At 35.6% G+C, this 105,401-nt stretch overlaps 11 protein-coding genes and 2 long non-coding RNA genes across 18 annotated transcripts; 3 read left to right on the forward strand and 10 right to left on the reverse strand.

Moving 5' to 3' along the window:
- Positions 1 to 352: 352 nt before the first annotated feature.
- LOC133673235 (methylenetetrahydrofolate reductase (NADH) 2-like) lies at positions 353 to 6,263 on the reverse strand. The gene is made up of 12 exons (XM_062093970.1): positions 6,080 to 6,263; positions 4,340 to 4,937; positions 4,195 to 4,255; positions 3,960 to 4,042; positions 3,652 to 3,825; positions 3,390 to 3,563; positions 3,199 to 3,299; positions 2,977 to 3,088; positions 1,889 to 1,969; positions 1,572 to 1,749; positions 806 to 1,140; positions 353 to 687 (listed from the first exon to the last, which is right to left on the reverse strand). The coding sequence occupies exons 2-12, from the start codon at positions 4,781 to 4,783 to the stop codon at positions 604 to 606; spliced, it is 1,827 nt and encodes a 608-aa protein (XP_061949954.1). The 5' UTR covers positions 4,784 to 4,937; positions 6,080 to 6,263; the 3' UTR covers positions 353 to 603.
- Positions 6,264 to 12,742: 6,479 nt separating this feature from the next.
- On the reverse strand, positions 12,743 to 18,776 carry LOC133672478 (histone-lysine N-methyltransferase ASHH3). Of its 3 annotated transcripts, XM_062092911.1 has the most exons (15): positions 18,642 to 18,776; positions 18,485 to 18,546; positions 17,959 to 18,027; positions 17,220 to 17,346; positions 16,857 to 16,968; positions 15,506 to 15,605; positions 15,047 to 15,125; positions 14,762 to 14,933; positions 14,577 to 14,657; positions 14,253 to 14,430; positions 14,073 to 14,100; positions 13,883 to 13,973; positions 13,229 to 13,277; positions 13,062 to 13,145; positions 12,743 to 12,971 (listed from the first exon to the last, which is right to left on the reverse strand). In XM_062092911.1, the coding sequence occupies exons 3-14, from the start codon at positions 17,989 to 17,991 to the stop codon at positions 13,074 to 13,076; spliced, it is 1,122 nt and encodes a 373-aa protein (XP_061948895.1). In that variant the 5' UTR covers positions 17,992 to 18,027; positions 18,485 to 18,546; positions 18,642 to 18,776; the 3' UTR covers positions 12,743 to 12,971; positions 13,062 to 13,073. The 3 variants fall into 3 exon arrangements, 2 of the variants coding, with proteins under 2 accessions (XP_061948895.1, XP_061948896.1); XM_062092912.1 differs by lacking the exon at positions 18,642 to 18,776 and having other exon boundaries at positions 14,253 to 14,427; positions 18,485 to 18,631; XR_009834855.1 differs by lacking the exons at positions 12,743 to 12,971; positions 13,062 to 13,145; positions 18,642 to 18,776 and having other exon boundaries at positions 14,230 to 14,430; positions 18,485 to 18,631.
- A 396-nt stretch (positions 18,777 to 19,172) lies between these two features.
- Positions 19,173 to 25,118, forward strand: LOC133673073 (cysteine protease ATG4). 2 transcript variants are annotated; one of them, XM_062093701.1, is made up of 10 exons: positions 19,177 to 19,414; positions 20,161 to 20,251; positions 20,346 to 20,720; positions 20,826 to 20,911; positions 21,059 to 21,109; positions 21,235 to 21,614; positions 22,480 to 22,618; positions 24,341 to 24,396; positions 24,488 to 24,558; positions 24,659 to 25,118. In XM_062093701.1, the coding sequence occupies exons 3-10, from the start codon at positions 20,528 to 20,530 to the stop codon at positions 24,853 to 24,855; spliced, it is 1,173 nt and encodes a 390-aa protein (XP_061949685.1). In that variant the 5' UTR covers positions 19,177 to 19,414; positions 20,161 to 20,251; positions 20,346 to 20,527; the 3' UTR covers positions 24,856 to 25,118. The 2 variants fall into 2 exon arrangements, with proteins under 2 accessions (XP_061949684.1, XP_061949685.1); XM_062093700.1 differs by having other exon boundaries at positions 19,173 to 19,414; positions 20,161 to 20,720.
- A 97-nt stretch (positions 25,119 to 25,215) lies between these two features.
- Positions 25,216 to 27,108, reverse strand: LOC133673074 (F-box/kelch-repeat protein SKIP20). The gene has a single exon (XM_062093702.1). It carries the CDS (start codon positions 26,846 to 26,848, stop codon positions 25,490 to 25,492), a length of 1,359 nt encoding a protein of 452 aa, XP_061949686.1. The 5' UTR covers positions 26,849 to 27,108; the 3' UTR covers positions 25,216 to 25,489.
- A 10,593-nt stretch (positions 27,109 to 37,701) lies between these two features.
- LOC133672477 (MLO-like protein 1) lies at positions 37,702 to 43,073 on the forward strand. Of its 3 annotated transcripts, none has more exons than XM_062092909.1 (14): positions 37,702 to 38,177; positions 38,348 to 38,405; positions 38,521 to 38,738; positions 39,789 to 39,905; positions 40,012 to 40,081; positions 40,292 to 40,386; positions 40,894 to 40,968; positions 41,083 to 41,171; positions 41,353 to 41,402; positions 41,795 to 41,835; positions 41,953 to 42,162; positions 42,247 to 42,314; positions 42,410 to 42,470; positions 42,584 to 43,073. In XM_062092909.1, the coding sequence occupies exons 1-14, from the start codon at positions 38,061 to 38,063 to the stop codon at positions 42,764 to 42,766; spliced, it is 1,452 nt and encodes a 483-aa protein (XP_061948893.1). In that variant the 5' UTR covers positions 37,702 to 38,060; the 3' UTR covers positions 42,767 to 43,073. The 3 variants fall into 3 exon arrangements, with proteins under 3 accessions (XP_061948893.1, XP_061948892.1, XP_061948894.1); XM_062092908.1 differs by having other exon boundaries at positions 40,012 to 40,072; positions 40,280 to 40,386; XM_062092910.1 differs by having other exon boundaries at positions 40,012 to 40,072.
- A 3,214-nt stretch (positions 43,074 to 46,287) lies between these two features.
- LOC133672942 (putative pentatricopeptide repeat-containing protein At3g25970) lies at positions 46,288 to 48,549 on the reverse strand. The gene has a single exon (XM_062093515.1). It carries the CDS (start codon positions 48,507 to 48,509, stop codon positions 46,374 to 46,376), a length of 2,136 nt encoding a protein of 711 aa, XP_061949499.1. The 5' UTR covers positions 48,510 to 48,549; the 3' UTR covers positions 46,288 to 46,373.
- A 3,212-nt stretch (positions 48,550 to 51,761) lies between these two features.
- On the reverse strand, positions 51,762 to 64,151 carry LOC133673240 (uncharacterized). The gene is made up of 5 exons (XM_062093977.1): positions 63,831 to 64,151; positions 61,928 to 63,755; positions 61,656 to 61,798; positions 53,532 to 58,679; positions 51,762 to 51,928 (listed from the first exon to the last, which is right to left on the reverse strand). The coding sequence occupies exons 1-4, from the start codon at positions 64,149 to 64,151 to the stop codon at positions 53,793 to 53,795; spliced, it is 7,179 nt and encodes a 2,392-aa protein (XP_061949961.1). The 3' UTR covers positions 51,762 to 51,928; positions 53,532 to 53,792.
- Positions 64,152 to 71,557: 7,406 nt separating this feature from the next.
- On the reverse strand, positions 71,558 to 76,556 carry LOC133673405 (guanosine nucleotide diphosphate dissociation inhibitor 1). Its single transcript, XM_062094185.1, has 13 exons — positions 76,180 to 76,556; positions 75,601 to 75,663; positions 75,412 to 75,495; positions 75,191 to 75,298; positions 74,929 to 75,101; positions 74,589 to 74,700; positions 74,391 to 74,471; positions 74,215 to 74,277; positions 73,969 to 74,070; positions 73,698 to 73,822; positions 72,646 to 72,856; positions 72,463 to 72,537; positions 71,558 to 71,896 (listed from the first exon to the last, which is right to left on the reverse strand). Exons 1-13 carry the CDS (start codon positions 76,264 to 76,266, stop codon positions 71,846 to 71,848), a joined length of 1,335 nt encoding a protein of 444 aa, XP_061950169.1. The 5' UTR covers positions 76,267 to 76,556; the 3' UTR covers positions 71,558 to 71,845.
- A 3,652-nt stretch (positions 76,557 to 80,208) lies between these two features.
- Positions 80,209 to 85,201, forward strand: LOC133673574 (ankyrin repeat protein SKIP35-like). The gene is made up of 5 exons (XM_062094450.1): positions 80,209 to 80,377; positions 80,564 to 80,948; positions 81,059 to 81,728; positions 83,043 to 83,475; positions 84,106 to 85,201. Exons 3-5 carry the CDS (start codon positions 81,091 to 81,093, stop codon positions 84,910 to 84,912), a joined length of 1,878 nt encoding a protein of 625 aa, XP_061950434.1. The 5' UTR covers positions 80,209 to 80,377; positions 80,564 to 80,948; positions 81,059 to 81,090; the 3' UTR covers positions 84,913 to 85,201.
- Positions 85,202 to 87,027: 1,826 nt separating this feature from the next.
- Positions 87,028 to 88,454, reverse strand: LOC133673576 (uncharacterized). Its single transcript, XR_009835005.1, has 2 exons — positions 87,865 to 88,454; positions 87,028 to 87,431 (listed from the first exon to the last, which is right to left on the reverse strand). It is a non-coding gene; the product is annotated as an uncharacterized LOC133673576 (long non-coding RNA).
- Positions 88,455 to 94,967: 6,513 nt separating this feature from the next.
- LOC133673089 (desiccation-related protein At2g46140) lies at positions 94,968 to 97,963 on the reverse strand. Its single transcript, XM_062093727.1, has 3 exons — positions 97,808 to 97,963; positions 95,816 to 96,763; positions 94,968 to 95,270 (listed from the first exon to the last, which is right to left on the reverse strand). The coding sequence occupies exons 2-3, from the start codon at positions 96,752 to 96,754 to the stop codon at positions 95,265 to 95,267; spliced, it is 945 nt and encodes a 314-aa protein (XP_061949711.1). The 5' UTR covers positions 96,755 to 96,763; positions 97,808 to 97,963; the 3' UTR covers positions 94,968 to 95,264.
- Positions 97,964 to 99,127: 1,164 nt separating this feature from the next.
- LOC133673241 (RAP domain-containing protein, chloroplastic) lies at positions 99,128 to 100,963 on the reverse strand. The gene is given in 7 exon segments (XM_062093978.1): positions 99,128 to 99,290; positions 99,392 to 99,555; positions 99,558 to 99,643; positions 99,646 to 100,044; positions 100,337 to 100,600; positions 100,603 to 100,693; positions 100,943 to 100,963. Coding segments are annotated over 7 exon segments (1,188 nt in total).
- An 813-nt stretch (positions 100,964 to 101,776) lies between these two features.
- LOC133672411 (uncharacterized) lies at positions 101,777 to 103,628 on the reverse strand. The gene is made up of 2 exons (XR_009834849.1): positions 102,535 to 103,628; positions 101,777 to 101,942 (listed from the first exon to the last, which is right to left on the reverse strand). It is a non-coding gene; the product is annotated as an uncharacterized LOC133672411 (long non-coding RNA).
- Positions 103,629 to 105,401: the final 1,773 nt, after the last annotated feature.

The following is a 105,401-nucleotide window of genomic DNA, read 5'->3' on the forward strand; positions in this document are numbered from 1 at the left end:
AATATTAGCCCTTTAAGCCCAAGCGTGTGCTCATCTACAATGCAAAAGAAAATTTAATAAACGTATTAAATAGTATTTAAATTTTCCTCTGTTAGGGAGTTGGGATGATAGTAAGCAGGCTGTTGTTGATGGTGATCGGGAGCTGAAGATTTTTCTGTTGTTTGCAGCTAACCAACCCTTTCAACTTTGGCAGTAATTTTTCAATTAAAGTTCATTAGTTTCTCCGGTGACAATTTGAAAATGAAGTCAGCCTCTGGAGGTCAATTGCAAAGTGAAGGCCAACGACCTGAAGATTACGACAACTAAAAAAAAAAAACACAGCGCGCAGCTCAATTGAAAAGCGAAAAAAAAATGTATAAATAAAGTAATCATATTTGCTTTAGGCTTTAGTAAATTAGTTGCCACTCCAGATACAATTTGCACCATAATGGAGAGTAGAAAAACCCCAATCAATTATTATTACATGTCAATAAGGAAATAATTTCAAAAACATCGTGTGCCAATAAGAAGAATAAAGCTAGAATTCAACTTGGGATAAAGCACCTGTTTGTGCGACTTCGATGGACTCTAAGCAAATGGAGGAGCTGCAAAGAGCACCTATTCTCATAAATCTGCGAAGACAGCAAAAATATCCCCATGGATGTAATCGTTATCTACCAAGCTGACCAAAAAGTAGCTGTTCTGCACCTGCAAATACTAACATTGGATCATTACTGAACCTGAAGCCTTCATTAACAAATGAAATGTGCGTGCATGAAGGCATAGAATATATGCACACGAGACTCGTATTTATGAAGACATTTACCTCTTCAAGCAGTGTTTTGGATGGGTCACCCTCTGGGTACAAGGAGGCCCATCCTCTTGACCAGATTTCAAATGCCTCGTCCTTCCATACACTGAAGCTGGTAGGATCCACAACGGTTGGTTGGATGATCTCTTTTGCTGGGAAGACTCCCCAGGTTACAGCATTCACGTCAGTCAGAGCAACATTAGATATCCAACTCCCTCCTCTGTTCACTGCCATGTAAGTTACTAAAGGGAAAGCCTTGCACCTCTCAACAAGAGCATTCAACTTTTCCTTGGAGCAGAAAAACTCTAGATAAGCCTTCTGATATACATACCCTCCTGGCCCTCCCCAACCTGCAGGGCATACGAAGCATGGGTTAATCAAGTCAGAGATGTCATATGTGCTTCCATAATCATGCCAAGACAAATGATATAAGGACCATTTTCACCTTAGATTCTGTACAGAACCAAAATCAAAAGCCTACAACATAAAGAGAAGAGCTCAAATCTTTTACGAGTCCCTTCATATAGTACAATCCCAAGGTTATCCTTGAACATTTACTTCAAAAACCTCTTTTACTTTACGAATCAGAGTTATTGAAAGCTAAAGAAAACATGAACCACAACATCACTTTGGAATTTTGCAAGCATCAAAGTTAAAAGAAGTCAATGGCAGCACTATGTTCTACAATTGTCCAGGAACTTTGCAGGAATATTGTTAGCTTCTAACAGACATATTGCTATGACATATTAGATGACAAACAAGAAACATGAGCACCACTCACCAACAGATGGAGAATCAGATTTTTCAGCGTTGACTGCTGGTTGACTATTGATAGTCAGGAATCCCTTCAAGTTGATCCTACCCAGCTGTTCATTAATGATTTTTGTCTCAGGTTGAAGGCCTTCCAGTTCTGACCAAGGACTACTTTTCAACTTCCCAAGGCAGTATACCTCGAATTTCTGATAATCAAAACTCCAAATGAGCCAAATTCAAATGTGTTATTATTGCAATCGATTGGGTTAAAAGGAGAGAACACAAAAAGTAAACTACAAATGAAAGAATAAAACACTAAAAGTAACTGTGGATGGAAAACCCTACCTCATATATATCCTCGACGCTTTTCAAGGGGCTAGCCCACTCTTCAAAGAGTTTCTTGCCACGTGCTCGAGGTCGCATGAACTGTATCAAAAATATGACAACTTGCATCATACTAATAAAAAAAATCTAAATAAAATCTAAATTTCTCTAGACTAAATTTTCTTAAAGCAAGGCGAATAGAGGACAGTTACAAACACAAGTAATTTAACCTTTGGTCCTCAGTTAGGAGTTATGTAATAGAAAGAGAAAAGTCAAACAAAAAAGATCTCTTCATTTCTGCTTAATCCATTCTCACCCTTACCTCTCTCCGTTCAACAGATAATTGAGATTTGAGCATGCGTCCTGTTCACAAGATTTGTTTCAGAGGTGTGGACAGGCACTTTGGGCTGTTGAAACATTAACTTAACTTATTCTCCCTATTGTAACTTAATGTTCTCCTGCTAGTAAAGTCTTCTTTTTTTATGAATAAAAAGAACAAGAAGAAGAACCAGCAAGCCAGCCTAAAAAAATCTTAAAGTTGTTGCTACATAAATTTTCCATCGATTTTCTTCACACAATTAGTCTGCATGACCTCAAGGAAGGAATGGGATTCAACTCCTTTTTTAAGAAGCACTATCAAATCTTTCCAAAAACTCGCATGCTTCCTAATTTGCTAATAACTCTCTCTTTTACCTTCATTGATAAATATAACTTCCCATCTACCTATTTTCTCTTCAAGGTCGACAAAACCCTTAGAAGTGGATGTGTTTTGTCAAATAAACCCATTATATCAATCAGATCAGTGACATGAGAATGTATGGTATAAAGAAAAGGGATGAAGGACTGGAAATACTGTCTGCAACAGGCCCTCTACACTGTGTATGATAGAACACGTGCAAAAGCAGCATAAATGCATCCATATACTTTGTTAAGCCCAATATTCTACGTCATTAGACATGAAAAGATAACCACAAAACCTTGTTAATTACTTGTTCAGCAAACTAGATAGCAAGTGATGTGAATTGCACTAATTGGTCCTAGGAAGGGATCAAATTCAAAATACCCTAGAAGGAAAGAACTGAAGAATTGAGTTCAGTAAATATATGCACCTGGTAATCAGATAAAGCACCATAGGATGGGTTATGAGAATCACCCCATCGGCCACGAGGGTACTGGTCCCAGCCTATTGTCCTTGATAGATAGCTCTTTGGGCGATTAGCCCTGCAATCATTGGCTACATACGTCAAATGTCTTGGAAATGAAAAAAATAATAATAAGGAAACAGATGATCAATTACTGGATAAGTATGGCGTTTGAGATAAACTGCATACCAGAATATTGGACGGACATCTTCTTTTGCACGGAAAACATTTGTAGGGGGGCGCCACGGCAATGCCCTTGTAATCTTGGACTCTTCAATCAAACCAAGATTCTGCCATTATAAGTGTGTCATGAGATCCAGTCATAAGTAATACTAAATGCATTTCTAGGAAGAATAATAAATTGGACAATAGAAGAAAACCATTAATATGGCTAAAGCAGATTTCTCCATGTTCAGGGTATATAGATGCAATGTCTTGATTCCATGAGCTAAAATCTTCTTGCACATTTCAGTTCCAAGGTGAATTCCATAGGCTCTGACAGCTTCCTCGTTGTCCTTGATAGGCTCCAATGCAGCAGTGACCTCTGCTGGTATCTACAATATGAAGTTAATTGAATACATGAAATGCAGCATTGCCTATGAATTAATTATCATTTTTATGATCATATAATATAAAATATACCTTGGTTTTGCAAAAGCCAGTCATACGTAAGAAGCCCTTGTAGTTGTTAATAGGCATAATACCAGGAACGATGGGACAAGTGATTCCAATTTGGCGGCAGTCATTCACAAATTTCAGGAAGATATCAGTATCATAGAAAAGTTGTGTGACAATTAGATCAGCTCCAGCATCCACCTAGAAACAAAAAAAGAAAGAAAGCATTAATAATACTCAACAAGTAAATAAATAAATAAACTAGATCCATATACATGTATTAATTAAAGACTAGAGAAATGCATTTGCTTTCGCAAATGTAAAAAAATAAGCACCTTCTGCTTCAAATAAGCAAGATCTTTCTGGTAATCCTCAGGCGTAGCAAATCCATCACTTCCAATGGCATCAGGATGTGCCTCTGAATTTGATTCATAAAAAAAAATACAAACAAGCAATGATGAAATAAAGATCTGTATTTGCTTGTTAATATTTTGATTTCATATCGGTATTTTAATTTATGTAATGAATTTAAGTAATAAAAAAAGGGAAAGCAGAGGAAATGATAAGAACCTGGATAACCAGCAACAGTAATGCCGAAGTAATCACCATATTTGGATCTGATATGTTTGACCTGCATTAGAAAGAGGAAAAAAAACATTGGATTGACAAGAAGTGAAAGAAATAGTAGAGTAGAGTATGTATATGTGTTACTGACGAGGTCGAGAGCGCAAGCGAAGCCGCCTTGGATCTGGACGAATTTATCCTGGCCATGGGGAGGATCACCACGAAGAGCAAGAACATTCTGGATTCCATTGGATTTGATGGTTTCGAGAGCGTGATCGATCTTCTCAACAGGCATGTTGGTGCAGGTGAGATGCATCATAGTCTCGACACAAATAATGTTCTGCATCTTGTTGGCGATGTCTAAGGTGAGATCTGCGGTGGAACCACCAGCTCCCCAAGTGATGTCACAAAAGGAAGGATTGTGAGCAACCATTCTGTCCATTCTCTCAAACAGGTTGTCCACTCCATCTTCTGTCTTTGGAGGAAAGAACTCGAAGGAGAAAACAACCTTATTGCTGCTGCTATTATCTCCTCCATTGCCATTTGCATCTCCACCTCCTCCTGCTGCTTCCCTAATCTTATCAATCACCTTCATTTTCTGTTTCTCTGTCTGTGCTCTCTCGGTCTCACTCCGACAAATGCGGGGAGGGAGAGGGGTATAAAATGAGTAAAACTGAAAGGTGGAAACGCACCGATAGCAGCGAAAGAGGAGGGGTCCGGTTTGCGATAGCAAATAATAATAATAATACCTGCAAGTGGTGAGTAAGTAAGTTGAACGATTTTTTTAAGAGTAATATTTTGTATTTTCAAACAGAGAGATAAGCAAATGCAACCAAACAAGTAAGCAATGGGTACCACCAAACGCAAAACCACGACTCCTTGAGGAATTGCATGCACTCCTTCGCCGCATTTCGAATTATATTAATAAGTTTATTCAATCTTGGTTTCAAAAAATAGAAGACCGTTCGCTATCCTGAGATTTTCTTATTCGTGTCAAGATCGATCCGGCCATGGGAAATAAAACAAGGACGTCATGAGAATATTTTCCATTTTTATTTATTTATAGAGTTTACCTAATTAAATTGCATCCTTCGCATTCTAGGGAGATAACTGCAGCAGGCTTTGCACTGCAACCCAAGTGGTCTCTCGGCAATGTTTCTCTTTCAGAAGAAGTAAATCAAATCTCTGATAAGCTGACTGCTATGGTAGCAAAAATTATTATAACGAAACCGCTATAATTCATGATACCCAGTTTATTGCCAGCATTGGTGTTATAGACTTTTAGATTTGCCTGGGCTATTTTTTTGAACAACAAATTTAAATTAGACAAAGTATTGTCGAAAATGATGCCCAATAGATACTACTACAGTTCAACACTGAGATTATTTATAATTCACACAGAGCATGTAAAGAGAAAAAGAAACGCATCAGCACTTGTGCTAATCTTTATACACCCACGGACTCAAATCCCAATTCAACACTGTCCATTAACTATTAGAGCTAAAAATAATATTTTTTAAATTTTTAAATTTTATTTTTTATATTAGTAAATAATAATTTATAGCAAAAAATAAAAAAAAATTCAAAAAACACTTTTCAAATGAAAAAACAAAACTTTTAATCACTGAAGCTGACCTCTTCAATCAAAACCAAGAAAAATCATCTCCTAAATCACCAGTTTATTCCCATATTAGGCAACTGGAACACAAAACAGATTAAACCCACCAAATAGAAAGACATGCCAACAGATGTGAATAAAAACAGAAGAGATCTAAACAAAAAGACAATTATGTTTAAGTGATTGAGATCCAAGAAAAACAGAATAAAAACAGAAGAGATCTAAACAAAAAGACAATTATGTTTAAATGATTGAGATCCAAGAAAAACAAACCTTAATAAGAAACTGGTGTCACTCTTGTTGGAGATCCCTGGTGAGAGAGGTTGAATACAACATTGTTTTATAAAACAGTCATGCTGAATTAATACGCTCGATCTATCTATGAAATCTACGTACTTTCCAAGATAAATATATTCCAGCAAACAAATGGGATGGAGTACGTGTGTTTTTCTATAAAACCACAGTCATGCTGTGGGAAATTCTTGTTTTATAATATACTGAAATTTCAACATAGTATTTTTTTTAAGTTATCAACAGTAACATGTTACACTTTTAATTTATATATTTTATTCACTACTTAATTATTCTAGTTCTTTTTAACCATTATTATTTTAAAGAACTATCTCAATCCAATAATTTAAATTTTTAGATGAGATTTCAAGATATAATTTATATTATTCTCTAACACACTCTCTTAAGTGAAAGCCCTTTAGGCTTAAAACTTGTACAGACCCACATTACCTTGTGTTTAATTTTTTTATCAAATAAGATGGTGAGATTCAAACTCGTAACCGCTTGGTCATCAAGGCTCTGATACCATGTTAAAGAACATCTCAACCCAATAACTTAAATTTTTAAGTGAGGTTCCAGGATATAATTTATATTATTCTCTAATATATTATTTCACCCAAATCTTCAAGAAAAATATTCATAAATAATTATGCATATTAAAGAAATAGAAATCAAATACATGCATAAAATCATGAAAATATTTTAATAGTAGAATTCGTTTATATTTGTACATCAAAAATAAAGGTTTAACATAGTTATTATATAATAAACATTACAAATGATCCCAAAATGATACATTTTACTCCTAATCTATGATAACAAAAGTAGAATAAAATGTGGCACCATAACATTACAATAAATAAAACAACCATAAACAATAATGAATACATTATTAAAATGATATTGTAATAACCATTCCTTTTAATTACAACTAATTAAAAATTGAAAACATTGATCTTTAATAATAATTGTCTTATTTTATATATTTTTTTCCTAACTTTCAAATCAACCTTAATCCTCTATGGTCAAAATACTACTAGTAGCTTTTCTATTAATAGTTAATGATCAATATTTTTTTATTTCTAAAAAGTTCTATCAAAATTATCCTAATACTAGGTCACTAGCATTAACTTGTAGCTTCCTCAAATTCCCGAAACTAATAAATTAGGTTCATTTCCTTTCTCTCAATTTTTAAGTTTATGCTTATGCTAATAAACCTACTAGTATTATTGGTCTCCCTTGCTTGGGATTGATTAAGCAAAGTCAATAAATAATATGACTCATTAATATCATCAATTATTCTGGTCTGGAATAACTAATCAATCACTTTACGGTTATCTTGATTTGTCATCTAAAAACGCTGATGTCAAGAAATTTCTTGATATTATTAGCCTCCAATTATAAGTAGTTAATCAAGGTCAATGTAAATATCGATATCATTGCAAGTTGCAACTCGTTGATGTTATTAAATATCCAAATCCAGAATAGCTAATTAAGTTCTTTTAAATACTTTAATTCATCTTTTCTTAATGTCGATGTCAAAAGTCCCTTAACATCATTAACCTCCAGTTAAGAATAATTAATCAAGTTTTTTATTCATATATTTTCCTTCCTTCCATTATTCATTTCTTTAGTTGCCTTTCATAATAATATTGAAAAAGAGAAAATAAAATTCAATAATATTAACAACAACATAACTTCAATTTTATAGGTGTTAGGAACCTAAGTGTTGTGTTTGAAGTTCTTCCTTCGGCTTAAGTAAATGGCCCTAGCTACCAAGATACTCCTTGCAAATCAATTCACCCATTAATCAACACTACCCTTAATAACTCAAAAAAATTATTATTGTTATTATTATTATATGGTTATATCTAATTTTCTAATTCTCAATGTTCCAAGTTAATTTCCAATGAAATTTACCATATTAACCATGTAACTTTATCGTTAGGTTCTTTATTAAACTTTTTTTATAGAGGTCGGGAAATCACATATAATCATTCACTTAAGCTTTCATCCTCTTACCTCCATTCATTTACATTTTAATTACGTTGTATCATATCTTGCTATAATTTCCTTGCCAATTAAAAACATGATTAACTTAACCCTCTCTTAACCATTATTAATTGGCCTAATAGAAGAAAAACATGAAATTACTAGCTTTCATAACTTCTTATTTAGTAACCTTTTTTCCTTATTCTTGCATTTAACATGATTCTTAAACCATTCAAATCAATCATTTCCCTTCTTTTGTGGTCCTTAGCCACACTTTATCTCAAAAAACCATGAAAATGCCTTTCAATTCTTTTCTTTCCTTTACATCATTAAATCATCAAAATATTTCATTAACAAACTTCTAAAAACATATCTCCATACAAAGCATGTCATATATTTAATACAATTGATTTGTACTTTATAGCCAACAAGTTTTCCAATTGAACTAAATTCTTAATTCATTAAAAATTCATCAATATTATCTAAAAACACATCAATCATCCAAAATCATTATTTACATTATTAAAACACAATAAAAATATAATTTATGCAAACTATTAAGAATACATCATTATTCACCTTCTTTATCCATGGCCGACCACTTAAGATTTCTTTAGCCCCTCCCCTCCCCCTCAATTTCTTCATCATAAATTCATTCATTACATAACCTATAATGTTTATAGAGAATAAATTTCAAAGAAATTTATTTTTTTTTTCAATTTCAAATTAAGAAACCTAAATTAATTTGCTAGAATCTTAATGAAAATCAAACAAAGTTTCATTTAAATTGACATGAACAAGCTCTAAACATTCTATCGAGTCGTAATTTAAGTTTCGAACGCTAACTAGCTTAAGTTTTCCCCAAGTCTCCTTCTTTCTCCTCTCATTTCTTCACTATCCCTTTTAATTAATCTCTCTCTCTTCAAAACTTCCTTAATTTTAGTGTTTTTTTTTAACTCTTCTCCAAAACCCACTCTATCACTCAATTTCACTCTTCCTTAGAAATTTAGCATGAGAAAATTGGAAGGAATTCAAACTTTCCTCCCCTTCTCTTTTATGGTTGTCCAGCCGACCCTTAAGGGGTTTAAAAAATAGTAAAAATTTTGATTGATTGCAATTGTACCCCATAATTCCTCTAAATTGTCATTTTAGGTTTTCCCTTAAACTTCCTTTAATATGTAATACCATAGTCCATATCCTGTTTTAAAACTTTTAAAACAATCCCTCTTATCATTATTTATTTTATTTTATTTTAATTCATGTGGCTTATATAGATATTTTTGTGTTTTTCACAACTTCTAGAAAAGTATTTTACTCCAAAAATAAAATGAAAATACTTTCCTAAAAAACCTAGCCAAATTTTTCTTTAACTAGAAAGTGTTTTCTGTTGATCAACTTTTCTAATGGTAAACAAACATAGAAAATTTTGGAAAGTGATTTTCATGAAACAAACGGGGCTTAAATAATCAAACCTAGGTTTGTAAGATTAGGCTACTTGACCCGCGTTCAATAATTGTATTTTGTAGTAAGAAAAAATAAATATGTAGGTCTTTTCAACATGTTTTTTGCATAAAAAATATCAATAAAAAAACATGCACTCTGTTATATTTAATAACTTTGTTGCTTTGAATAAATTTTTATTTAATCAAATGATTATCTGTTTCAATAAAATGATGGCTACCCAATAATTTTTTTAAAAAAAATATCATGAAGTGAGCATCTTATGCTTACATTTAATTAATTAATTAATTAAAAAATAAAATATATTTTAAAAAAGCTAAATTTAAAGAAAGAACAATAAATAAAAAGACTCGAGATAATCACGATCATCTTCAAAATCAGTGAAAAATTATATAAAAAACAAATAAAAAATCAATGGAGCCCAATCTCCAATTAAATAAATGTTGAAGAATAAAACTGAAAAAACATGAGTTTAAAAAAGAAAGGAAAAAAAACCCGGGAAAAATTCTAAACCCAAGTTAATTTTCCAAACCCACAACCCATGGAATTCTAGACCTGAAGCTAAATTTCAACAAATTTAATGTTGAAAGATGAAACTAGAAAAAAGATATCAATTTAAAAAATTCCCTAATGTTAAAAAACAAATTAAGTAATAAAAAGAATGAAGATCAAGTTTGATAGGAAAAAAAAATTAGAGGGTGAAATCATAAAAATTAATTCAAACAAAACAAATAGCAATCAAAAAATTGAGGACCAAATATTATATACAAAAAAAATTAAAGAAAGATGAAATTAAAAAAAAAATTAATTTTATAAACAGTCTCAAATAAAACAAATAATAATCAAAAGAACAAGCATCAAATATGAAGGAAAAGCAAATTAAAAGATTGCTTTAAGAATTTAAACTCTTAAACATGAGAATCGAGGAGGAAAGAGAAAAGAAAAAAAAAGATCGTCAATGTCAAACTAGAGCTCTGTTCACAACACACACCACCCAGAAATAAAGGGGCTGCCAAGACGATTCAAGCATCAACCTTGAGGCTTTTGTTTGGTCATCATATGCTGCCATGCACCACCTCATGAAGATTGTCACCACTACTCATATGCTGACACTTGCAACACATGTATTAATCTTTTTTTAATAATATTTATATTTCTAAAATTATAAAACTTTCCCTCTACCAACCTGATAATAACAACAAAAAAAAACTTGAATGAAAATACAAAAATTCCCTTGGATATAAATTAAAAAGAATTCTACTCTCTCTTTTTTGTTCTTGCCCGGGTATCCTCACACCCTTTTAAAAGGTGAGACTAGTTTCGTTCGGGGTTTGTGGTTATCCCTCCTAATAAATGCGCTTCTTGAGGATCGAACTTGTGTTCTCACCCTTGCAGGGATATAACAGTGCCTTAACCGCTAGATCAACACTTCATTAGTAGAGAATTATACTTTTAAGAGTATTTAAGTCATTTTATTGTTCGTAAAAAATAAAAAATACAAAAACACCTTGTTGACTTTAAGAATCTTTGAGTCCGGAGATAGAATAATAATTTTATTGTGTGATAAAGGTGAAATTACCTAATTATAACCTTTAATTTTGACAACCATCAATGAATACTTATGAAATTATTGAATAACCCCTAATAGCTAGTTTTGTGACTTTGTTTTATAAGTGTAAACTGGTTATTTTTATTGTGGATTGTTATAGTAAAATATTAATATCTTTTAGATTTTCTTATAACTATGTTATTTTCTCCTCTCACTGCCATATTTGTTTTTAACACAAGAAAAGAAAACCAAAAAATAAAAAAAAAACATAGATGAAAAGAAAAGGCCCAAACACTTAGATCCAAAAAGCAACATGGACAACCAAAATAATGTGGTTTGGATTTGAAAAAAATTTGAAGATGTTATTTTTTTTAGTAAAATATTGGGATAGTAACCTATTAGATTGATTTGGATTAACATGCCAAACTTACAACTCAAGTTATAGGATGTGATAACCCTATAAAAAAATCAAAATAAATTAATCTTATAGAAACCAAACAGAAATATATTATGAAAGCTAATTTCAAATAAATCAAATGCTTTAAAAAATTTAAGATGATATCTTTTTTAAAAAAACTAAGATGACAATATATTGGATCAATCAAGAGTTAGTGACTTAAATCATCAAACTTGTGACCTTTATATTATTTTTCTCTCTCTCCTCCCCCAAAAATTATAGGTTGGTCCTTTTTTTAATATTTCAACTTTAGCTCTTATTCTTTTGATTTCTAATTTTTGTTCTTGGCTCTCTTATAAAAATTTTATTTATTTTCAATTTCATTCTTCAATATCAATTTGATATTTGTTTTTCTCATATATATATATATATATATATATATATATATATATATATTTCAATTTGCTCCTTATTCTTTTAATTTTTTTTTGTTCTTTTATTGAAGTTATTTTTCTTTTCGATTTAATCATCTAGTTAATAATTTGTAGTTGCCATCTAATTTATTTTTTATTTTGATTTTTATCCCTATTCTTTTAATTGTTTTTTTCTATTTGGGTCCTTTTATGTGAATAATTTTTTTTTTCTCAATTTTATTCTTCAATGTTTAATTTATTAGGGATTGCACTTTATAATTTTTCTATCTATAATGCTTTCGATTTAATGGCCCAAGTTATGGTTTTATAAATTAACAGGGGTCAATATTTTTTTAGCTTGTTTCTTTTATGATTTCACCGTTCAACATTAATTTTTTTAAAAAAAATTAGTTATGCTTTTCTTTAAATTTTTTTTTAATCAAGTTATCTCAATCTCATGACCTGAGATGCAGATTTAATAGATTAATCTTAATTGAATGATCTTGTATTATTCAAATTATATGTTTATTATGTTAATTTAAGTCGACTCACATTGATTTTTTTATACTTTTTTTTACTCAATTTTGTTATTCTATGTTTAATTAGTTGAAAATTAAACATTATTTTTCCACTTTTAAGAAATAAGAAATGATTAATTTTTTATCATTTAATTAAAATAAAACCTGTTTTTTTTTTTTCTTTTTACGAGGTGTTTGCAGCACCTAAATGATTTACTGGAAAAATAGTGCACACCGCAGTGTTTTTATTTTTGTTTCTCGGCTGAATTCAGTCCGTCTGATTCTAGTGGCAACTCTCAACAGAAGCAAAGCAAATTACAAGTAACGAGCAAATGTTTTTACCAGATAATAATACTACAGAGTTCCTTATTTATCAAAGAAAAACAACCAAAAAATGCATTTGATACAACATTCTGCTAAGTGTAAACCTGTGCAATCAAATCTTGTTTTATTGGAGCACAGAACCGGCCCAAACCCTTGATACAACATTTATGCAAATTTGTCAGGTTAAGTCAAGCACACTACATTTGTCCACGATTATTACCTGAGATGCAACAAAAAGATAAAAACGCATCATGACATGGCAGTTCATCGTCTGTAATCCTTTGATTCGACACAAACCATGATTACTTACCCTGGAATTAAATCACGAAGTTACAAAGTCCCAATCTTCTTTTGACATGTCAAGAAACTTAACAGTGCCATCTTCAAACATGATCTGCCAAAAAATAAATAAATGAAATCAGATGTGATCACGACACTTATTCACATAACAGTAATCAGAGAAACAGCTCTTCTTACCGAGTGTTTTCTTGAATACTTATCATACCGTTTAATAATCCCAAAATATCTGGAACAATCGATACATGGAAAAACTTAATTAATAGAACCGCCACATATGCAAAATATCAGAATCCAGTTTTTAATCGAAACCTTTAAATGGGAATTCATGAACCACAAGGGAAAAAAAAGAGACAAGAAACCAGTAGGAGATACAAATTCAGCCAAATTCAGAAGCTGTTAGATTCAACAGTTAGATAAAATTAAGGTGTGCACCAAACCAACCTTCTAAAACACCAGTGGTACTACAATAACTAACTGGGGTTAAATAAGAAGAAGATAATTTGACATTTGTTGATCCTGAACTGCCAAGTCATGGGACCATTGATGACACGCTTTTAATTGCATTGCCTATCTGCAGGAGCTGAGGGATAATAAGTGACACCTTTATTTTATAATTTCTAAACACAAATTCCATGGCATTCTTCTGGCTATAACCAATACACATTCACCAGGGAGAACGTAGAAATCACAAGCCAAAATATAGCTCCCCTGTGGGAAGTAGTCACTGAATTCCAAATCTTTTTTCTCTCATCATCAATCAAACACTTTCAAATTATTACTTAGCAAAATGGATGAAAGCCTGAATGATAATTAGTAGTATTCTAAACATACGTCTTATCAGTGCGGCGAGATAGTCTAACCACTTCGCCAATGCAATTACAGGAGTATGTTGGTAGACTACTTAAAGCACGTTGCGAACTCCCTGGGATGAAATTAAAATGAACAAAAAGGAATAATGTTCAGATAACCATATTTCAGAAATTAACAAAACAAGGTAACATGCTGAACGGAACTTCCTTACCTATGTGCAAATCTCCATTCTGATAAACCTTCACAAATAACAACACCAGTATCAGTCTTTTAGCAGAAATATATGCATATCATACACGGAAAAAAAATGCAAAGGAAAGGAAAGAAAAGGGTAGAAGCTGAATGGAATCATATGTGCAAAAGCATACATAAAACAACTACACATGCATACATCTTTTCCAGACATCATTGCTTTCAGTTTGGGAGAGGATACTGCCACCTGGCATGCTACTAGTTTTAAGGCAGCATCTGAAGACATCTTAGGCTTGCTCGGTTTAACCCCTAGCTTTTTCCTGCAACCTGAGGAACCACAATGGCAATCTTGATCTGCGCCAAATTGAACAAACCTGCTAAATTTATTAGACTGGACTGAGTATAGATTTTGAAGAAATGAGCAAAAAAAAAAAAAAGTTTTTCTAAGAATGCTTACTGTGTAAGCAAAAAAGACTCAACCATAATTAAAGAATGAAATAAGAGTGGAAGCAAGCACTCATACTGATAATCATATGTCAGATGCTCGCCCTTTCTTATGTCACGGGTTGCAAATATGCCAATTCTAGTCTCACCATCAATTATCCTTTTAAGAAAAAAGGTAAATCGATTAAGATAGTCTAAAACAGTACATCTGCAATGTTTAAACACTAACATGATTAAAGTGAGGAATAAGGGTCAGTGGAGCACCATTTCTGCATTTCAGTGTTGGGAGAACAACTGTGGTTTATATATCTTGACTTGTTTCCCTTGTATGTGGCATCAATAACCATATCGCGATTGATTTCACACAAGTAAAAGTTTGTTTCCCCGCGGTGTTTCATTTTCCAAAGCCTTTCCTCACAGGTCTTATCATCAATAACTGCATTGAGTAATGGATCAAGTATTAATTAATAGGTTGCCAAAGTGATTAAACATCAACTTGTTAAATATGCAATTTCAATTGAATAGCAAGCAGCGACAGAGGGACATCACCTTCTCCAACATACTCTATTACAAACTCTCCTTGTTTAATATCTTCATCTGCCACAATCCCAGATCCACATTTCTCGGTCTACAAACAATACCTTATTTAACTTCATATTTTGAGTGCACGTATAGGTAAAAACAGATACTTGCACAAAGGAAATGATATGCGAACAGAAATCAGGGCACTATGACATTTGAACCACATCCAAATAATTCCTGTGGATAAAGATACTTAGAAAGATGAGATGAATTATTTTCCAGGTCCACAATCCTCAGGCTAAATAACAATATCCAAGATAAAGTGGATCAGAGAAGGGGACAAGTCATATAATTATACCAGTGGGATCCTTATGGTTCTTTTTTCCCTCATGCAGAGCATCATTCTTACTGCCTTTCACCCTTCATTAATAAAGTCCTACTCTACATATTAATTAAGATAGACCAGGAGAAGCCATGCACATCTACCTGCACTAATTTCATCTTCTTCACCTGCCGGTGCTGGAATGGTTTATTGCTGCATGAACTCCCACATTTGCAGCCTGAAGAGCAGCTAGACAGCAGCATCCTTGGAGATAAAAGTAATTATAGAATTTTTAAACTATTAAAGAAGCTCCCATATAAACGAGAAACTTAACACTAATAATACTAACATCAAACACATATAAATCCACAAGAAACCTTCATAACCACACACCTCCAATGAAGACAATGAATGGATAAAAAGAAGAGGCACAATTAAATTATTTAATAATAATCGCTATTAAAGAAACTCCCAGAGAATTAAAAACAACCAATGGTAGCAATTACATAAAGGCTGCATGACATCCTCTTAAGTCTGAACCAGTCAGCTCCAATCACCAAAGACAAGGCAATGGATGACAGCGACCATGATCATGGGAATGTTTCTTGTGATAGTTACTCACTATGAACCCCTGACATCTTCTGTCAAATTCAATGACCTTGTCATGGTGATAATTCATTTATATTCAAGTGCATGACAACCACTCTTGTATCAACTCTAGATTTAGGCAGGATCAAACACATGTTTCCTAGAAAATCAAACTCAAGTATAAAACTATTTCAACCAATCATATCATCCTGCTTTGACAATTAACAATCATCAAACTTAACTATGAACCTATTTTGACCTCTTCATTAGTAACAGAACTCAACCGTGAATATGCACTCAGCAAAGATATCAAGATGAATATAATGTATTGCTGCATTAGCTAGAGCTTGGGTTCAAGTCAGGCACTAATCAATGCCCAAGGGCTCTGACTCATCAATGTGCATGGGGCAAGACCCAATTTTTAATTACTGGAGGGGAGCCAAAGGATAAATTCTTAGTTTGAGGGGATCGTTATGCAGAAATAAATACATTATATCATCTTTGACTGTTAGAATTAGTATATTTTTTCACCTTTGGGACGGGGAGCCCTACGCCCCCTTTGGCGCACTAGATCTCCCTGCATGTCAATGTTCCAAGCAGTAAATCATGAGGGATTGGCTACCAGAGGTGTAAGTGGTGGACCCCAGAAATTTATCATAAATAGGGATGATGGGCTAGAAGAAAGACAATGAATTAAGAACAAGTTACATAGGCAACCTGGCCTAAAAGTGGCATCTCCAAATTTCAATCATGTACTATCCAATAAGGCTTGGAAATAAACATGTACAGACTGAAAATAAATTTGAATCCAGTAAAATTAGATCAAACTAACATACTACTAGATGAAACATGATTACAAGCTGTTTATAGAATGAAAATTTATCAAATACAGCTCGGAGTAACCGAGATATTGAAGGCTGCTCTTACCCGCAATGGCAATCTCTATCACACACACGAGAGGAACCCGGTGATGCACTGCAGGAGCAGAATATGCCATCATCCTCAAGGCGCCTTTTAATCTTCTTAGTGAGATATATATCTTGAAAGTGTTGATCAAGAAAAGCAAACGTGGTAGGTTTGTACATGCATATATACTCATACACGAGGATACAAATAGAAAGAGGGAACCCAATACTTTAAAAGCATGTGGACATGCGAAATGAAAAGGAACATTTAATAATGGAAGGAAAAACAAGACATCATAACAGCTTTTCTAAGCTGAAAAATGAATGCTAAAACTAAAACCTCCATAAAATGGCTTTAAAAATTTCACATATTTTGAGTGGATACTGCGCTTTATAAGGGTGTAGGCTGTAGACTTTGATTTATTAAATGAATCTGGAAGCTCAAACTCAACCTGATTTCCTATGTCCTTCAGCAACTTGTTGAATGCAAGGGTGATTCGTTGATCAAGGTTCTAATAAACAAAAGATATGGAAATAAGAAAAACATCAACGACTAAATCATAATAAGATGAATCCAATGTAGCACATCTCTGAAAATCATACACGGGAAAAAAGATCAGCTAAAAGAGCACCGCCAGCTATAAGAAAGTTCCAACAAGTTGAGAAAAAGGAATTCTATAACTCTCTCTAGACCATTTAATTGAATACACATTATGTATTGTTGATCATTAGAGATAGCTAAAGGAAAAAAAAAAGTCTGAAACATCCTAAATTGCATGGTAGTGAATCTCAAGAATAAAAAACAAAAGAAAAGGATGGGAGCGGAATAGGAATTGCAGAAGAAAATATCGCCGCAGTGGTACAGCAAATAGTATTGGGGCTGCTAAAACTAAAACCATGGAAGAACAGTTTGTTTAAAGGGTGGAAGGCTTGAGTGAGTCGGCTAAATGAATCCCATGTTTGGTCTCCCAGCCTTGTACGCACCTTTTACCAAGTCAAGTGTGTAGTTTTTCACTGATTAATTATAGAAGTTCTTTTTTCTAAAAGATAAAAAAAATAAAACCAACTCAAATTTTGAAGCCAAGCGAAAAGAAACAAGAAAATAGAATGAAGAAAAAATTAACCTTCTTCGCAGCAGGCATGGCTTCAAGTAGCATAACTGCTCAGAATACAGAATATAAAGAACGCAATACCTACATACATAGAGCATCCAAAAGTATAAGAATGAGTCAGAATCTAGAAATAAAAATGTCTTTTTTTTTTAATTGTAACAACAATAATAATAATAGGGTGTAAGGTTTCAGAGTGTTGAAGGCAAGCTCAAATGAGTCGTAGTTGGAAAAATAAAACCTAGAAATCAAACCAAGTGAAATCCTTATCACTCACAAAAAAAATATATATATCATTACAACAAGGCAATGGAAGGCAGTTAAAACAGTTAATTCATTGATCCAGTTATTGATAAATCAATTACCAAAACAAACAAACAGAGCGAATGTTTAATAAAAAAAGGGAAAACCCAAAAGGAATACTGTAAATATAAAAATCTCATCTTGTCTTGGCAAGCCAACAAGAGAAGATTAATATCAACGGCTATTTTATGGATAAAGAGAAGAAGGGGAGGAATATGAGAGGGTGCGTGTGGCTTACCGGGAGAAGTCAAGAGAGCAGATCTTGTTCTTGTTGCTGTTCTCCTTCCTCTTGCTCTTCTTCTACATGAGAGGGAGAGAGAGAGAATGGAGAGGGAGTTAGGGAGGGAAGTTACTTGTTTCTCTCTGTGACCAAATAATAATAATAATAATATTACCTGACTTATGATTCCATAGTTCGCACAATGACAACACTTTCAACTGCAAACGGAAAGTAGATGATATTGTAATTATTATTATTATTACTAATTTACTACTATTACAAATTATCTAGTATTTACTGTTTTTCTTTACTTCTTGTTGTGTATAGTAGTATAGTGTGCATCCTCCTGTATTATAGCAATTGAAGGTTAGGTTTTCCTGTGATGTGAGGAAGCGTATCCCATGGACCCTGGACATGGGCTGAATTCTGTTGAGGCCCATACAAACACAGGATTGTGAAACATACGAGGAGAAGCGCCAAGAGGAGAAACACCGGCCCAAACTCAACCGAAATTTGGAAACGACGCCGTAGAGCGGAGCTAGTTACGCGGAGGAAATTGATACACGAAAACAAATGATAAATGACCTCCTCCATCAATCATCATCATCATTTCTTTTCTTTTATTAAAAAGAAAAAAGAAAATTGAGAAAAGGTATTATTGTAATGTATAATTCCTTCCAGCCAGCCAGCCACATGGGATGGAAACAAAGAAGGGAGGGAGGGCGTTGTTTCGTCCTTGAATTTTACATTATTTACAGAAAGGCAGTCAGTTGATAAAAAGAAGGAAAAGGAAGGAATTCCTCAAAACTAAAAAAAAAATAATAATAATACAAAAACAAGCAGCAGTAGCGTAGCAGTAGAAGGAACCACCTCTGAAACATAAACCAAGCCAAGCAAGGAGACCTCCCTCTCCCGAAATAAAAAATTTCCTCAAATATACTCTCTCAGGTATTCAACTCTCTCTCTCTCTCTCTCTCTGTATATATATATATTTGTTGATAGATACTCATAATTGATTGATTGATTAATTAATTTGGAAAAGAATGAATTATTACGGTTTGCTTCTCTCTTTTCTTGATTTGCTCTGGGTTTAGATTTATCTTTATCTTATATATGATGAATTACTCTGAGTTTAGTGTTTTTTTCTTGAATACTCTATTATAAGATTGATTGTGTGTGCCAGCTCAGTCAGAATCGGTATTATTTGGATGATGGAATTAGCTAGCTTTGTTTTTGAATCAATCAATTGTAGTTTTACTAATAAAAAAACAAAAAAAACTGAATTATAAACAACAATCAATCAGATAATTTGGCAACCAATGCATTGCATGAAATCGCAAACTGAGAGATGCTCATATCTTTTCATATAATTGCCCTTTTCCTTTTAACCTTTCCTATCTTCGAGGTTTAGATTAGACTCAGGAGGGTATGATTTTCGGGTGCTTTTTTTTGGTTTTGACTTTTCATATCAAAATTATCCGAAAGCACTGAAAAAGGCATCGATTTGATACTTTTTCTGCCCAAACGCACTTTCTAAAGGCTTTTCAAATGCACTTCCAAACACAGCCAAAATTGTGTCATTGATTGAGTTGTTCAAAAGTTTGCACCTCATATGGCCGTTGATTGCATCTACCTTCTCTTCAATTATATGATGTGATAACATTTCTCTTCAATTGCATGTTTGTATGGTTCAGCTACACAGTTTCTGTTTCTCTTTGGATTCTCGACAACACTCTGGTTGCATCTATGAGACGTTTCTGCTGCTCCATGCTGCTCCATGACTAGGTAATGAAGGTTTTTCGTGATAGGGGGGCTGTTTCTCCATCTAAAACTACTACAACTGACACCCCAAAGAGCTCTTTTATATCTGATTCTTCAGAACCGGGGTCCACCGACACTAAGTTTTCCAAGCCTTCTTTGTGGTCAAGCTTCTTCGCATCTGCTTTCTCGGTCTTTGATATATATCGCGACTCGTCTTCAACTAGTCACAACAAAGCACCTCATATTAGACATAGCAATGATTGGACGTCATCTGTGAAGAAAATAGTGGCAGGTGGCACAATGAGGAGAATCCAAGAGCGTGTATTAGGGACAAGCAAGACAGGGATATCTAACACGACTAGTGACATATGGCTTCTAGGAGCGTGCTACAAGATTTCACAAGATGACTCTTCTGGGAATGCAGATGCTACCAATGCTTTAGCTGCATTTCATCGTGATTTTTCATCACGAATTCTAATCACGTATAGAAAAGGTTTGTGTTATGACTATTTATCCATTTCAGCCTATGTTTAAGTAAAGCTTTAGCAGGCATGGTAATTATAATTATGGGGAACCATCTTAAATTGCTCATTTGTAGGTTTTGATATGATTGAAGATTCAAAACTTACAAGTGATGTAAACTGGGGTTGTATGCTTCGGAGTAGTCAGATGCTTGTTGCTCAGGTATATTGCTGCTGCATTTCTCACATCAATACTTTCTTCTATGATAGTTCAATTATTTCAGTTAACTTTCCAGCCCTGGGTCATTATATATTTTGTTATGATGTTTGCCTTCCAGTTAATGGTGAATTCTCATTTCTAACTCTGCAGGCATTGCTTTTTCATCGATTAGGGAGATCTTGGAGAAAACCAGTGGACAAGGTGAACCTATGAAATTTGAATTCTTAAGAAAAAAATTTCCCATCATTCAACTATGAATTAAAGATGAATCTGATCTTCTTACACTATCATGGATCATGTTTCTTCCTTCACGTTTAATTATGCAGCCATTGGATCGAGATTATGTTGAGATCTTACATCTTTTTGGTGATTCGGAGGCATCGGCTTTCTCTATTCACAATCTTCTTCAAGCTGGAAAGGCTTATGGACTTGCAGCTGGATCATGGGTAGGCCCTTATGCCATGTGCCGCTCTTGGGAATCTCTAGCCCGCTCTAAGAGAGAGGAAACCAATCTTGAATACCAGACACTTCCAATGGCTGTTTATGTTGTTTCTGGTTGTGAAGATGGGGAGCGAGGGGGAGCTCCAGTTCTCAGCATTGAAGATGCTGCTAGACATTGTTCAGAGTTTTCTAAAGGTCGAGAAGATTGGACGCCAATTCTTCTACTGGTTCCTTTGGTTCTTGGGCTTGACAAAATAAATCCAAGGTCTATGATCATGTTCTACATCTATCTTTCATTTTGAAGTCATCAATGCTTGAGCTGGGAATTTGATTTGCTTTGTTTTGATGCAAATTATATTTGATATGCAGAACTTCATCTTGCTCTATTGCCCTGTTTCTTTGGTTTGGTTTAATTTGCTGCTTTCATGGTGATTAAACTAAGGAACATCCATTGTATTCATGAATCATGACCTGTGATGACCATTTAAGGGGCTAAGAATAGTTGAATATTTTGTTCATTACCTGAGCCATGTTAAATTTCCATGAAAACATACTGATTCTATTGGACCTGGTAGGCTGGATGTGAATGTTTCTGAGGAGCCTTTGATAGAAGTGTGATGGTCCAATTAATGTGAGTCATCGAATTAAATAATCACTATCTTAACTATCTTTCTCTAATAAATATCAATACTTCGAACCTAGGGATGTCATTGAGCATTTATATGCTATAAGAAGATCGCAATCAAACCTTTTATCTAGTGATAGGCTGAAAAATGTATTCTATGATTTATATTTATTTTATTTTTTATATTTGTAGGGTGCTTCTTTTATTGGAAAAGGTGTGGTGCTGCATTGACAAAATGGATCTTGGTTTAGGGATATTTTCATTTTCTATAGTGGAAAGGTTCAATAGGATGATCCTGTTTTATTCTTGTGTAAGGCAGTTTTGCACGAGTTTTCACAACATTCACGCAGGGAATGGGAAAATGTATCAAATGATTCAATGTTAAAAATAAAGAACCAAATTACTTTTTATTTCACTGCCCCGATTCTCTAATCTAACCTAATTTTAGACTTGTATTAAGTGTACTGTCACATTTGTTAACCAGTTGGAATTTGAACTGCTTCAGGTATATACCATCCCTGCAGGCAACATTCACCTTTCCCCAAAGCCTTGGAATTTTGGGTGGGAAACCTGGTGCTTCAACTTACATTGTTGGTGTGCAAGATGAGAATGCTTTTTATCTTGATCCACATGAAGTTCAGCAGGTAAATCATAATTCTTTCTGACCTATCTATCATCACATATTGTAGATGACTAATTTACTCATTACTATGTCATTCCATAATTTTATGGCAATAATTTTCTATTTCTTACTTCATCGCATAGTGATGATATACCAGAAATTGAATCCATATACCTCACTTGAATTTCCAATCTGTTTAATGAGATTATAGAGATGCTTCCTTTAGTTTCAAAATGAAACATTACTACCTAAAACAATTGCTTCCCTTTCATTGCGATGGATTTTGACTGCTTGCTGGTGTTATCCCTCCAAATATGACAAATAAACCAGGAATCATGACTTCAATTCAGAACAAGCATTTAAACAAACTAATATAGGACAACGGAGGAGCATGCATTTGATCCTAAATGGAAAGGACAGGGTTGATATGAATCTGAAAGGTAGTTGAAGTTAGAAAAGTGCCAAAAGTCTGGTGCACCAGTTTGTGGTTAACATGTTACCATAAGTATATAGCAGTGTCCTAGACTGTGGGCCAAATGCATTTCATACTTGCATGATAAAACACTTCAGAAACTTTGTAGACTTAAACACTAGTCTCTCCATGGTGATCATGTTACTTGGTCTTAGGAGCTGATGCCTCATAATCTTCAACCATCGTCTGCATATTTTCTGTGATTTACAGAACCCATTTTACATAAAATCGAGATGAAAAATATTTTCTCATGTCGCATTCGTATTAGTCTATCAACTTAATTAGTCTGTTTGGAGGATGAGGCTAAGCCTTGGGGAAAGGAGCATGACTCTAACAAATCTAACTTTAGCCCTTTTGATGAATATTAGGAGCTAATTAGTGATCAATGCATCTGGCTAGTGGCTCTTAAAGATCTCAGTATGTGTGGTCCATTGAAGTTCATTGCAGCATTCAAGTCAAACAGTTTTGATTTGATTTTTACACTGAAGCTGTTGCATTTATCTGCATTTTCTTTTTTTTTAGCAATTCAGTTGATTTCTGCAGCATATAGGGTTGTAATGTAGATAACTTCACTGCTTTACAATGTTGAGCTAACATACTAGTCTGATGGAGGATCTTTGTGATATTTATTGTAGGAAAGTTGGAAGACGTTATTCTATGCTATTTAGTGAATCTAGTTATTTTTGGTTATTAAGATATTCAGCAGAGAATTTGTTTTTTTTTTTTTTTTTGGAATTAGGACTTTATGATATGTTATATTTTATTTTAGGGTTTTATTAGGTTTAGGTGCCTTATAAAAGCACCAGTCTACTATTTTGAGGTAGCTGGAATGGTTATTGGTAATTGAGTTTTCCATTTTTCTTCTTATATCTGTTCATCTTTCTCTTTATCTCCCCCTCTACTCCTCTGCCCCTTTTTCCCTACCTCTCCTTTTCTCCTCTCTCGTATTCCTGGCTTACACAGTGTCATATTATGCTCTCTCTTTCCAGTTGGCGTTTGCATAAGCCACAAAAATTTCCTCTTCCAATCCTGCAATATCTGTCATTTAGAGTTTTCTTAACCTTAAAAAGTGGTTTGCTAAGATTATTGAGACAAGCATTTCTTTCCATCCTAAACTGGTGTCTCTTGACATCGTTGTGCCCTATTCTTTTTTTATTTCATTCTAATTGTATCAGGCTGAATAGTGATATTGGTGCTTACTTCCCATTAATTGAATAGATTGTGCTCAAAATAATATTTTGAAGATATTCTTGTTGGTGCTTGGGTCTTCAGGTGGTCAATTTTAGCAGAGATGATGTAGAGGCCAATACTTCATCTTACCACTGCGAGTGAGCTTATCCAAGGACTCATTTTCTTGTTTAACTATCTATGTCAGCTTATTTATTTGACTTTGCTAATTGTTTTTGATCATTCATGCAGTGTTGTGCGGCACATTCCTCTGGATTTGATTGATCCATCCTTGGCAATTGGATTTTATTGTCGAGACAAAGGTTGCTGGTTAAATTATATTGGTTTACGATTCTGTCATTTTAGCTTTCCAAATGCAACCTGATAACTAGCCTTTGTTTTTTTTTTTGTTTTGGTGGACAGATGATTTTGATGATTTCTGTTCACTGGCATCCAAGCTGGCAGACGAATCAAATGGTGCCCCGTTGTTTACAGTGGCTAATTCCTATAAATCGTCAAAGCATGATAGTAGTGAGGTCCGAGATGATGATCCCCTTGGTGTAACGACTATGAATGATGCAGAGGGCTGCTTAAACGAGGATGACTGGCAACTCCTTTAAATGGAAATGACTCGAGGGATTGGAAACTAGTAACATCCTTTGGATTGTACTGGGATTGTATATCCTTTTCTTCGGCACCTCCTATTGCAGTACAATTAGGAGTTCACGACTCCTTTTTAGATGTTGGATTCAACATTTGTGGAAAGTACACTGAAAATTTATGATTCTTTTCAATCTTTTTTTACGGTGTAAAAAACATTTAAGAAAATTGCAAATGTTGTAAGGTTAATGATTGAATTAGATCTCATTCGGCTGATGAAACATTTCCTTGGCTTCTTGTTGGTTTGGCCCAGAAGATGGAGAATTTACCCAAGATCCTCCCTCCATTCACGGGCGGTGTGTTGTTCGACAATGGTGATGTTTGATCTTGAAGAATGGATTAGCATTTGGGAGTAAACCACAATAGTAATGATAGTAACATGAAAGTAACCAGCAGCATTCATGTTCTAACATCAGTCATCGCATGCATGCTCGCGTCCTTAACTCGTATCATAGATTTTTGGCTTAACAAAGAAAAGGAAATGTTCAGCACATAGTACTCTTAGTTCCCTACTATTGGGTCCGTTCAAAGGTGATGTCTAGTTAACTGGCTCCACAGTGCATATAGAAAAAAGATGTGGTTTGCCGTTTATTCTCAGATTATGAGAGAAGAAGCTGAGTATGGAAAACCAGAAAATTCCACAGGAGTGTGGATGTGGTTCCACTTGATGGTGCCATCATTGCTATATCCATCGGAGATGAATGCCCCTTCCCCATCACATTCGCCACAAGCTAGTGTCGATGATCCCCTGCCACCACCGCCGCTCATTACAAACAACCGATGCTTGTTCATATGATTCCCCCCTTCTTGGCCAACATAATTGAAAGTAGTCACACACGGGTTTGTTCCAGTAATGCAATTTGGAAGTGGAATTGAACCGACTATTTCCAGTCTAATGGTGTCACTAACCTTGACTACTTCTCTACTTTGCTGCTGTTGCTGTTGGTCACCTCCCAAGAACCACAACCTTTGGTGTTTGTCCCTGTTGACACAAACTGCAGTTGTGGTTCCTCTAGGGCTAGCACTCGAGAAAGGCCAAACCCCATCAACCTTAGACCAACACCCAGTATAGAGATCATAAAACTCAGCATCAGACCTGAACTGCCCTTGGCTTTCTGTGCCGTATCCACTCACAACCCAGAACTTGGAATCCCCCTCCCAAGTCAGTCCCTGACACTCATCCCTCTCTTCAATCATATCAGGCAACATTTTCCATTGATCTGTCTCAACGTCGTAGATTTCTGCAGATCGCAATGCATTCTTCTGACTATCATGGCCTCCTGCCACGCACACTTTTGAGGATCCAATGACAGCACAGGCGAAGAAAGAGCGTGGAACTGACATTGAAGCTCCGCGTCTCCAGTTGCAGGTAGCTCCAGTAGCTCCAAAGAAATCCAGGATGAATACATGAGGGACTGGTTCCAGAGTAGTGGGATCCCAACCCCCTAAGAGGAGAAGTTTTCCAGAGGATGGAAGGGCTAAACATTGGCAGAACATAGGAATTCCCGATCCCTCTGTAGGACTTGTCCTCTGCCAGATGTTATGCGTGGTATTATAGATGCTCAGTGCATACTGAGGTGGGCTATGAATGGGCTGCTGCTGCTCTTGCTTGTCTTCGTTTTTGGCTGTTTTATTGTTGTTGCTATCAAGGGGATTATCATCATATTCAGTAGTGGTGGTGGTGGTGGTGGAGTCATTTATCGGGGGAAGAGGTTGGACAAGGCAAACAAGATGTTCAGAAGTGCCAGATTTAAGCCTTTGTTGATAAAAGGAAGGATGGGAAATCAAGTGTTGCCAAGCGTGGCAAACTGATTTCATATTGGAATGGAATTGGTAAGGGACTCTCACCAGGCACTCCATAGAAATCTCATCTGGCAGGCCTGGAATCAGCTGCTTTTGATCGTCCTCCACTGCTTTTTGTAGTTTGATAATACTAGTCTTTGTTTCTTCCATTTTTTAAGTTTTTTTTTCCCTTCTTGTGAACAATTTCTTACGTTTAACAAGTCTTTCTGTATGAAGGAGTAAAATACTTTAATAAGAAGAAGAAGAAGAAGAAGAGATTGCTAGCTAGCTGGACATTAGTGGAGATAAGTCCGGTTTGTATTTAAGAGACATAAGGACGGTTGTAGAGTAATGCTTTCAATGGGGTTGCGTGAAAGAAAGAAAGATTTGAAAAATGAAGGGTAATTTAACTAGTAAAATATGTAGGGACAAACTGATATATATATATATATACACACACATTCAGGGAGAGAGCTATGGCCTTCAGTTTGAGGGTTGGGATAGCAAATACTAGTAATGAATGAAGGCTGCTGTGGTATATAGAGGAGAGGAGAGTTGAATTGTTATTTGTGAATGAATAATATTCAGCTGCTCGGTGGTGGTGGTGGTGGTGGTGGTGGACGCTAAACTTCGCAAAGATTTTATTAATCAGCTGCCCTACCCACTTGTACCTGCTCATACTTGAGTGCAGGTCCACATTAGCTATCCCATTCAATTAATAAAATCTATATCTTCTAGAAGCCCATGCTCTCAGCCATTCTATCTCCATCGTTCATTGTCATGTCTCAATGTCATGAACGTGTGGCTATCTTTTGTTTTTTAACTTTATACTCATTACTACCGGTAACTATGGAGCTGGTTGGAATTGTATTTTAAGTGATGTTTCATCGAAAATTAAATTTGTTTAAAATTATTTTTTTATATTTTTAGATAAAAAATAATTTTAAAAAAATAAAAAATATATATTATTTTAATATATTTCTAAACAAAAATTATTTTAAAAAATAATTATTATAATACTCTCAAACACATTCTATGATTATCTTACTATTAGAAAATTAGAAAAATACAGGGATGTACATCTATTATCGTGATGATCGATCAAGGAGCAATCACCAAATATTGTTTTCCTTCTCTGCATCCCCAACACATCTACAGTGGATTAATTGGACTTCAAATACTTTTCTTATATAAAATAATTTTTTTAAAAAAAGCTAAAATATGTGGATTATTCACTATTCATATGCCTGTCATTCATGGATTATAATAGTAAATGGATGGTTTCGTCCTTCAAAAAACTCTCATTCAAGTGCCTTTTAGGAGTAAAATGATCTTTTTCTTTGGTTCATTTGTTATTTGTGAATTGCTATGAGGTGTTTTGATATTTTCTTTAATTCTTTGCACAGTGCAATGATTTTATTGCGTTTAAAAGTAAATAAACAGTTAACTATGGTTTAGGGGTTTTTTTTGCATTTCATATTTTTAAGCTATAGTGTAATTATTTTATTACCTTTGGATTCAATTTTTTAAGGCTTAACTTAGGGGCTAATTCATAATTGCACAATGATTATTTTTTTTTTTGTAATTATGCTTGGGTTACACGGGCAGGATGGTGTTTTTGAAAAATAACATTAAAAGTTATTGACACATGCGATTGAACTCGGTGGTCAAAAAATTAATTTCACTGTGTCACTAGATTCGTCTTAGTTTCCTCTTTTTTCTTGTGCAACGCGTGTTCTTGTTGGACCTTCGATTAGTTGCCGACATCCTTTTATTTTATTTTATTTTATTTTCTTTCTCTCTTTCCTTGGCCCTTTATATTTCCATTTCAGCTCTTCAAGCTCCTTTTCTTTTGATTTTGTTCCTAATTTTTTTTATATCTATTTGTTTTGTTTTAATTCATTTCTCAAATTTTTTTTTTGTTTCAATTGCATCCTCCTTTAGTTTTTTTTTATCAAATTTGATTCTCATTTTTTTGATTTAATTTTTATTTTATTGATCTATTTGTTTTCAATTTAATCCTTCAATTCTAAAGAAGGTTGTCTAAGACATAATGGATTTCTGTTTCATACATGTGTTGCCTTGATATAATGGGGATGATAAAATGCTTCCATCAAAACCAAAAAAGATTGCCTTTGGAATTCATATGATGCCTCACACGATCGCCAAAAAATCATGACCACTTTCCACATGTTGATGCATGTTCTTCATGCACTAGATTGTTTTTTTTTTTAATTTGATCCATGAATCTATTTGAACTTCTCAATCGAGTCGTTATTTAATTCTATCCGAACCCAAACCGTCTTTTTTTTAATTTAGTCTCTATTTCTCTTATAACTTTTCAATTTCATCTAGGATTTCATCCAACTCGAATCCAATGAAGGCATGACATTCGGAGGGAATAATAAAAATGAAAAAGAAAAAGATAACTACTCTATTGAGTTAGATCCGTTGTGTCCATAACCTAAATTATAAATGTTATGGTTAATTTAGGTTGTTCGATGTTAATCTAATTTGTTGTTGTTTTAATTTTTTTTAAAAAAAATATCCTAAAATCAGGTTATATCTAGTCTTATTATATGGGTAAAATTCATAAAAAAACTAACTTTTTTCAATGCATATGCTTCTCAATTTAGCTTAGTAGATTCATCTTTTTAAAATGTTGTAGCAAGCACTACTAATGCCTGCACATTATTTTTGGGGTTTTGTTATAAAAAAATTGCTTCGATACACATCGAAGCGCGAGAAACTGAAACAATAATCCTCTGGGTAAAGTTTAAATACATTGTCAGAGAATTACCCATGACTTGCTCTCTTTTTTGTGCGTTCAATATAATAACATCGTTATATTAAAAATAAATAAATTTGGACATTATCCCCTTATCATTTTTTTATCCATTTCGAGTTTCGACCAATTTAATTTAGTATCTATGTATACTTGTTGTTAAAATAATAAAAATATATTAAAATAATATTTTTTATATCAGCACATCAAAATAATAAAAAAATACAAATTGTTTTTTTTTTTAAATAAGAGTACTATAGCAAAAACAAAGACAGCCTAGAGCTCTAAAAATCAAGGATAGTAATTTCACCCTATATTTGATATTATCCGAATCGATTGGATTATCTAATTTAACATCACACAGAGGAGAGTAATATATTTCTACATATTTTAACCGGATATAAACTTTGACCGTTTCCCATCCCCAATGGGATACATGTGTTATATATACATATAATGATGGTAACGGCCTCTCTTGAGAAATTAAATAAATAAATCCCAATTACATGTATTAAATAAAGTAATATTTGTTTATAAGTAGTTGTCGCGAAGAATATATAATATGTACAAGTTTAATTATATGGTAACGATACTTGCAAGCTTGTTATTAAATTTTACGTATGAATTTAACAAGATACTGACGGCGTTATGAACCAGGAAAGGTAAAGCAAGGGGTTCTAGAAGGGGACTCGAAAGCGGCTTCCCTTCACGTGAAAAAGAAAAGGGGGCATGCATCATTGCTTGAAAAATGGCGTTCTGTCTGTCAACACTCGCCAGCTGCTAGCTATCATGCCGGCAGCATCCTAACGTAAACGCTCTACTAATCGATCCCTTGTTTTTATTTTTTTTCATGAACCTGGTAATTAATGGATGGTATCGACGGCCCGTGGGACATAATTAATTAGATAAGCCAGCCACTAATTTATACACCGACAAAAAAAGAAAAGACTAATTAAGAGCATCAGTCTATCGATTCAAGATTTATAATTGATTAAATTAATGTTTTGAGAGCTCGTTAATTAATCGAGTGGACCGTGATTGTAGGAGATTTGATGTCAGAAAAAACTGAAAATTTATTTGTGACACGCAACATGTTTTCTGCAGCCCTTGCTTGAAGAATGGCGCCACAATTATCATTGTATGATCAGCATGTTTGTGTGATTAACTAAGTAATTTTTTATATACTTGAACTTCCAATATCGCTAAACGGCTAATTATACTTGCTAGGTTGGGTCAACGCCAATTAATATATAATTAATTACTAGTACATCTTAAGTGTATCTAGCTTGGTTTTATGTTTTATCGATCGCTTAATCAATTAATAATTGGGAATATATACAGCTACAATACAATTCAAAAATACAAATCTCAAAGGGGACAAACAATTAATGGTATCCTAAATAGTTTCTCGCGGAGGAAATTAAGGAAGGAATAAGGGAAGGTACCTTACTTTGTTTGGCCAAGTATATTTGTGACTTAATAAACCCAGGCCTTAAAAATTTCCCACACCTCAACAACTCACGGTCTCAAATAACATGTCTACTAGAAATGATAAAAAAAAACCAAAAAAATTAAAAAAAACCAAAAGAAATTAATCAAGAAAACCAAACAAAAAAAATTAAATTAACCGATTTAACCAGACCGGTTCAATTTAAAGTTTCAACCCCAATTCAAACCTAGGTATATAAAAGGCTTATTTTTTTTACTGAAATCTTATTTCCCTAATTTCCTTTTCTTTCGCAATCAACATCCCCTCCCTTTCCCCTGCCTGCCCCCCTCCCCCCTCTTTTCCTTCTTCTTTATATCTCTGATGTCTTAGTTTTGTGCGATTAAAGAAGAGAAAATCCAAGTACTATTTCATCGTTTGCTTGCTCGTTTTCATTGAAAAAATTAATCTGGGGTTTAAATGTTTTTTTTTTAAATGGGTTTCTTGAATTGTTTATGAATAGATAAAAAAGTACTTTCTCCCAAGAATCTGCTTTGGTTTTTACAACTTGGCTTAATGTTGAATTTCTCATCAGCTTTGTGTGTCTGAAGGTTGTTGGTTCATTGAACTCACAAAGGACAAACAACTTGGTTTTCGAGCAGGGAAAGAATCTTGTTGTTGCCTTTTGTCCTCTTCTATTGGTTTTTTAGTTGAAGTTTCACTTGGAAATTATTTCTTTGTTATAGTTTGGCCGTAAACTATTATTTAAAATTCTCATTTGGCTGTTGACAATTACCTGCAACTATCACTTTCCTTTTAGAAAAATATCTTGTTTTTCTAATAGAACCAGCAACATAATCTTGTTTTGTAGTCTTGATTTTTGCCTCTGACTTACCAAAATCCTCAATCAACTTTCTTTTACAGTCTGCATCAGCTTCTTTAAATGAGTGAATGACAAATGTAGTAGTAGTGACAACGATCACAAAGTAATCGTTTTGAACCCAGAACATGATAAGGCCCAATTAAATGGAAACAGGTCCAACCGGTTTTAAAAGAAAAAAACTGAACCAAATTGAACTAAAATGGTCGGTATGAACTGAATAGTCAGTTCAATTTGATTTATAATTTAAAAAATATATAAATTCTAGTTGGTTAGTTTTTTTAATTTAAAACCAAACTGAACCGATCCCTAATACCTGCATCCAATAATTCATGAACTCAGTCTAAAGGAAATGGCCAACTCTCATAACTCAGCTTAAGGAAAGAGCTCAACCTCCATGAGCTTAACTACATTCTAGATCCCACTCCCTCTACACCCCTGAGTGTGTGTGTCTATATATATATATATATATATATATATATATATATATATATATATATATATATATATATAATCTCTCAATAGACTACCATATTTTCATCACATTAATAATTTTGTAAGAGAGATATTTCTCCATCATTAATACACGTGTAAGAAATAATTATGTCTTATTAATGCATGTGTAAGACATAATTATCTCTCATCAATGCTATCAAGGTAAAATAACACTTTAGTCATTTCTCTCCATAAAAGAACAAGACTTGTGACTATAAATACTCTATAAATCATTCAAGTTTCAAGTTCACAATCTATTCATTCTCAATATTTTTAGCAAATATATTTTCAAAATTTATCTTTCTAAAATATTATTATATTTTCTCTCTAAAAAAATACTTATTTAAGCATTAAAGGGTTTCAAGATCTATATATAAAAAATCTTTTATATATATTAAACACCGGCCACCTTGGCCTATCAAATATAAAATGCAAGTCACCAATCACCTTGACTAAAACAAATAAATCAAATTATTAAAATTAAAAAATTAATCAAATATCCAACACATAAACCTTCTTGATAAGCTGAATGGATGTTTTTCTTTTTATAATTTACCTCGTGAACTTAGAGGCTATTATCAAATCGACAGTGACCTTAGCTAGGGGACGTTAATTCTTAAATAATTTTTAGGACTTTTTAGATCCAGCTAGCCAGCCAGCCAGCCCAGTGTTCGTAGTTAATATCCATCCTTGTCCGGCGGCAACTTAATTTACAATTCATTTCTACAGCATCTATATATACTTGTTCCCTTTCATTTGTCTCTTGTTTGCACCAGAATCTCAATCATATTGCTGTTGTATATGAATCCAAAGCATGCATTGTTCCAGTCCAAGGATTGCAAGAGAAAACTAAGCATTTGACATCCTCTAGGTTTTTTTTTTTCTTTTTTACAATATCATCGTCCGTCTCTTTTTGCAAGTTCTAGCAAAGAAAAATAATAGAGTCGCTAATTTCGGTTGTGTATTTGAGACGTATTTCATTTCAACCCTTAAAGGTCGAGAGGATTTTCCTGGCCCCAAAATCACACATATTTTTAGAGGGTATTTGAAAGTGTGGTTGTGGTTGTTTTTCAAAATATTTTTTACTTAGAAAAGTATATTAATAATATTTTTTTATTTTTTAAAAATTATTTTTAAGATCGGCATATCAAAATAATTTAAAAACATCAAAAAAAGTAAAAAAAAAAATTTCAAAAATATTTTTATAAACACTCCCAAACGCTGTCTTTTTGCCCAGCAAGTAGTATGTGATCAATGGTTTGTGTGTACTGTATCTTCTCAAAAAAGAGATGACAATTAATCAACTGACGTTCTTATGTACATAGTTTTTATCAGAGCCTAACCTGTCAAATCCGTATCAACTGACGTTCTTAATTATCTATTGCGTATAAAAGACACGCAATCATAATTAATTAATTAACGTACCCACTTAATTATTTATAAATTAATAAGCATCTGATCATGACGGTACATGCAGGAGCTAATTAAGAAATGCAAAACAAGAAGAAGCATGCAGAATCACTCCATCTCTTTATGATTGGATCAATGTATGTATATATACATTGATTTTTACGTTACAAATATCATCAAGACAGATTGTGCATCAACAAAGGCTAGGTTCTTTTTTTAATCAATTTTAAAGACACATTCCCTACATGGATTTTATATATATTTTAAAAAAATTAATCTTCTTGGATGCAAGTCCTAATATTTAGATTTAAAAAACAAACAGGAAGAGAGAGGTGCAGTCCTTAATTAACCCATGCATCCCTTAAAATTATGACAAAGATATGTGTTTTAATCTAGTTGGTTCGCTACAATTGATTCACTATTCTCTCTTTTCCCTCTCAACTAATAGGGATTACAATGCAATAAGAATAAAGTATGAGATTGAAATGTAATAAATTAAAAAGAATTAAGGCGCAACATTAAACCGTAACTCCTGGAGAAGTGGAAAGGCCGGAAATCAATATACTTATAGAAAATATCCCTCCAAGGAGAATTAGTAATACATGCAGATTAATTATTAGCTATCACTATGAGCTCCACTTTCAATTTTTATCAGATTGGATTCACATATAATAATAATAATAATAATAATAACAATAACAACCCCGGAGCATCTAATTGCATGATTCATGCAGCATGATCGCCGCACTGCCACCCCCCACGACTCTCTCTCTCTCTCTCTAGAAATAATTCTGGAGAGATAATGCATGTATGTAAACGAGGTTCGTTAATTTACCCACACATGAATGTTTATTCGTACGCCGATAATGATGGCCTTTCAGTATGAATCAATGATTATGTACAAAGCCAAAGCCATGATCCAAGGGCTAGTTTCTTCTTCTTCTTCTTCTTTGATCTTTAGATTCTCATAAAAATAGATATAAAAAATTATGACTTGGTTTTGTCCTGGGTATTTTTATTGGAAAAATAAACAAAATCAACAGTGATTGTCACAAATTTATAGAAAAGTCTGTTTGAATTTGAAGAGTTCTTAACAATCAGTTGTGGTTTTTTTTATATTTTTTCTAAACAAAAAAAATGAAGAAAAAACCTGTTTTTATTTAATAATAAAAAAAAATGATGGCAAACGAGGCATTGAAACTTGAAAGTACCAGTAGGGTGTGGATCCTGGGCCTCAAAGGTTTGAGCCCATACATACGTGTGTAATCCAAAAGTAATAAAGCCATTCATACATGATGTTATTTGTGCGGTGCGGCTGCCCTGGGGAGGTCGAAGTCATGAGTAAAGTAAGGCCCAACTCTTAGTGCCCATTATCAAATGAAGTTCGGCCATAAGTCAGGTCCAACACCCATTAGATTAAGTCTAGCTCAGTACGAGGCCCGTCTAAACTATTTCTGCAATCCATTTTATGCTTTGACTTCCTTTTCGTCTTTCTTTCAACAATGAACTATGCATGTAGGATTTTGATTCACTTAAAAACCCATCATTTTTTTTCTTGTTAACCACGAGATGAGCAGCAAGTGAGTTTAATTGCATATTGATGATGATTCAAGATTCGTCAAAAAATCTAATAATAAGGTGGCGATTCATTGATACATGAGCGAGGCTTATATTTATACCCAAAATATCTAGGTTTGATAAAATATCAGGCCTAAATAATATAGGTTTACTCGTTTATAGGCCCAATATACTTGAGTTCAGCCACGTTCCGAGTCCAAACAATCATAAGCCTGTCGAGTTGCCAAACACAGTATTCTTGGGCTAGCCACATGTTAAGTCCAAGTGAACATGAGTATGACGAGTTGCTAAATCAACGCCCTTCAGTTTAGATACGTGTCGAGTCCAAGCAATCATGAGTTTAACGAGCTATCAGTCCCAACATTCTTACATCAGTCATGTGCTAAACTCAAGCAAACACGAGTATGACGAGCTGCCAGACCCAACATTCTTAAGTTTGCTAGGTGTTGAGTCCAAGAGGACATGAGTTAGGTAAGCTGCCATGGCTGCGCACCAAACCTAATTGGTCTAGATGTCGTTATAGACCCATGTTAGGGTCATAAGGTTCTGTTTATTTGTTTTTAAAACTTTTAACATGAAATATTCATATCAAAGATATTTGTTTCCTTACATCCATAGGTGTATAAAAACTATTCCAAGAACCTACCATATTTACATCTAATTAATGATGTATAAATAATATTTGCCCTTTATTAGTGTTGTGTATGAGATATTTATCTCTATGAATGTGGTGAGGAGAAAATGATTCTCTGGCCCCTTCATTTCATCAAAACAATAGAGTTCAAGGATTATAAATACCACCTGAACTATCTAAGTAAAATGTTAACAATTTCTCTCATCTAAATATTCTTGTTTTAATTATCAGAATATTTATAATGCAAAAACAAGAACAAAAGTATTTTTAAAAAATATTTAAAGCTTATTCTCTTATTTACTGTTATCATTACTAAACAATCACTGACTTTATTATTAAGAGGTCCTTAGACCTTACTAAAAGGGATTTTTTTTTATAGGTATTAAGCTTTTTACCACCAACTATATACTTTTTAAGTTTTATATAAGAAAATAATGATACCACTATGCAAACACCAATATTTTTATTTTTTAGCATATTTGATTTTGAAATATCACCACTCACACGTTAGATGGAGGTGAATCATGAACATTTTTATTTATTTATCAAAAAATAGTAAGATTAAATTATTTAAAAATATTTGAAAATGAAGTTGTTTCCATTTCATAAAAAAATCAACTGAGGAATTTCATACAAACATCAAATTCTTTATTTATTTCGTACAGAGTTGTATCCGTAAAAATCTTTTCAACTGGCAAGCAAGAACTGAAGATGAAAATGAGTGCAGCAAATAAAGAATGATGATCACCAAGTGGAAATTCATCGTGTGTGTGACTGACTGTGAGGAGCAAGACTAGTTTACTGGTTTCCAAGTGGTGGAGGCGCACCCTTCAATTCGATAACATGTGTTTTTCCATTAATGGACGACCACAACTTTGGTCGGTCGGGGGCAGTTTTAGGACAAAGGCAGCGAGTCCTTTCGTCCTTCCACGTGTTGTTCCGTCAATCAGGGGAGCAATTTGCTAATAATGTGTGGGGGAAGGCGAAGGCCCTAAACCCTAAAAACAATTTAATTGCTTGCTGCTGATGCAAATTAATAATGCAATTTAAAAATTAAGCCACCTTAATTATATGATTAAAATGAAAATGGAGATAATCACACGTTCAGATAGTGAGTGAGGGCTTCAAGATCGATCGATCTCTAAATTAATGTAATGCCGATAGACATTAATTTAGAACATTGGAAATAGCCTTCTTCTAGATCGTAATGGAGCGCACGAAGTAAGTAAATTATTCCATCTCTATAACATATATAAAATAAACCTCTATTTAATTATACGATTTCTTAATATCGTGGGGCCCAAATTCGAATAATAATACATTGTAATTTCAATCGTTGCCCACCAGTTACTACTAATTATATTATATTATATTATATTATATATTTCTATGTATAACGATTTAAGAAAAGAATCATTCATTATTTGATGTTAACAGGAGAATCCAATCCAATCCAATCCAATCCCATCGGGATAATAATAAAACGCGTCTTGTTTTGTTTTTTTCATTGAAACAAACAAACAAACAACCAAACAACCGGCTGTTTCCGATCTTACAAAATATATAACGCGGTTTACTAATTATTAATTATTAAGAGTTTTAGGATTTACAATGATTAATAAAACAGACCGGTAATATATACTGGTTAAGTTCTATAGTATTCATATAAAAACAACGAGATCTTTTTCTTATATAATACAACCTTTTTTTCATCCCATGATAATTATTTTATTTAATTATAGTTCTAATATTCCTATTACGGAGTAAAAAAAAAAACTATATAGAATGGTGATGCGTCGCTTGCATGGCTTATAGTACTCTTAGCTTGGGAAATAGAGTGGAATGCAAAATAGGAAAGCTTAAAGGCAGGTAATTTAGGTCCAAGCCACCAATCAAGGCACTGACCTTGGCGCAACTCCGTATTCAGAAATCAGAAATCCAATGGGGCCATGAAGGCCAGTGTATAAAGTGGTCATTTCAGTCGAGTTTGAATTGGAAGAAAATAAAATAAAAAAAGAAAAACATTTGTTTCCTTAAATCCATCCCGCCTGCAGATCTTCCTCTGATCCCATCTCATTGTTGTATGCATCCAAGCAAAGCCAATACAAGAAAGAAGATTTGAAGAATACCACCAGCAGCAGCAGCAGCAGCAGCAGCAGCAAACATAACAGCATTATGGCAGAAGGAGGGACAACCTTAGAGTACACTCCCACATGGGTTGTGGCAGCGGTTTGCTCTGTTATTGTTCTCATTTCTCTTATTGTTGAAAGATTCCTTCACCTCCTTGGCAAGGTCATCCATCACTCTTATTTCCTTCCTTTTCTTTTCTTCTTCATCTTGTTTTTTTTATATTGAATTCAATTACTATGCCTTGTTCCAGTTTTAATCTCTATCATCGATCTCTTTTGCTATATCAATGCAGTACAAGTGATCATCTTCGTTTTTTATCCCTTAATCTGCAGTTATTGAAGAGAAAACACCAGAAACCGCTCTTTGAAGCCTTACAGAAAATCAAAGAAGGTAAATCATATATTAATTCACGATCATTATATTCATATATAGGAATTCGTTTGGCATCCTGCAGATTGATGTTTTATAATCTAGAAGTTGATTAATTTGATTTTCGCTGGTGCAGAGTTGATGCTTTTGGGGTTTATATCACTGCTACTGACAGTGTTCCAAGGCAGAATTAACACTATCTGCATTTCTGAGGATTTGTCTAAGAAAATGCTGCCCTGCAAGAAAGAAACTAAAGGAACTACTGCCCACTTCCAGGCTTTCTTTTCCTTCTTTCCTGGTGGGACTTCCCGTCGCCTATTAGCCGAGGACTCCCCCGCTAATTCTTGTCCCGAGGTAATCAATAATTAATTACTCCTACGTACTATATATTCTCATTTTCTTTTTGTTATTTCTACTAGTAAGCACTCATTGATTTGCTGATCTAAATTTAATTTCGATGGAGTGGTTGTCAAGGCAACACGGATCTTATGCTGCCGCACCAACTACATTTACTCTCTGTTTTTTTTTCCTTTGAATAAAAAAAGAAAAGACCTCTACTTACATGCTGTTTTAGGGAACGGACAGGAATTTGGATGGAAGAGCTATACAATATTAGAAGATCAGGTTGATATATAGATTCTACGCCCGCAAAATTGAAAACTGAATTTGGTGATGAATATATTAGTCTTGTAGTGGCTAGGGAGACGTTCAGGCCTCAACCGAACATGCTTGATGCTTAATATGGATTATAATATTTGGCTTGCTTTTCCTAGTCAATGAAACAAAAGAGAGTTTTCGTAAAAGACTGAATGACCTGTTTGGTACCCTTTTTTGTAACCTTAACTGTAACCTCTCTTTCCATAGACACCTTAGTTTCTGCCTTGACTCTCTATCCACACCTCTACATTCAAGAACACCCTTTTTAATTTTGGGGGAATCAGTCCTACATTTGCTTCTTCTTAAAGTTTCAATTGCTCGTATCCGTGCAGCGGAATTTCATTACTCGTGACATCTCTCACACACACATATTCTGTGATAAGACACAGTTTATCAGTTAGTCTTCAAATTCATGCTCTCCAGTATTCAGGATATCACTCACGGTCCCTTAATGGTGTTTGAAAGCTGAAATCCTATGCAATTCTAGCTGTTTTCATTGAGTATAACTTAAAATATTAACTTGAGCCCAGTCCTTTAAAGTACGGATTAAAGCAAGCGGCATTTTGTTGTTTAATAGCTTCAATAAACAAAGTATGAAATGTGTCAGCAAACAGATTTGACAGGATTGTGTGAATTCATGTCTGCTGTAAGAAAGAATTGGTAACCTTCTCTTAGCCATGTGCTTTGATGGTAAATGGATATTTACAAGTAAATGGCTAACATTTATCCTCTTTGATCACATTCCAGGGAAAGGTTCCTATGTTATCTACAACAGCACTGCATCATCTTCATATATTTATCTTCGTGCTTGCTTGTGTGCATGTGGTTTTCTGTGCTCTAACCATTCTTTTCGGAAGTGCTAAGGTAATTCCCTCGTATTCACTTGCTTTTTGTTTTTTTTCCTAACTACTGCATTATTCTCTGACCCCTCATATTGAATAGTGTTTGTTAAATGTCTTTTTCGGTGCAGATAAGGCAGTGGAAACGTTGGGAGGATTCTATCTCGAACAAGGAACAAGATCCAGAACAAGGTATTGCTTGTTAGTAGCTTACTTTCTCTTATTAATTTTTTCCTTGAAATAGGTTAGCCATTACTTCCAGTGTGTTCAACCTGGAAGATCTTACATGCTTGTTCTCCTGAGAATTTTATCTTGATTATACTGGCTTAACTTCAGACTCAAATGATGCACTTCTATATTTTCTCCAAGCTCCTGATGATTTTCTTTTTACACATGCATATGTTTTTTCAGCTCAAGATCCAAAGCTTACGAATGTTCAAGACCATGATTTTATCAAGACACGCTATCTGGGTTTTGGAAAGAATTCTTACTTTCTGGGTTGGGTGGTAAGTCCTTCCACAACTAACTTTGATAGACTGAATACCAAAACTTGTAGAAACGACAACCACTTGGACTTGTTCTACACTGCCCAGTACCAAAAATCTTCTCGTCCAATTATTGAATTATGATTTTGATATGAAAAAATGCTTCACATAAAATATTTCCTGTCTAAAGACGAGTTTCTATAGATTAAATTTTTTTATTAGTTGGTATTACTCCAAGAAAACATTCCCCTATTAATTATGCTTTTCCATTAAGTGTGAAAAATTTGTTTCACAAGTTTCAGCACAAGCCAATGAGAAACTTTATCGAACTCTTAGCTGGAAAACCATCATCTCTGTGCATAATTAATGTCAGTCTTATGTAGCAAACACCAGTCAATCTGGGGTGATAAAATTAAATGATCATGTTTTATGAACTTCTTATTATGACATTCTTCATATCATGAGATTAAATCTCAGAAACGATTCATTATATTTCTAATGGCTTCGCTCTTTAACTTTTACTTTCAGCAATCATTTTTCAAGCAGTTCTATGCATCGGTAACAAGATCTGATTATATCACATTGCGACTTGGCTTCATTATGGTGGGTTCATGACTCTATTCACACTTAAACTCTATATATCCGTTTCTTAAAAAAAAAACTCAGATTTGTAGAAAAGAAACTCTTCTTCACATTTTTAAAGGGTTTCTTCTACAGACTCATTGCAGGGGAAACCTAAAGTTTAATTTTCACAAATACATGATGCGAGCCCTTGAAGCTGACTTTAAGAAAGTTGTTGGAATAAGGTTAGTGATTTTTATATACCACTAATCATATGCAATGCAAACTATTAGTTCATGCCTTCATGGAGCTTTAATTCCATGGAATCTAACATGTTCCATCCTTTTCAAAGTGCATATAATTAATTCCATGAGTGTTTCTTCTGTGCAAAGTGAATGTACTAATTTCTGGTTTCATCGGCTGCAGCTGGTATCTTTGGTTATTTGTGGTTCTTTTCTTGTTGCTGAATGTTGCTGGTAAGCTAATTAATATTGCCTTTCAATTACTAGAGGATCATTTTGCACCTCTTATACTAAAACGCATTCTTATAGTAACTCAGCACACCATTTTAGGCAGCTTAATATTGCAGAATTTGGCAATTAGTGTAGTTTCAATGACTCGTGCAATTTAGAACCAAAAACTACTCAAGAATAGAGAAAACCGATTGCAAAGAAGTTATGGTTTCCAAAACTGAAAATGTGTGACCGACAAGCCAAAACCTTTTCTTTTCCCCACTCCTAAAAAATGCCTTGTCAATTTGCTGATAAGAAATAATTAAGCTGATGCCATGCTCTCCGTTTTCCATCCTGCCCTGTGGTATGAAAGTCATTACTGAGCAAGGAAGGTTATACCTGATTTTGTTATGCAGGCTGGCATGCATATTTCTGGATTGCATTCATACCCTTCATCGTAAGCTGTCCAACCGTTTCCTATACTGCTATTATTTTATACTTTTGCTCTTATTATCCATGAAAGAGGTTGTTTAAGAATTTATTTGAAAATCTAAGGGTGGTGCTCTTTTGGCAGCTTCTACTAGCCGTGGGAACTAAGTTGGAGCATGTAATCTCTCAGTTGGCCCATGAGGTCGCCGAGAAACATGTAGCAGTCCAAGGGGATTTGGTTGTTCATCCTTCAGATGATCACTTCTGGTTCAACAAGCCTAAAATCGTTCTTATTTTGATCCACATCATTTTATTCCAAAACTCTTTCGAAATGGCATTTTTCTTCTGGATATGGGTAAAGTCACAACACTACATTTCCTAACAACATTTAGCAAATGACTACTGAAATATATGTGACATTTTTCACAATCTATTACAGCTACAATATGGTTTCGACTCCTGCATAATGGGACAAGTTAGTTATATTATTCCAAGACTCGTTATAGGGTAAATTCACTTTCATGTCTATTGTGTTTTCTACCATATATAAAGGCATAACTTCTAATTACACGCTTTGTTTTAATGTCAATCCCATCTTTTAGGGCATTCATTCAGTTGCTCTGCAGTTACAGTACCCTACCACTCTATGCAATTGTGACACAGGTAAGTTAGAATTTTCTCACCGAAAGATGTTGTAGTACCGAGGTGTCTTGTTAAAAAATAATCCAGGATGTATGACTGAGAAGGGGTGATTCTATTTTCTTTTTATAATGCAGATGGGAAGTTCATTTAAGAAAGCAATATTTGATGAACATGTTCAAGAAGGGCTTGTGGGTTGGGCTAAGCAAGCAAAAAAGAAGACAGTGTTGAGAAAGGCTGCAAATGAATCTACCCATAACCAAGTCGTTCACAGAGAGGAGTCTCCTCTGATTCAGATGGCAAAGGCTGGATCAAAGTAGACTGCAACGGAAGAGAACAAACCAGGAGAGATTGTACATGGAACTGCATACTATGGAACTAAATGAACTACCTTGGAGGCACTCAGAAACCGATTTACCTGCCAACTCTGTAATATATAGTAGTATATAAGCTGAGAGAGTCGATGTTTTTGACATTAGACAGCTAGAAAAGAAGGGTTGCAATAGATATCTCACCTGGAACTTGGTTTTACCAACTAAATCTATATTCCAAGTTCCAGATTCACAAACAATTTTGTAAGATTTTGCTTGTGTTGGTATATTCAAGAATTCCATTTTCAAAAAACAACTATCTGTATCCGTTGAAAGATAGGAAAAGGGGCAGCAGGTATGCATTTGTCGATGGAAATTGGCAACTGCCACTGCTATCAACTTTCACTGCCAACTTCAAGTATCAAAGGAATGAACCTTCCTGTCGAACACAGACATAAATAATAATTCAACAGCTAGCATGTCACCTGACAAATAGACTGATTGTCATACTTAACACACACTCTTTTCTGTTTTTTCAACACAAAAAAGTTTTAGGACGGAGAGATGTTAAAGCATATCTTCTCTTACCTTGGCTTCTGCTACCTAGTCTCAAGTCGATCAGAATGAATAGACAAAAGGAGGAAGAAGCGTATAACATCTGAAATTGTCGAAACGTGAAAGCAATTCCAAACGGAAATTTCATCTCAGTCATATTAATATTACATGAGCTAGACAGGAGCATTAATACTGACAAGAAAAATATCATTGCTCTGTATAACATAATCTGCAACTGGCTACATTACTTCCTCTTCCCATAATAGAAACTTCTCCCACCATCAATTTCAAGATAAACTCAAAAAAACGTGTAATATTCAACTCCCAAGATACTGAAAACATAGACTAAAAATCATGATTGCATTCTCAACTTTTCCTATGCTTCTCATTTATGCTGCTCCATTAAGATTCTGCTCAGGGCTTTGCTTCATTTCTTTTTACCGAGTTGTTTCACGCAGCCAAGTTAGGGAAAATGATCTCTTCAGTATGGTATTGCTGCAAGCAACTTGATTGACACGCACTGACTTCCGTCTTCCTAAAAAGCTTAAAGAGACGGATGAGAACCATTTCCCAAGTACATAGTACAATTGGAAAGCAGAAACAAAAACTGGAGACAAGGTGTAATGCACATTGAGGAAGCAATAAGAAAAATATCGAACACTTTCAGAAACTTTTCCGAACTATCTTTCTCTCCCTGAGTTTCCATTAGAGACATTCAACATTACAGTCAAAGCACGTGAGAAATGGGATTTGGTACCTACAGTAGCCACGCTATCTTCTCCATGAAAACGTGGGGTAACACCCTCATGGCGTCACCTTCTTCCCTTGACCATGTGATGTCGATCGAGAGGGTTTGCATAGCCTATCACTTGAAAATCCTGGCGAGAACACGAATTAGACTCAACCTCTACCTTTACTGGACGAAGAGCTTGCGGAAGAGAGTCAACCACAATAGTCTCTGACGAAGAAGAAATCATGGGGGAACATGCATGGAGTTCCAGATGCACGCCTATTACTCCTGCGTGTAGCTAGTCTAGCAACTGCAGACCTCAAATATCTTCGTTCCATCTTGTAGTCAGAAGACTCTTCCTCTGTGTCCTTGTCTATCTCTGTCTCCTCTTCTGTCTCCTCCTCCTCTTCCAAGCTAAATTATGGTGAAATGCAGGAAACGTTCTCGTGGCAAGTATATGTTGCTGAAGTTGCTGTGAAGAAGGAAGTGCATTGGTATATATATACCAAATAACGCATACATCCACCCTGCACACATGGACCGAGCTGCACCCTCGCCTGCCATCTCCTCCCATGCATGCTGCTACACTCTCCACACTCACATGCAACAAGTACACTCACGGGTTCCACTCCAGCAGTCCTCTCCAGTCTTCCCTGGTGCATACAAGAAGCCACCAGAAAAGCACCAGCTTTCATGTCGTTGTCACTGCCACATCAGTCACCCAGTTGCATGAATAGTCAAATCACGTGCAAATGCTAGCCGTGGTTTCTAAGGCATGCAGCTCAAAATCTTCATATCCACCCTCACACAGTCCGGAAAAATAAAAGACAGCAACAAGCGGTATAATCACGGCAAGTAAGGGAGAAACATGGCATGCACAGAGTGTTTTTTCTTCTCCTTACGATTATATTGGTCAAGTTGAAATTGGCAATTAACCTGCCAATTTCAACTTCTTCGCTATCTCCACTAGAATTTCATTTATTGTCTTACTTTGAGGATGAGTCCAATCACCCATAACAAATTCATGGACATGATTTCCCAACTCTACAAGGCTTTTCCCTGGATTTTTTCTCACTCCTTCATAAAGCATTGTCCTTCTCACCTCATGCACATCTACGCTGCTCGTATGCATACAGATTGGAGATTAGCACATAATCTCCACTATCTTTAGGCTCCAACTGTAAGTGTACTTGGGCTCTTGCAAAGGCTCCTAAACCTAAATGCCCATGTATTGTGCAAGCCCCTAACAAGGTCCTCCAAACAACAGCATTAGGCTGCTAAGGCATATCTTAAATAGATTGATCATATGCTTCTTTCGCCAAGCCCGCTCTACCTAGCAAATCAACCATGCAAACATAGTGCTCTATTCTAGGCACAATATCATATTCCTCGATCCATCGATCCTTTTGAAGTATTCAAACCCCTCATTAACCTTACCACTATGACTAGAAGCATATATAAGATCCCAACAAAAGTGATCCCACTAGGCACCAATTCCTCTCTCTCCATCTCCTGGAAATGCTCAAACGTTTCTTTACCGAATCCATTAACAGCCAATCCAACAATCAAAGAAAAGGATATGTTTGACGTGTGTCAGGTTTCAGTTGCACGTGGTGGTACAATTCAGTGGCTGGTTTTGGATTTTCACTCTCAGCATAATCATGGTATTCCATGTGAAAACATCTGGGCTTTGGATTTGAACAAAAATAGTGTGCATAGGTCATAGGGACTGAAAGGGAAACAGCGGTGTATATAAGGTGCCTGCCCATTTCTAAGTTGGTTAGTGGGATGCCATGCCTCATAGAAAAGGCAAGGATTTGCTTCAGTTTGAACTTGGAAGAGGCACAAATGTGGGAAAGGGCAATGCAGTTTCTTACAATGTAAGGTACTCTATTATCTGAGCAGGTCGTGGGGTTTTGAGGACAGGATGGTTGGTGGGGTGATTTGAGTACATCTTGCTTGTCTGCCGCATATGCTTGCTTAGTTTTTTTTTTTCTTTTTGGAATGACATGTGCTTGCCTGGTTAACTTCTGATAGAAATGTAATGACTGCAAGGATGGAAGGAAGCAGGGCCTCTTAAAAAATGGAAAGACAATCTTGACACCCAACACATCAGTTTTACGCTTTTTTGAATGGTTTTGATAAGATATCAAAATATTCAATTTGATATATATATCAAATTGAAGTCTTTTCAATCCAATAGTATTTAATTTTTATGAAAACACTTACAATGCACTAGCAAATATACACTCGAGTGATGTAAAATTTTATATTTGTTTCAGCTTAGGTAATTGCAAAATTTTCCGGAATCGATGAACAATAACTTAAGGTTCAGTAACTTAAATCACTGCTCGGGTACATATGATTGACATCATGCATCAAAGAATCAAAGCTAGCAAGAGAATGTAGCCTCTTCATTTCTTCCATTAATTCTCCCAATATCTGATACACATCTTCGGAATAGGGGTGGGATCGATCTTCAGCCTTGAATGCATGTACCTCATTCTTCACCTCTATCCAACTCCAACCAGGGACCTTCTTCACCTTCCTCTCCCTCATCAGTCTTGTCACAGAGGCTTTGTCATCCCACCTCTTAAGATGCCCATACATGTTTGAGAGGATAACGTACGTGCAGTGCTCTTCAGGCTCTACCTCTAGCAACTGGCTTGCTACCTGAGCAGCTAACTCAATGTTACCACAAGCCCTACAAGCACCCAATAGAGTTTTCAACACCATTGCATTGGGTTGAAATGGCATTGAATCAATCAAGGCTTTTGCCTCCTCCAGATATCCAGCACGACCAAATAAATCAACCGCACAAGCATAATGCTCCATCCGAGGAGGAATCCCGTAGTCAGATTCCATGGATTTTAGAACACAGCGACCTTGTTCAACCAGTCCAACGTGGCTACATGCGGTCAGAACTGCAACAAAGGTTACATGATCCAGCTTCACCTCTCTCTCTCTCATTATGGAGAAGAGGTCCAGTGCAACATCACCCTGCCCATGTTGTGCATATGCAAACATAATTGAATTCCAAGTAATTGAGCTTTCTTTTGTGGTATCTTCAAAACATTTCCAAGCATCTTCAATAATTCCACACTTGGAGTACATAAAAATCAATGAACTGGCTACAAAATCATTTGAGTCAAAACCTGTCTTAACAGTCAAGAGATGAATCTGTTGGCCTAATTGGAGGATTGCTAAATCTGAGCAGGATCTAAGGACAGCCGAATAGGCATAGTCATCAATTTCCTCCAGTGAAGATCTCATATGCCCAAAGAGTTTCAAAGCATCTTCACTAAACCCCATTTGTGAAAACCCTGTTAAAATGGAATTCCAAGAGACTCGGTCCTTAGACTTCATGGAATGGAACAAGTTTAACGCAGCTTCCATGGATTTATTATTCAATTTGAGATACATAGTTATTAATGCATTGCAGATAGTCACTGATTCTTCCAGTCCCCTCTTTATCACCAATGCGTGGAAGGATTTCCCATAATTTTTATGCGCTGCTGCAAAACAAGCACTTATGACACAGGTATAGGTATAGATGTCGGGCTCGAAGCCAAACCCTTGCATCTCCAAGAAAAGATTAAATGCATCCTCATCATTATCATGAACTAGGTAAGCTACTAGCATGGAATTCCAGGTAACCAAATCTCGGGTACCAACAGCACCATCAAACACCCTTTTAGCATCTTCTAACAAACCACATTCTGAATATGCAGTGAGTGTAGCATTACATAAAGCATTGTAGAACTCAAGGCCATGTTTAATAATCTTACAGTGAAGCTGCATCGTCAACTTATAGAACTTGTCACCATCAAGCAATGTCAAAAGCGGAGCAAATGTGCCATCTTCAATCCTAACACCTTCCTTCTGCATACAATCTAATAGCCAAAATGCAGTGTCGCGGTCTCCGACTTGCACAAAGCCATCAATGAGTGCATTCCACGAGACAAAATTACGCACTGGCATGCCTTGAAACACATCATACGCATCTTCAACTCTCTCACACTTGGCATACATGTCCAATAAAGCGCTACCCGCATAAACACTCTGCTCATAACCAATCTTAACAATCAAGGAATGCACTTGTTGCCCAAGATCATGTCGACAGGCGTGAGCTACCCCTTTTAGTATACTTCCAAAGGTATAACCATCAGCTTGAAAGCCACGTCTTTTCATGGATTTTAGAAACTCCCAAGCAGCACCCAAGTTCCCAGACTCTACATAGCCAGTGATCATGGTGTTCCAGGTAACGGTGTCTTTGTGGGGCATTTCGTCGAACAGTTTGCATGCAAGATTTAAGTCTCCAGAGAAACATTTTGAATAGCGAAAGAGGATGTTGTTGGCAACGTAAATGTGGGAAATAATACCTGATTTGAAGGCCTGGCAATGGGTTAAGAAAACGTTGTACAAAGCATGTCTTGAGCTCTCAACCACTGAATTCAACGGCCTCATTCATCCTCTCTCTCTGTTACAATGACGAGCTTGGCTGATGATGCCGAGATGCCGAAGGTCTCGTGGGTTAGTTGTTATTTTAGAACCACTACATGGGCCTCGGCCCAATAATTGTAAATTTGCCAACTTGGTCCGTGAATTGGCGAAGCCCGCCCGTATTAGTGAAACTTGATCAAGCAGAAACGCAGTTTACCATCTCTCCGCAAGTACCAGCCATAAAGATGAAGCTTTGATTGTTTCATCCATTCCATTTTTCAATATTGAGAAAAGCGCTGTATCTCACTCAAATCGCTTATGTGACTCTAAGGTGTTATGCCTTCCCACAACCATCAGTTTTCAAGCAGTTGTCAGATGAACCCCTTTGCTTTTCCTGCGTTTTACTATTCATTTTCGTCCTGAAGAATGGATGCATTGTCCTCACACCTACCTCCCAGTTGTATGTGATGGATGGATGCACTTGTTGTAGTCTCTCATTCTGCCAAGGGGTTTGTGGCATATGGATGTAATATGTCAATTGTTGGTGGTTCGTATGCTTCATCATAAGGGCAGTAGGATGGTACAGAAGCAAGTCATCACAGGCAAATTATTTCCGAGTTATCAATCTTAAACATGATAATATTATGAGTTCGACGAGCAACAATCCAAAACCATCTCTGAAAATCCACTTCAGTTGAGATCCCAACACTGATATTGGCAAGGAAAATGCTCGCAGACATATCCCATCAGAATTCAGTAGAAAAAATTCAATGGCGCAACAGGCCACACCTCTTCCTCTTCCTCTTCCTAGCTATATAACACCATCTATCTATAAATAGTAGAAAAAAGAAAAAACAAGAAGAAGCCCGTGATATTCAACTCCGACGTACTGAAAACAGAATCAAGAGCTTTCCTTCTGCTTCTTTCCATTCATGCCGCTTCATCATGCTTATACTCGGAGCTTTTCTTTCACTTCTTTTTTCCGAGTTGTTTCGCACAACAAAGTTAGGGAAAATGATTTCTTCGTTGTAGTATTGCCGCAAACAACTCAATTGACACCCTCTGCCTATCATTGCACAAAGCTTTTGCTTATTTCACCAGCTGCACAATTGTCTCTGCATTCGGGAATTCTGGGAGGATTTGCCAGTACCCTTGTCTTTGTAAGTGCTTCTGGATGCAATACTCCTCCTCTGCTCCCCTGGAGCTACTGCTACAGCATGTCTTCTCTGCTTGTTTAGAATTTTGTTCAGATCAGCATCATTTTCATTTACGCACTCATTATCCTCTTCCTGGAAAATGAAACTGCTATGAGAGCTTTGCACATTTAAGAATAAATATGTTCTTACGACGATTTTAAAGTGTATTTTTGTCTTTCTAAACCAGGAAGGAAGGAAGAGATAACCAAATGTTAAAATGTGGTATTTCGAGGGCAAGCTTTAAAATTGCGAAGTCATCTTTTAGATGCAAGCCTTTCTTAGCATCGATGTCAATTGTCATGTACCGACTATAGGAAATGATCACTGCAATGATTTCAATGAATATTTTCCACACACATTTTTATTAATATGAGGTTGATCTTATATATAGTCATTGAAATCTGTTTTAGGAAGAATGAAATTGTTTAGGCTTAAACTTTGCTACTGCTACATTGTACAGTTGTGAGAGTGATAATGATAGAAGATTCAGAACAATTCAAGGCTAGATAAACTTTATTGCTTTTTGATCGAGATTCTTGCTACATTCCTTTATATGCCCTTGCAAGATTGAGCTTCCATGAGTAAGATCAATCTTGTTCCTGGGTAGTGGCTGTCAGTAAGTTAGCTAGGATCTTCAGTATGAACGTGTCTGACTTGCAAAATACCTAATTAAACTATGTCATGTACAAAATGAAGATCTATTTGAATGTGTTTCATGCAAGAATGATTTGCTGCCACATAGGAGATGAGGTGTTGATGTGAATTTGAAACCTAGTTCATGGAAGAGATTAAGGAGCCACATTGTTTCTGATGTTGCGTTAGCAAGTGTACAATATTCTGCCTCAGTTGAGGATCTTGCAACAACTCTTTGCTTCTTTGAGCTCCAAGATATAGGAGTTGAACCCAAGAAGCTTACATATGCAGATTTGGAAGTGTGATCATCAATATTGCCTGCCCAATCTGCATCAGAAAAGGTTCTTAAAGCAGGAATACCATCTTTAACGATTGTATGCCATGGAAAATGGTCGGTTTTAAATATCGAAAAAGCCTTTTTCTTGTTATCTAGTGACTTTGGGTTGGACTGTGTATAAAATGAGAGAGTTTGTTTACTGCAAATAGGATATTGAAGGCTGCCAATAACTCTGCGAAACTCTGAAACTCTGTGCTGTCCACAGAAGCAGTGCCATCAACTAATTGAAGAGAATGACTCGTGGAAATTGGAGTAGAAACATCCTTTGCACCACTCATGTTAGTGGTGGATAGGACATCATATGCATATTTATGTTGTGATAAAAATAACCCTACTTGAGTGGGCACAACCTCAATACCTAGAAAAAGAATACACAAGAGAAGATCCATGTCCTTGAGAGAAAAACTCTCACCCAGGTTTCTTAACAAATATTGAATGATTGCTTGTAATGACAAGATCATCAATATAAACCAGTCAAAAACAAGTGATGAAGTCTCGGTCGGAGATGAATAGTGATGGATTTGCCTTGGGATTCTAAAAACCAAGTTGTAGAATTGCAGTTTTGAGAGCTGTATACCAAACCCGGGAAGATTACTTTTCACAATCTGCAAACATGATTAGGCCTAGACACATCTTTAAAACATGGGGGTTGCAACTTGTATACTTCTTCAGTTAGTTCATGAATTAAAAAAGCGTTGCGAGCATCAATTTTCCTCAACCGCCATCAATTCATAACAGCAATAGTAAGAACATCTCTAACGGTGGCAGGTTGGACTACAGGGCTAGATGTTTCTTTGTAATCAAGTCATGGTCTTTGATTGTAGCCCTGGGAAACAAGACAGGCTTTGAACCTATCCACTGACCCATTAGCTTTTCTCGTCACCCTAAATACCCACTTATAACCTCCCGAATTGCAATTTAAAAGAGAGGGAAGTATGTCCCATGTTCCATAAGAGGAGTAAGCTCAATGGACATGGACTCATGCTGTCACGACCCGAGTCCCGGATCCATGACCGGCACATAGGCAAGGTTCCCCTCCAAGGTTCCATACCTATGCGAACCCAAACTTACACACAACTTATCCTAACTCAATCAGAGTTCAACGCAGCATTAATAACAAAATCAACTTCATAATATAATTGAATTGTCTTAATACAAAAGTTTATAAAAGTTCAGAGTTTTGGAGCACTAACTAGACATAAAGGAAAGGTACAAATTACTACCAAAAGAGCAGGTTCTGAAGGTCCAACAAAATGACCTGCTATCAAGCTATAAGCCTGAAAAGGATAAATAATGAGATGGTGAGTTCAACAACTCAGTGAGTAGATAACGTTCAATATACACACACGAGGTAATACAGCAATGAGAAATATATATACAAGTATGGATTTAGGTTCTTATGGAAGTGTTCTCAAATTGGCCATAACAAGAAGATCATATGGTAAAACTCGTCAGAAAATCAAAATGCAATGAGCATGAGGCTCCGTACTGTGGGATGATCAGTCCACACAGGTTGGTGACTCCCCCGACCAACTAGGGTTCAGATACGATGTGCACAAAGACTAACACTACCCTGTTAGCATGGGTATTCTGACTTACATACCATAGATTCATAATCATAATCTAACAAACATATTCATATCTCAAAACTCAACTCATGACATCAATCAAATGAGGAGCTATCAATTCAGAAGTCAATTCAAAATATATGTTGGTTCATATCAAGAATTCAGATTCAACAATTGATCATGCTTTATCAAAACAAGGATAATAATTAACATATATATTATCAAGAAGCATGATCCAATTCATATTAGCAAATCAAATATTTATAATATTTCTCATGCATATGGAAAATTATCCACTCACCTGACTCGAAAGCAACAAAACTCAAAGCTGATATCGAAGAAAATCCTACTGACGTCCCGCCGGTAGAATATCAGAATTATCTGAATGTAAAGGAGACATATTTAAGAATGACTCAAAAGAATATATATAACCTATTTAATACACTTATCTAAGGGTGTATTCCATAACCCTAAATGTTTTTGAACTAACTAGTTATCTTTCCTAAAAACCCAACATTTAACGGTTTTTCCGAAATCTAATCCATAATAAAACAATTAATAAAATTGGTAATAATTCACTAAATAACCCTCAATTATTCATCAAACTAATCTGAAAAAGATAATAGTACAGCTAGGGACTAATCTGGAATTTATCATATTTTTAAGGGTCAAATTGCAACTTTTGTCAAATTGGAGGACCAAACTAAAATTTATCATAAATCCATGAATATACTGAAATTATGTCCATAATTCATCCTCATTTCTGTCCAGATCATCTCATTATACTCCAGGGACCATTCTGGAATTTTACCAAATTTTTAGGATCAAATTGTAATTTTTGTCAAATTGGAGGACCAAATTGAAAGTGTTAAATTCTCTTATCTATACAGTAATTCTGTCCATAATTCATATGTTATTCTGTTCAGAATCTCGGAATAGGCTCCAGGGACCATTCTGCAAATTTTCCAAAGTTTGGGGACTAAACTGTAATTTTCCAAAATTGAGGGACCAAATTGAATTTTCGTCATCTTCAACCTCCAACTCAGAATTCTCACAGGTTACCCACTGTTCTTGCCAAATTTCTAACTCAACATTCACCATTTACACAATTCATAACTCAAAATCATCATCTCTCAATTCAATCTCTCAAAATCAACCAAATAATCAAATACCCACAACAATTAACTCTATAACATTCAACTTAATTCATCAATTAACCCAAAACACAAATTTTCAAAACCCTAACATTTATCAAAACCAAAATTAAAAGCTCAATAATACAAATTTATACATTTAACAACTTAAATCTTACCTTTAAACTTATTTCCTCCAACTCCTTTTCTTTTTCCCTTATTTTCCCCTCTTTTCTCTTCTTCTTCTTCTTCCTCCCTTCTCTCTCACGGTTTGTTCTTAAATTTCAGATCTCTTCTTTTGTTTTTTTTTTTTTTTCCTTCTCACTATTTATATTTATCAACTATTTATTCAATTACTACTATACCCCTCATTTAATTCATTCTAACCTTTAAGCCTTCAAGGGCTTTATTGTATTTTCCAACCCCTTTAATACAAAACATCACAATCTCCCCACCTTATAAAAGTTTCGTCCTCGAAACTTAATAAAAAAGATTGAATACTTACCGAGATTATCGAAAAGATGAGGATACTCCTCACGCATCTTATCCTCGAGCTCCCAGGTCGCTTCCTCACGTGAATGACCTTTCCATTTCACTTTCACTGAAGCTATATCCTTCGACCTAAGCTTCCTCACTTGTCGGTCGACTATAGCTTCTGGTTGCACCTCATAAACCATATCATCCCTCAATTCAATGGGATAAACCTCTAATACATGCGATGGATCTGACATATACTTCCTTAGCATGGAAACATGAAATACCGGATGAATAGCAGACAAGTTTGGTGGTAATGCTAACCTATAAGCAACCACCCCAACTCTCTCCAGAATCTCATACGGTCCAATGAATCGAGGACTCAACTTGCCTTTCTTCCCAAACCTGAATACTCCTTTTGTCGGTGATACTTTTAAGAACACACAATCACCCACTGAAAACTCTAAGTCACGCCTTCTTCTATCCGCGTAACTTTTTTGTCTACTCTGAGCTGTTTGAAGCTTCTTTCTAATTACCTCTATCTTCTCTGAGGTAATCTGAATCAACTCCGGTCCCATTAGCCTCTTCTCACCAACCTCAAACCAACAAACCGGTGATCTACACTTCCGACCATACAAAGCCTCATAAGGTGCCATCTCTATGCTAGCCTGATAACTGTTGTTGTAAGCAAATTCCACTAATGGTAGGAACTTACTCCAACCAACTCCAAAATCCATGACACAAGCCCTCAGCATATCCTCCAAGATCTGAATAGTCCTCTCAGATTGACCATCTGTCTGAGGGTGAAAAGCTGTACTCAACTGCACTTTAGTACCCATAGCTTCTTGGAATTTCACCCAAAACCGCGATGTAAACTGTGGACCTCTATCAAACACTATTGAGATTGGCACTCCATGCAACCGTACAATCTCACTAATAAACAATTCTGCCAACTTTGCATATCCATAAGTAATCTTAACTGGCAGAAAATGGGCTGATTTTGTCAACCTGTCAACAATCACCCATATTGAATCATAACCCTCCTGACTCCTAGGCAATCCTGTCACAAAGTCCATTGTGATCCTTTCCCACTTCCATTCTGGAATCAACAATGGTTGCAACAATCCAGGAGGTTTTTGGTGTTCACCCTTTACCCTCTGACAGGTCAAACACCTAGAAACAAAATCTGCTACATCAGCTTTCATCCTATTCCACCAATAACACACCTTAAGGTCTTTATACATCTTGGTGGAACCTGGATGCATTGTGTAAACTGTCTGATGTGCCTCTACCATCAATTCTCTCCTCAGATCATCTACATCAGGTACACAAAGTCTATCCCTATATCTCAGCACATCATCATCACCTATCACAAAACCTGCAGCTTTACCCTGCTCAACCTCATTTCTAATCCTGAGTAGTGAATCATCTTTCTTCTGAGCTGCTTTTATCTTATCAAACAAATCTGACTTAACCTGAAAATGAGCAACCATTGCTCCAGCTTCACTAAGATCAAATCTGACTCCTTCATCCACCAACTCATGCAGCTCCCTAATCAGAGGTCTTCGTACCTCCTGAATATGAGCTAAGCTCCCTGATGATTTTCTACTCAAAGCATCGGCAACTACATTTGCCTTACCTGGGTGGTAATGTATGGTACAATCATAATCCTTCAGCAGTTCCATCCATCTCCTCTGCCTCAGGTTTAGATCTCTCTGCTGAAAGATATATTTCAAACTCTTGTGATCTGTGAAGATCTCACAAGTTTCACCATACAAGTAGTGCCTCCAAATCTTCAAGGCAAAAATTACAGCCGCCATCTCTAAATCATGTGTAGGATAGTTCTGTTCATGCTTCTTCAGCTGCCATGAAGCATAGGCAATAACCTTGCCATGCTGCATTAGAACACATCCTAACCCCACTCTCGAAGCATCACAATACACTGTGTAACCACCAGAACCTGATGGTACTGCCAGAATAGGCGCTGTAGTCAATCTCTCTTTCAACTCTAAGAAACTTTTCTCACAAGCTTCAGACCACTGAAACTTAACATTTTTCTGCGTTAACTTAGTCAATGGTGCAGAAATCCGAGAAAAGTTCTCCACAAACCTCCGATAATAGCCGGCCAACCCTAAGAAACTTCTTATCTCTGTCGCCGAAGTAGGCCTAAGCCACTGCTTAACTGCCTCAATCTTTTGAGGATCAACCTCAATCCCATTCCTTGACACTACATGCCCAAGAAATGCTACACTCTCCAACCAAAACTCACTCTTTGAGAACTTGCCATACAACTGATGATCTCGCAAAGTTTGAAGCACCATTCTCAAGTGCTGCTCATGCTCCTCCCTAGACCTCGAATACACCAAAATATCATCAATAAAAACTATCACAAATCGATCAATAAACTGGCCAAACACTCTATTCATCAAATCCATAAAAGCTGCTGGTGCATTCGTCAACCCAAAAGACATCACTAAGAACTCATAATGACCATACCGAGTTCTGAAAGCTGTTTTTAAAATGTCCTCATCTCTTATCCTCAACTGATGATACCCAGATCGAAGATCGATCTTAGAAAAGAATTGAGCTCCCTGCAATTGGTCAAACAAATCATCTATGCGAGGGAGTGGGTATCTATTTCGAACTGTCACCCGATTCAGTTGCCTATAATCTATACACAACCTCAATGACCCATCTTTCTTCTTCACAAACAACACTGGGGCTCCCCAAGGGGACACACTTGGTCGGATAAACTTTTTATCCAACAAATCCTGCAGTTGCTCCTTTAGCTCCCTCAATTCTGCTGGTGCCATCCTATATGGTGCCATTGATATTGGTTCAGTACCCGGAACCAAATCAATACAAAACTCAATTTCCCTATACGGAGGCAATCCAGGTAAGTCATCGGGAAAGACATCAATAAACTCCCTAACTATAGGGACTTGGTCTAATTGGGGAACTTCTTTCTCTACATCCACTATATATGCTAGGTAGCACTGTATCCCTTTTCTAGCCATTTTCCTCGAGATAGCTGACAACATAATTGATGGAGACCCAATCTTATCTCCTTGAAATACCAACCCAACTTCTTCATCTAGATCAAATATTATTTTCTTACCCCAACAATTTACTGAAGCCCTATGCTTTGCCAACCAATCCATTCCCAAAATCACATCAAAATCAACCATATCTAAGACATTTAAGTCTCCCATAAAGATCTTATCTCCAATCTCTATTTCACAATCCAGATACACATACTTCACTAATATTAATTCATCTAAGGGAGTGGAGACTGAAATCGGGGATTTTAACAAGGTTGGTTGTTTATCTAACCTCATGGCAAAATATGGAGACACAAATGAATGGGTTGCACCCGTATCAAACAAAACTTTTGCTTCAAAAGAGCAAACAGGAAGAATACCTGAAACAACTGTGTTGGATGCCTGAGCATCCTGCTGAGTCAAGGCAAAAACTCTGGCATGCCCCTGACCCTGCTGTATCTGACCTCTATCACCTGCACCCCGACCTCTCTGACCACGGCCACCAAAACCTCTACCCCCATGAGCCACAGACTGGCTCGTCGATGGTGCCTGAATAGAATGCTGGACTGAAGCAGATAACCCCGAAGCTGACAACTGTCTCCTCGGGCACTCTCTGATCTTATGACCTATCTGGCCACAACTAAAACAAGCCCCAGTCCTTCTGTAGCACTCTGCACTAGTATGACTTCCTCCACAATGCTGACATGAAGAACTATCACTAGGTGAAACAAATGAACTACGAGGTGCAGTCTGAACTAAACTCTGAGTACCACTACTGCCACTCTGACCGCCTGAGCCACTAACTGACGGTCTCTGTCTAAACCTCCTCTGAACCCATGAGCCCTGACGGCCACTTCGTCCCCTAGACGGACCTGCACTTAATCCCTGTTGCCTAAAAGACTGACCCTCTTCTCTAGGCCTCTTAGACTGGCCTGCAATCATGTCCTCTAATTCTCGCGCCTCTATCAATCTGGCGCTGTCAACAGCTGAGGAGTATGATGGAAACACCTGTGACACCATCACCAAATACATAGAGGATTTGAGTCCTCTAATAAACCTCTTCACCCTCCACTCCTCAGTGGGTAGAAGATGCTCTGCATACCTAGACAGCTGAGTAAACTTCAGATCATACTCATCCACTGTCATGCTCCCCTGAGATAGCCTCTCAAACTCATAAAGTCGAGCATCCCTGACGCTCTGAGGGAGAAACCTGTCTAAGAACATGGAGTTAAACTCCTTCCATGTCCACTGAGCCTCTACTGGTCTTGCTCTTTTTCTAGACTCAAACCAAGAGATTGCCACATCTCCTTCCAACCTGAACGATGCCAAACTCACAGCTCGGTGGTCTGTACATCCCAAAGCTTCACACCGTCGCCAAATATCATCTAGGAACCTCTGAGGATCCTCTGAACTGTCCATCCCAGTAAAAATAGGAGGTGCCAACTTCATGAAGTCATTCAACGGCACATTAACTCCCTGAACAGTGTGAGATGTCGAGGGTACATCTCTATCCCTCCTTCTATCTCTCTCCATAGAAAACTCTATCCAGGTCCGCACAACCTGGCTAAGTTGCTGAAACTCTGTAACAGGTTCAGGGTCAGCTACCCCCACATCTGTTTCATCAACCATATCTTCCTCTTCTATCTCCTGAGGCTCTTCCTCTACTGGTGGAGGTACCTCCTCAACATGTTGAGGCACGGGTGCACCGCGCCTCCTTCTTTGCCTTGCAGTTCTCAACCGCACAATAGGGACATCATCCTGATCATCCTCTACTCTAACAGTATCAGCTATTCGTCTATTCCTCGGCATTTCCTAAAATAAAAAAAATGAGAGCACTCAAGTCATGCTAGAACAATAGCATGATAATTATCACAGAATTATAGGAAAGCATATCTATCACAAGGAAGAAGACATGCTTAATGACAATTCAGAATTTCAAAGACAACAAACAAGACAACACGGATCCTAATGCTCCATTTATTATGAATTTAATTATATTATTGTTTCTTTAACCTAAAGCTCTGATACCAAGTTTGTCACGACCCGAGTCCCGGATCCATGACCGGCACATAGGCAAGGTTCCCCTCCAAGGTTCCATACCTATGCGAACCCAAACTTACACACAACTTATCCTAACTCAATCAGAGTTCAACGCAGCATTAATAACAAAATCAACTTCATAATATAATTGAATTGTCTTAATACAAAAGTTTATAAAAGTTCAGAGTTTTGGAGCACTAACTAGACATAAAGGAAAGGTACAAATTACTACCAAAAGAGCAGGTTCTGAAGGTCCAACAAAATGACCTGCTATCAAGCTATAAGCCTGAAAAGGATAAATAATGAGATGGTGAGTTCAACAACTCAGTGAGTAGATAACGTTCAATATACACACACGAGGTAATACAGCAATGAGAAATATGTTCAACAACTCAGTGAGTAGATAACGTTCAATACACACACACGAGGTAATACAGCAATGAGAAATATATATACAAGTATGGATTTAGGTTCTTATGGAAGTGTTCTCAAATTGGCCATAACAAGAAGATCATATGGTAAAACTCGTCAGAAAATCAAAATGCAATGAGCATGAGGCTCCGTACTGTGGGATGATCAGTCCACACAGGTTGGTGACTCCCCCGACCAACTAGGGTTCAGATACGATGTGCACAAAGACTAACACTACCCTGTTAGCATGGGTATTCTGACTTACATACCATAGATTCATAATCATAATCTAACAAACATATTCATATCTCAAAACTCAACTCATGACATCAATCAAATGAGGAGCTATCAATTCAGAAGTCAATTCAAAATATATGTTGGTTCATATCAAGAATTCAGATTCAACAATTGATCATGCTTTATCAAAACAAGGATAATAATTAACATATATATTATCAAGAAGCATGATCCAATTCATATTAGCAAATCAAATATTTATAATATTTCTCATGCATATGGAAAATTATCCACTCACCTGACTCGAAAGCAACAAAACTCAAAGCTGATATCGAAGAAAATCCTACTGACGTCCCGCCGGTAGAATATCAGAATTATCTGAATGTAAAGGAGACATATTTAAGAATGACTCAAAAGAATATATATAACCTATTTAATACACTTATCTAAGGGTGTATTCCATAACCCTAAATGTTTTTGAACTAACTAGTTATCTTTCCTAAAAACCCAACATTTAACGGTTTTTCCGAAATCTAATCCATAATAAAACAATTAATAAAATTGGTAATAATTCACTAAATAACCCTCAATTATTCATCAAACTAATCTGAAAAAGATAATAGTACAGCTAGGGACTAATCTGGAATTTATCATATTTTTAAGGGTCAAATTGCAACTTTTGTCAAATTGGAGGACCAAACTAAAATTTATCATAAATCCATGAATATACTGAAATTATGTCCATAATTCATCCTCATTTCTGTCCAGATCATCTCATTATACTCCAGGGACCATTCTGGAATTTTACCAAATTTTTAGGATCAAATTGTAATTTTTGTCAAATTGGAGGACCAAATTGAAAGTGTTAAATTCTCTTATCTATACAGTAATTCTGTCCATAATTCATATGTTATTCTGTTCAGAATCTCGGAATAGGCTCCAGGGACCATTCTGCAAATTTTCCAAAGTTTGGGGACTAAACTGTAATTTTCCAAAATTGAGGGACCAAATTGAATTTTCGTCATCTTCAACCTCCAACTCAGAATTCTCACAGGTTACCCACTGTTCTTGCCAAATTTCTAACTCAACATTCACCATTTACACAATTCATAACTCAAAATCATCATCTCTCAATTCAATCTCTCAAAATCAACCAAATAATCAAATACCCACAACAATTAACTCTATAACATTCAACTTAATTCATCAATTAACCCAAAACACAAATTTTCAAAACCCTAACATTTATCAAAACCAAAATTAAAAGCTCAATAATACAAATTTATACATTTAACAACTTAAATCTTACCTTTAAACTTATTTCCTCCAACTCCTTTTCTTTTTCCCTTATTTTCCCCTCTTTTCTCTTCTTCTTCTTCTTCCTCCCTTCTCTCTCACGGTTTGTTCTTAAATTTCAGATCTCTTCTTTTGTTTTTTTTTTTTTTTCCTTCTCACTATTTATATTTATCAACTATTTATTCAATTACTACTATACCCCTCATTTAATTCATTCTAACCTTTAAGCCTTCAAGGGCTTTATTGTATTTTCCAACCCCTTTAATACAAAACATCACACATGCCAACGAGGATGAGATATTGCCTGCCTCATACTAGTTGGTTCAATGGTCTGGGGAAGGAGATGATTGAGATTAGTATCGGTGGCTTGTTAGAGGTTAAATGCTCTGATACCATATAGGAAATGATCACTGCAATGATTTCAATGAATATTTTCCACGCACACTTTTATTAATGCAAGGTTGATCTTATATATACAGTCATTGAAATCTGTTTTAGGAAGAATGAAATTGTTTAGGCTAAAACTTTGCTGCTGCTACATTGTACAGCTTTGAGAGTAAATTCCAAGATGATGATGATGGAAGATTCAGCACAATGCAAGGCTAGATATGCTCTGTTGCTTCTTGATGGGATTCTTGCTACCTTCCATTACACCAATCATCAACTTTTTTTGAGTTTTAACAATTAAAACAAGGCAAAAGAAAAGAAACTTAAGGGATATATGGTGATCATGAGACCATCTAAATATTGCGGTCTTGATATCTATTAACATGGTTGTTGTTAAATGCACAGACAAAAAATCACACAATAGATGAAAGCTGGATGTTTAAGACGCAAGAAATTAACAATGAATCGTTCAATCTTCATTAGGCTCTTGCTCTGGTTTATATAGAAGTACCGAGCAGAGAAAACAAGGGGAAAAGCTTGACATGCTATACGCATGTGAGCTGGAATGGAAATAATAGAAACAAATTGAAAACCAATTACTAATAACAGAAATAGCTAACTAAACAAACTGTGACTGAAATACCCTTTCAAACCCTCCCTTAAGCCTAATTGCTGCAGCAACAATTAGCTTAAGTCTGCAAGATCACAAACCCCAAGTGAATTTCGAAGCCTCTGAAAATCTTCAGCCTTTAAGGGCTTAGTCATTATATCAGCCAATTGATCCCTACTTCCACAGTGCACCAAGTCGATCAGCCCTTCTTTAGTGAGATTTCTCAAGAAGTGATATCTCACATCTATGTGTTTACTACGTCCATGCATCACGGGATTTTTTGAAAGCTTAATTGTGGAACTATTGTCACACCATATGCGAGTGCAATATTCATCATTATACCTCAGCTCCTTTAATATCCTCTTTATCCATATGGCTTGACACGTACACATTGCCGCGGCCACAAATTCAGCTTCAGTTGTGGATAAAGTGACAATTGGTTGCTTCTTTGAACACCATGATACTGCACCAAAATTCAACAGGAAGACATAACCACTTGTACTCTTCCTATCCTCCACATCTCCAGCATAATCGCTGTCTGTATAGACCCGTAATTCACCATTCCCATCCTTTCTATAGTAGATACCATAGCTCACTGTCCCCTTCAAATACCGAAGTGCTCTCTTTATAGTCTGAAGATGTAAGTTAGTGGGTTTTGCCATATACCTGCTTACCAAACATGTGACAAACATCATGTCTGGTCGTGTGGCTGTGAGGTACATCAAACTCCCCACTAACTGTTTGAAATATGTCTCATCTACTGGAGTTCCATCCTTATCTTTGCTGATTTTAACTCCCGGAATAATTGGACTGCTCACTTCGTTACTTTCCAACATCCCAAATTTTATTAGAATCTCCAATGCGTATTTTCGTTGACAAATGAAAATACCATCTTCCCTTTGCACCACCTCAATTCCAAGAAAGAAATGCATATTTCCTAAGTCAGACATGTCAAATTCTTTCAACATTGAACTTTTGAATTCAGCCAACATGTCATAGTCATCACCAGTGAAAATTAGATCATCAACATAAACACTAACAATCACAATCTTACCCCCTTTGCCTTGTTTTGTGAACAATGTTTGCTCACTTTCGCATTTCTGGAATCCTTCCTTAAGAAAGTATGCTTCAATCCGGTGAAACCAAGCTCGCGGAGCCTGTTTTAACCCATACAAGGCTTTGTGCAACCTGTAGACCATCTGCTCCTTTCCTCTCTTTATGTATCCCTTTGGTTGTTCAACGTAAACATTTTCGCATAACTCCCCATGAAGAAAAGCAGACTTCACATCAAATTGGCCTATTTTCCATCCCTTCTGCGCAGCCATGGATATAATCATCCTCACTGTATCCATTCTAGCTACTGGTGCGAATACTTCAGTATAGTCTATACCAGCCTTTTGCGAGTACCCTTTTGCCACCAGGCGCGCCTTGTGTTTTGCAATTTCCCCATCTTCATTGTACTTGGTTTTATAAACCCATTTTACCCTAATCTTTTTGACATCAGCTGGTAAGTCTACTAGTGACCAAGTGTTATTTTTCTCAATGGACTGAATCTCATTGTCCATTGCCCGTACCCACTTCTCTTCTTTCACAGCTTCTTCATAGTAAACTGGATCCTCTGCTGCCATCTGCATGACATACACCTCATCTTCACTCAAACCTTCTCCATCCACATAATCTGTCATCCATGCTGGGGCATGACATGTTCTCCCTTCAGTCTCATCATTACCCCTTTCTATCACAGCAGTAACATCTTCATTTCCTTCTACCTCAACTTCAGCTGCAACTTCAGCTGTAACTTCATTTTCCCTCACACTTTGTTGGCCTTCACTGCTGTTGACTTCTTCACTTTCTTCCCCACTGTCAGTTTCAACAGCCCCTTCATTTTCTCCTTCTTGATGCTCACCCTATTCTAGGTCTAACAGAATCTGTTCCTGGAATTTTTCACCCCAATCCCACTCCTTCTCTTCTTCAAAAGATACATCCCTGCTCACTACCACCCTCTTTTCTATAGGATCATACAACCTATAACCCTTGGTCTCTTCACTGTATCCAAGCAGAATACAAATGAAGCTTCGGTTGTCCAGTTTGCCCCTCTTTTCGTGTGGAATGTGGACATGTGCAACACATCCAAACACACGAAAATGTTCCACAGTAGGTTTCAACCCAGTCCATGCCTCCTGAGGTGTCACCTCTTTCACTGCTGCAGATGGACATCGGTTCAACACATAGCAGCTCCACATTACAGCTTCAGGCCAAAAACTCTTAGGCATCTTCTTGTCTGCCAACAAGCAACGGACCATGTTCATCATGGTTTGGTTCTTCCTTTCAGCCACACCATTTTGTTGTGGCGTGTATGCAGCAGTTAACTGCCTTTTGATTCCATTTTGCTTACAGAAATCAATGAACTCCTTTGAATTAAACTCTCCCCCATTGTCTGTTCTTAAACACTTCAAAGGTAGTTCTTTCTCCTTTTCAACTAGCTTATGAAAAGCTTTGAATTACTGAAATGCTTCACTCTTCTCTACTAACAAATATACCCATGACTTTCTGCTATAATCATCAATAAAACATAGCATATATCTCTTCCCCCCATTAGACCTTGGTGAGATAGGACCACAAATATCTGCATGAATTAACTCTAGTGGTTGTGATGCTCTCCATATGCTTTTCTTAGGGATTATATTCCTACGTTGTTTGCCTACAAAACATTCTGTGCATGTCATACTTGCAACTTTAAAATGGGGAAATCCACGGACCATTCCCTTTTGTTGCAACAGCTGCAATCCCTTGGCACTTAGATGGCCAAATCTCTTGTGCCACAGACGAGGTAAGTCCATGGAATCTACTTGCAAACACCTAGGAACATTTAAAGCTCTCTGCGTCTCAGCCAACAGAATAAACATTCTGTTGGCACTCATCATGGTCTCAATTATAAGTCCCCTTTCAGGGTGATAAATTCTGCAAAATCCACCCTTAAACAAAATCGCTAAACCATTCTCTTGAAGTTGCCCAATGCTCAACAGATTATTAGAGAGTTCAGGAACATGATATACTTCATTCAAAACATGATTCACTCCATTTTTAACCAATATCACATTTCCTTTTCCAATTACCTTCATTCGGTTGTTATTTCCCAACTTGACAGAATGCAGAAAACTAGTGTCTAAGTTGGTAAACATACCTTGTTCCCCACACATATGGTTTGAGCAGCCTGAGTCTAGAAACCAAACATCATTTCGGTTTCTCTTCTGCAACCCAGCATGTACCATTAACAGCCTCTCCTCTTCTGGATTCAATTCTGTGTACCTTGAACCTTTGTTCTCCTCATCAATTCTTCTCTGCAAATTGGCATGTTCTTGGTTCGATTCTGTATAACATGGGTCTTTGTTCCCTAAATCAGCATGTGCCATCAACAACATCTCATCCAGTTGATTCAATTCTGCATAATTGGCTTCTCTGTTCAAACTTGGACATTCATATTGGAAGTGTCCAAGTTTGTGGCATTTGAAGCATTCCACTGTTGCTTTATTGTAAACTTGAGGTCCTCTCCCACGGCCTCTTCCCCTGAAACTACTCCTCCCTCGGTTTCTACTCCCAAATCTATCATCATAAATTCTTAATGCCTGATCATCACCACTTCTGTGCCTTCTAAATTTCTGTTCGTGCACGAGCAATGAGCTTTGCAGCTCATCTACTGAAAGCTTGTTGATGTCGTTTGACTCTTCAATTGAGCAGACGATGTAATTGAAGTTTTCAGTTAGAGTACGCAGTATCTTTTCAACAATCTTCCCATTTGTCATGTCTTCTCCAAGATTCCTCATATCATTCGCCACCAACAGTACTCTCGAGAAGTAATCAGTCACTGCTTCCCCAGGCTTCATCTCTAATACTTCGAAATTTCTTCTAAGGATTTGGAGTTGTGCACGCTGAACCCTAGCATTCCCTTGATACTTGATTTTTATAGACTCCCAAATTTGCTTCGCAGTATCCTTCTGGGCAATTGTTTTCAAGATTGACTTGTCAATTGACTGGAACAAGTAATTCTTGGTCTTCAAATCCTTCAATTTCATCTCCTCCAAGGCTTTCTTCTGTACTGCCGTCAAAGCTTCTATCGGTGTTGTTTCCACCCATCCTGTCTCAATGACGCTCCAATATTCCTTTGATCGTAGCAGATTTTCCATGAGCATGCACCAATGCTCGTAATCTCCATCAAACTTTGGGATACAAGCTTGTGCGTAATTGTTTGAATCTGTTGTCATCTCTTCTCACTCGGTGTTTTGGGTTTTATGGTGTTTATGAAGGCTCTGATACCAATTTGTTAAATGCACAGACAGAAAATCACACAATAGATGAAAGCTGGATGTTTAAGACGCAAGAAATTAACAATGAATCGTTCAATCTTCATTAGGCTCTTGCTCTGGTTTATATAGAAGTACCGAGCAGAGAAAACAAGGGGAAAAGCTTGACATGCTATACGCATGTGAGCTGGAATGGAAATAATAGAAACAAATTGAAAACCAATTACTAATAACAGAAATAGCTAACTAAACAAACTGTGACTGAAATACCCTTTCAGTTGTTACCTGTGACTGGACGGAAAGAACTCCATATATATAGACCTCTGCTAGTTTTGACTTTGCTTTAATACTGTAGTTCGGCAGACCCCTGACAAGCAGACGTCCCTCACACTCCCTCCTCGATCCATTATTACTTGGGTTAAATTAATGCCTCTTTTTTTTTCTTTTTTTTATCTTAAAATTAATTTACAAGTTGATCAAGATTAAGTTTTTTTCTTGTACCTAATATTTTCTCCTCCATCATTCTATTTATTATTAACTTTTTTATATATAATTATTTAAGCTACATGTATTTATTTATTGATTTGTTATCTTCAAACTAGTTCTTACGTCGAATGAGATAAACTTTTTTTCTAGACGATTCTACAAACACACACTCCATGTTATTTTGAAGTACTTAGCAAATTTAAATTTAGTGTGTGTGTGTCTGTGAAGTGATGAGATGCAAATGGTTGACCATGAAGACCAACTTCGATATTGAAACATTCAAGTTCACACAAGCTCACCATGCACGGTCCAAAGCTTTAGAAAAACCACTAGAAAAGAAGAAATCACAGCAGGGTCTGCTGCCGGTGAAACAACCGTATTGGGGGCTTGGGATCGATACATGTCAAGTCTACTTCTTGCGCAATTTCCTAAAATAGGCAGAAGGATTTTCATCAAAATCACTCCTTGACATGCGGAAGTTCCGCCCGGGTGCTTTCATTGTCTTGCCATTCTTCTTGCTCTTGGTAAGACATCTGTAGCAACTACGAAGTAGGAGACCTATCACTGCCACTGCAACAATTGTAGGGACATGTACTTTCTGCAACCATTCGAGGACATCAGGAGCTGGTGGTCCCATTGCTGTTAATCTGTTTAGAAATTAACGGGGAGGGGAGTACTGTTGTGGGCGAGGAATTAGAGAATCGAGAGGATGCAAGAAACGTGATAAGCTATGAGAAGGCTGCACTGCACACAATTAACGGTGCCTCCCACAATTTAAGAAGATGAAGATGTGGTGGGTGTCTTCTGGAAATAGAGAGTGTCTTGCTTAAGATGTAAGCATCTCTTAAGGATTTAATGTCATGTTCAGCCCACCAGCACTACTCTAGTCTTGACAAAAGATAAGGCATCATTGCATGTAGGATTTACGCAACAATACATTAATTGGAGAATATTATTATAAGATATACAGAGCTTTAAAAAAATCAAAAGAACATACCAGTACGGATTATTCGATCTAAGTTAAGATTAAATCAACAAGTCAAGCATCGATCCCATTTAAAGAGAAAGAATTTATCTTTTAAGCGGATGAAATGTTTCTTTTTATTTGATTTTAAATTTTTAAACCGATTAAAATGTGTTATAGAACCTTTTATTTTTTAAAAAAAATAAAAATTTCATCATTGTCTCCTAACTTAGTATATATTCCCATATTGATCTTTGTACTACTCTTGTTTTGCACCACCGAAAAATTATTGTTTTTTTCTCTAGGGTTATATATATATATCATGTTGTTAAAAATATATTTTTAACACAATCCAAAAAATATAATGTAAACTCAAGAATTATTGTTTTTTTTAAGGTTCTATTTAAAGTTGTCAAAAATATATTTTTAATATAATCTTAAAAATACAATGTAAATTCAAATTGTCAGTAAATTTTTTATAAATATCATGTGTTCAACAAAGACATTATTTTTATTGACTATGTAATTAAATTCTAAGAAAAATATTATGCATATGTTAACCAAAAGTTTGTCAAGAAGCTTGTATATAATTTATCGAGATGAATGAACTTAAATCATTTAAAGATGAAAGAATATAATCATAGTAATGATACCTAATTTATTAAAGATCTTAAGATTTAGGTTCAAATAAAAAATTAAATTATATAACATTCTCGGTAGCACTAGAAAATTATTATTTTCTTTTTATTTCTACAATGACATAAGTGATAGTTGCAATATGATAAATGATGAGTTATGCTCTTAATGATTTTTATATATTAGTACACTAAGTGGAGTATAACATAATACTCTTAATATATATATATATATATATATATATATATATATATATGAGTGAGAAATGTGGTCATTTTTTTAAGAATTTTGATAAAAATTGAATTTTCTAAAACACTCATGAATCCAAGAGTTGTTCATAGTCAAAATAAACACAATAGTGAAAATCAAAGAAAATATCTAGATAGAAAAATATGTGAGTACTATCATCTTGATTTACATAAAAGGTTGATTAGTTCAAGATATGATATTATTTTTTTAGCCTAGTAAATCTAATAGTATTTCATTAAAGAAGGTTAAGGCTAAAAGTTACTTATCTTGATGTAATGATCTATCAATTCAGTATTTTTCAATAAATTTCTATGTCATTTTAAAATTGGTGAGACAATTTTCATTGACACAGAGAATTGTTGGAGATTTATTTAAATGCTTTGGTTTTTTTTCAAAGCCTAGAGGTTAGTTTTTCTTGTTGAAAAATATTTGAGTTATATAATCTTTAGTTCAAAAACTTTATTTAGATTGCATCGAAACTAAAGTGGTGGTGTTAGAATTTTAGGGGATATATAACAAACATTCTAGTTACACAAGTGATGAGCAATAAAACTTTAAAGATAAAGGATTTATCATTAACAATAATAAAAGTTTCATTGCTTTAAAGTATTTCAATAAATAAATACTTTTATTTATTTTAATTTAAATATAATTATTTTTATTACTAGTATACTTTGAAAATATCAAGGCTTTGGCAGACTTATTATGCAGCAGCAATAATCAATGGACATCATAAAATCTCTTTCCCTTCTATATATGGATGTCACTAACACAAGTTAGTTTTAAGAAGATGATGGCGTATAGTATCCTACGATGAATGTTAGCTCCATTCATGACATTCAAAATAAAAATTAAAAAAGAAAAAGAAAATAATCTTATGCACATTCTTTCTAGATTGTGGGGCTGGAATCTATTCTCTTATAAGACTAAATTTAATAATCTCACAGGTGCCGGTTGTTTTCCATGAGATCAGTACTGCGTGCCCATCACTGGACCAATACTCTTCACCAGTTTTTCCTTTATATCTTGCAGATCGAGCTGTGGGTGAGGCTGTGAAAAGAATATATATTTTCTTAATGAAAATGAGTTTGCATTAACAACAATATTGTATGTTTCACGCACGGATTTTTAAGAGAGATTTTATATTTATATCGAAATCAAAATTTAATTGTTACAATAATATTCTTGAGATATTTTCCATGCACGATCCATAACACCAGCTTATTTTGCAAAGTTGTTTTTTTTATCCATACAATAATAGATTTCAGCGTCCATATAACGGCCAAGTTCAACATTTTTAGCAAACACCACGTTAATGGTAGTATATTTTTTTGTTACTTGGGAAAAAAGCAAGACAAGACAAGCAACATGGGTCTAAAACCAAATTAAGGTCATGGTCTGCAAGGGGGAACTATGGGTGGATTTTCAAAGACTGGTAGCCCCTTGCAAGAGATTAACCGCCCAATATCGTTGTGGCCATCATCTGTGATCAGTCTGTAAATTCTGAAATGTTTATTCAATCAATCCAGGAACAAGTATTGATCGGAAGCATTCTGGAAAAAACCTAAGCTTTTGTTAGTAGCTAAGATTCGTATTTTCTTTCAACCAGTTCAAGATTCAATAATCCGCACTCACTCTCTGCAGGAATATTAGCATGATCCCAACATTATTCAATAATACAAGTTCAGTTGCTATTCACTGCAGATTCTCTCTGTGTGGACAAACTCAATAAATATTAGAGTGGTAATGCAACCTCTTGTCAGCTTGTGGTTGCTTACAAAAGCACCTGCACCTTGCTGCTAGTTGTGCACTTGTGCTGCAATTTCACGGCAAGTTTTCAAGCTTATACCTACGAATGCTCTTCAGCCTTTCTTATTGTATTTTGCAGTACCTGTAGATTTAAATGTTAACTGCTGCATTGGCTGCAGGGTTGTGATGGCTCAAATAATTAATCTCTTAGATGACACAGCCACCTTCATTAGTGAGAGGACTGCCCTACCCAGCTTGAATTCACTCAGGAGTTTTGAAGTGGCTGACCAAATTAAATCAGCTGTCAACCAAGCTTGCAATGGCAATGCATGTGGTGTCATGCGTAGAAATTGTAGCTTTCGCAGCTCGTGACTCTATGAATCTTGTAAGCAGGAGTTGATATTTAGAGCATAAATACACCTATTCTTTCTTTCCTTGTAAGCAGGAGTCATTGATACATAGCTTTCTTTCAATCTCACGAGCTAAACCTGATGGACCTTGTTGTCCTCTCGGCGGGCCACACCATTGGTCTTTCCACAACAGGATTTATAATGACACAAATTTGATTGATTGGCAAAAAGAGTCTCCTCCATGATCAAGCGGACACTCGAAGAAAGTAAGCCAAAACACAAGAAGGTAAATTTTTATACTGCAAGTTTTTTTTTTTTTTTTTTTTTAAGGGAGGTTTGGTATGTACTTACAGCCCAGACGTGGGCTGCCTCGGTTACCGCGGGTGTTCTTCGCAGTATTAATAATGACGACTAGCTAAGAGCAGTGGCTGAACTCTGAAGCAAATATTAATCGGTTGATCAAAGTCATGACAATATATAGCGGACATCAGCTATTAAGGCTAAACATAGGGTGGCCTTCGACGGAACTTTTTTCAAAGTTTCTTTCTTAAACTTTGACAATTTGATAATTACCACATTCCTTGTAATTAATAAACTCCCACAAAGCTCAGAGGTGGCCCTCAGAGGATACTCCTTGCGCTTAATAAACTTGAGACAAAGACTTGCAGGTTCCTAGGCCATGCTCCTTGCGCTTAATAAACTTGAGACAAAGACTTGCAGGTTCCTAGGCCATGCAGCTGCCTTTAATCAAATCAAGTGTGCACCCTACATAAAAACAGCCACCATCCATGCTCCTTGCGCTTAATAAACTTGAGACAAAGACTTGCAGGTTCCTAGGCCATGCAGCTGCCTTTAATCAAATCAAGCGTGCACCCTACATAAAAACAGCCACCATCCATGCTTCAAGTTGTCTCTCTAAAGCAGCACGCTCCTTGTGCATCATTTCATTCATGTGTATAATATGACAAAGCAAATGGTTTAACTGGGTGGCACTGTCTTTAAATTATAACCAGGGACTCAACCCTATAACCCAACCATCCAGAACACAACACAGATGAAAGCTGCAAATCTTACATTTCGAATTATAACAACATTTAAAGCATAAACATCCTATCACAGGTCACATGGTATATAGTTTATAACAAGGAATGATAAACCCATGACAAGACAAATTAGACGAGTCTGATTTCATGTGCCAAATCCAAGGTGTTCAACGAAACTTGGAACAATGCACGTTATCAGTGCATGAAAATGTAGCTTCTTCATTCCTCCGCAGCACTGGCAGCACTTAAATCCACACTTAGGTCAAGAACCTGTGACATGAAAGACAAGAACTAATCACAAAGTGGATTCTAGAGCGGACAAAGAGACAAACAACAAGAAACAAGAAAGACGCTACTTAATACAATTAATATTAAAATGCAGCTAAGCAAAATGATCGTCTTTGATGCTTGGTTAGGTATGATTCAAATATTGTTAGCAGTTCAATTTTAAAGTGTGAATAGAATTTTTGCTCTTATCCGGATTTGGAGCCATGGCCTAAGAAACTCAAAATGCTAGTTTAGTCCCTCATCCAACGCTCAAGGACAAACTTTAATTAGATATTTTCCCTCAACACAACCCAGACAGATAATTCCCACAGCTCAGTAGTATGCACATTAGCAAAAACATAAATACCAACAAAAGATAGTATTCAACAGCCATTGTTTTCTGAAAATTCACTTGTGGTATAGTATTGTGAGGTTCAGCTGATAAACATCATGGTTGTCTACATAACGTAATCACTGTTAATGGTATCACAAGACCAAATAGACGGTAGAGCTTCTTCAGAAGAGTTTTTTTACAACAAATTCTCCAGCACAGGAAAGTGCAATCTTACCTTTCCAGTTATCATGGTATACATGTTCAAAACATCGGTGACAGTTGACTCAAAGTGTGTTGTGGCATCATAACTCTGTCGAAGATTAAGGAACTCAATTAGGGAGTATCCATGAAGGTATGGTGAAGCAATAGAAATCATAACTAGCATCATCAGCATTAAGAAAACAAAAAATACACTCACTGTTGAAATAAAGCAGTTGTCCAATGAAGGTTCATTAACTGGTTCGTATCTGTCATAAATATCAAAGAATATCTCATCAACAGGACCTAGAAGGTCAATTCCAGGCTTCAATTCAACCTCAGGATGATCAGTCTCTGCCTCCGTTGATACAAATGCAATGAATTTGCCCTTTGGAGCGACATTGTGAGTATAAGAACAACAGAAAAGGTACCTGCTCAACACAGAAGCATCACAAAAATTTAGCACTTATTGTTTCTTCAGCAAAGTCACAGTAATGAAATCTCCCCCCTTGAATAGACTATTCAATTTGGGATAAGGGTGTTAGAGGATAATATAAAACCATTCTTAAGGCTTCACCTAACAACATAAGTTTTTGAATTGAATTAGTTCTTTGATATGGTGTCAGTGTCTTGATGACCAAAATGTCACGATTTCAATTCTCACCACTTCATTCTAACTAATTAAATTAATAAAACTAAGCATAAGGTAATGGTGAATTTATGCAAGTTTCAAGCCCTAAGAGCTTTCTCTTAAGAGAGTGTTAAAAAAAGTAATATAAAATCATTTTTTAAGCTTCACCTAACAACTTAAACTTTTGGGTTGAATTGGTTCTTTGACAAAGGGAATCAACTACACCCCATGGATCTCCTTGCCCATTAGAGAGAAACTAAACTTTCCAAGATAGCCAAAAAATCATGAAAGAACATATCCATTTTAGAATTTTACCATGAAAAAAATCATAACCAATTTATTGAAGAAAAAAATACACAAACCCGAAACAATCAATTACAAAAAATAAGAACACTAACAATGCAGCAGACAAGAGACTTAACTATAATGTCCTATGAAAACAATTCTATCTCCCTAAATGAACCACCTTCAATTAATGGCCAACTGCCGTGCTGTGTTTACATTACAAAACAAACACAACTCATGCTGGCTGATATTTGGTAACAGTAAAAACAGGTAATGTTGATATGTTAACAATTATAATCCTTCGACTTTTTAAGAAATAATATGGGATTGGAAATAAGAACATATCTAGAACTCACATGTCTGATCTGCGACCCAACTGCTTCTGTGGCAGGATAACCTGCACTGAATGAGATTCATCGGTGCTTGGTATTGGGTGGCTCATAATGGCAATTGCCCTTGCAACCTTCCCAACCTTCCTAACCTGTTCAAATGCATTCAGCTTTCTGTAAATAATGAAACATTCATTTTTTATCTTCAGCGCGCGCGCGCGCGCACGCACACACACAGAGAGAGAGAGAGAGAGAGAGAGAGTCAGGCTTCATTGACTACTTATTTTGTCCTCTGTACCTTGTTGAGTAAGTAGGAAGGATCACAAACAACTTTTTTGCACTTGGCAGTTTCCCCTTCTGATGTGACACCAGCAACTTTGCCTTCCTCATCAAATTCTACCTGGAATTAGAGTGATATGCAACTTTCATATTATATTTCCACTCAACCACAACGATTATATGCACACGGAATTTTCTCAAGAGTATACAAGGTGATGCAAGGACACAAAATAGCATATCAAAACTCAGAAACATAAATAAGTACCTTGCACTCAGGTTTATTTAACATGTATGTGCCTCCATAAACAGCACTAAGCCGTGCAAATGCCTGAACAGAATAACATATCCAAATAACATTGTCATTTCAGTTTATAACAAATCCAGTATGTTGACACGGATGGTGAAAGAATTGAGGAGGGGTAGGCAGGGGGAGAAAGAGACCTGTGGGAGCTCTCCCAAACCATACAGAGGGTAAATATATGGTGATCCTCCTTGAAAACGAGCAAAAGACTCCGCATATAGCTATCACATAATCAGGAGGGGAATTTTCAAAAAAATGCGTAAAATAAAGAATTTCAAATGTAACAGATTCAAAATATTTGTAATGGAACTAAGCTATAGATTCTGAAAAATGATCACCTTCATCCTCATAACAGTATCCAGTGCAGGTTCATTGAGGTAGCGATCATCTCTATGTAGCGCCACTGCATGACCGATGAAGTCTATGGTATTGTCATCAAGACCAAATTTTCTGACAAAAAGTCAACTGTGTAATAAGAAACAAAAGTGCTCACCAAGTTTATTGTTGAATACAAATAGACTTTGCACTAATTCAAATAACCTCTTACGATATTTCTCAAACCAAAATAAAACAACGGTGTTGAACAAAATATGAGGATCCAAGAAAGCTACAGTGTGGTACTAGAAAAGCACGCATAAAGAGACACGTGTGACATATAAGCCTGGAGAGGGGGCATACGCAATCAGTTCTCTGGTAGTCACTCTCGTCAAGTCCATTCCCTCGTGTGTTTTAGGATCACTTTCTTCATAGTTATGGACATATATGAAAAGCTTTCGAGCCCGACGCTTTTCAAAAATACCCATCAGAGGAGATTTGAGTGCCTCCATGTCAGTTGCAGGCACCTTGTGAACCTATTGCAATAGTTTATACCGATGGGCTTTGAGTAAAAAATATATCATAACAGAAAGTAAAGTGAATAATCAACCTCTACTGAGCATACCTTTCCCTTGTTGAGGACATAGCTGCCATCCACTGCTTTGAAGTACAGATATTTGGTAACATTTGTGTGAATGAGGACACGTACAAGATTGCCATTTGCCATCATAAACTAGCCATAAAGAGAAATATCGACGAATCAATAGAGATTTAAAAATGACCAACTCAAAAAAATGAATAACTGGTCAAATAACACAAAGAAGAGAAGCAAGGTGGGAAATACACCTTAGGAATCATGTCAACATTATAATCCCTACTTGAGCCCAGATGTGCTGGAGGCTTATCGTTTCCCCTGAACCTCTTCCACAGCTGTAAATAAATTAAATTAAATTAAATTCAAAATCAACTACTCACAACAGTAGTAGAAAAACGGTGAATGATAAACAAAGACAGATCTTGAATGGTAAATAGGACCTGAATGAGGTTAAGGGAAGCAGATTCTCCTCCATAGTAGTCATTCCTATCCATATGCAGGACCTGGCTCACAAAGACAAAACTCTTACAAGTGCACAAAACCAATACGATCCAAATAAAGCAGAATGAATGTCAAGAGGAGAACACAAAGATAATATGCAGTTACTTGCATTAATTCCATGCAAAAAGATCCATTACTAAACGTGCACCTCAAAAGTCAAGGCAAGGATGATCATAATTGAGGTGAAACACAAAACCCAATAAGCAAGTGACAAGCAATTCAATGAAAACCCATTTCAAAACTTCCCATAAGAAACTAACGAACCAGGAATCAATCCATTTATTTTCGAAAAGATCCATAAAGTTTGCATTTTTTTTAATCAATCAATAAATAGCTCCAGTAAAGCAAAAGTCTTTGCGAATCGGTAAATGATCATCAAACGTAAGCAGTTAGCTTGATCTGTGTGAGCAAAACAAAACCCTACTCTAAAAGGGATAGGAGTGTTGCAAAATGAAACGATACAGATGCATCAGATACCAAATTGGGAAGAAGAGAAGAAAAATGGAAAAAAGAAAGACCTTGAGGCCATCAACGGAGAGAAGACCACTGAGGATGCATTCCTTGAGACCAGTACCCAATACTATCACATCATACTCTTCATCCATGATTCAGAAGATCGACACAATGTTTTCTTTCGTGGTGGGGGTTGGGTTTAGAGTTAAAGGTTACAGGAGAAGAAGAAATAAGAATGGCAAGACAGCTGCCGAGGTAATAACTTTGTTTAATGTTTTACGTACTGATTAATTAACAAATAAAACCTTCAAGGCAAAGCAAAACAGAGATGCTTTGTTTCTTAGTTCAGGAAACCTTCCTTGCAATGCGAGCCCTTCTGATTTTATGAAGGCAAGGTCATACGACTCATACCTATCTATGGCTTTGTGAGTTGCTTCAATGACATGTTCGATTTTAAGCTTAGTTTGGTTCGGGTTTGTTTCTGACTTTGTTTAAGAAGTTGATTTGGTTAACAGATATAACTAAATCTAATCTAATGAATTTTTTTTAAAAGGAAATAAAGAAATTATATTAATATATCAACACAATCTAAAAATTATTTTAAAATAAATAAAAAATATATATTTATAACACAAATAAAAAAAATATTTAGAACCTGTTTGATATTGTAGTAGTAAATATTTTTTAAATGATTAACGCTTCGAAAAATATAAAAATAATATTTTTTTTATCTTTTAAAATTTATTTTTGATATTAAAAAGTTAAAACAATTTAAAAATATTAAAAAATTAATTTAAAATAAATAAAATAAAATTCTTTAAAAACAACGAAAATAATTGAGGTCGAGAAACATTTTGTATCAATTTTCATCCGACCCAAAAACATCTATGTTCATCACTCACATCCAATTTGGTTTTATTGAAACCCTAAAACCCAAAAAAAAAAAAATCAACCCTCTGTTTCCCTTGAAGCCTTCAAGGAAGTACATGAGTATTAAATATGTTTTAGTCACTTATTTAAAACAATGTGCAATTCAGTTTTCAAATTTGGAAAAAAATAAGTAGACACAATAAATAGAAACTTGAATTTAGTTAAGCTAATTAGCTATTTTACATGCATTTCACTACAAGTAAATAGTTTTTTTTTCACTATAAGCGTGTTTAACTGTATCATAATAATAATACATATAAAATAATGAAAAGAACAATCTATATTTAACAAAAAATTAAATAAACAAGCTAAAAAATTCCAAATATAAAATATATTAATTTAAATATAAATTAAAACATTATTTCAAAAAACATATATTAAAAAAAGATATCAACTAAAAAAATAAAATTATATATATACATTTCAAGTGTAAAGTGTCATTCACTCCATTAATAAAGAACGGTTTGTAAGTATAGAATGATAAATATTTCAAATGTTAATAATTTTTTTATCAAGAAAAAAATTTAAAAGAAAAAAAGGAAAGCTTTACTAAAAGATAAATTAAAGAAAAATAAAAATAAAAACAAAAACAAAAAGAATAGTTATAAATAAGTTCGGTATAAAGTGATAAATATGTAAAATATAAAGGAAAAAATGGATAGAAAAAGCAAATCAAATTTTTTTTCATTAAAAAATCCAAAAATTACAATTTTACTATCTCTACAATTCGAATAATAGTAAACAAAAATAAAAATATTACAAAATTACAATTTCTACCGTAATTTACCATTTCCTTTTACTTTTAGTATATTATATAATATACAATTCCTTGTGTTATATTTAAATTATACAATATACTAAAAGGATTTAATGCTCCTCTTATTGTTTATCTAGACTCAGAGCACTGTGCATTGAAGTAATGTAATGACAACCCAGCCATTGCCACAAAGAGTTGTAAGTACAGCGAGGAAGGGGTGGAGTTGTTTTTTTATTGGGATGTATTTGGCATTAAAGAGTTGCTTCAGGAGAAGATGGTTACTTCAAGTTTTGATGAGGTTGCCTTGGGCGTCAGTTGAGCCCGTGTCCCCACGTGAGGACACCTGACACCTGAGCTAACCTGCCCTTGAGCTGGGTTAAGAAAGCATCACGTGGTGCTAGGGCTAGGGTTGGCTTGCCCTTGCCCTAGCATGAGCTAGACCCGCTCCTCCACGCAAGAACACCTGGCGTAAGGTTGCCTTGTCCAGGGCATACAACTAGACTAGCGTGTCACATGGCGAGACCTGGCGCTTGAGTTGCCATATCCATGCGTTGGGGCCACAAATAATAATATTTTTAGTATTAATACTTTCAATGATAATAAAAATATTAATCTTTGTACCATAAATAATAATATTTTTGTTATGAATACTTTGAACTAAAATGAAAATAAAATATTATTATTTTTAATTATAATAAAATATAAAAATATTTGTATCGCAAATAATAATATTTTTGATATTAATGCTCTGAACTATAATAGAAATGGTAATATTTATAAAATAAATAATAGCATTTTTAATATTAATACCTTTAATTATAATAAAAATGATAATATTTATGGACAAACAATAATAATAATAATAATAATAATAATAATAATAATAATAGTCATAGTATTTTTATATGTTATTATATGTTAACAACCTAGATATATCATGCACTCTTACAATTAAAGAGTGCTGAAAAAACCATAGTATTTTTCTTAGTTGGCAAAGTTTGCTGGCTTGATCTAATTTTTTCTGTAACCCTTGTTTTAAAAAGAGAAACTTGTTGAATGTGTTAAGGAAATATTCTTAACAATAATGTTTGTGAACTCCTGATGTTTTATTTTATTTTTGTTCTTCATTGTATTATATTACATCAAACAAAACACAAGATTCTCAATCTAATCCATGATGAACTCGGAAACAAATGGCGTTGAATGTAGGAACAAGAATGAAAAGCCATGCATGGCCGTAAGAACAACCAGAAGTGGTGAAGAAGCAGTCAGGGCATAGGCAAGCCAGCTTGCAAACAGCCATCAATAACGGCGAAACGAGGCTGACACCATAAAGAATCAGGGAGTGGGAAATCAAGGTGCTGACGGGCTAGTGGATCAATATTTGTTTCCGACCTTAATTTCATAACTTTAAATGCTGGAAGTCATCTTTTCTCAGACGACAATTCATGGAGTTGGGGATTTTCAAGCAGCTGTATTGAACTTCACAATTAGGAGAGTGCTCTGTATATTTGGATTGCCTTTTTCATACCTGAGTTTCTCTTGAATCCATGGAGACAATTTAAAGCTTGATTTCTTTCCTTTTCTTTATCTCTTACTGGCTAATTTTAAGTTAGGTTCAATCGTCAGGGCCCAATCCCTCGCCTAAACAATGAACAAGCAAATACCTTAGATTATATATATATATATATATATATATATATATATATATATATATATATATGAGTACAAATGGAGAAAAGGGTGTGTGTTAGTTGCGAGATCTCATTTATTGAAGCATTTTTTGGTGTAAATAAACAATGGAATGGTGTGCTCATGCGAGATGAGAAGCCAAGAAGAGACGAAGGGACAAAAGAGAAGGAAGGAGATAAAGAGGGGGAGGGGGGGGGAGAGAGTGTAATGATTGTAGCGGGGGGGTGTTGTAAGCAAGGGCCCCACACCCTTTTCTTTTCTTTATTTGTGGTGGTGACTCTCATTTTCAGGAGCCATTCATCCTCATTGTAATTTTAAAATATTCCTTTTCCTACTCTGATTAATTAATTAATTAATTCCTCCTCCTTTGTGGTGCTGACTCTCATTTTCCTGTTCCCCTCACGCTCATCTCATCAAGGTGATTGATTAATTCATCCTGTCTATAGTATCTCTTTAATTTATTATTATTAATACACAAAAACCATTGAAATTTATTCAAAAATATTAATTTGATGCTTTTAAATTGAAATACATTAAAAAGAAATAAACCATTACTCTTCCAAACACTTTATTTGATAAAACTTGATTGATCTAGTGGAGAATTAATTCATTTTTGTTTCTGTAGACAAAACTCACACAGCGCATCTTGAAAATGAAATAACTATGATTAAAAATATTAAACAACAGAAAAAGACAAAGCTTTTCTTTCTCTAGTTTTTGGTCTGGTTTGGTGTCCAAAGAAATTAAAAGTAAAAGAAAACCCCAAAAACAATCTCTCTCCCTACCGCTAGTAATTAAAATACCACAGGCAGAAAAAGTTTTTCTCTTCCCCCTTTTCTCTCCCTCTCGCACAAAAAAATCTCTCAATTTAGAACCCAGGCTTGGTATCTTCACAATCTCTCTCTCTCTTGCTCTCTTTTATTTTATTTTATTTACACCATCTCTGCTTCTCATTCCCTTTATATTTCCTCTATTTTCTTAATTTTTTGAGCTTTTATTTGTTGTTTATTGAAAAAGATAGTAACTTGTTTGTTGATTGCTTATTGATGCAAATGGGTTTTGTGTTTTAGGGTCTCGTTGTGGATCCTTGATGATGCTGATTCAAGACGGAGGAGGGGTTTCTGCTTTTCAGTTTTTTTTTTTTTTTTTTTATCTATATTCTTTTCTAGTTATGGAAACTGTGTCTATCCTTTTTGAAGTTATATAATTAGTGGGTTTGCTCCTTTTGATCGTTTTGGTACTTCAGCTATTAGATTCTAGTTGTTCAAGGAGGCCCAGATACTCTTTTTTTCTTCTTCTTCCTGAAAAGCTAATTTATAATTACGGGGCTTAATCTTTTTGCTCCTTATTTTGATTGAATGGAGCCATCTGGAGAAGATGATTGAATGTAATCTGTCATTTGTTTTGATGGAATTGGGGTTTTGAAGAAGGAGAAGCCACTTCATTTCTTACTAGGTTTTTCAATATTTTCTGTACTTTTCTTACTTAAAAGTATTTATGATCGCATTGTTAAGGATATTTGAGTGTTTGCCTGATTGGGATTTTTTTTTAAATTTTTTTTTTAGTTTGCTGGCGTGGTGGTTGTATAGTGGAAAGTATGGAAAAGGAGACAGCGTTGGTGGAGGGGACTGATATGCATCTGGAGGATGTGTTTAACCCCGAAGAGTCATTTACTGTGGAAATGGAAACCGAAGAGAATGAAATTGGAAGTCCAAAGAGTGAAATTCAATGTTTCTCATCGGAAATGGGCGAGGGAAGTAATGTTGTATTTTCAAGAGAAGCACCCCATATCAGTACAGAGTCAAGAGTATCAGGTGTTTGTAGTTGTAGTGCGACAAAAATCAAGCCACATGTGGTTGCAATGGAGTCTGAGATTGGCGACAAGGAGAATTTTGGACAGGAGAAGAAACTCAGTAGGCAAGATAGGATTGAGTTGGGCCGGATGTTTCAGAGTGCAGTGAGTTGCCATGACTGGGAGCCTGCTGAGAGTTTGATATTGTTGGCTGATCCACAGACCCTTAATGATGCCTTGTGCATCACACTGGACTCTATCTGGTTTTTGAGCACACAGCAAGAGCTTGACGGGATAACCAGTTTGATTAAGAAGATTATTGCCAATGGTGCTTATGACTTTACTAGAGCTGCTCTTAGAACTTCTTTTCTTGCTTCATGTGTTTCGGCCTGCCAGAGCCAAACGATGCATCTTGAAGACACAGTAAATGTGATGGCCCAAAGGTATATTTGCAGAAAAAATAAAATAGCCGCATATTTTTCTTAGTTTATGGAACAATCAGTGTTTTCCTTTTCATTTCTTTGGACAGAATATATGTCGTATGTGTTTATATTAGTGTGTATAAGTATACCTATGTGTTAGACATGCTAATATATATATATATATATATATATATATGCATTTGCATGTATGAGCTTGTGTATATGTTGTAGCTTATATTATTGCATTCATCATATGTTTGGTGTTGGGGGTCATTTTTCAAAACTTGTATTCTCTATTCTAGGGTTCTAGCATCCTTGTATTATGGTATTTGATTGGCCTACTGTGTTATGAGGTTCTTCTGTAATTTCTTTTACTGATTTCTGCTAGGTTGATTTTGCAGTTCTTTCTAGTGTGTACAATGGCTAATCTTATAAGCCCTTTTATAATATTTTGGGCACTTGGTATCTTTTTTGTGCTTGCATATTCTGAAGCATTCTTCTTGATGATTAAGGATCATTCAATGTTTTGTATATTGACATGGGACAATCTTAAATTATATCTCGTAATCCACTGTTCTTGATGAATCTGTAAAATAAGAAATTGATTTAGGTTGTGTTTTGCCGTCAATAACTTTTATGTTTTGCCATCATTTGTGTTTGATCTATTATTCTTTATTTCTTTGTCCCTTCACCCTCCCTACCCCCGACACCTTTTGGTCCTTGATGTGTTTATCCGGCAACCTTAATCTACCCATCGGTCTAATGCATTAAATAAAATGCTGAGAGGTTGTAACAATTTCAGTTCTATATGCGAAGGGGAAATTTACTTTATTTCTTCATATAGTTTGTTTAGAATGTGCTTCACAAATATTCTCTATATTTTCTGTTCCTATACGGATTTAATATTAATGAAATATGATTTTTTTTATTGCATTCTGCCTGTCCACGTGGATGGGGATGCACATGAAACGGCTGGATTCTGATGTGATTTTCAATTCTGTTTTATAAATGGCAAAGTCTTTGGCAAAAATATTGTACCTTTCATGTAGCCTTCACTAAGTGAATGAATCGTGTATCTTTATATTTCTGGTTGTAGCTTCTGCTCAGTGTGCTTAATTTCTGAGACAATATAATAACAGTCTTTTTATAAATTAGCTATGACAAACCGTATGCGCACAATGAAAAATTTTGTCCCCTCTTTTGCTTTTATTTGTAAATGAAAAAACCTAAACTTCAGCCACAACAATTTTTTTGATAACATGGGTAGCGAAAGCCTTTGGTTTTTTAGCATCCTGTTGACTTGCATTCTTTGTTTTACTTTCATGTTTTGTTCAGATTGAAGGAGCGACTTAAGGAGTGCAATGGAGATGAGGTCTTGAAGGCAGAAGCCAGTGCCAAGGTTCAAAAGTTTACTGAGTGGGCTCTGAAATGTATTGGCTTCCATTCTCGCTGCCAGGCAAATAGAGACCGGGTGATTCAAAGCTCAATTGCTGAGATTCAACTTCAATTGTCTGCATTCAAGACGTTTCTTGATCTCGCTGGCAATCAACTCACAGGGAAGGATTTCACAGAGGCCTTTGATGCAGCCTGTTTTCCGCTTACTTTATTCTCCACTTCATTCGATCCTGGCTGGGCATCTGGGATATCAGCAGCTGCAATCCAAGGGTTGCTTGGTATGTTGGTTGAAGGGGGTGCAGACAATGTTAACCAGTGTTTCCTTGAAGCCTCTCGCTTTGGAAGTACAGAACTTGTGCGCATTCTGTTACAGGTGAATTAGTCACAAACATGTAACTTTTTCTTTCTGCACTGTTCTGTTTATGTTCACCGAGTATTTTGAAAGGTTGTGGTTTTAATTTTCCTCGGAAGAAGAATCTTTCTATTTTAATTAGAGAGCAAGAGATACAGTTAGAATCTTATCAATGATCTTAGCAATTCTTTAGGTATTTTTAGGGTGAATTTCTTTTCTTTCTTCTCTTCATATGATACTCATAAATGAATTTGGCTTTGGTTGTGCAAAACTGCAAATAGTTTCCACATATGGTAGTAAAGAAGGAAATAAATGCTGTAGTGAATCTTTATTAGTAAGCAAAAATTCCAGATAAATCGTCATCTTTTATATTTGCGAAAGATATACTCTTTTTTTTTTTTGGTTTGTTCTGATGCCTTTACCTCGTCTTTTTTCCTCTGCACCATCCTGCAGAACTGATTATCTTCTAAAGCATGGCTGCAATGTCTATTTCCATGCGCACACATGTCCCTGTTTGTGTCAGAGAGAGAGAGAGAGAGAGAGAGAGAGAGAGAGAGAGATGTCTTGGGAATTTAATATCATTTTAAGTATGCTTATCTGACTTATTTGTTTGAATTTTTTTCATGTCAAATATGGGATCTGTCTGTTTAGATTGCCCATTGGAACAGCTTGGATGTCGATGTTGATCTGGCCCTAGGTTTTGCTTCTCACTACTGCAAAATTGGTACAATGGAATGTCTAGTGGAAGAGGGCAATGCCATAGCATTCTTGGGCCCTTTAATGAGAGCAGCTGAAAGGGGTTGCATGCAGGTTGTTCAGTGGTTTGTGAAAAGGGGTTGCCGTGACATGGAACTCTGCCTTGCTCTCACTGCTGCGACTTCTAGTAGCCAAGTTGATGTTGCTGGATATCTCCTCCCTCACGTTCCTCATCATGTTCTTGCTGCCCTCAGCATAGAAATTCTCAAGGCTGCTGGGGAGCGAAGTGGCGGGTCACTTGATGGCGTGGCATTTCTGTTACGTTCTGATTTCTTGGGTGATCCTACTGCTACTTATGCTGTTGCTGACAGCATTGCTCGGTCTGATGATGAGTCTGTCGCCCCTGAGCTCAGGGCTTTTCTTCGAGAGCACTGGTCAGAGGCAGCATACTTGGATGGATTAAAGCAAGGACAAGAACATTACATGAATCTTGTGAGGATTTTGAATTGGGGTGGATCGCCTATATCCTTAAGGGATCTGCCAGGCCCTTTAAGAGTGGCAGTTGCTTATCTGCCATTGTTCAGGGAGTGTGTAGCAACTGGTGGTTGTTTACTTTCACAAAAGCAAAGGGGTCAGCTTGTTGAAGCTGTTAGAAAACTTGGGGGTGGGTCCTTAGAAGATGTGAGCCAAGGAAAAGAACTCTTGGCTGTTTTGGAACATTACCTTCCTCCTTTTTTGGTTCATACCCGCAGCGTGGCCTAGAAGATCTTGTGTTGTGAATTTTGACTAGAGTTTTCCCCGCCATATCTCATAGACAATAAACATTTCAACTGTGGTTAGGGTGACAGATCTCATAAGGTTGTCAATTTTCCGTCCATAATGTGGCTGGCTAAAGTATTAGTTCTCTCTGGAATCATTATATCATTATTATATCAATCATGTGCATGTTTAACTATTATGTGCAAGACAGAGAGCAACTATGACACAAAGGGTTGATTTATCAATATATACATATATAATGAGAATGTATATTAGCTGATAGTTACCCCTATTTATTTTCTTTGCACTGTCTTTGATTTGGTCGGTATGTGGGATCCTCTCTCCTCTCTCCCTCTCTTCTTCCATTTGTGGTTGAATTGACAGGTTTCCAAGAAGGGAGAAAAGTTTTATTTGTTGGCTGCTTCCTGTTCATAAGATGGGTGGCTTGCCTGGTGGTTGGTAGTTGGAAATATAGACAAAGACATCAAAGTAGGGTATGCAAATGAAGGTGAGCCTGACCCGAGAGGGTGGTCTCAAACAATGATGTTTCACATGGCATTTGACCAGCAGCCATTGAATCTAATATGTGATGAATCGCCGGATGGTCATGGACCTCACCTGTGAAATTATTCTCGGGGATGATGGGATGGCTGGCTATGAAATCTGTCCATCATGTTGTAATTATAATATAGTCATTTGCAATGCCTAAAAACCTGGTGCATCTAATAGGGGTCAGATCTCGACTTGTTCTCATTCCCTCTTGGTGAAAAGGGTTGCCACCACTTGAGGTTAGATCAGTGCAAAATATATTATTATTATTATTATTATTTAAACCAAACCATAAGGTCAAACAATGCAAGTGACCAAATCATGGTTCATAACATGCTATTGCCTCATGTCCATCATCATGTTTCTCTCAAATTCTTGCCAATACATAGCACTTTTCACTATGCCATACATTAAAAAAGAAAAAGGACAGGACAAAAATGTTGTTATCAACACATTAATCTATTTATAATAAACTTCCTAAATATGATTTTGCTTTGGAAGTTTGTTTCTCGTTCTACATGACCATCTTGGTTGGAACATTCGCATTCTTCACGTATGTAAACATCAGCAATGCAGCTTTAATTTGAAGAAAGAAAGGTAGAATCTTCAAGTTAGGCCACACTGGGATCCCTTGCATTGTGCTCTCCAAGCATTCTAAATAAACTATTAAGGCAACAACTTGAGGCCTGTACTCCATCACCAACATTGCCGATGACGAAGTATAAACAACAGGAGGGAAACCAGAAGAGCTGGAATCCCTGACAGAAGTTGATTTATTGCAACAATAGCAGCATCCCCCTGTGCATATAAATAACTCTATTTCTGTGCCCTAAGCATAAGATTACCTGAAAAATCTAATTAACGATGAAAAAATGCCACAGATTACGTGTTAGAAATAGCTCAAGACTAAGAAATAAAAGAACTGATCTTCTGTTTTTAACATTTCAGGAAAGTTACAAAAATTGTACGAAGAGACAAAGGTGCACACATTTTCTTGAAACACCATTTACATACATGTATAAGTTATGTCCCTTGCATTAGAAGGCATGAAAGCCAAGAACATGAGCAACACTAAGATGCCTATTGGTAGCAGAAGTAACATGAAAGGCGGTGGAGGCAACGGCGGTAGTACCAAGGGAAGAATCAACAAAGATGCAGTAAGACATACGAGCAAAAGCAATGATACCAAGCTGAAATGGCTTGCAGTCAACAACCTTCTGCTACTTCCTTGCGAGAGAGATCGATTATACTCCATTTTCCTTTTCTCTACTCTTGTATTAGGAGGGGGAGCAAGGGGATTGTTAGTAGTGATCTTTCGTGCTCTCACATCCATAATGCTGCTAGAACAACGGTCTTGCAGATTGATTCTACTTCTTGGCACTCTTGTTTCTGATTCAGAATGTTCGAAACTCATTTTAACTTCCAAAATTCCCAGCACCCCAGATAAGATTATTTTCTTTCAAGTACAGAGTTAATTTCAATATGCCACAGAGCAGATCTCCAGCTTCGGTTTCTTGCAGTAGATCAATGGACAATCAATTATTTTCAAACCAGAAGAATCACTCTCCGTGATTAAGCTTTGATTCCAATTACTAAATGCAGTTAACAGCCTTAATGCAGCAACAATAAACGTCGATACTATCAATGATCCACACCTCAGCCAAGCTTGTAAATTTGCGGGATTCACCACCAGCTAGCAGCTTCTTATCCTTGAAGATAATTCACAAATCCAGCACCCCAAAAACTCTAATGCCTCTTGGATCTCAATGCGGATAGATAGTGCTTTGACTGCTAGAAACTAATGTGTATCAGATTCAACCAATCTACAACAACAATCTAACTTAAATTCTTTCAACCATGATTGCCTATGTGTATGAACTATGAACAATTTGTCTGTCCTCCTGCTTCTGGAGAATTGATCAAGTGCCTTGAAATTTAGTACCAATTAAGAAACGTCGTCCCCAATAACCCAACTGGATTCCAAATAAAAAACGAGAAAAGATTCAATCAGTTTCAAGAAATTCATCATCTTTAACCAAGATTCTATTAACCAGAAGCCAACATACACATCAATCCAAAAAAAAAAAGAAGGTAAATTTCAGAAAGATTCAATATATGTGCTGCATAGATCTCATCTTCTCCTCTTCTTTACAAGATTACATGTTCAAAGGCTAACATGATTTAATTAAGAAGTACTACTCATGTTAAACATAGATAGCAATAAAAAAAAAAAAAAAAAACTTGGCTCATCATGAAGATTGTTTTTTGAAATAGACACTGTTCAATTCAAGAAACTCATTAAAGCTAGCTTACGATGAGTTATTAAGAAAGTATAAAAAGAAAGAAACGAATAGTGAAACATCATGAAAGATGAATTCAAAAGAGAGGGGCAGACAAGGTAGTAACCTGTGATGCTGATAGAAATGCTTTGGTTTCTGATGGTGGAGGTTGAGGTGGAGGTGATAAGAGTAATGAGAGAATTCCCTAACAAGGCAACAAGAAAGATAGAATGCACAAACATAAACTTTTAGCATCTCCCTCTCTATTTCTTTCCTTGATGGTGCAAGTTTTTTTTGTTGCTAAGATAGAAGGAGAGGGATCTCTTTCTCTTTTAAGAAAAACGGATGGATGGAAAGGAAGGAAGGTATGGGGAAGGTGAAAAGAAAGAGGATGAATTCCGTGATGGCATTTGGCTTCTTGCACTGTATTTGTATCATTATTAGCAGCACAGTAGCAATATTTTGATTATTATTCACATTCACGCAACATATTTGTCAGAGAGGGAGGAGAGAGAGAGTATGGGTTGGGTTCAGTGAATTCCCTTATTCAAGTGGGGTTTTGCTGACATGCAAGTTGCTGATTTTGGAAAAGTATGGCTATGTGTCTCCCAAGGTTCACCACCCCTGGACTCTTCTCTAGAAAGTGGTGATGGCATTACATGTTGCAGCGTCTCTCTCTCTCTAGAAAAGAAAAGTCCCACGCTTCTTTTATTTCTTGTGATCCACATTAGGGTCTGAAATGGAAGGAGTCTTGTGCTCAAATCATACGACTACCCATCTCTCTCTCTCTCTCTCTCTCTCATCTCATGCCATCGGATCTTTCTCACTCCCTTTGCTGCCATGTCAAATGGGTCCGCTCTTGGCCCCCAATTGAATTCCCCTAGCCATGGCATGTGTTCATCCATCATTAATTAAAGCCTAGCCATCTGTTAATCTCATCAAGCAACATCCTCCTGATTAATTAAAACAAAGCTTCTTACTGCTACAAATGCTTGGATTTCGATTGGTGAATATTTTATTAGGAGCACAAGACATTGATTAGATAGTTCGTGAGCTCAGAAAACCAAGTTTAATTAGGTGATAAGAGGGTGTTTGAAATTGGATTTGAATGCTTTTTAAAAACGAGTTTGACATAGTGTTTTTAGTATTTAATCTTCTATATTTACCATTTAAAAAAAAAACACCAATTAAATATTAGCAGCAACGTTTAGTTTAGGGTTTTTGGAAGCCCATGATGGCTTGCTTTTGTATAAAATCTTAGAAGAAGTCGAGTAGTGGACCAAAAGAAATGGTCAAGATGTGATCGTCAAGCGTGACAAAAGAAAGGAGATGCTGTGGTTTAGATAGAAGAACATATGCCAATATCCATGTGGAACTCCAAATCTTCTCCAATTCAATGTATCCCCCCCGCCCCCCTCTGACGTCCCAACTTGCTTATCCCTTCCTCGTACAAACACCCTTTTTAATTTGTTTTTCATATTTTAGAATTGGCCATAGGCTATAGGCCATGGCCCCTTCATTCTTCACCATCAGGCATTGCTCTGTGACAATATTAGAATTGAAAATTCATGAATGTCTGGGAGGAATGGATACTGTCTGCAAGTTATTCTAATTTTAAGTTCATGCATTCAAAGGATCAGAGCATGGATGGAATCCCTTTTCATTTCTTTCTTCTCCCTAGCTCCTTTTTAGCCATTTATTTATAATCACTCCCATGTACTGTAAAGAAGGGGCAGACAGATTCCCAAGGGTATATGGAGCTGGTTTGGTCAAAGAGAAATTGGAAAGAGAATTGTGTAAATTAATGAACTTGAAAGAGGGATTTTCAATTTCGAGATTAATTGTAATGTACATTCAAACCCATTACTTAAGGTTTCATGAATAATTCAGAATCTTATTCATCAAACAATGAACTTAATTACAACGTCAATGTTCAATGAATATTGATTTGCAATGGCAAGTTCTTCAGGGGAGGGCATGGTGGGTTTGCTTGACTTACTAAAGCTCTTAACTATTCATGCATTAATTTGAACTGCATGTGTTTAAATATATATATATATTTGAGTTGAAGAGCATTCAATTTGATATTTTATTTTAAATATTCTTAGATACGAAAACATCCACTAGCTAGGATTGCATCGCAGGTTCCACCACAGCAATAATTAAACAATGACATGATCAGATGTTCTTTGCTGCGGTGCACCCGGAAGACTAAAACACTTGGAAGAAAAAAACAATTGCACAATATTATTCAATATCTTCATCGTCAAGAATGTAGTGATCGATCGATCGATCAAGAGATTCCGCAGTACCCTTCTATCCAGCTGAAAACCATTGTTTATCAACCGACCATATTTCAATGGATAGCCAAAATACATTGCATATATATAGCATCATCATTTATTTTCTAACTACATACATAGTAGCTAGGATCCATTGATTAAGGTAAGGTGTCTAAATCTCCCTCATAAAAACAAAAAAAAGTCCAAATTAAGCTCCTCCTGTTCAGGAACCTAATTAAAAAAATATTCTTGAAATTAATTGCGGTCTGATTTCGGTGTTTAGGATTGAAAACACCCAAGTTGGTTCAACTATTTTGATTGAACACCAACCCCACCTCTCGATCGTTTCTGGTCAATATCCATTCCCATCTAGCCTGACCGAACTCATCCACTTTCGTGACGTTGTTGTTTTGGGCACAAATATTTTTCATCTTACAATAAAGGGTTATTATAATAATTATTATTATCATCTTTTGGATGTAGCATTCGGCACTTTTGTACAAAAACAGAGAGGAGAGGCTCGTGAATCTTGACGTTGAATAATAAACCTCACACCTTGAACGAGCTAGTGACACACGTACGGTTTGCGAAGGGGGCTGCATGGGGACCAAGTGAAGCTCCATGGAAGCTTCCTTGGTGTAGCTGTTGAGCAAGCAAGAAAAGGGATGCCACACAAGTTCAAAAGTGGCTGGACTTGGACATCTGTGCTAGCTGTGCTTCTCCAACGACTAGCATGCACAGTGATATATTGCCATTGAATGAGCACCAGGAAATCTCGAAGATGTAAAGATTTAAGTGCCTTGTTATTAAGTAATACTCTAAAAAGGATGGAAAAATCACTGTAGCTTTCTCCATGTTTTTACTTTCTCCTTATTAATAATTATAATTATAATTATAATTATAGAACTGTCTTTTTCCTTTTTTTTTTCAATGGTTTTTTTTATTTAGTTTGTTAATGTTAAATTTTTTTTATTTAGTTATCAGACTTTCATGGTACGGATCCCGAGTTTGGTAGGTTAACCTGTTTGACGAGTTAACCCGGATTTTTTTTCTTTTTAATTAGTTTTTTTCGTTTAGCTTAGTTTATTAATGTTAAACTTCTTTCTATTTAATTATCAGACTTTCATAACACGTATCATAGGCTTGACAGGTTAACTTGGTTTGATGGGTTAATCTAGCTAATTCTGGGTAAACCTGTCAATTTTTTTTTCTATTTAGTTATCAAACTTTTATAATGCGAATCTCAGATTTGATGGGTTAACCTGGTTTGAAGGGTTAACCCAGTTAATTCAGATTTTTTTCTTTTTTTTTCATTAGTTTTTTTTTCCTATTGGTTTTTTTCTTTGTTTTTTCTTTGTTTTTTCTTTTTAATTAATCTATTTAATTATCACACTTTTATGACACGACATGATAGCTAGACCCATATTCAATGCTCTTGGGTCTGGTGTTGTAGTCAAGCTCATTTAAACTTAAGTCATGTAAGTTTATTATTATTATAAATATTATTTTTGAGTCAAGCATTGCAGTTAGATCTAAGGCTTTTGGATATATCTTTACAGAAAGATCTAACACTCTTAGATCTTAGTTTTTTTCTGATATTTTTTATGCAAAAAAAAAAATAACTCATGGCGTATGACTTTGTTTTTTCTCCCTTTTTCTTTTTCTTTCTAAGTTTTTTACTGTGAACTACATGGTGTAGTCTATAATGAAAAAGGTTATGCCTTTAGTTTATTTTTTTTTTCTATAGTTTTTTAATATTAAATTTTTTTCTGTTTAATTATTAGGCTTTCATTACACGAATCCCAGGTTTGATGGTTTAACCCAATTAATTTAGATTTTTTTTCTTCAATAGTTTTTTTCTTCTTGTATGTTTTTTTCTCTTTGCTTTTTTTCTTTTTAATTATTTTTTTTTATTTAGTTTATTAATATTAAATCTTTTTTCTATTACTTATCACACTTTCATGACATGAATCCCAGGTTTAACGGGTTAACCTGATTTAGCGAGTTAACTCATTTGATTCAGATTTTTTTTTTCTCATTAGTTTTTTTCTTTCAATTTCATCTTTTAATATTGTATGCAGTCCACAGTAAAAATGCTGATGCCTTTAGTTTTTTGTTTTTTTGCTTTTTTTTCTTTTTATGCCTTTCATTGTGGACTGCACAGTGCAGTTCACGGTGAAAAGGCTGATGCTTTTTTTTTAATTGATTTTTTTATTTAGTTTGTTGATATTAAATGTTTTTTTATTTAGTTATCAAACTTTCATGACACGGATCTTAAGTTTGACGGGTTAACCCAGTTAATTTAGATTATTTTATCTTTTTCTTCATTAGTTTTTTTCTTCTTATAAGTTTTTTTCTGTTATTTTTTCTTTTGAATTAATATTTTTTCTATTTAATTAATATAATTAATATGATTTTTTTTTCTATTTAGTTATTGGTTGATGCCTTTTTTCTATTTAGTTATCTTAGGTCTGGCTAATCAAAGAATTTTTTTTCTTTTTTTTTGTTTTTATGTCTTTAACTGTTAATTGCACGGTGCAATCTACAGTGAAAAGGTTGATGCCTTTTGTTTGTCTTTATTTTTTTTTCTTTTTTAAGTAATTTTTTTTGTTTAATTTAGTTTGTTAATGTTCAATTTTTTTCTATTCAGTTATCAAACTTTCATGACACGGATTCCGAGTTTAACGGGTTAACTAGGTTTGACGGGTTAGCCCAATTAATTCTGGGTAACCCGTCAAATTTTTTTTTCTATTTAGTTATTAAACTTTCACGACACGAAAACAGGGCATCATCATCAGCAGGTGTTTTGATTAATTACTGCTAGGCACATAAAGGAGCCCAATGGTGCATGATATATAGTTATCACCACATATTCAACTCCTTGGAAAAAATAGACGCCCCGCTTTCTGGTCATTTCTTCCGGCTATCAAATTCGTCAATCTTCTAAACCCTAAACCCTAATTCTTAAACAACATTACTTTTATTGGTGAGAAAAAATAAAAGAAAAAAAAAACTACAGTAACAATAAACGATCGCGTGTTTTTCTGTATAACAACATTATGCTACTTTTCTCACACATAACCATAAACGCATTTTAATCTATCTCAGATTAACTCGAACCAAAATTAAAAAAATTATATCATATCAATACATTTTCAATTAAGAACACAAACAAACACTCCTCCTCGACCACAGCACTCATGAATAATAAGAAATTGTGGCTCCAAATGGCATAATTTGGGCCAATATAAATGAAGTAGTGGAAGTCATGGACACCCGACGAGTGGAGTGGGCAAGCAAGGGTGGTTAGGGCCAGTATGGGTCCGAGTCGATTCACCGCATGCTGTCCCTGCACAGTGAAACCCACATCACTAGCGTAACATTTGACTTAAGAAATTGGGACCCAACCCAGCCTGCAGACCCATTTCATATGGCTCCTGCCTTGCCTGCTAGCAAGGACTGGCATTTTGGCAGGCCAGCCTAGCCTAGCCTAGCCTAGCAAATCACTTGTGAGATGTGTACGACTGTACGAGGGACATGATTTGACGTTCTCCTGTACGTACCCACCATGTTGCTTCTGCAATGCCCTCTCTCTCTCTCTCTGATTCCTTCAAACATCCCTCTCTGTTTGTTCACAGTTGGAACGTAGAAAATGATATGCTCCTAGCTGAGTCATGGCCATCTTTGGCAACTAACTAATCATCATCTTGAATATTTTTGTTAAACAAAGCACAATTCTTAAATTCTTAAAGCTCTAATTAAAAATTCGTGTTTAACAAAGCAAGTTTTAATTAAAGCGAAACACAAATTAAGATACGGGGCCTAGTAAAGGTCCAAATGGCCACACCATTCTTGTCTCTCACTTGATTTGTCTGGCATGCAACGGAGAGAGATAAGAAACCAAGGCTAAGGTCCTACAAATTAATGAAATGCCACACCAACAGTGTCTCCAAATAAAACACTGGTGTGCCCCATATCGACAAGTTTTTTCAAGGGACCCTCGCTTCTTCTGCTTTTGATCGCTGCATGATCTCCCTTGAGGATTGCGAGCTTGCTTTTGACTGTAATGAGAGTTCAGACTAGCACTCAAGCTAGGTCTTCTTCCTGAACCAACCAGGCTATATTTAAATTAATGCTGATGGGAGCTTCTTGAGAAACACAGGAAGGGCGAGTTTGGCTGATATTACCTCGCCAAATTGCCTCTCTCTCTCTCTCTCTCTATATATATATATATATATATATATATATATATATATATATATATATATATATATATATATATATTCCCAAGAGTTGATCTATCAAGCGGCGGAGCAGAGTCGTCAATGGAGGGCTTAACTGTATTATCCAACCTTTTCAACCTGGTAGCCTAACCCAGGATGATATTATCACTTGCAAATTCTCTACTCTCGTTGTGGAGACTTGCCTTTCCTATTGAACGAGGTACACCTAATTAGCTATAAGACTCAAGGTGCGTTTGCTGAACAGATGAGATTATGCATCTGGTGGACAGGGCGTGGCTGAACAGAACGGGACAAGGTTTTCTCATCGGAGATAATGTCCTAATCCATATGTCCCAGGATACTATTATCGACGTTAATATATTGTCCAATTCCACGTTCCAGAAGGGTAACCCTACAGTGCTCTGTTGTACAATATACTAGAGCGCATAGGCGAGACAACATACGGGCTGGTCTTAACACAACGCCCACGATGCAACCAGGCAATAGATTTTTCTCTTCTTCGAGATCCCTTTACTAACAAGAAAAACAGATGCAAAACTATGAGCTGAGGCAAGGAAGCCCACAGCTACCATATGTTTTCCCAAAAACATTATATTATTATAATTATAATTAAAAAAAAAACTAGGCATCAGTGAAACACGGTTCATTAGCACAATATAGTTTATGATTTTGCCATTCTCAAAAAAACTACCAAGGCTTGCAGATAGGGGTAAAGTATTTTTTTTTTATAAAAATCCACATTCCGATATAGCCAACAATTACACACATACACAAATAGAGGCACTGATTTCCCTGTTTAAAGATATCAGAGAAGGTGCCCACATTGCGATATAGTCAACAACACAAATGCACAAATGGAGATGCTGATTTCCCTGCTTAAAGATTGCAGAGAAGTTGATACCTTCATTTCAATAACCTTCTGATGTATTATTGTACTGACTCTCTACCAGTAAGCGAACAACAGCTACTTGAAGAAACAACTTCCAGATGCTGTCTGTTTTTTATTCCTGCATACAAAGGTAGGAAAAATTATTGACACGGTTTAGTGCAGGAAAAAACACTATCATAACAGAATGTGCAACAGTAAACATGAAGAGTTGAAGGCACTTAATCCCACTATAGTACTTTGCGCATTGTCATGTTAGAAGTGGTCATACATTACCATTACTTAAAAACTAAAGGAATTCATTTGATGGTATGTTATGATTGTAGCAACTCAAGCAATTCTGCACGGTTGAGTTAACGTACGCAATCCAATTATGTTAGAATAAGGTACACGATTAGGCCGCGGGAAAAGGTCATGACGTCATTGACTAGCAAGGCAAGAGAAGATGGAATAATTTACAGATGCAAATATACCGTGTCTCAACCAACATTTCATGCAGAGACCTTTAAAAGCCTTTGAAAATCAAATTAAAACAATGTCGAGCCAGATTTTGAATCAAGCCAATAAAATGTCTGATATAACAGTACAGAAACAACAATTGGGTGGCCAAGGACATCAGCACATGGAAAAAGAATGATTAAACAAGTAATCTAACAATTAAAGTACCTCGTCGTCATCGTCATCATCACCACCATCTTCTTTGCTCTTCTTGAGGCGGGTTGTCCCACCCTCCTTGCTGATGGGCAACTTCATAGCTCCAAAAGGTGTGTCCACATTAATATGTCCTTTCATGGAGTAACCAGTGCCTTTTCCTCTAATCATGTCCCAGAGTGCGGAACCAAAATCCTTAGGCTTGAAGGTGATTGGAATATCGACATAATTTATACCATTTTTATCGAGTTTGGTAGATTCTGCCAGTTCTGCACCACCAATGCTCACATTGGACAGCCAAACCTCATAATCTAAAGAATTGAGGCCCAAGTCAAAATCATTCTTATTTTCCAGCTTCAAGTGAAGCACTGCCACGGTCTCTTCAAAGGAGAACCTCTCAAATTTAATTTTCTCAAGATCAATATCAGGCTTGTAAGGTACGGGGATCTCTCCAGTCTTCTCAATTGGTAGAGTAAGCCTTCCAAAAATAGGCACATCTACAATGAAGTCAACCTTAATCTTGTAAGGAATTATACTCCCAGGCTTAATGTCATCATATGTATTTTTAATATCATCATAAACCAGATGAATTGGGATTTTGACGGTCTCCTCGCCATGTGCACGAATAGTTCCAGCATCTGGGATCAACCCCGAAATAAGTTTCCTTCCATCACTCTCGATCAAGTAGTTGATGTCAATGAGAGGGATTGGAACAGGATTTGGGTTTTTAATAAGCACATCAACAACAATCTCGGCTTTCTCAAGGTTGATTGTGGGGAAGTGAATTTCAGTAACATCTGCAGTTGGCTTCCCAAATCCAATTGCTCCCTCAATCTTTTCACCTATGTCTTGAATGAAGTCCTTCACCTTGTCAATAAATCCACCCTTCTCTTCATCTTTGTCATCCTCCTTGACATCTCTATCAACTATTTCTGGCTTGTCAGAAGAAGCCATACCTTAGAACTAGCAGCACATATTCCAAATGTTAAAGAGCGAAATAAGGACGAAGCAGTGCAATTAACCAGGAAAAGAAAGGAAAACAGAAACATATCACATAAGAGGGAATGAATAAAAAAGCAGAAGAAGAGTGCTCATGATTCATGACTGGTAAGCTAAAGATGAATAACTGCAACACAATCCTCATTGTTTTGATATATGAAATGCAAAAGTCAATACGTCTCCCTTATGAAAGAAGCAAAAAAAAAATGTTAAGCTTGTGGTGAAACTCTCAAACCACCACTGTTACGGGCTACTCAAAAACCAAGGAAAATCGAACTCCGTATTGTATGGGTGAAGTTTTGGAATGGTTAATGAAATACAGTTGAGTCAAAATCAGACACAACAGCACATTTATAGGTTCAAGACTCCGAAAAATACAATGCTGTAAAGAAAGAAGAGGTTAATAACAGGAAATGACTCCCATTTTCTACAAGAAAATTGACAAAAAATTATTTCGTTTTAGTTTTATTTTTTAAGAGAGAATCGTGGTGTGATCTGAAAAATAGATGACAGTTTAGCAACTGTGGATAGAAAGATGTGTGTGCGTATGTATTAGAAAAATGGGATCAAATGTAGGATTATAAAGCAATTGACTTGATTGATTATCATACCAATTAATCAAAAGAAAAAAGATTAACAGAGATGAGTTCTGCATTACATTAATAATGTATTAATAATATTCATAAATGAAGCAAAGTAGTAATTTTAAGATCTCCTAATTATTAATCGTATGTATTAGATCATCATGAGAAAAGATGATAACTATGGAAACCGAAGTCAGAAGTATCAGTGATTCAGAAACACAATGAACTGAGATTCAGATCTGATCTGTTTCTTTCAAGTGCAGATCAAAACAGTGAGATGATGGATATTTCAACAGAACAAAAAAAAAATTCAATCTTTGCATGGATCAAATACGGTACAAAAAGAAGACGAAAAAGAAAAAGAAAAAAGAAGAGGGAAGATGATGATGATGATCTTGTTTCGGTAGAAGAGAAAAGAGATTACCTGAAGATGAAACCGAAATCGAAGATTACAAGATACAAGCAGCAGCAGCAGCAGCAGCGTATGGTTGAACGAGAGAGTGTGATCGTGTGTAATGGGAGTGGCAACGAGCAAACACGTCGCTTACAAAAAGACATAAGTGACCAAAGGATGAGGCGTGTACACGTGTACTCACCGACAACAGATCCGCGTTTTCTGTCTGAAATCTGAAAAACGACAAGTGTTCAAGTGTTAAGTAATGGATGGATGGATGGATAGAAATCCTACCACTCTAAACGGAACACGCGGCTCTCTTCATCTCAACTCAATCCACATAACAAGCACTCACGACACCGTTTCGTCACGTAAAAACCAGCTTCTGCTTCAGCTTCCCACCAATATTTATTTATTTATTTATTTTAAATTTCACAATACATGGCTGGCTGAGACAGGAACAGCATAAATATAATACAAAGCACAACCTCCTCCTCCTCCTGCTGCTGCTGCTCCTCCTTACATTTGATTGATTCTTATGACTGAACTGAAAAAGATAAACATACAAAATCAACGAGGACTAACTAGTATATATTGAATCTACCAAAACTTCCATCATTTCTTCTCCTTTATGCCCTGCCTATTAATTTTTATGATCGATCGATTATGCTGCATCACTCCTCTCTCCGCCGAGCTACATGCTCCTTGAGGTGATGCATCTTTGCTGCTGCTACTCTCTACGCCTACATGCTCCTTGAGGTTGAGGATTTCTCTCTGGTACTCCATCTCTCATCACTGCATGCCTTCTGTTAATTTCCTCCCACTGCTTCAATCGAACAAACCACATATAATAGTACTATCAGTTTATACAAGAAATGCATCATCATCATACAAATAATGGTTGGTTTGCCATTCCTCTTCCTTATTAACTACAAGCCCTTCTACCTTTTCAATTTCTTAAAAAATCCTCTCTCAAAACTCAAAAGGTTCATTGTGCTTATTATATACAAAACGGATGCATGCATGGATGCACACAACATTCTCTTGGTTCAAACTCTTAAGAGTTTTATATATCTTAGATCTGTTTTGTTATCTTGCAGAAGCATGGAGAGGATGGTGACCTTAAAAAAACAAGATGGATTCCAATTTTTAAAGTAACTATGCACAATCTTCCATCTCCCTAATTTAATTTACTTTTAACTCTTTCCCAGCAAGCTACATGTACATGATCAAGTTAAACATTTTTTTTCCTCCTGAAAAACTGACGCCAATGTGATTTCGTGGATATTATATTGATGTTCTCTTCAAAAACAGTTAACCACCCCATGTTTTCCAGTTACACTTTCAACCTCATGGTTTTGTCAGTTTTTCTTGTAAATTTTTTGTGTGCATAAATATGTAATACTGAAGCCTTCTGGATTGTGAGAAGAAGGGGCTCGTCTCTTGATGAGACAGTGATACCACTTTCCAACCAGCAGCATCAATGTACGACCGTTTCAGCATGGTATAGGCACTCCTGCATGCAGAACAAAAGAGGATAAATAATTAAATTGAAAGCAAAATAGCTGAGCGAGAACAAACAGATAACTCAACTATTGTCTTCTACTTGGTAACGATACCAACCTGTATTCCTGGACAAATTAATTAGTTATCTCCAAAGCAATCTTCTTATCAACCACAACAGCATCCACTGTGTACCCGTCCACAACATATTCTCTCACCCAATCAAGGCCAGTGCTCACCAGGAGACGAGCAACTTCCTTCCCAAATAAAGAAGTTTTGTTTTCTGATTAAACCTTCTAGTTTTTCCAGCACGAGCAATTTTGTCCTCAAGACTGCCCCCAAGTGACAACTCCAGACGGGGTATTCGAGCTTCGAGCATTGATTCACAAGATGAGCCTGAGAAGCAAACATGATATCCTCTCTATATTGCTCTGAAAGCCTTTGCTCCTCAGAATGGCTCAGAGTTCTCTACACTTTTGAAAACTAAATTCGGTCCAGTTGTCCTAGAACAGCATATGACCAAGCTATATACCCAGCTGATACCTACTATATAAATCTGAGCACTGGAGGGCCTAAAGGTCCTGCATCAAGATCTCCACTGACTTCATTGCTGCTCTCCTCATCAGAATATGATGTTTCAGCCTTTAAGGAGCACTATTGGTTTGCAGATTTATAATTAGTATCCTGAGCCTCAAGCAAAGAGTCAGCTGGCTCATATAGAGAAGCAAAAGCCTGAGCAAGCTCCTCTCTTTGAAAGTATGATATTAAAAAATAATATAATTAAATCATATCTTTAGAATTTATTTAAAAGCTCAAGTTATTCAGTTGATATGATTTTTTAATATGATATCAAAGTTTTATTGATCAAGCAGTCACGAGTTTGAATCTCACTACTCATATTTTATATGATAAAAATTAAGCACAAGGTAATATAGGCATGTGCAAGTTTCAAGCCGAAATTTTTTTCACTTGAGAGGTGTGTTAAAAAATAATATAAATCATATCTTAGAACTTCATCTAAAAACTTAAACTATTGGATTGAATCAGTCCTTTAACATATGAATGATCTCAGAACACTTTTTTGACAATCGAGGACAATTCGATGAAGTGTAGTAGCAATGTTCAATGGAGATAACAGTGAATGAGTAAACCCTTTTCCAACAGCAATAATCATCTCACCAGTGCTTTCCAAAACTTCCTCTATAGTTTATGCTTCCACAATCGCTCTATTGAAGTTAATCTATTTTTTACAATCAGAAGGTCCAGAGAATTGGGACACCCTTTGAACAAACTCTTCCATGATCTTCTCCTTCTTTTTTAAAACATGCCATCTCGTAACATACTTAGCATCCTATTAAGGTCACTAACATCATTTTCTAATTTAACGTCTTCCTTCAAATCAAAATCCAAATCCTCTTTCAAATCAAGTCCTTAGCTATCTTAACCTTACTCTTATTGTTAATGTGTTGTAAAGTTAGTTGACTGGTGTTAGCTTAAAGTTAACTAGAGTTGCATGTGTGTTAAGTTAAGTGTATTATTTTATCTAAATAGTAGGGTTCATAGGGCTAAAAATTATTGAAGTGAATGACAGTAGGTATAACTAAAAACTAGGTTGAAAATAGGTAGAAACTGGTGCTATGACAAAAAAGAAAAAACAATAACAGTGTATGTGTCTTCCTCCATTGTAAGCCCTCTCTTGTGTGAGTTTTATACCATAAAATTACAGCAATGATATGCTATACTTAAGTGTGGTTTGAGAGTGTTTTGTGAGACTCATTGATTGTAGAAACCACTAAATAAATTGGTATCAGAATAGAGGTCAAAGAGAAGCTTTATCTAAGATTAAAGGAGGAAGAAAATGTCCAAAGAAGGTTGCTCAAGTTGGAGTCTAACATTCAATATTCAAAGGAGACAATTATGAATTTTGGAGCATAAAGATTTAGACTTTACTCATCTCTCTTGAGTTGCTCTTGACTTGTGGGAGATGATGGATGTAACATATATATGAAGAATATAAAGATATTGACGATATTCCCGTAGCACAACTCAAAGATTTGAAAGCAAAGAGGATTAGAGATGCAACAACCCTTGGCTTGATTTAAAAAGGAGTTAATGATCCTATTTTTCCAAGAATCATGAGAGCCACAAATGCAAAGTAAGCATGAAAGACTTTGCAAAGTGAATATGAAGGTGATCTGAATGTAAGAGCTATTATCCAAAGTTTTAGAAGGGAGTTAGAGAATATGAAAATAGAGGAAAATAAAGTTGTTGATAAGTTTTCTAATATGAATATAAGGTTGTTAATCAAATGAAGAGTTGTTGTGAGAATATTAGTAATAGAAGAGTTATAGAGAAAGTGTTGATTAGCCTTGTCACGACCCGAATCCCGGATCCATGACCGGCATATAGGCAAGGTTCCCCTCCAAGGTTCCATGCCTATGCGAACCCAAACTTACACACAAACTTATCCTAACTCAATCAGAGTTCAACGCAGCATTAATAACAAAATCAATTTCATAATATAATTGAATTGTCTTAATACAAAAGTTTATAAAAGTTCAGAGTTTTGGAGCACTAACTAGACATAAAGAAAAGGTACAAAGTACAACCAAAAAGCAGGTTCTGAAGGTCCAACAAAATGACCTGCTATCAAGCTATAAGCCTGAAAAGGATAAATAATGAGAGGGTGAGTTCAACAACTCAGTGAGTAGATAACATTCAATATACACACACGAGGTAATAAAACAATGAGAAATATATATACAAGTATGGTTTTAGGTTCTTATAGGAAGGTTTCTCAAATAGGCCATAACAAGAAGATCAAATGGTAAAGTTCGTCAGAAATCAAAATGCAATGAGCATGAGGCTCCGTACTGTGGGATGATCAGTCCACACAGGTTGGTGACTCCCCTGATCAACTAGGGTTCAGATACGATGTGCACAAAGACTAACACCACCCTGTTAGCATGGGTATTCTGACTGACATACCATAGGTTCATAATCATAATCAAACAAATATATTCATATCTCAAAGCTCAACTCATGACATCAATCAAATGAGGAGCTATCAATTCAGAAGTCCATTCAAAATATATATTGGTTCATATCAAGAATTCAGATTCAATAATTGATCATGCTTTATCATAACAAGGATAATAATCAACATATATATTATCAAGAGGCATGATTCAATTCATATTAACAAATCAAATACTTATACTATTTCTCATGCATATGGAAAATTATCCACTCACCTGACTCGAAAGCAACAAAACTCAAAGCTGATATCGAAGAAAATCCTACTAACGTCCCGCCGGTAGAATATCAGGATTATCTGAATATAAAGGAGACATATTTAAGAATGACTCAAAAGAATATATATAACCTATTTAATACACTTATCTAAGGGTGTATTCCATAACCCTAAATGTTTTTGAACTAACTAGTTATCTTTCCTAAAAACCCAACATTTAACGGTTTTCCCGAAATCTAATCCATAATAAAACAATTAATAAAATTGGTAATAATTCACTAAATAACCCTCAATTATTCATCAAACTAATCTTAAAAAGATAATATTACAGCTAGGGACTAATCTGTAATTTATCATATTCTTAAGGGTTAAATTGCAACTTTTGTCAAATTGGAGGACCAAACTAAAATTTATCATAAATCCATGAATATACTGAAATTATGTCCATAATTCATCCTCATTTCTGTCCAGATCATCTCATTATACTCCAGGGACCATTCTGGAATTTTACCAAATTTTTAGGGTCAAATTGTAATTTTTGTCAAATTGGAGGACCAAATTGAAAGTGTTAAATTCTCTTATCTATACAGTAATTCTGTCCATAACTCATATGTTATTCTGTTCAGAATCTCGGAATAGGCTCCAGGGACCATTCTGCAAATTTTCCAAAGTTTGGGGACTAAACTGTAATTTTCCAAAATTGAGGGACCAAATTGAATTTTCATCATCTTCAACCTCCAACTCAGAATTCTCACAGGTTACCTACTGTTCTTGCCAAATTTCTAACTCAACATTCACCATTTACACAATTCATAACTCAAAATCATCATCTTTCAATTCAATCTCTCAAAATCATCCAAATAATCAAATACCCACAACAATTAACTCTATAACATTCAACTTAATTCATCAATTAACCCAAAACACAAATTTTCAAAACCCTAACATTTATCAAAACCAAAATTAAAGCTTAATTAACACATATTTATACATTTAACAACCTAAATCTTACCTTTAAACTTATTTCTTCCAATCTCTTCCTTTTCCCTTATTTTCCCCTCTTTCTCTTCTTCTTCTTCTTTCTCCCTTTCTCTCCTGCCGGTTCTCTCTCAAAATTCAGATCCCTCTTTCCTTTTTTTTTTTACTTCTATTTATATTTATCAAGTTTTGTTGAATTACCACTATACCCCTTATTCATTTATTCTAACCTTTAAGCCTTCAAGGGCTTTATTGTATTTTCCAATCCCTTTAATACAAAACATCACAAGCCTTCTAGAAAAGTTTGATCATATTGTGACAATTATAGAAGAAACTAAAGATTTGTCTAACTTGAATGTTCATGAGTTGATGGGTTTTTTGAAGTATTATGAGAAAAGATTAGTTAAGAGGAGTGAGAAGTTCATAGAAAAGGCTTCCAATCAAAGCATACTCTTAGTAAACATGACCATGAGAAATGATCTTTTAATAATGTGAGAATAGGTGTTGGATCTTTTAGAGGTGAAGGATATGAAAGAGGTAGAAGTAGAGGATTGGGTAGAAATCGAAGGGGTAAAAGAGAAACAAATTTGGGCAATAGCTATAGTGATGCTAGAAGATGTTATACTTGTAATAGATTAGGCTATAAGTCTAAGGATTGTTGGTATAAAAGGGAGATATAATGTTTCAATTGTAAATGGTTTGATCGCTTAATCAAAGATTGTCGTATGAGGAAAAATTAATAAACACATGTTACCAAAGATAAGGAAGGTGATGGAAGCATGTTTTATGCTAGTCAAAGTGGCATAGAAAACAAGAAGGGACAATGACTCATTGTTAGTGCTTGTAGCAAAAACTTGTTCAATGACATTGATACAATGAGGCAAACTAGAGTAAAGATTGAGAATAAAGAATTTATGAGTACAAGTGGTCTAGGTACCATTAGATTTGAAACTAAAAAGGGAAAATAGATGATTTATAAGGTAATGTACCACAAGCTGATCAAAATTTATTGAGTGTTGGGCAACTTATGGAGCATGGCTATTCATTGTATTTTGAAGGCTAATATTGCACCATTTATGATAAAACTCTACGGAGGCAAGTTATGGCAAGTTTGAAGATGGTGAATAGGTGTTTTTCACTTGACTTAAAGTGTGGAAAAGATGTAACTTTGAAGATGGTTTTGGTTGATGATTCAAGGTCATGCCATAAGAGACTTGATCACTTGAATTTGGTAGCCTCAAATTAGTTCACCGAAAGAACATGATTCAAGGACATCCATTCATTCAAGAGATGAAAGATGCTTGTGATGGATGTGCTCTTGGGAAACATCATCGACAATCATTTCCAAGAGAAGTAGCATGAAGAGCTAAGAATGTACTTGAGTTGGTGCACACTAACATTTATGTTTTGATGTTCACTCCATCTCATTTTCAAAATAGGTACTTTGTGTTGTTTATTAATGACTATAGTAGAACGACATTGATGTATTTTATTAGGCAAAAATCTAAAGTTGCTATAATTTTAAAGAATTTTAAATGTCTGAAAAACAATATGGTCATTGCATAAAAGTGTAAAGAAGTGATAGGGGTAAAAAGTAACTTTATAATGATTTTCCAGGTTTTGTGAAGATGAAGGTATTGAAAGGTAACTCACTGTTCGTTACACACACCAACAAAATAATTTCAGAAAAGAAGAATCAAACCGTGATGGAGATGGCAAAGTATATTGTATTCGAAGAAGCTACCTTAGAATTTTTGGGCTGAAGTAGTGTATACAATTATTTATTTGATTAACAAATGTTTTATAAAGACCGTTTAGGGTAGCACACCATTTAAAGCTTAGAGTGAAATAAAACTATATGTGAATCACTTGAAAGTATTTGATAATATT

Source organism: Populus nigra, chromosome 14 (genome assembly GCF_951802175.1).
Source record: "Populus nigra chromosome 14, ddPopNigr1.1, whole genome shotgun sequence".
Classification (NCBI taxonomy): Eukaryota; Viridiplantae; Streptophyta; class Magnoliopsida; order Malpighiales; family Salicaceae; genus Populus; species Populus nigra.

Excerpts from the sequence above, each read along its gene's own strand:
- LOC133673235 (XM_062093970.1), bottom strand. The coding sequence starts at position 4,783 with ATGAAGGTGATTGATAAGATTAGGGAAGCAGCAGGAGGAGGTGGAGAT. Across the intron at positions 4,043-4,194 it reads TACTGTTGCTGGTTATCCAG|AGGCACATCCTGATGCCATT; the intron begins GTTCTTATCATT and ends AATCAAATTCAG. Across the intron at positions 3,564-3,651 it reads CTGGCTTTTGCAAAACCAAG|ATACCAGCAGAGGTCACTGC; the intron begins GTATATTTTATA and ends TTCATATTGTAG.
- LOC133673089 (XM_062093727.1), bottom strand. The coding sequence starts at position 96,754 with ATGGCTTCTTCTGACAAGCCAGAAATAGTTGATAGAGATGTCAAGGAG.
- LOC133672477 (XM_062092908.1), top strand. The coding sequence starts at position 38,061 with ATGGCAGAAGGAGGGACAACCTTAGAGTACACTCCCACATGGGTTGTG. Across the intron at positions 38,739-39,788 it reads CCGCTAATTCTTGTCCCGAG|GGAAAGGTTCCTATGTTATC; the intron begins GTAATCAATAAT and ends ATCACATTCCAG. Across the intron at positions 40,073-40,279 it reads GGAACAAGATCCAGAACAAG|ATGTTTTTTCAGCTCAAGAT; the intron begins GTATTGCTTGTT and ends TTACACATGCAT.
- LOC133672942 (XM_062093515.1), bottom strand. The coding sequence starts at position 48,509 with ATGAGGCCGTTGAATTCAGTGGTTGAGAGCTCAAGACATGCTTTGTAC.
- LOC133673574 (XM_062094450.1), top strand. The coding sequence starts at position 81,091 with ATGGAAAAGGAGACAGCGTTGGTGGAGGGGACTGATATGCATCTGGAG. Across the intron at positions 81,729-83,042 it reads GTAAATGTGATGGCCCAAAG|ATTGAAGGAGCGACTTAAGG; the intron begins GTATATTTGCAG and ends TGTTTTGTTCAG. Across the intron at positions 83,476-84,105 it reads TTGTGCGCATTCTGTTACAG|ATTGCCCATTGGAACAGCTT; the intron begins GTGAATTAGTCA and ends CTGTCTGTTTAG.
- LOC133673240 (XM_062093977.1), bottom strand. The coding sequence starts at position 64,151 with ATGGTCCGTTGCTTGTTGGCAGACAAGAAGATGCCTAAGAGTTTTTGG. Across the intron at positions 63,756-63,830 it reads GGGTGGTAGTGAGCAGGGAT|GGTGAGCATCAAGAAGGAGA; the intron begins GTATCTTTTGAA and ends GACCTAGAATAG. Across the intron at positions 61,799-61,927 it reads TTGTGATCTTGCAGACTTAA|CTCACATGCGTATAGCATGT; the intron begins GCTAATTGTTGC and ends TTTCCATTCCAG.
- LOC133673405 (XM_062094185.1), bottom strand. The coding sequence starts at position 76,266 with ATGGATGAAGAGTATGATGTGATAGTATTGGGTACTGGTCTCAAGGAA. Across the intron at positions 75,496-75,600 it reads CTTCCCTTAACCTCATTCAG|CTGTGGAAGAGGTTCAGGGG; the intron begins GTCCTATTTACC and ends ATTTATTTACAG. Across the intron at positions 72,857-73,697 it reads TTGGGTCGCAGATCAGACAT|GTACCTTTTCTGTTGTTCTT; the intron begins GTGAGTTCTAGA and ends TGTGTTGAGCAG.
- LOC133673073 (XM_062093700.1), top strand. The coding sequence starts at position 20,255 with ATGAAGGTTTTTCGTGATAGGGGGGCTGTTTCTCCATCTAAAACTACT. Across the intron at positions 20,912-21,058 it reads GTCAGATGCTTGTTGCTCAG|GCATTGCTTTTTCATCGATT; the intron begins GTATATTGCTGC and ends CTAACTCTGCAG. Across the intron at positions 24,559-24,658 it reads ATTTTATTGTCGAGACAAAG|ATGATTTTGATGATTTCTGT; the intron begins GTTGCTGGTTAA and ends TTTGGTGGACAG.
- LOC133672478 (XM_062092911.1), bottom strand. The coding sequence starts at position 17,991 with ATGCTACTTGAAGCCATGCCTGCTGCGAAGAAG. Across the intron at positions 16,969-17,219 it reads CTACACCCTTATAAAGCGCA|ATATATATCTCACTAAGAAG; the intron begins GTATCCACTCAA and ends AACACTTTCAAG. Across the intron at positions 13,278-13,882 it reads TCTCGCCGCACTGATAAGAC|ATATTTTGGGATTATTAAAC; the intron begins GTATGTTTAGAA and ends CGATTGTTCCAG.
- LOC133673074 (XM_062093702.1), bottom strand. The coding sequence starts at position 26,848 with ATGGAAGAAACAAAGACTAGTATTATCAAACTACAAAAAGCAGTGGAG.